Here is a 138,563-nt window from a genome sequence, read left to right as displayed (position 1 = left end):
AAATAGTGTCTAATGCAATACGTAGCCTTCATTCAAAACCAACGACTGGTTTGACTCCATATTACCAAGTGAGCAAGTTTGCGAAATATGTAGTGCTTTTTCCTTTATCCTTTGAGATGCACGTATGCTGCACTCTAGTGGCTAGAAATGACATAGCATGACAGACGTTTTTAAAAGAAAACATTCTGTATCCTGCATTTTTTTCACATTTTGAAATAATTCCCTGGAGTTGTCACAATATATTTAGGTTCACACTTATGGGTGGACGACTATTTCAACATTTGTGTACAAGCAATTAAAAAGTCATGTCATGGCCCATTTAAAACTGAGCAGAGAATTGAGCTCTCAACCTCTAAGCAAAATACTAACAAACTCTTGTTTTTGGGAACAACTGCGCAAGATTGTCCTGGGGGTGCCTCCCTAGCTTAATGTTATCATGTAAGGGGAAATGAAATAGCATCATGGTGGTGTACTAACAATGACTGACATCGGTGGTGCACCACATGCGTCAGACAACAAACATTACAATACTCACAGGCATGTATTCTTTATCCTCTACAAAAACAGCTGATTGTGCGTCTTACTGAGTCACAGAGGTAAAAAAAAAAAAAGTCAAACTAACAATTGCAAATCTGTATTCATTTTTTAACATTGTAAATGATCATTTTCATTCTAATTTTTAAAAAAATCCGACACTTTTAAAAACACATTATTTAAAGATCACTATTATAGAAATTCATGGGTAATTTACTGTACATAGTAGATACACCACAGTACGAGACAAAACATCTTGCTCAAAGTAGTTTCCTCTTGTAATGCAGCGCACACTGTCTAATCCTCTCACTGTGACTCTCACATGATGGAAAAAAGGGCACGTCCGACAGCTCCCCGTGGCCAAACGCAGCACGGCTACTGCGCCTGAGCTCACGCGTTCCCCTGCCAACCACTCAGCCCACATATGAGAAGATTGTCTTGCAGCGATGGACAGCACCAGGAGATATTTGGCTCTAAGAAAAGTCCCTTGGCCCTGGATGAGGTCGGACGAGTCCAGCCCGCTCATACCAAAGGTAAAAGCTCAAGCTACTGTCTGGTTGTTGTTCGGAACTCTACTTTTCAGAACTTTGTTTCCACCGCTCAATAGCCTACTGTACCGACTCGGCAGGAATGTTAAACTCCAGCCCTATTCGTCATTCTTGTCAGAGGCTAAAGAAAAGGCAAATTATCTGTACACGGGTCACTCCACTGTGTCTGTTCAGAAATCTGTCGCTTAAGGGTTTCCAACACCACCACACCATGCTATTCATTAGCCCGTCTCAGATGCTTTGCATCATTTGTTAGCATTAAGCTAAACAGACTTGTCAAAAATCAAAGCTATGCATTGTTTTTTTGTTTTGTTTTTTACCACCACCGAATATGATATTCTCCCGCGCCTGTCTTGTCGAAGGGGAACGCAGGATCCCAAGGAACCAGTGATCTCCACCCAGAGGGCATGAGCGGTGAACACGAGGCCAACTTGAAAGAGATCTGGCCTTGCCGCGGCTTTGCTATTATCGACTACTTCCTCAAGTACCTCCTGGTTCTGAGCAACCTAACGTTCTCCGTCCTGGGCCTGCTTATTCTCGCCTTGGGCCTGTGGGGCCTCATCAGCAAAGAGTCCTTCACCCAGGAGAAAATCGGAAGCGTGGGTACTGACCCGATGCTGCCACTGGTGACGCTGGGCCTCCTGCTGGCGTTGCTCTGCCTAACGGGCTGCATGGGTGCCTTGCGAGAAAACTCCTTCCTGCTAAAGCTGTTCTCCAGGCTGCTGCTGGCCGTCATCACGGCGCAGGTTTTGGCCGTCATCGTGGTGTACAGTGCGCAACGAGAGATCACCAACGTCCTGCGGTCGGCCGCGCTGGCTGCCATTGCTCGCTACCAGGACGACCCAGATCTGAGGTTCATCGCCGACGAGATCCAGTCCAATCTGCAGTGCTGTGGGGCGGATACTTATCGCGACTGGGAGGTTAACATGTGAGTTGGGTGTGGCGCATTTAAACTCTAAAGATCCTGTCAAGTGAATTCAGATATTTACGTATTCACTATCAGTAGGCGTAACAAAGCAGGATTACAGTCGAACGTCAATCATTTCATCAAAAACTAGGCTGTGCTGAAAGAAAGTACTTTCTCTTTGGATATTTTTTGTAGTTTACACCCTTTAATGAAATTAGTCTGCTGCCATCCAGTGATCGAAAGTGAAATTGCTTCTAACATAAAGAGTTTGACCAAAATGAGCTTATTAACCGTAAAAAAAAAATTGCCAGATAGTGACACTGTGACCCCAGTAACCCGTGATGACATGTCATAGTTGAACCTAACCAACACTGCTTGCGTCACAAAGCTTTTCTTTCCAAAATCCTTACCTCACAGATACTACAACTGCTCCGCTCCAGGAGTTGTGGCCTGTGGCGTTCCAGCAACGTGCTGTGTTGACCCGCTGGAAAACGGCACCGTGTGGAACTCTCAGTGCGGCCTGGACACCCAAGCGCTGGACGAGTTCAGCGCTCAGAGCCTGATCTTCCTGGGAGGGTGCCTGGGGAACATCTTGTGGTGGTTGGAGCAGCACCGGGGCTTGATCTGGACCGTGGTGCTGGTCCTACTGGGAGTGCAGATGTTGACTCTGTTTGCCACTGCACGACTTCAACAGAAGATCCACCAGCATAAAGTCTATGCCAAGCCACGTGAATTGGAATTACTAATGTGCTGATATTTCCAGGGGGAAATTCTGCAAAAATAATTTTTTTCTTGCATTGTGTGCTCGCGTTTGAGTCTCTGAAGTGTCTGCCGCTCTCATCCATCAAGTGTGAAATGACACAAGGGAGTCATTTTTGGGTGACCTGCCTATTGTATTTCTGAAAATATGTCTGTAAACAAACTTTTCAGATTGCAACCACCTTGTATCTCCGCCCATCACTTGGAAGCTGACCAGGCAAAGAGCCACCATTTTGTCCCGAGCGGGACATTTAGTTAGCATTTGCTGACATGTAGTACAGTGGATTCGTAGTGAGCACGTCTGCCTCGACTTCTGAAGTTTTTAGCGCGAATGTCCCTGTATTTTTTGTATTATGTTGTGGGTTCCATATGTGTTCCACAAAGTCAAATAGTAGTGACCAAGAAAAGCTGGTGCATATCAGACTGGATCACAGTACAGTAATCCCTCGTTTATCGCGGATAATTGGTTCCAAAAACCACCCGCGATAAGTGAAATCCGCAAAGTACGGTCACCCTCTCATCTGTACTTTTTTTTTACTTGTACATTTTTTGTGTCAATAAATGTATATGAAACCATTTAAGTGCGTATTTTATTATTAGAACATGAAATAATTGTTTCAAACATTAATAGTATAAATAACATACAGAATTTTTTTTATAAATATTGAAAACATAAATATTATACGTGTGTGCGTGTAACATGTTAACAAGAAGTACTGGGCAGGCTAACGAGTTAGCGGAAATATGCTAATTCGAGGATCGTGCTTACACACGAAAACGGACCTCCTAAAGGAATTTAAACGAACATTTGGAGCAATACTACATTGTCCTAAAGGTTAGACACATTTCTCTTGTTAGGAGACCCACTTACATCGTCAATGACTCCTGTACAACTGTACAGGACATACTATGTACACGAACGTAAACAGGAAGTGGTATTGCCTGAAAACGGCCTTCAAAATAAATCACCCTACCTCAAATCAAAGCATGGCTGAATTAAATAAATAACATGGAGAATTCTTAACACATACTGTAAATATGTTTTTAGAACAACTTTTATTATTGTATTTTTTTACAACAAGGTACAAGTGTACATACTGTAAATGTTTTTAGAACTCTTATTATTCTAACAATTTTTCTATAACAAGGTACAACACTGTAAATATGTATTTAGAACTCTTATTATTATACAACATTTTTTTATAAAAAGGTACAAGTGTACGCACTGCAATTGTGTGGGCACTCCTTGCCTTCTGCTGGCGTGTGGGCAAGTTTTGTGCCATAATTCCTCAATTTAGAAGTTTTATTTTGACTTAATTTTTTTTTTAATTTGGAAAAAAAAATCCGCGATGTAGTGAAGCCCCGATAAACGAACCGCGATGTAGCGAGGGATTAGTGTATTTCAAACTACTTTGCTGTCTAGTGGCTGTCGGTATTTCTTTGGGAGGGATTAAATAATTCAATATTCTTTTGTATAATTTGGAATAAATCTGTCATTTTGTAAGTCAGTACCTTTTCGACGTGACGAGACCCCGAAAGAAGAAAAAAATTAAAATTCCTATCGCTCGCTCCTCTGACGTCATAGTTCAAAGGGTAAACGCTACGGAAACTGCCTCCACATGAGAATAGTGGTTAGGTTAATTTCAGATGTGCTTTTAAATTAATACCGACGTGCATCGACATGGGGAAGCGTAAGAAGCGCAATAGTAACAACTGTGGGGAGGTGGCTGACAAAACAGCAAAGCAGCCGAGGTAATGTAAGTCGCTACATTTGACTGAAGGCGACCGTTAGCCTCAGTGGCTAGCATGCTACTACCTACCCATTTAACATTGCGATTATGGTTGAATTTTGCGATAAACGTTCGTCATGAAGACCTAGATAAGCCTCGTTATTTAATGACAAGGCGTACTCCATTTTTCAATTGAAACCAGTCTTTCAACATTTCAGTGCGAAGAAACGGGATGGTGAAGCTAAAAGAGACGCCAACCAAGGGGACCACCTTGAGCACATCCCCTTCAAGCTGCAGGAGCTCTTGAAGAGCAAGGAGAGGATGGAAAATAGCTCTTTGACAGCAAAAAAATTACGAGACGGTGAGCAAACAAAACGTTACCCGTTTCAAAGTTCCATGCGTGTGATAATGTGTCATTTTCGCTCTCTCAATTCTCCACCCCAGTTTTCGTTCTTCATAGGAAACCAGAGAAGTCCACGGTCGGCGACATTGCCATCCCACGTTTCAAGCAAGGGAAGCGGGAAAGTGAGCTTCAGTTCAATCAACGCATGGAGATGGAGTCAAAGCACGTCCTCTTCCTCACCAACAATCAGGTGGAGAGGAAACCCGAGCTAAATGAAGACAAACAGGAGAAGCCTGCCAACGGTGGAAAGTCAGACAAAATGAAAGCGTAAGCATTTTCGAACAGTGGCACTGCTACCTTGACTTACAATTTCAGTAGCCACAAAAGTAAAGTAAAAAAATACATGGCGCAATGAAGCTACTATAATACCCTCGCACGCGGGCAAGATCACCAGTCACTCATGCAAAACGAATCTGCTCGCAAATATATTTTTGGAGGCTAGAACGCATAGAAGGCACTTTGATGTTTGTTGCGCGTCACTTGTTGCCATAGGTACGACAAACTGAAATTACAGAAACGACAGCGGAAAAAGTTGGAGCGACAGGAGGTCCGGATGGAAAAGGAAATGTTCCAAGGTAAATTGCAACTTAAGGGCAATTTAGTATTTTTTTCTTTTGTTTCGGGCCTGATTAGTGCTTATCTCTTCCTGATATCTGTCTGTTACCTCAACCCAATGATGTTTTCTACAAAGATAGAAAAGGCCGTGTGACTTTTTAACGTAACTTTCTGGAGTGGCCACCAGTAAGTCTCTACGTAAAGTAAGATAGGTGCCAAGATAATGTGCCAAGCCAGCATCAGTCAGTTGTCATGCTAACGAAAGGCATGCTCTGCATTTGCATGAGAAAGATGTACCGCTGGCCTCAATTTTGAGTGATTTCAAGCATGATGTCTTTTTTTTTTTTCTTCAATCCCGTTGTTTGTTTTGACAGAAAATATCAGAGACTTTTTATAAAAACATCTTTTAAAGTATGGGGACAAAAATGTATTTCTTTCTTACATGAGTGAGACAAAAGTGAGCCAGTAAACGTTTGCTTTGTTTCCCCCTCCTCAGATGACATTGCTTTTGGCGAGGTTTCAACAGAGCCGCCTTCACTAACCAGCAAACCCAAGAAAGCGCTCATCAAGCCTGGGGTAAAACAAACTCCTCCGATCGACATTGGCGTGTTGCACATCAAGTCCTAACGCCTCAGGTCTGGCTTCTGGAAGACAGCTAAGGAGCTCCTCCTCAACTCGCTCCTCGGCCACACAGCCACGCCTACGTCCGAGTCGTCTATGGCCCGCCGGAGGATGATGGAGGAGGAAAGGCGGCGGGCGGTGCTGGCCTATCGCCAGCTGAAGAAACAGCGGCAGCAGGAGGCCGGCAGCAGGAGGCCAGCACCAGCGGCGCTGCCAAAAGGTCTTGGTCCTGACATTGTCGGCGGGTCGTGGGGCAAGGCTGCAGTTGCCGCGCAACCTGGAGGCAAACGACGATACCACCCACGAGACAGGCTGGCCCATTTGCCTCCTGGCTTTGTGCCCACCCAACAACCATCAAGGCCGACTTCCCTCGCCAAAGAGGCCACTTTATACCCAGTCTTGAACAAATGAATCTGCGTTGTTCTCCACTCAAAGTTAATCCTCTGTCAGTTTCTCTTTTCACTAGGTGGAGGTTGTGGCACTTTGCGTTGGAGGAGTCTATTGCAAAAGAAACTCAACAAATTGGAGCAGCTGCTCACATAGATACAAAACGTTCTAGCTCAGGGGTGCCCAAACCTTTTCAGCTCGCGAGCTACTTTTGAAATGACCAAGTCACAAAGATCTACCCACTAAAAAAAAAAATTATATATATATATATATATATTATATTATATTCACGACAACTGAATCAAAGTTTTTTGTCTGTCTTTCTCCAACATAGCAAAACAACCAAGCTGCCTTTGAGTCGTCAATTTTTTCATTGGGAATGCGTATTTAGCATTGCAGGTTGTGTTTTGTGAAAATCTTATCCTTAAAACAAATAAAAGAACGTAAAGAGGGCGCTCTATGGCTTTTATAAAAAGACTATAACACCCAAGGTGCTTAGCGGCGTAGCAGGAAGTACGTCATCACGCTGCTGCCCCCCTCAGCTGTCAGACTTTGGCCACCCTAAAAGTGCTTTTTTTTTTTTTTTTTTTAAAGCAAACTTACTCGAAGTGTATAGCCCGCGCTCCCAAGACAAAGCGTGCATCTGCCTGGTAATCGCCCGGCGAACGTTTGCTTTAGCAGCCGGGGACGATCGGGGCGCGCACAGACGGACATTTTTATTTCATTTTTTGCTCATCGTTGCTGCTATTTTTTTCCCCTGCACGAGCAGCCTGCGATCCTGAGCGGGCGTACGAGTTCGATGCGGCGAGGGAGGGAGTAGAAAAAGGCAAAAAGTCTTTGTGCTTCCCTTCCCCCTCATCAAAGCAAAGGGGAAATGTCTCTGTCCAAAGGAGGTATGTGGTTTTTTTTTACCCTCCCTACAACACTCACATGCTACTTTTTCCCTGAGGAATGCATATATTGCATATGTGTCTGCGTAAGTCGTCTTTGTAAGCTAGCCACCCTTTAAGAAATATAAGCACGCCAGGTGGAAAGCTGTGCACGGTGCAAGAGGGGGGAAATGCAAGGAGCTAGTCAGTCAGCACGCCTCGTTGACTATTGTGCAAAGAGTGCGTGTTCGCAAACTAGCATCCCGCTGTTGACATGCTACATAACATTTGCAGCTAGCGTTGTGGCTAGGTTCGCTACTCGCGTCTCCATTGTCTTCAAAGTTAACGTAATTTTCCAGAGTGAAAAAAGATAAACATTTGAACTTAAAATCAATCCGTAGGAGTGATTAGATTGTAAAAAAAAAAAGATACAATGGCGACTGCAGGTGTTCGTATTTTTGTCGTCGTGACGTATGACTCATTGGTTGTGATTGATAGCTCCGGTACATCAAAACACGTTTAGCCTCGCCCTCGTATATTTTTACTCTAATTTTCTCTTTAGGGGGAAAAAGCAATGCGACATGTTGTTGTGCCCAACCCTGTGGGAAAACAAGGACATAAGAAAAATCAAGTAAAGGTGCTTCCTCTGCGTCACACGCACACAAATACACGCGCGTGCGCGCACACTCGGTATGACGATGTCAATTTACATTACAAGTTCATCGCTTGTTCTGTTACACAATCATTCTCGCGTTACCATGGTGGGGGAGTACACATAGTGTGGTTCCCTTTGGCCTACCGAGGCATGTTTTGACTTGGGCCGCAGCTCTTTTGTTGACAGTCTACTGGACGCAAGCAACTCGCTGCTGCACAGGTTGGCTGCAAAGATGATGATGATGATGATTGCAGTCGCTCCTCACCGAATAGTGCTTGCCCCTCCCAAGCTGTTTGTAATTACTTATAGCAAATGTCTAAGCCCCAAATGTACCTCCTACTACAGTAGTGGCCAACCCGCGGCTCGCGAGCCGCATGCGGCTCTTTGCCGGGCTTCATGCGGCTCCTGCCGGGTTTCATGCGGCTCCTTTACGTTCGCGTCGCTTCGGAGGGGGGGCTCTTTGGATTTCATACTCCACAGCACAATAAACACGCATGAACCCCAAAATGCAATCAAAAAACGCAATCAAGTGCTGATGCTCACAAAACTGTTTACTTTAAACTGTAGTGCATGTTGCGTTACCTTTGAAAAGAAATGTCTTACACAGAATCGGATTACATTTGAAACAATTCACCTGGACTGCGGCGTGCATGCACACGGGTAAAGTTAACTTATGTTCCGGACAGACGGGCGGACGTTTCTTGTTATGGTGTTTTACAAACATCAAATGCAATGCCTGTAAAACCTCCGATCTGGCGCCGGCTTATTGGCAACGCCTAGCAATGCACCCCCCCCCCCCATACACACACACCCAAAAAAAAAAAAAAAAACTACATCGGATTACATTTGAAACAATTCACCTGGACTGCGGCGTGCATGCACACGGGTAAAGTTATGCAACACCAACTAATGTTCCGGACAGACGAGTGGACGTTTCTTGTCATGGTGTTTTACAAACATCAAAGGCAATGCCTGTAAAACCTCCGATCTGGCGCCGACCTATTGGCAACGCAGTGTGCGCAATGACAACATAGCCCCCCTCAAAAACTACCCTCGCGACTGTGTCGCACCGTACTCACACGCTGTCATGTTAGTTTCATCATGGCAGGAAGCACGAGTGGGATCCAAATATTAGGCACACTTGCACGATAGATTTTGCAGAGAAAAAAATGGTGTCGCCTGCCAAATCTGTTCCCCAAATAACTGTCGAAGTTGCGGCGCGCGAGCACAGGCTTTGATCATGCTTTGATGCTGGATGCATTGTCACCGCATTTTTACAGCGGCATTTGAAAGGACCCCAAAATAGAAACTTTGGTATGCACGTTTGTTTGTTTTCATTCGAGCTCAACGAACGCCGGCATGTTTGTCAGGTCACTGCAAGCCGTTTGGCGCTCTTACTTCAACCCGCACAGAGGAAGCCCAGTCTATTTTTATCAGTGCACTCCGCGAGGATGGGGCCGCTCTATTTTTGACTCAGGACTCAAATCTGCCTAGAGTTTGGCTGCAGAATCTCGGAAATACTTGCAATCAACCCCCCACCCCCCGCTCCGACTTGATAGGACCACGGCGGGGTTTGACTGACTCGCCAAGTGGCAGCAAGAGCCAGTCGAAAGTCTGAAGCGCCCCGCTGCCTTTTCATTTTTTACTGGCAAATGCGAGCGGATAAGTTCTCTGGTGCAAAAGAAGTGTGTTGGAGAAATTAAAAGTCATGTTCCGGGGGCAGGTCAAGAGGGAGACCAAAGCTGTTGCAAAGAGCCATGGAACTCTGCGGTGCAGTCTTGTGCACTCTGCTGCTGAAGGGAAGTCCCAGCTGGGGTGTTGGGGGGAGGGGCAGATCGCCTTTCTGAATGAACTCTTGTCAGAGGCTGCAGAAAGAAATTTGCTGCAGTTGAGTTGACCACATGGGGCCGCTAAAATCTTGCTCAATTCCCCCATGAAGTAAAGACGCATCATGAGGAAGATGGGTTGCTTTCTCTTTCCAGGATGACCTCCCCCCTCCCTCCCCCCATTTGGGTTGCTTCGTCATCAGTCGGCCCTTCTCCTGTTGCTTGTTGCTCACCTTAATCCCCTCTTGGATAAGACATCCCTGCTGGAATTTCTGTCACCAAATCAGAGTAGCCCTTTATGTTTGTTTGGTTGGCTTTGGTTTCCACAACACAAGAATGTCGTTAAAGCTCGTGTACAAAATGTCCCCGCTCCAACTACAGTGTGATAACGTGCTTGCCGGGTCAGTCGCCCAAAGGGTTTTCTTTTTTGTTTTCTTTTCGACCAGGCGCAAGTAACGGCTTGTTTCGTTTCTCAGGGAAGAAGAAGAACCCTGGGCTGAAGCTGGCCAAAGAAGTCTTTGCGCAGCCGCCGCCAGCCGTTGCAGCGTAGGAACATTTCCGTCCATCACCACATCTTCATTTATGCGCCCAGACTGATCCAGAATTTGCAAACGTCATTCTCAACACCCTCATTTTACTTGTCCCGAGTACAACTTCGAGCCAATGCTTCTGAAATGAGTTTGCGGCCAAAAGCGAGGAAGGAGGCCCTCGCTTTTGGGCGCCACGAGTGCGCGCCGCTCTTTTGCTTGCATTGACATGGGATTCCACCTTGCAGGCCTCCGCGAGATCTCGACTCCAAGGCGTGCGTCACCATCGGAGACCAGGTAAGGGTCCGCCCGGCTGCGCCGCCACCAACCTTTGTTCACACGTGACGTGGTGGGCGCCCAGAACTTTGTGGTGAAGGCAGACGACCTGGAGCAGATTGCCGAGCTAGGCCGGGGTGCCTACGGCGTGGTCTACGAGATGAGGCACGTGCCCAGCGGCGTGATCATGGCCGTCAAGGTAGACCGTGCTCCGGTCCGGCGCTCCGGTCCGGTGCTCCGGTCTGACTGGCGCGCCGACCCGACTCGTCACCGCCGCCTTTCCTCCGCAGAGGATCCGAGCCACCGTCAACACGCTAGAGCAGAAGCGTCTCCTGATGGACCTGGACATCTCCATGAGGACGGTGGACTGCTTCTACACCGTCACCTTCTACGGCGCCCTCTTCAGAGAGGTCGCTGACTTGGCGCGGGGCTCGCCTTGGTCAGCTGGCCTTTAACCGCCCGCCCGGCTTTATCTTCTCAGGGCGACGTTTGGATCTGCATGGAGCTGATGGACACCTCCCTGGATAAGTTCTACAAGAAGGTCATCGAGAAAGGCAAGACCATACCCGAGGATATCCTGGGCAAGATCGCCGTCGCTGTACGTAACGGTGTGTCGTTTGCAGCGGCCGTTAAGCAAGCTCGGCGAGGGCAACGGCGAGAGTCACAACACGTGCCGCTTCATCGATTCGTGTCGCGAGTGCTCCCCCCCCCCCCCCCCCCCCGCGCTTGCCGCTTATTTTTTTGTTTGCTTCTGATTTGTGACTTTCATGCTAGTACTTACTGTAATCACGCCTTGACGTTTGTATAGCTTAGCGGTAGACGGCGGCGCGTCGGGCCTCCATTGGAAATCCGCTCGGCAGGATTTTGTCTTCCAAATGACAATGTTGGCAGAGGTCGGACAACCTCCAATCGGCAAATGGCAGATACAGTTATCGCCTCCTCAAATTCGATACATCTGGAAACAAGCCAACCGCTTTGAATAGTGGTCCAGGTGACATCTTAACGTGGAATTTGATCGCTAAAATTGTCCAATCGGAGACCCTGGAAGGGTGGGCTCAAACAAGGGCCACACATCAAGACAAAAGAACAGAGTTTTTCTTTGACGCGTCGTCACTCGACGCTTTGCGTCACACGGGCTGACGCGTGATTGTCCCCCCCCAGATTGTGAAGGCTTTGGAGCACCTGCACAGCAACCTGTCAGTCATCCACAGAGGTAAGCACAGAAAAGAGGGCGCTACAATTTTGGCCACTGACTCTGGAGTAACACCCTTTGCCAAATGTCTCTGGCTGTCCAGATGTGAAGCCCTCCAATGTTCTCATCAACACTCTGGGCCAAGTGAAAATGTGCGACTTTGGCATCAGCGGCCACCTGGTGGACTCAGTGGCCAAGACCATGGACGCCGGCTGCAAGCCCTACATGGCGGTGAGTCGCCGCCTGACTCCGCTCCCACACTTGGCCGAGTCCGGGCAGCACGCGCGTGCGTGTTGGATGAAGAATTGCTCGCTTTGTTTTTCAGCCCGAGCGCATCAACCCGGACCTCAACCAGAAAGGCTACAGCGTCAAGTCGGACATTTGGAGTCTTGGTATCACAATGGTGAGGCCGCTGCCAATGGCAAGCGGCATCCATCCATCCATCCGCACACATAAATTCATGATTGTTTTTTTACTTCCACAATGCACAAGGCCACATGAAAGTTTGGAAATGGTGTCGGTCTGGCATTTGAACGGGGGGTTGTCAACTTTTTCTATCCGTGCTGTACAGATCGAGTTGGCCATCCTCAAGTTCCCGTATGAATCGTGGGGCACGCCCTTCCAGCAGCTCAAGCAGGTGGTGGACGAGCCCTCTCCCCAACTGCCTGCCGACCGCTTCTCGCCTGACTTTGTAGACTTCATCTCTAAGTGGTGAGACTCACACTGGCCACCATTGTCACCTATGTGCTTAAATATTATAAGGCATTATTCAGAGAGATAAAAAAAAAAGGTCTTTGCTAAAAGATGTGTGGGGGGGCGTACACTTTTTGTCCACCAGGGGGGGCGTTTGTCACGTTATGCACATCAGCCCTCTCGTCTCTCTTTACAGCTTAGGGAAGGAGCCCAATAAGAGACCAGCCTATACAGAATTAATGGTGAGTATGTTTTTCGGAATGATTTGAATCGTTTCTAGTGAAGGTGACTCGTCAAAAGCAACTCCACGTGTCCTTTCGCTCGTTTTCATCCACACATTTGGAAAGTCAACACTTTTTGCCCCACTTCATGATGACAAAACAATCTATACATTTATTTAACGCAAACTCAAGGTTCAATTATATTTCAAGTTACTTTGCCACATGTCCTCAAACATTTCAAAAACATGCTGTTCATTGAAGTCTGAAATTGTGCGTAGGTGCAAATGCAGCAATAGATGTAAAAGTTTGGCAAGCGCTGCAATGGAGGGAGGGAGTATGATTTCACTACATGTCATCTTGTTCTTCCTTCCGATGCAGAAACATCAATTTTTCACCTTGCATGACTCCAAAGACACAGACGTGGCCAGTTTCGTCAAGGTCATCCTGGACGACTGATAGATGGCGGGGAGCCTCCTGTCCTCGAGTTGGCACCACCCCTCCGTCGACGCTCCGATGTCCCGCCTTCTTTTTTTGTGTTTGTTTGTTTGTTTTTAAAAAAAGAGTCAAATTCAAAATAAAGAGAGTAACCCCTGCCGCTGCCCCGCCGCCACTGGAATGACAGACTCTCACGCAGTCGCACGACTGATGGCAGCACTGGAGCAGGAGAGCGCTCCCCAAAGCAACTGGAGAGGTTTGACTCAAACAAATATGAACTTTTTTGTTTCCGTTTGCACGTACACCCCCTTCAGAGAAGCACACGTTTTTCTTTGACTCAATATTTAATAATTGCAACCTTTCATCGGAAGCTATTTTGACATTATGGGGGTCTCTTCATACTGTACATCATCACGGCACGCCAAAGGTAACGCCGACGAGCGAGTCGGCGTCTCCCAGCCCGCCCTGTTGCCATGGATACCACCCAGTCTTCTCTGTCCACGTAATCGAGCTCACAACTGCTCCTGTCTGCCAGCAAATTGTGTGTGTGCGTGCCGTTGTTGGTTTCTTTTTATGACCCGCATTCTGATTTTGGATTGCATTTAAAGGAAAAAAATCCCTTTTTCCTTATTCTTCCCCATTTCTGGAGTCTTTGCATATGAGGCACTGGCCAAGTGTGACAAAGAAGCGGGACTGAAGTCTTGTTTCTTTGTTGTCACACAGCGACGTTTGCTTTTCTTCTTTCGGACACCTTCTTATGCCTCGCACGTGCCCTCAGTTTGTAAGGGGGTATAATTTATATGTTAAAGATGTAAAGACTGTCTCGTCTATGAGTTTGTTTTTTTAAATGTGACACCGTCAGTAACACTGATGGTGCAGCTGAGTGACAAAACTTTTTTGGTCGTAGTTTGTTTGAATGCAGTGTGACGCACAGCACGGCCGAGTGGTCGGCCGCTTTTGGACCCGCCGCTCGGGTTTCTGCGCTCTTAATTTGCTCGAGAGTCAAGTCGGGCATCGGGAGCGTGTGGTCTCTACCCCCTCGCCCGCAAGTGTTCGTGGGCTGTTTCACGCTGTCGGGCCCACCTCTGTCAAAAGAAAGTCCAGAGTGCTGATGAGAATCAGAGAAAGCGAGCAACACCGCAAACGAGCTGCTGTTTATTTTTTCCCTTTTCAGAAAACAATCATGCAGTCCTTGATGCGTCAAAGCGACTTTTGTTTTTTACACGGATCATAATGAGAATGGAACACTTGCTCTACCTCTTCCTCCTTCACTCTCTTTTGCCCACCTCTTTGGTGGGACTGACAAACTTGAACTGTGGAAAGACAAAAAAAAACAAATAAAGGCTTTATTGTTCCAGAGAATGGATGTTTTTATTGAGTGTTGGCAGAATTTTGATGAAGTTGCAACATTTGTTATTGTCAATTGAAGTAAATTCTTACACTTTGCATTACGCTATACTAAGCAGAATTGTATCATCGAATCAGGAAATATTGTAGTGAGTCTCTTTTGCCTCTTCATTGAACTACTGAAAGCCTACATTTAACACTTCAAAGGTCTATCATTATTCTGTAAAATCGCTCTCCGTGAGCATTTGTCTTCTCGATACCCGCCCTCACCGGAAGGACGTACGATTTACGATTGACATTCAAGTGGAATCAGCTGCTCATCAACGTAAGTGTTTTCCAAACTCTCAGAGGGGGCACGCAGAAGGTCTATGGCGGTAGATTGGGGTAAAAAATTATGAAGTTGAAAAACAAAACTCGTCCTTGAAAAAAAAACTTGAATCTGAAAATAAACGTGCTGAGCTTAAAACTTGAAAAATAAAGCAATGTATTCAAAATAGAAATACTTGTTGAGTTGAAAATAGTTTTGCTTCGCTTAGGTAATTTTTTTGAATAAACTATTTTCAGGTTTCACCTTAATTTATTTTTCAAGTTTTGAGGTATTTTTCTTCAGTTGCATATTTTATATTTTCAGATTCACATCTCTTTTTTTCAGGATCAGGTCTTTTTTTTAATTCCAAAAAATTACCAAAGCGAAGCAAAACTATTTTCAACTCGTAAAAACATTTCACACAAGTATTTTTATTTTGAATACATTTGTTTCTTGTTCAAGTTTCAACCCCAACTCGTTTATTTTCAGTTTCCAGTTTTATTTTTTTTCAAGTACGAGTTTTGTTTTTTCAAGTACAAAACATTTGCTTCATTCTCTCTCCATAAAGATCCTACTTGTTGCTGACCGCGCGCAAGCACGGACGCACGCACGCACAGACGGACGGACGATCCCTCTGAAACGTTTTGGAATCAGCCACTAGAACAGATGGAACATGTTGGAATTGTTATCAAGTTTGTTTTCAATGGCAAATCAAACGACAAGCAGCCTTTGGGATGGATTAAGGAGACGTTTTGGAGATGCATCTCATGTGGACAAGCGGCGCGTCTGGCAAGGTAAAGACTCGAGCGCATTCAGCCTCTTCAGTGACGACAAATTGCTTGCGATTGACAAGCAAGTGCACGGTGTTGTGAGCTCGCAGTGTGTGTCGACGACCACTAGACTTAGCGAAGTCGTGCCATTAAGTGTTGATTGCTCCAGATGGCCATCATGTTTTCCACCAACATGTTTTGTTCATCAACTGAGCCACTAGGTTGCGCAAGTGTTCTCTCTACAAAAGGCAGACGTGAAGGGTCAAACGTGGCAACTCTCTCCCACTGTCTTCGCGTAGCATATTTATGTGGCCGTTACACAAGCGCACACGTACAGTGCCTTGCGAAAGTATTCGGCCCCCTTGAACTTTTCAACATTTCGCCACATTTCAGGCTTCAAACATAAAGATATAAAATTTTAATTTTTTGTCAAGAATCAACAAGTGGGACACAATCGTGAAGTGGAACGAAATTTATTGGATAATTTAAACTTTTTTAACAAATAAAAAACTGAAAAGTGGGGCGTGCAATATTATTCGGCCCCCTTGCGCTAATACTTTGTAGCGCCACCTTTTGCTGCAATTACAGCTGCAAGTCGCTTGGGGTATGTCTCTATCAGTTTTGCACATCAAAAATTTTTTTAGTAGCATTCGGGATTACTTAAACACATTCAAACAATCATTTAATATAATAACTATTTCTGAGACCTGGATTACGACTGAGAAGGGAATGCACTTTGAGATGGAAGGCTATGAATTCATATGCAACAACAGACAGAGCAAAGCGGGGGGTGGTGTTGCAATCTATGTTGATTTGAATATGAAATTCAAGATTGTAGAGGCTATGACACAGGTGGTGGACAATCTTCTTGAATGTCTCACGATACAGATTTGTGTTGAAAAGAAAAAAGACATTATTATAAGTTGTGTCTATAGAGCTCCTGGTTCTAGCATTGATACATTCACAGAATGGATAGAAAGTGTGATTATACAAAAAGGCAATAAAAATATTTTTATTTGCGGGGATTATAACATTGATCTATTAAACCCAAATAAGCAACAAAATATTGATGATTTTTTAAATTTAATGCATAGCCTGAGTCTCTTTCCTACAATCACTAGACCCACGAGAGTAACATCACAGAGTGCTACTCTGATAGATAACATATTCACCAATATAATAGAAAACAGGACAACAAGCGGGTTATTAATTACTGATATTACTGACCACCTTCCAGTGTTTACAGTATATGACAATAATTTCAAATCTGAAATTGGGGTGTATAAACAACAAAGAAGAATTAGGACAGATGAGACAATTGCTACTCTAAAACATGAATTAATGCAACAGAACTGGGATGCAATATATGAAGAAAAAGATGTAAATAATGCATACCATAAATTGATGACTATATTCACTTCATTATATAATAAGCATTGTCCAATCAAGGAATATAATAAAAAAACTAAATATAAGGACAGTCCATGGTTGACGAAAGGCTTAAGAAATGCCTGTAAAAAGAAGAATTTACTCTATAGGAACTTCATAAAACAGAGAACAGAAGACGCTGAAGATAAATATAAGAGATATAAGAATAAATTAACTAATATTATAAGATTAAGTAAGAAAGAATATTATAAGAATAAATTAGAGGATAACAAAAATAATATTAAGGGGATATGGACTCTCCTAAACCACATTATTAGAGAAGGTACCGAACAACATAAATTACCTAAATATTTTGTTATAAATGATACTGAAAATTATAATATGGAAGAAGTGGCAAACAGTTTTAATCAGTTCTTTGTAAATGTTGGGCCTCAAATAGCAAAAAACATACCGATTCCAGCGCCAGATGTAGGCAACAGAGATAAATTAATAGAAAGGAATCCTCACTCAATGTTTTTGAAGGCAGTTGATGAAAATGAAATCATTAACATTGTGCAACAATGTAAAAATAAAACATCTACCGACTGCAATGGGATTGATATGATGTTAGTTAAGCAAATCATTGAGGGGATTTCAAAGCCACTTGTGTACATCTGTAACTTGTCATTTTTAACTGGTACATTCCCAAAGAAGATGAAAATTGCTAAGGTCATTCCTCTTTATAAAACTGGGAGCAAACACAACTTTACTAACTACAGACCTATCTCAATACTGCCACAACTCTCAAAAATATTGGAAAAGCTTTTTAACAGTAGAATGGATGGATTTTTGGAAAAACATAAATTATTTGCAGAGAACCAATATGGTTTTAGAGTAAACAGATCAACAGCACAGGCATTAATGGAATCAATCGAGGAAATCACAGATGCAATAGACAACAAACAACATGCAGTAGGAGTTTTCATTGACCTCAAAAAAGCTTTTGACACAATTAATCATAATATACTATTCAATAAATTAGAAAAATATGGGATAAGGGGATTAGTATTAGACTGGATAAAGGATTATCTGCGAGAACGGCAACAGTATGTAAAGTTGGGTAATCACTGTTCTGGATATCTGGAAATAGCTTGTGGTGTTCCACAAGGGTCAGTTTTAGGCCCTAAATTATTTATTTTGTATATAAATGACATGTGCAAAGTCTCTAAAGAACTAAAACTCGTCAACTTTGCAGATGACACAAATATTTTTTGTTCAGGTGATGACATCCAACAAGTGGAATCAATGCTGAATGAGGAAATGAAAAAAATAAAAATGTGGTTCGACTGGAACAAATTATCATTAAATGTAAGTAAGACCAAGTTTATGGTATTTGGCAAAGCGAATATAAAGATACGAATAGAAATAGATGGAAATGACATTGAAAGGGTGCAGGAAAACTAATTTCTTGGGGTTATAATGGATGACAGGCTTAGTTGGAAGCCACACATCAAAAACATAAAGTCTAAAATTTCAAGAAGCATGGCAGTCATATACAAAGCAAAAGAATTACTGGATTATCATTCACTTCGTACACTTTATTGTTCTCTAGTCTTGCCCTATTTGCATTACTGTGCTGAGGTTTGGGGGAATACTTATAAAACTTCACTACAGCCACTTATCATTCAGCAGAAAAGAGCAATAAGGACTATTCATAAAGTCAACTACTTGGAACACACAAATCCACTTTTCATACAATCCAAACTATTGAAATTCACTGACATAGTATCTTATCAAACAGCAATCATCATGTATAGGGCAAAAGCAAAACAACTACCAGATAATATCCAAAACTTATTTAGGCATCGGGAGGGAGGTTATAAGTTAAGAGGGAATCACAACTTCAAAATCTTAAACATAAGAACAACCTTAAAAAGTTTCTGTATAACTATAACCGGGGTCAAACTATGGAACAATCTAAGTGAGGAACTGAAGCAAAGTCCAAATATCCACCAGTTTAAAAAAATGTATAAAAATATGTTGTTTAGCGGGTACAAAGGTTAAGAGTGCCAAAGGGCTACACACAAGTAAAAATGAAACAGAACAATAAGTGTGCAAGTTTGTCTACTTGTGTTATATTGTAGAATTACAGTATAGTATGTTGAATCGTTGGTTTAATGGATGAAGTGAGAAAGGGGTAGGAATCTAAAAAGCTATGCTTCCTCCTACTCCTTTTCGAGCATTCTTTATTTTTTCTTTATTTATTTATGTATTATTATTATTAATTAATTAATTTATTTAATGTATTTACTTCTATTTGTTGGTTTATTTTTTTTGTTTGTTTGTTTTGTATGGACTTATGTGGCACTTTAGTGTTATTTGTTTTTGTTTTTTTTGTTTTTTTTTGTTTTTCTTTCTTTTTTTGTTTTGGATGTTCGAAATAAAGATATCAATCAATCAATCAATCAATCACATCGAGAGACTGGAATTCTTGTCCATTCTTCCTTGCAAAACAGCTCGAGCTCAGTGAGGTTGGATGGAGAGCGTTTGTGAACAGCAGTCTTCAGCTCTTTCCACAGATTCTCGATTGGATTCAGGTCTGGACTTTGACTTGGCCATTCTAACACCTGGATACGTCTATTTGTGAACCATTCCATTGTAGATTTGGCTTTATGTTTTGGATCATTGTCCTGTTGGAAGATAAATCTCCGTCCCAGTCTCAGGTCTTTTGCAGACTCCAACAGGTTTTCTTCCAGAATGGTCCTGTATTTGGCTCCATCCATCTTCCCATCAATTTTAGCCATCTTCCCTGTCCCTGCTGAAGAAAAGCAGGCCCAAACCATGATGCTGCCACCACCATGTTTGACAGTGGGGATGGTGTGTTCAGGGTGATGAGCTGTGTTGCTTTTACGCCAAACATATCGTTTTGCATTGTGGCCAAAAAGTTCGATTTTGGTTTCATCTGACCAGAGCACCTTCTTCCACATGTTTGGTGTGTCTCCCAGGTGGCTTGTGGCAAACTTTAAACGAAACCTTTTATGGATATCTTTGAGAAATGGCTTTCTTCTTGCCACTCTTCCATAAAGGCCAGATTTGTGCAGTGCACGACTGATTATTGTCCTATGGACAGACTCTCCCACCTCAGCTGTAGTTATCTGCAGTTCATCCAGAGTGATCATGGGCCTCTTGGCTGCATCTCTGATCAGTCTTCTCCTTGTTTGAGATGAAAGTTTGGAGGGACGCCCGGGTCTTGGTAGATTTGCAGTGGTCTGATACTCCTTCCATTTCAATATAATTGCTTGCACAGTGCTCCTTGAGATGTTTAAAGCTTGGGAAATCTTTTTGTATCCAAATCCGGCTTTAAACTTCTCCACAACAGTATCTCGGACCTGCCTGGTGTGTTCCTTTGTCTTCATGGTTCTCTCTGTGCTTTAAACAGAACCCTGAGACTATCAAAGAGCAGGTGCATTTATACGGAGACTTGATTACACACAGGAGCATTCTATTTATCATCATCAGTCATTTAGGACAACATTGGATCATTCAAAGATCCTCACTGAACTTCTGGAGTGAGTTTGCTGCATTGAAAGTAAAGGGGCCGAATAATATTGCACGCCCCACTTTTCAGTTTGTTAAAAAAGTTTAAATTATCCAATAAATTTCGTTCCACTTCACAATTGTGTCCCACTTGTTGTTGATTCTTGACAAAAAATTAAAATTTTATATCTTTATGTTTGAAGCCTGAAATGTGGCGAAATGTTGAAAAGTTCAAGGGGGCCGAATACTTTCGCAAGGCACTGTATGTGTTGCGGCTCCGAGTCACGAGTCACGACGAGGGGCAAGTTTTGGCTTTCAAGGGTGTTATTATTCCTCTTCAACTTCTCTCACATTCAGAGCCGCCTTTTCCACATTCACGTACGTCCCTTTCCTCTTTTCGAACACATTAACTCAGTGGTTCTCAAACTTTTTTCAGTGATGTACCCCGTTTGAAATATTTTTTCAGCCAAGTACCCCCTGACCAGCGCAACACATTTCTGGTCGAAAAGAAAGAGGTACAGGATTGTCCCATCGGTGTTTGATTTATTAAAGTTAGACAACTTGTAGCAATGCACCTGACAGACACTTATGTTTCAAACATTGCATATAGAAACAAAAACGATAAACAGTAAACAGTGACCACCAAGAAGGGATGAACCCTTTCAAAACTCAAATACTGTATGCAGAACACTGCCAATTTATATTAATCTTTCTTGTTGTTGGAATAATTTAAGTGAAGCCTTGGCCTGCCAGACCTGGAGGCCTTGTCTTTACATTTTATGACTTTCCTTTTGTTTAGATTCTTCCTCTTTAGTGACAGGGATGTCTTTTGATCCCGGTCAGCCATATGTCTCTTTCCTGTCCTTATGTTATCTGTGTGTTTTTGTTCCTGTAAGAGGCCTTCACCAACAATGAGCAGAGCTTATTTGCATAGGCGAAGTGTTCTTATTTGGTTCAAAGAACTTCATTCCTTTTATCTTACTGTAGGTTTGGTTCATAGATTGTTGTTGGTCAGAACTGTTTTTCTTTGTTAAGTGTTATATACAGTTTGAAGTAGTTGCATACAAGTTATCCCATATTTACTCAATGTTTGTTTAAGGAACTGCACACCAGTTACCTTCCATTTACTTAATGTGTGTTGAAGGGTTTAGGACAAGTCACTCATTATTATTGTGTGTTAATTTACCAAGTAGATAAAGTTAGCAAAGGTTTAGTTGCATTGTTCCACAGGAACCACAGGAAAGCGGCAATCCAAGTTATCTGATCCCACTCGAGGACAAAGGCTGCGGGGGTCACGGGCCGACAATGAAGTGCTAATTCACACCACACTACATTCCTTAGCTAATAAGCGTTGCTACAGACACTATCTCCCCTCCCTTTAGTGTAGCAATGCCTCTGTAACCAGGGCAACCAAAACATTAAATAGAGGAGCACGTGAAGTGAGAACTCAGAATTGATGGAGATTGTAACTGAGTTTGATCTCTATCGTTCTCCTCGCGAGTAAAACTGTTCTGGTTCTTTTCTCCTCTTCCTTCCAGCGTGTGGTTTAATGCCTGATGGTATTTAGACCTAACATTTTGGTCCTTCGAGCCGGATGCCAATACACCTGAGGATTCCAGCGGGCGGCAGCGGAGATCCAGAAAGACCGCGCGCGGCAGGACCTCCCTAGGTGGGGTCCTAGAATCCTTTTTAAGGGCTGGCTGTCTGCTCCGTCAGCTGGGATCTGAAGGTTGAAGGCAATCCGAGGTGCAGAGGTGAAGAGAACCAGAGGGTGAGTTTGTTTTTGTTTGTAAAAAAGTGTGGTGCGGCCGAGGGCTCGTCATGCCCTGTAAAAACCTAGGTGTGTAAGTAGGACAACGGAAGTCCACAGACCCTGCATAACTGAAATTCCGCGTAGGACAGTGATGTCCAAGTAGTAGGTTGCGGAGCCACAGAAAAGCTGAAAATGTAAATTCCGTCTAACAGTAACAGTAAAAGTACAGAACGGAGACGTCCGTCTAAAACTGTGTGATTGAGAGTGTGAATGGGAATACGTATCACTAGATATAGTATTCCATATTAAAGCAGTGGGGAACACATAACGTGGTTCTGTGGACGCAATAGGCAAGGATTCTCCACCAGAACGCTGGTAGAAGTGAGAATCACCACAGGATCTTTTCGTTATCCCACTGGAAACACCCGAGTTTAGAAACCCCTATGGTTTTACAGTTGGGACCAAATTGATTAAAATGGGGAACTGGTAGGAAAAAATAATATCTGAGATACACTAAAATGTAAAGATTGGAAAATAATTAAAAGACCAGATCTTGATCAAATACAAATTTAGATAAACAGATAAAAAATTGCAAATTTGAGAGACAACTAGAAACAAACAAATTATTAGGACTTAGAGGTGCCATAAACGAAACAACAAAAAGAAATCTTAAAGAAATTAAAGAAGGCATCTGATGAGCAATGTACAACAGAGAAGGCTTTAGAGGCCGAGGAAGAGGAGTTGTGCAACCTCCAATAGAATGCTGGAATTGCGGAGAAAACGGTCACATGGCACGTGACTGCACAAATTAACAAAGACAGTTATGACTAGGCCAAAACCAAATCAAATCAGGTTTCCATGTAATGAAGTGGGAACCTGGCTGCCAAAATTAAAGAGAAATTAGCTTAAATATACAGGAGATATTTGTGTTAAAAGGATAAAGTAAGATAAAGAAACACTGAAGTTAAAATTGGCTAAATAAATGGAAAAGAATTACAAATAGCTTCTAAAAGTAAAATAAAGAATAAATCTGACAAGTAAGACGAGCAAAAAGGTGTTCTTAGTGGGATCTATGTGGTCTTATACGTATGTTGTGCGTCATCCTTTTGTGTTGGTGTGTGTGTGCGCGCAGAGGATCCTCATGAATGGGTGTGTGTATGAGTGTGAGTGAGATGTGTGTCCTATGTAGAGATGCACCGATCCGACTTTTTCAGTTTCGATACCGATACCGATGCCGTGGTTTTGCGTATCGGTCGATACCCGATACCGATCCGATATTATGGTTGACTTAACAAGCTACATACCTCTACATGTGGAACAGAAAAGACTAAAGGCAATGGCATCAGGCATGACTACACAGTTCATTCCTAAGACAAAATGTAACAAGATAAAGCAGATTCATGCAATGAACTATTTATTTGTAACATAAATTGTGCAACAGCAGCAATAAAGTGTATCAGCATTTAAATTCAAGTAAATTAGGATACAAACTTCTTAAAAAAAAAAATACAAATGTTGCAGCTGAAACTGCACTGGGCAAATATAGAAAGGGTGATCAAGCACACAGTAACCAAATATTAAAATAAATAGTAAACATGTAAACATTAGGTGCCGTTCCACATCACTCATGACCTGTTGATGCTAAATGCTCATTTAAGCAGCAATGAGAAGTGCTCCCTGTAAACAAGCTCCGCTTAGTACTAGTACTATAACTGGCAGTACTACCACCACCCCTGGCAACATTAGCTTTGCGGACATTACAAACTGCCGTCGAGCTAGTTGGCGTGTTCAGTTTAAAGTACCTCCACACAGCTGACTCTTTCGTTCGCTCCATGTTTGCGTTTGTTTAGAAAACTCTCGTGGATGCGGCACACGTGCTGCTGACGTATGACGTAGCCGCGTCCCGCGGCACACGTGCTGCTGACACCTGCGTGAAGCTGGCCCCCCACCCCACGCAATATTTAAGCAAAATAGTCTGTTTCGTTTGTGCTTCGTTTGTGCTGGTTTGTGCAGCAAAAAAATTCGTTTGTGCTGCTATGGTTTTTTAGTTATGAACGATTCTTTTATAGGTCATCCAGAGTTCACCCAGCCCCCCATCTGCTCAAAATGGACCCAAAACGGTACCGTTCGTTTGTGCTTCGTTAGTGCTGGTTTGTGCAGCAAAAATTTTCGTTTGTGCTGCTTCCGTTTCGGAGATATTACACATTTATTTTATAGCGATGACGTCACCTAGCCCCCCACTTCCCTCCAAATGGACCCAAAATGGTACCGTTCGTTTGTGCTTCGTTTGTGCAGGTTTGTGCAGCAAAAATTTTCGTTTGTGCTGCTTCCGTTTCGGAGATATTACACATTTATTTTATAGCGATGACGTCACCCAGCCCCCCACCTCGCTCCAAATGGACCCAAAATGGTACCGTTCGTTTGTGCTTCGTTTGTGCAGGTTTGTGCAGCAAAAATTTTCGTTTGTGCTGCTATGGTTTTTTAGTTATGAACGATTCTTTTATAGGTCATCCAGAGTTCACCCAGCCCCCCATCTGCTCAAAATGGACCCAAAACGGTACCGTTCGTTTGTGCTTCGTTAGTGCTGGTTTGTGCAGCAAAAATTTTCGTTTGTGCTGCTTCCGTTTCGGAGATATTACACATTTATTTTATAGCGATGACGTCACCTAGCCCCCCACTTCGCTCCAAATGGACCCAAAATGGTACCGTTCGTTTGTGCTTCGTTTGTGCAGGTTTGTGCAGCAAAAATTTTCGTTTGTGCTGCTTCCGTTTCGGAGATATTACACATTTATTTTATAGCGATGACGTCAGGTAGCCCCGCCCCCCTGTTTACTTCCAAATTGACCCAAAATAGTGCCGTTCGTTTGTGTTTCGTTTGTGCTGGTTTGTGCTGCAAAAATGGTACCGATTGTGCCGCAAAAAAATTTGTTGACGTTCAGTGAATCATTCAATTTGTCATTTATTTAATACTAATTTATTTTCTAGAGATGTCAAATCCTTGCTCCATGGATCGTTAATTAACCATTTGTTTGTGCCATTGCAATTTTTCATTATTAAAATCATGCATCTTCATTAACCCCCTGTCATGTATTTTATTCTTTTTCACTTGACATCATGATAACTCCTTAATTCTTACACATGTATTATCCAACTAATTACCATGCCAAGTGACCTCTGCAGGCCGGTAAGACATATCGCAACAGGGTGGCGAAAAACAAAGACGTGCAACTTTTTCAAGCGACAAATACACAACTATCTCCGAAGATTTAATAACAGTGAGTGACAGAAAGTGTCTTTTTCTGGGAAGTGACCATCGACCAATGTAAGTAAAAACTTTGTGAGGGCAGGATGGAACCACATGTATGGCGAGCATCACAGGCAAATAAATCGATGGACTTCGGAGACCCTGAGCCACGCCACCTGCCAAATTTGGCCACCCTGCGCAAGGCAAAGCAAGAGAAAAATGATTTGGCATTAGGTGACAAAAATCCAATTTTATCATTGCAGATGTTGAAATACAGTGCACCTCACAGTGACAGCATCAAAGACATTGGACTTGACAAGTTTTTCTGTCACTATTGGAGTCAAACACAAATGCATGTGTACAAGAGCTTAAAGAAATCCCACCCAATATTATGTGTTGATGCAACTGGCTCAATAGTTAAAAAACTGATGAGGCCGAATGGCATGTCTGGCCATATCTTCCTGTATCAGGGTGTTATGACAGGGCATACCAGCTCCAGTGTCCCAGTCGTGCAGATGCTGTCAGAGAAGCATGATGTTAATGCTATCACACAGTGGCTGAAGGAATGGATCCATGCAGGTGCATCTGTTCCTAAAGAAGCAGTGAGTGACTTTTCTCTGGCGATTCTTGGAGCTCTAGTCAAAGCTTTTACCCCTCATCCTGATCTGAAGAGCTACATCAATGAGTGCTTTAACATTTCACGTGGGAATCAACCTGGACATCTACCCCCATGTTTTGTCAGGGTAGATGTAGCACACTGCATTAAGATGATCTGCCGATGGGACTGCCTGAAAAACAAAAGACCTCGTGTTAAGGATTTCTTTGTTAGGTCAATAGCACAGCTTCTTAAGTCACAATGTTTGCAACATGCAAAAGAACTTCTTCGTGCTATCACCATTGTGGCACTGAGTGAGACAGAGGGTAATGACAATTCTGGAGCCCCTATCCCATCAGAAAAGTGCAAGAAATACTTGAGAGCGCAAATCGCAGAGGAATTTGTCCCCATTTCAGATGAGGAAGTTGAGGGACAAGAACCAGGTGATTCATTAAATCAGCACATCCAGACTAATGTCCGAGAGTGGGTGACAGAAATATGTGAGGAGAGCAGGTCACTTGCCATGGCTGATGGGGATAGAGACAACATCCACTTCCTCCCTGAGATTATTCCCCAAATAACAAGACTTGGAAGTTACTTGCCACTCTGGACAGCAATAATGGTCCCTCTCTTCAAAAGCGCCAGCATCACTGCAAGTTCCGCAGCTGTTGAAGCAGAGTTCAAAAACATAAAAAAAGGCCTTTTCAAGCATGAAAGCCTACCCATTCGTGTGGACCGGTTTGTTGCTCGTCATCTTTCCTTCATTGAGGGAAACATGCGGATTTGCTCTGCAAAACAAAAAAGTGATGTGTGTGATGCCACGACCGTCAGAGAGCCTGACAATGTCTGCAGTACTTCTCAAACTGAAGTAGTAAACAAAAGGGGAGAAAAATCTCATCCTGGAGCGGAGCCAGATGCATCTACTGACAGTGCAGTTGAAAACTGGAGAGGTTTAGCGGTCCCACCGAAAAAAAGAAAGATAACTTCATATCTCTCTCCTTGTCCTGAATGGCTGCATATTGACACACAAGTGGGCTGGAAAAAAGTCAAGGTACCATTGTTGAAAAACGGGAACCATCAACAGCCTGTTAAACTTCGCACATCAAAAGTGTTTGTGCTCAATACTTGTGCATTTGATTCTGTCTTGCAATGCTTATGCTGTTCTTTCTGTGAAAGTTTTTCATTTGAAAAGACTGTTCTGAACTATGAACATGGGAACCAATTCCTCCACCTGGTGAAAACCATCACAACACAGAGTGTGAACCCACAGGTATACTCACAGAGGGCAGAACTGCTGGGGGAAATATTCAAACCTGTCCTCCTGACCTCTGGTGCTCTCCAAATTGATGCACAATGCCACATCTCCACTGTAATTGAGAGCGCAATGAGGAATATCCCAAGTGTTTATTTGATAAAACAATGCTCCTCACAGTACTGCAGTTTAAGCCAACAAGTAACAAGGCAAGTTTCACTTGTTTGTCCAAACGTTGCTGTCCTGCAGACCTGTGGCATGGCTTCTCTTCAGACTGCTGCTGAAGAGGGACTCAGCCTTCCTGACTCTCTCTGCCTCAGGCCAATTGAAAATCCTTCCCATTGTCCGTCTTCATTCAAAACACAGGACAACAATACAGGCAAGGCTCTGTGTTCAGGTAATGTTACTCACAGCTACAATCTGGGAGAGTTTGTGTGGATTGACACTGACCTTGGCAGCAGTTGCAAGGAAGTTGCCTTGCTTGAATTTCCCTCCAGTCTGGAGCTAAAAGAGAAGACCTTTACTTTGAGAGCAGTCATTGGCTTTGAACCAGGACTGACCCAGGATTCTCTCGGGCATTATGTGGCATACTGCAGGAGGACTGCATATGCCTGGGAGATCTATAATGACCTGGGAAGTGGAGTGAAAGCAGCATCAGTAAATACTAAGATCTTCCCACATGCTGTTCTACACAGTGCAGTGATGAATTGTTGGAAAAAAATGTTGATAATGTTCCCTTTGACAAAGAAAGTTATTTTTTCACGTTTTCAAGTTTCTTTTTCTGGCTGTCATCAACTTCACATACATGTATTAATTGTTGCATTAATTAATGTTTTGGAGCAGACATAGACTCATCAGGTATTTAGATTGCGGTGAACCTTTTGCATGTCAGATGTAATTGAAAAAAATGATCACATAGGCTTATTGAAAACAAGGAAATTAATCAATGAGCACGATACAAACATAATTACAGAAATATCCTCGTACTAAAAGCCATTCCCCGCAGTGAAAGTTTTCTGTAAGATAAAAAGAAAAGAAAAAAAAGGCTAAGAACATGTTTACCTTGTATTCGTCCTGCATCAGGAGCATTCCAGTCCAGGAGCTTGAAATTCGCGACAAAATACAGTGACGTGGGCTGGGTGACGTCTTTGCTATGAATTAAATGTGTAATATCTGCAAAACCGTAGCATCACAAACGAAACTTTTTGCAGCACAAACCAGCACAAACGAAACACAAACGACCGGCACTATTTTGGGTCAATTTGGAAGTAAACAGGGGGGCGGGGCTACCTGACGTCATCGCTATAAAATAAATGTGTAATATCTACGAAACGGAAGCAGCACAAACGAATTTTTTTGCTGCACAAACCTGCACAAACGAAGCACAAACGAACGGTACCATTTTGGGTCCATTTGGAGCGAAGTGGGGGGCTAGGTGACGTCATCGCTATAAAATAAATGTGTAATATCTCCGAAACGGAAGCAGCACAAACGAAAATTTTTGCTGCACAAACCAGCACTAACGAAGCACAAACGAACGGTACCGTTTTGGGTCCATTTCGAGCAGATGGGGGGCTGGGTGAACTCTGGATGACCTATAAAAGAATCGTTCATAACTAAAAAACCATAGCAGCACAAACGAAAATATTTGCTGCACAAACCTGCACAAACGAAGCACAAACGAACGGTACCATTTTGGGTCCATTTGGAGCGAGGTGGGGGGCTGGGTGACGTCATCGCTATAAAATAAATGTGTAATATCTCCGAAACGGAAGCAGCACAAACGAAAATTTTTGCTGCACAAACCTGCACAAACGAAGCACAAACGAACGGTACCATTTTGGGTCCATTTGGAGCGAAGTGGGGGGCTAGGTGACGTCATCGCTATAAAATAAATGTGTAATATCTCCGAAACGGAAGCAGCACAAACGAAAATTTTTGCTGCACAAACCAGCACTAACGAAGCACAAACGAACGGTACCATTTTGGGTTCGTTTTGAGCAGATGGGGGGCTGGGTGAACTCTGGATGACCTATAAAAGAATCGTTCATAACTAAAAAACCATAGCAGCACAAACGAAAATTTTTGCTGCACAAACCAGCACAAACGAAGCACAAACGAAACAGACTATTTTACTTAAATTTTGCGTGGGGTGGGGGGCCAGCTTCACGCAGGTGCTGCAGACGTATGACGTAGCCCGCGTCCCAATAGATTAAGGAAAGGATCGGCTCACAGATCGGCTGCATTTTCCGATACCCGATCCATCAATTTTGTTGATATCGGGACCGATATCCGATCCAGATATCGGATCGGTGCATCTCTAGTCCTATGGAAGAAATCAGTAATGGAGAATGTTCAGGAGGCTGTTGAAGCGATAATAGGGAAATTGAGAAGTAGACGATGATGTGTTTAAGTTGGTTGGAGAAACTAAGATGAGCAGTGTGTGGAAGTAGAGAAAATAAGACGTGTGTGGCAGAAAGTGACTAGAACGGTGGTTTGATAGGATGAGAATAAGAGACAGCAAATGTTGTGTAGAAGACAGTGAAAGATGTCGAATGTGAACATGATGAAGGGGGCAACAGCAAAGTTGGCCTGCCCTTTGAGAAGGTGAGACTGATAAGCGTGCCTGCGCTCGCGTGTAGTCGTGGGGCGGGGCTGTGCGCTTGGGCCTTTGCTATGCTCGTGTGGGCGGTGGGCCGGCATCATGATTGTTGCAGGAAATGGCCAGCCTGTGACCAATCAACATTGATGCCGCGCCCCCCCCCCCTCGCACGGGGGGTGCTATGGCTGCGGGCGAAGCAGGAAAAGTGTGGGTTTCTCAGAGAATGTTTGAATATTTGAAGCAGGGTGATGCTTAAGGAAGATGTGACAGTATTTGCATGAAGGATAAAAGGCACTGATGAAAAAAAAAAATGAAAAAAAGTATAACCAAAACGTCAAAAGAGAGGATGACGTTTGCGCAGCGTTGTTTGTTGGTATTGTTTGTGAGCTGTGTCTCTGCTGTTTTTGTGTTGTCTGTGTGCTGTAAGTGTTATGTGTTAAAAGGATGAAATTGGCTAATATAGGTGCACAAAAGAATTTCTTAGACTGTCGTCTATCTGATTTGCACCGCAAAACAAAAACGAGTTTGTAAAAATAGGAAGTGGAAAAAAAAAAAAAAAAAGCAAGCAATTTGTTTATGGGCAGAAACTGGTCCTCACTGCATTAAGGCCTAGCCTTGATGAAACAAAATTTGAGAGATGGAAAGAACTTGCTTTCTGGAATTGGATGAAGAAAATTTATGAAATAACGACATTTCGAAGCTAAATTTAAAGGGAATAGTCGATTGGTTGTGTCAAGACTATACAAGTTTTTACATTTGAGAATAAGAGAGCGATTGAGTTGAAGTTTAGTAACAACAATTAACTATTATATTAATTTACTGGCGGTTATTTTGTTGGTTTTTATCTTTCTATCTTGATTGGTTTGACACCTTGAGGGAGGAAACATTAGGATGAGGAACACGGGTTGAGACAACCAGTTACACACGCAAAACATGTGTGCACTGGGACACTGAGAAGCATTTTGAAAGGTGTGTCAAATTAAATGATGATGAAATCATATGTAGTAATACAACACTTTACTACATATGGATTCTCTATATCATACAATTGAGTAAAATAAAACATACATATTGCTTTTTATTCAAATTGCTAAGATTCCTGTGATAAACGATGAGAAAATGATTGAAAAGTAACTAAAGAAACTACAAGAAACTACAACTAAGCTAGTTGTGGAAGCAGTCCAAGTGCCACGAAAAATAGACTGATAAGGTGTTAAGAGGTAACAAGCTTGCAGACGGAACCGCATAGCTGTAGTGTAAAAGACGCTTCAAATGTTATACACACAAGAAGCAGATTAAATTACTGAAACGTTTTTAAAGATGTGCAGCGACAAAGTCCATAGACTGAAATTCGATTATGGACGAAAAGAGGGGCAAGAGTGGAGAATGACATCTATAAATGACCAGAAGACTGACCTACTACTAATACTTTGTCAACAACCGCTGTAGATGTTAAAGAATGGAATTAATATATATCTAAAATGAATGTGGATAGTTTGTTTCAGGTGACTATAAGAGTAACTGGTAAAAGAAACAATTGATTGCTAATGGCAAAACAAGCTGCAAAGAAAAAAATAAAAAATAAATAAATAATGAATGCCATATGTATGGGTCTACGACTGATTCTTTATGTTGTACCGTTGCCATTGACAAAAGATTGTGTGAAATCTGTCACGTCTGCTGATTGTGAAATATGCGACAGTGTTCTATATAATATCCGTTGAAAAAAAAAGAAAGAAAGAAAAGAAACCATTGCTTTTAGAGAATGTAGTTGTTGGATTTTGAGACACAATTTAGGGAGCGCTATCTGCGCCTCACGGCAAAAGCCATTGCCAATCACCTGTTATCCAATTCACTCACTGCGTGCTCGTTTAATTTCTTCAGATTTAGGAAAATGCAAAGACACTGAAGCAGAAATTAGACTTACACAGGTTGGTTGAGTTCAATCATAATTCTTGTTAAGAAAGCTCTGTTTTCAGGAAAGTACAATACAGCGCTGGGCCTTTCAAGAGCAGAAAGTCTCCATTCAGAAAAGGCAACGTTCAAGGTTCTTTGGTCTGCTTATATTCAGTTGCTCATGCCGGTGTGGGGCGCGTTTGATGGGTGATGAGTCGTTGGGGTGGGGCGAGTTCGCAGTAGAGTTTGATTCCATCGGAGTGGGTGCTGGTATGGACGATTCGGTGTGTGTGTGGGGGCTGCCGTCTTCCATCCTGTCTTTCGGCCTTGGGGATCATCTTTGGCCGAGTCCTTGGCTGTCTCCTTCTGGCACCAGCTGGTTTTATCTCCAAGTGACCTTCCTGTAAACATTCTGCTCCATTCCTTGCACATATACTGTCGTACCTCATTCTTTCACTTTTGTCATTTTGTACGAATTTATGTGAGCTTTTTGGCTGTAACATCATTAATCCATGTCTTTGCTCACATCATTATATTCTTAGTTTAATCATGCTTCCCACCATATCTTATCTTTGTTAGGCAAAACATTTCCCTCTGTGCAGAGCGTTCAGTAGTAATCGAAAAGCTGGCGTCTCGCATTAGGCGACATATGACGTTTAATCAAAACACAAGATATAATCAAGTACTGTACGGTCAAGACGACTCTGGCCGTGTCCATGATTTAGAGAACAAACATCAGGCATGCATTACACAGTTCCTTAAGGGCCATTAAGCTATGTAAGCAACATATCAAAAGACATTTATGTTGCAGTGCACAGAAATACATATTGAATCATGAAGTTGTAGCAACCTCTGTTATTATCTTATATCAAAGAATGTGTAGTTATGTCTGCTTTATTGGTTGATTCCATGAATATACTTGTCTGCTTATATACGTTATCCAAAGAGATGTGAGCGTATCTGTTATTGTGGCTAGGCGGGTTTTGTGTCTTTTGACCCTATTCCTTCATAGTCAACCAAAATTGTATATGTATCGACATGCCAAGATCTGGGAAAAAGGTGGAAATTGGAAAAAAAAAAAAAAAAATGTCTTTAAATTTGAGAGGCGACGATGATCTGACTGAAATTGATGCAATTAGAGTCCCGAGAGGAGTTCCTGATTAATAAGAATCAATTGACCAAATTGCAGCGCGATGGGAGTCCTCCATTTGCTGCTGGTGTACGATGAACAAGAACGTTGACAGGATAAATTACATCCATTGCAACATGCAGAAATTGGGCAAACGGACACAAGCGGGACTTGAGGCAGTGCATGGACGGCTAGCCACGCCTTCCCTAATGTCAATCCAGAACCGCAATGCTCTTGTTATGTTGGTGTCTGAGAAAGGAAGGGTCTGCGCAATGTTCAGAGAACAATGCACCTTCATCCAGAACGACACCGCCCCTGATGGGAGCCTGACGAAGGCGATTGCAAGCTTGCAATCCCTCAACACGAGGATGAAAGAGCACTACAAGTGGATGACTGCTTTTGGGAAGTATAAAGCCCTTGTGTCCTCAATTACTGCTATACTCACCTTGTGTGGATGTTGTTATATTCCATGTCTCCGTGCTCTGTTTAATCGTCTCATCACTACAGCAATATCGCCCATGGACGACAAGATGGGCCGGGTATGCCTAATGTCTGAACGCCAGCATGTTGATGATAACGATGATGATGATGATGCAATTTTTGCACTTGAGTTTACAGACTTCTTCCCAGATCTGTGTGTTTCCGAATGATAATGTCGCAACATTTATCCTTTTTGGTGTAAACTTATTTGTGCTCATACTTGTGATCCGACAACTGACAATCGAGAGAAGTGGTTGTTTTTGGTAATGTGAAAATTGAGCAAATATGTGATAAACAGGTGGGAAATGTTGGAATAATTTAAGTGAAGCCTTGGCCTGCCAGACCTGGAGGCCTTGTCTTTACATTTTATGACTTTCCTTTTGTTTAGATTCTTCCTCTTTAGTGACAGGGATGTCTTTTGATCCTGGTCAGCCATATGTCTCTTTCCTGTCCTTATGTTATCTGTGTGTTTTTGTTCCTGTAAGAGGCCTTCACCAACAATGAGCAGAGCTTATTTGCATAGGCGAAGTGTTCTTATTTGGTTCAAAGAACTTCATTCCTTTTATCTTACTGTAGGTTTGGTTCATAGATTGTTGTTGGTCAGAACTGTTTTTCTTTGTTAAGTGTTATATACAGTTTGAAGTAGTTGCATACAAGTTATCCCATATTTACTCAATGTTTGTTTAAGGAACTGCACACCAGTTACCTTACATTTACTTAATGTGTGTTGAAGGGTTTAGGACAAGTCACTCATTATTATTGTGTGTTAATTTACCAAGTAGATAAAGTTAGCAAAGGTTTAGTTGCATTGTTCCACAGGAACCACAGGAAAGCGGCAATCCAAGTTATCTGATCCCACTCGAGGACAAAGTCTGCGGGGGTCACGGGCCGACAATGAAGTGCTAATTCACACCACACTACATTCCTTAGCTAATAAGCGTTGCTACAGACACTATCTCCCCTCCCTTTAGTGTAGCAACGCCTCTGTAACCAGGGCAACCAAAACATTAAATAGAGGAGCACGTGAAGTGAGAACTCAGAATTGATGGAGATTGTAACTGAGTTTGATCTCTATCGTTCTCCTCGCGAGTAAAACTGTTCTGGTTCTTTTCTCCTCTTCCTTCCAGCGTGTGGTTTAATGCCTGATGGTATTTAGACCTAACACTTGTAATAATCTCTTGCAAGGAAATAAAAATATACATAACTAAAAATGTGTTCACAAAAATAAATTAACTTAATTATAAATAAATAATATCTTGTTTACAAAATAAATTGATAACTTAATAATAAATAAAGATTTGCTCATAAAAAAGAATCAACTTTACCTCTTTTGGGATAAAAAAAACCCTTTTTTTCCTCTTAAAATTGAATTGTTTCATTGAAAATTTGATTTTGATTTGACAAGCATTGAACAAGCATTGAACAGTGTTGAAGCTTGAATGAGTCTTTTACTACATTTTAGTGAGAAACATGGAGCTATGGTGAACGTTTTTTTGGCTACGAGCAAAGAAACCGCATAAGAAGCCTTCAGGGCTTTGGCTGATGTAGCGGAGGCTTTTCACATTGTGTCTTGGGATGACTTGAAGTCAGAAAGTTTCCTCCTCAAGAACTCCGGTGGCTTACCAACATGGCATCCGTGTTTTGTGGTGAGATGCCGCTGGAGATGTGCCCATGTGTTGTGCTTGATTTGGTTCCCCCGTGAGATTTTGTTCCCCCTGTCGCGGGAGCGCGCACGCCTTATTTGGAAAGCGAAAAACCGATGTCGTACAGCGTCGTACGGCGTCAGCACTATGTTGTTTTCAATAAAAACATGAAGAACTCACGTTTGCGTCAGTCAATTTTAATTTTTATAAAGGATTATTCTCATTTGATGTCTTTAAATTCATCCGCGTTCTGCCATTGAAGCGGGGTGCATTCAAAGACCAGTCGTACAGACACTCATTCACCTCACCAAAAAGCAACAATATAATTACGTGAGCTCTTTGCATAAACCTCGATGCAAAGAAACTCCTCTTTTTGGGTACAGGCTACAAGGAGTATATATTACAAAGGAGACTTTCTACTTAATTGTGATCATCATTCATCCATCCATCCATTTTATTACTCAGGTATTTTCAAAGCAAATTAATATTGTTGCATTTATTAATTTGCTTTAACATGACAGCGCAATATAATTAAAAGCTGACACTATAGCAATGTCAAACGTGTTCATTTAAGAAAAAGCCACACACGTTTTGTGATCAAATCTTTCATAACGAGAATGATTTGAGTGAATTGATTTGAATGAATAATTAAGAAGAAATTTCAGTTCTGAAGGCTCCTTTTGTCCCAAGCAAAGTGACAGATGGTGGGGAGGGGGGATAAAAATTGTAACAAGAACTCTATAAAAAATGTCAAGCCGTGAGGATATGCCCCCCCCCCCCCCCTTATTTTGAGAACGGTGAGTGCTGGACTCCAGCTGTTTTTTTTCTGTCTTCCTGGGGGTCTGTTCAGGTTGTGTGGCAAATTTGAACAGGTTCCCTCATTCCTAGGCCAAATTACAGGGGGGGAACACATCCTCACAGCTGCCCCGTGAGGATATGTTCCCCCCCCTTATTTTGAGAACGGTGAGTGCTGGACTCCAGCTGTTTTTTTTCTGTCTTCCTGGGGGTCTGTTCAGGTTGTGTGGCAAATTTGAACAGGTTCCCTCATTCCTAGGCCAAATTACAGGGGGGGAACACATCCTCACAGCTGCCCCGTGAGGATATGTTCCACCCCCCCTTATTTTGAAAACGGTGAGTGCTGGACTCCAGCTGTTTTTTTTCTGTCTTCCTGGGGTTCTGTTCAGGTTGTGTGGCAAATTTGAACAGGTTCCCTCATTCCTAGGCCAAATTACAGGGGGGGAACAAATCCTCCCAGCTGCCCTGTGAGGATATGTTCCCCCCCCTTATTTTGAAAACGGTGAGTGCTGGACTCCAGCTGTTTTTTTTTCTGTCTTCCTGGGCGTCTGTTCAGGTTGTGTGGCAAATTTGAACAGGTTCCCTCATTCCTAGGCCAAATTACAGGGGGGGGAACAAATCCTCACAGCTGCCCCGTGAGGATATGTCCCCCCCCTTATTTTGAGAACGGTGAGTGCTGGACTCCAGCTGTTTTTTTTTTCTGTCTTCCTGGGGGTCTGTTCAGGTTGTGTGGCAAATTTGAACAGGTTCCCTCATTCCTAGGCCAAATTACAGGGGGGGAACAAATCCTCACAGCTGCCCCGTGAGGATATGTTCCCCCCCCCCCCCCTTATTTTGAAAACGGTGAGTGCTGGACTCCAGCAGTTTTTTTTTCTGTCTTCCTGGGGGTCTGTTCAGGTTGTGTGGCAAATTTGAACAGGTTCCCTCATTCCCAGGCCAAATTACAGGGGGGGAACAAATCCTCACAGCTGCCCCGTGAGGATATGTTCCCCCCCCTTATTTTGAAAACGGTGAGTGCTGGACTCCAGCTGTTTTTTTTCTGTCTTCCTGGGGGTCTGTTCAGGTTGTGTGGCAAATTTGAACAGGTTCCCTCATTCCTAGGCCAAATTACAGGGGGGGAATACATCCTCACAGCTGCCCCGTGAGGATATGTTCCCCCCCCTTATTTTGAAAACGGTGAGTGCTGGACTCCAGCTGTTTTTTCTTCTGTCTTCCTGGGGGTCTGTTCAGGTTGTGTGGCAAATTTGAACAGGTTCCCTCATTCCTAGGCCAAATTACAGGGGGGGAACAAATCCTCACAGCTGCCCCGTGATATGTCTGCACGTCTTTGAATGCACCCCGCTTCAATGGCAGAACGCGGATGAATTTAAAGACATCAAATGAGAATAATCCTTTCTAAAAATTTAAATTGACTGACGCAAACGTGAGTTCTTCATGTTTTCATTGAAAACAACATAGTGCTGACGCCATACGACGCCGTACGACATCGGTTTTTCGCTTTCCAAACAAGGCGTGCGCGCTCCCGCGGCAGGGGGAACAAAATCTCACGGGGGAACCAAATCAAGCACAACACCTGTTTCATGCTAGCGTTGGCTAATTTCTCCCCGCAAAAAAAGCACAGCGCTTTGGGTGGGTTACAACTTGTGGACGTAAATCCCATCAAACAATCGTCTTCCATGTAGTGTCGGTACTTCGTCGGCTCTGGTTTTGCCTTCATTTTTACTTGTTTCTCCGTGTTTTCAACAGCAGCATCGCTGCTACGCTTTAGCCACATCTCCATGTTACAGTGCGTCATCAAGGCAACCGCAGGTGACTGCTATTGGTTTGTGGAGAGTCCGTTTATTAAGGATTAAAATTGAATACTGAATATAAAACATACATTTGTATTTCATCAAACTTTTTATAACTGATTCTCAAGACAATCAAGCTTACTGGGTTTTTTTTTTTGGGTTTTTTTATACCGGTATATATTTTTGTAAAATCTCACGTACCCCCTGGAGTACCTCCACGTACCCCCAGGGGTACGCTTACCCCCATTTGAGAACCACTGCACTAACTCAGTGGTCCCCAACCTTTTTTGCACCACGGACCGGTTACGTGTCAGAAATATTTTCGCGGAACGGCCTTTATATAAATAAATATATTTATATATTTATTATTTAAATATTTATATATATATAAATAGGATGAAATAAAATGATACGACTGGCATAAAAACAAATATAAACCACATAAAAATAAAACGTTGAATTAGTGGGAGCACCGAGCTCTTTTCTCAGAAATGAGCCGTTCCCATCTAGGCGTAATCGGAGACAATGACACCCGAAGTGGTTATGGTTTGTCTTTAAATGCAGGATGCTTGGTCTCCATGTGCCGAAGCAGGTTTGAAGGCTTCATTGCCTCGTTAGCTAGCCTTTCGCCACATATGCGGAGTGCACTTGGCGCGTCAGAGTCACCTGTGGCGATAAATCCATATTTTAAGTGGGACTCCAGAAATGTTCTTTTAAATGCAGCTTTCCTTTTCTTAGAAGTCGTAGCCTCTTCTTCTTCAGTGTCCTCATTGGACGTTTTTCCCTTTCCGAAGAAGCTTTCCAAACTTCTCTGTTTCTTGCTCATTTTTGCTTGCCTCGCGGGCTTGACTGTGGTGACATGTCACGTGACCGAGACGAGCGCCCTGTGTCAAGAGTCCTTATTTTTCAGATGCACCGACAGATGTAATTAATAATAATAATAATAATTCATTAAATTTGTATAGCGCTTTTCAAACACCCAAAGACGCTTACAGGTAACAAGGCAAAGACGTACATGAGGGGAGGGGGACGGGGAGGAAACAATCGGGTAAACTTAAGAAGAGGAAACCAGTTATGGGTAGGGGAGGTCATGCGCTTGGGAGAAGAGGTAAGTTTTTAGACGGGACTTAAATATGGGGAGTGTGGGTGAGTCACAGACAGACTGGGGGAGAGAGTTCCAGAGTCGGGGTGATGTGCAGGAAAAGGCTCTGTCACCGAAGGATTTGAGTTTGGATTTTGGGACTGTCAGACGTGAAGTATTGGAAGATCGGAGGGGACGGTTGGGGCAGTAGGGGACAAGGAGGTCGGATAGGTAAGTGGGAGCCAGATGGTGAAGGGCTTTGAAGGTGAGGAGGAGTATCTTGAAGATGATACGCTCCTTCATGGGGAGCCAGTGAAGAGAGTGGAGAACAGGAGTGATGTGTTCACGGGACCGGGTGTGGGTAAGGAGGCGGGCAGCAGAGTTTTGGACTAGTTGAAGTCGATGGAGTGAGTGAGCAGTGATTCCAGTGAGAAGGGAGTTGCAGTAATCAAGCCGGAATGAGATGAAGGCGTGGATGAGAGATTCGGCGGCAGGGAGAGAAAGGCAGTGCCGGATTTTAGCGATGCGTCGGAGGTGGAAGTAGGAGGTCTTGACAACTGAACTAACATGAGGTTGAAAGGACAGTGTGGGGTCAAAAATAACGCCAAGATTGCGTGCCAGAGGGGAGGGAGTGATGTTTGAGGAGTCGATGGTGAGTGTGATGGATCCAGTTTTGTTAAGGGAGGATTTAGTGCCTATGAGGAGGAGCTCTGTTTTGTCACTGTTGAGTTTGAGAAAGTTGTGGGTCAGCCATGCTTTTATTGTAGAGATGCAGGTTTCAAAATGAGTGAGGGAAGGGTTACGGGTTGGTGTCGTACGTATGTAGATCTGGGTGTCATCAGCATAGCAGTGGAAGTCCAGATTGAGTTTGCGGATGACAGTACCAAGGGGAAAGAGGTAACAGATGAATAGGAGGGGGCCAAGAACTGAGCCTTGGGGGACCCCTTGTGTAACTGGGGAGAGGATGGATGTGTGACCGGAGAGAGAGATGAACTGGTTTCTGTTGGTGAGGTAGGAGGTGAGCCAGTCGAGTGCAGTGCCCTCAACACCTAGTTGGCGCAGCCTTTGGAGGAGGATGGAATGGTTCACAGTGTCAAAGGCTGCGCTAAGGTCAAGTAGTAGTAGGATGTTGAGGGCACCAGAGTCTGCAGAAATGAGGAGATCATTGGTGACTTTGACTAGAGCTGTTTCAGTGCTGTGAAGTGGGCGGAATCCGGACTGGAAGGGTTCATAGAGGTTGTTGGACTGGAGATGGGTGTGGAGTTGGGCGGAGACAATGCGTTCTAGGGTTTTGGAAAGGAATGAAAGGTTGGAGATGGGACGGTAGTTGGAGAGGTTGAGTGGGTCCAAGGTGGGCTTTTTGAGGATGGGGGTGATGGCTGCAAGTTTATAGACAGTGGGAAAGTGGCCAAGGGATAAAGACTGATTAAAAAGGGTGGTGAGGTGGGGGAGGAGGACAGGGAGGCAGGCCTTAGTTAAGGTCGTTGGAAGAGGGTCGAGAGAGCAGGTGGTTGTCTTGGATGAGGTAATGATGTCTAGGATAGTGGAGGAGTCGACAAGGGAGAAGGCAGTGAGAGAGGGGAAGGGAGGGAGGTCAGGGAAGGGGGGCAGGAGGGCAGGGGAGGTGGGGGAGGAGGAGTTATTGATGGTGTCGGTCAGAGAACTGTTGATTTGGGCGATTTTGTTGTTAAAGTTGACAAGGAAGGAGTTACAGAGGGCGGGTGAGGAGGGTGGCTTGGGTACCGGTGGCTGGAGCAATTTGTTGACAGTGGAGAACAGTATGCGGGGGTTTCAGTTGGTGTTATTAATGAGAGATGAGAAGTAAGCAGATTTGGCAGCAAGAAGAGCATCACGATAGGAGGAGATGTGTTGTTTAAAGGTTTCAGCATGGACGGTGAGGCGGGTTCTTTTGTAGAGGCGTTCGAGTTGACGGCCAGTTTGTTTCATGGTGCGGAGTTCCGGTGTGTACCAAGGGGCAGAGTTAGTGAATGTAACAGAGGAAGTTTTCCAGGGGGCTAGGGAATCAAGGGAGTCAGAAAGGATGTTGTTGAGCATGGTGGCAAGGTCGTCAGGGGAGGAAGAAGTGGGGTCGGAAGGAAGAGCAGAGGATAAGAGCTGGCAAAGCGTGATTGGGTTTACAGTTTTGATGTTGCGGTAGGAGATGGTGCGTTTTGTGGATTTATGAGGAGAGGGTAGAGGGGCAGAGAAGAGGATGCAGAGATGATCTGACAGTGGAAAGGTGAGAGGACCGGGGTTGGATGTGAGCGGAAAGGAGGAGCATACTATATCCAGGGTGTGGCCTTTGGTGTGGGTGGGGAAGTTGATGTGCTGGGTGAGATGAAAGCAGTCCAGAAGGGAGTTGAAGTCAGACGTCAGTGAAGCAGTTGGCTGGTCGATGTGGATGTTGAAGTCACCGATTAGTAGGAGGCGATAGGAGACTGAGGATACGATGGTGAGAAGTTCAGAGAGTTCAGAGAGAAAAGACGGATGAGACTTGGGGGGGCGGTAGATAAGAACAGCAGTAGTAGAGTTGGGGAGGGAAAAAGCGAGATATTCAAAGGATGAAATAGATGGGAGGTTGAGGTCAAATTCAGTGATGGATAGGGACCGCTTATGGAGGACAGCAATACCACCTCCTCGCCCAGAGAGGCGGGGTTTGGCGATGTAGCTGTAATTAGACGGAGTGGCTTGGTTGAGAGAAAAATAGTCCAGGGGCTGTTGCCATGTTTCACAGAGAAGGAGCAGATCCAAATTATTGTCCAATATTAGTTCGAAAATAACTAGTGATTTGTTGGAGAGGGAGCGACAGTTCAGCAGTGCGACGGAGATGGATGAAGGAGCGGAGGTGGGGGAGTGGAGATTGTTGAAGTTGACAGTACGGAAGGTGGGGGTGACGGGGGGGCGAGAGTTAGTCCAGAAAGAGGGGATGGGTGAGCCATCAGGGAAATGTCGTTTAAAAGATAGTCCGGAGCTACGGTGGATGTAGCGGCGACGGCGGAGGATCCCAGCCTTGCTGGCAGCTGAGGCAGCAGCAGCAGGGAGACGGTGATTATTGTTGAAATGATGAAGATCAGCAGCAGTGTAGACAAATGGACGAGAAGTGAGTGGAATGGAAGCCCGGAGTAGCAGAAGTGATAGTTCATGCAGGAGATGCGACGTCACAGCAGCAGGGAATAATCCAGAAAAAATGGAAAAAACGGCTAGTAGCTGGTTAACTAAAAGTTGGTAGGAACATTAATAAATTGATGATGATGATAATTGGGAGCGATTCGCCAAATTTTTTATATTTTTCAAAATAAATTCTTACTCATTTTTGCTAGCTTTGCGGGCTCGACTGGGGAAACATGTCACGTGACCGGGACGAGCGTCTTAACCTGAATGAATTGATCGTCAATGAAAAAAAAAAAAAAAAATATATATATATATTTTTTTTTTTTCCTGTGCGGCTTGGCGGCCCGGTACCAAGTGACCCACGGACCGGTACCGGTCCGCGGCCCGGTGGTTGGGGACCACTGCACTAACTGATCGCGGTGGTGCCTTTATGGGCAGTCGGAGAAATCAACGTTAACAAAAAAAATACATCCAACTGTTGGATTTTTGGTCCACAATTTGGGAAGCGCGCTATCCGCGCCTCACGGCAAAAGCCATATCCGATCACCTGTTATCCAATTTACTCACCGCGTGCTCGTTTTATTTCTTCAGTTTTAGGAAAAGGCTAAGACACCGAAACAAAATTTAGACTTACACAGGTTGGTTGAGTTCAATCACAATTCTTGTTAGGAAAGCTCTGTTTTCAGGAAAGTACAATACAGCGCTGGGCCTTTCGTGCGACCATGCTCAAGAGCAGAAAGTCTCCATTCAGAAAAGCCAACGTTCAAGGTTCTTTGGTCAGCTTATATTCAGTTGCACATGCCAGTGTGGGCCGAGTTTGATGGGTGATGAGTCAGGGGGTGTGGCAAGTTCACAGGAGAGTTTGATTCCATGGGAGTGGGTGCTGGTTCGGTGAGAGCTGGTTCCGTGGGGGTGGGTGCTGATTATGGGTGATTCGGTGTGCGTGGGGGCTGTTGTTTTCCATCCCGTCTTTCGGCCTTGGCGATCACCTTTGGCCGGGTTCTTGGTTGTTTTCCTCCTGCCGCTCTTCCTCTGGCACCTCTCCCGGTTTTATCTCCAAGTGTCCTTCCTGTAAACCATTCTTGCACATACATCCACTTCGCCCACTGTCGCACACCGCCCATTCATCATTCTTTCAATTTTGTCATTTTGTACGGAATTATGTGAGCTTTTGGCTGTGACATCATCAATTTATTAATGTTCCCTGACTATGCAAAGTTTGTACTCACCACTTACCAATGTTCCCTCTAAGCTGCGCGCGTGCGCAATCGCGCACTGCCCGCACATTCTCAGCGCACAAGAAAATCTATCCAGCGCATAAACAACATCCCACATCCCCCCCCCCCCCGAAGTGAAGCGAACACGCAGCGTTTGACGTCCCATTACCACCCCCCAACCCCCCCCCCCCCCCGGCAAAGAGCGAGCCGCGGGTTGGCCACCTGATGTTGCTCACAGTAGTCCTCAGTATGCTCAGGGAGCTTGTGTGTATGCCCAGATACATGAAAAATTAGAGGGAACATTGCCACTTACCATGTTTTTGTTTGTTTGGTCTTTTCATACTCCATGTACTTGCTTACTTCATCATATTCTTAGTTTAATCATGCTTCCAACCATATATTTTCTTTGTTACGCAAAATATTTCCCTCTGTCCAGAACGTTCAGTCGTAATCGAAAACTGGCATCTAGCATTAGTCAAAACATAAGATATAATCAAGTACTGAACATTTTTAGACGACTTTGGCAGTGTCCGTGATTTAGAAAATCATCAGGCATGCATTAAACAGTTCCTTAAGGGTCATTAAGCTAATCAGGCAATATATCAAAAAACATTTGTTATTTCAAAGTGCTCAGAAATGTACACTACCGTTCAAAAGTTTGGGGTCACATTGAAATGTCCTTGTTTTTGAAGGAAAAGCACTGTACTTTTCAATGAAGATAACTTTAAACTAGTCTTAACTTTAAAGAAATACACTCTATACATTGCTAATGTGGTAAATGACTATTCTAGCTGCAAATGTCTGGTTTTTGGTGCAATATCTACATAGGTCTATAGAGGCCCATTTCCAGCAACTATCACTCCAGTGTTCTAATGGTACAATGTGTTTGCTCATTGGCTCAGAAGGCTAATTGATGATTAGAAAACCCTTGTGCAATCATGTTCACACATCTGAAAACAGTTTAGCTCTTTACAGAAGCTACAAAAATGACCTTCCTTTGAGCAGATTGAGTTTCTGGAGCATCACATTTGTGGGGTCAATTAAACGCTCAAAATGGCCAGAAAAAGAGAACTTTCATCTGAAACTCGACAGTCTATTCTTGTTCTTAGAAATGAAGGCTATTCCATGCGAGAAATTGCTAAGAAATGGAAGATTTCCTACAACGGTGTGTACTACTCCCTTCAGAGGACAGCACAAACCAGAGTAGAAAAAGAAGTGGGAGGCCGCGTTGCACAACTGAGCAAGAAGATAAGTACATTAGAGTCTCTAGTTTGAGAAACAGACGCCTCACAGGTCCCCAACTGGCATCTTCATTAAATAGTACCCGCAAAACACCAGTGTCAACATCTACAGTGAAGAGGCGGCTGCGGGATTCTGGGCTTCAGGGCAGAGTGGCAAAGAAAAAGCCATATCTGAGACTGGCCAATAAAAGAAAAAGATTAAGATTAAGAACACAGACATTGGACAGAGGAAGACTGGATAAAAGTGTTGTGGACGGATGAATCCAAGTTTGAGGTGTTTGGATCACAAAGAAGAATGTTTGTGAGACGCAGAACAACTGAAAAGATGCTGGAAGAATGCCTGACGCCATCTGTTAAGCATGGTGGAGGTAATGTGATGGTCTGGGGTTGCTTTGGTGCTGGTAAGGTGGGAGATTTGTATAGGGTAAAAGGGATTCTGAATAAGGAAGGCTATCAGTCCATTTTGCAACGCCATGCCATACCCAGTGGACAGCGCTTGATTGGAGCCAATTTCATCCTACAACAGGACAATGACCCAAAACACACCTCCAAATTGTGCAAGAACTATTTAGAGAAGAAGCAGGCAGCTGGTATTCTATCGGTAATGGAGTGGCCAGCGCAGTCACCAGATTTGAACCCCATTGAGCTGTTGTGGGAGCAGCTTGACCGTAGGGTACGCAAGAAGTGCCCATCCAACCAATCCAACTTGTGGGAGCTGCTTCTAGAAGCGTGGGGTGCAATTTCTCCAGATTACCTCAACAAATTAACAGCTAGAATGCCAAAGGTCTGCAATGCTGTAATTGCTGCAAATGGAGGATTCTTTGACGAAAGCAAAGTTTGATGTAAAAAAAATCTTATTTCAAATACAAATCATTATTTCTAACCTTGTCAATGTCTTGACTCTATTTTCTATTCATTTCACAACGTATGGTGGTGAATAAGTGTGACTTTTCATGGAAAACACAAAATTGTTTGGGTGACCCCAAACTTTTGAACGGTAGTGTATATCAGATCATAAAGTTATAAAAACCTTTGTCATTACCACCTGTCAAAAATGTCTATTTATGTCTTCTTTATTGATTTGGTGTGTAGGTATAATTATATGCTTAAAATGTTTCTTTTATTGATTTAATATGTGAATAAACTTGTCTGTTTATGTACTTTATTCAATGAGGTTTGAGCATATCTGTTTTTGTAGCTAGGCAGGACTTTTTGTATTTCGACCCCATTCCTTCACAACCTAGTTAAGAAATCATCAGAAAGATCACTATGACAATTGTGAACACACAGAAAGATAATAAATAAATGGAACATCGCTCAAATATTGGTGATACCGTTGAAAGTCTCACACCCTCCCCCACTTAAAAGATGTCATCTTGACCTAACACTCACATCAAGGTAAACAATTTACAGACCGAATAGCATGGAATAGACCGGTAAACCGGTTTGAAGCAATTTTTTTTTTTCCCACATACCCCAACCAATATACATTGCAGTTGTATATACTCCTGAAAAATTCAGTGTAAGCATTCAGCCACCCAACATTTGCAATAACCAATCATAAGACCTGCATCCACATGTGGCATTTGTCCATGTTCATGTTACAACAATGTTTTCCCGGTTCTTACATCTTCATAGTTGGCTATATTTGCCACCTTACGTCAATGAACGTCGAAATACATTGGTGGTTTAGTTCAAATAAACAGCCAACTATGATGTCACAAGTCATGTATACAAATATAAGCATTCTTCACCAAGGTCGCCAGAAACCCCTAACATCTAAACATTTAGTAGCTACTGTCCTCTCTGTGAAAGTCGGTTGACCCAGCGTATTGTAAGTCAAAATTTGTGGCTTCCGCCTTTCCCTTTTTGAGTACCACCTTCCCTGCTCTGCTGCTCTTGCATCTTCGGAATCTGACCCATCGGATATATTACCTGCATCTGCAGTGTACTCAACTTCCCTAACAGATGGAGAAGGGACTAGCTCGACCCGTTCCTCCTCAGCTTGTTCAGAACGCTCTTCCTGCACGGAAGCATCTCTCGCGATCTGTTTGACAAATTCTACTGTAGTGGGGTCCAGCAAACGCAAGCCATACAGCTCATGGACAGGCCATGTGGCAGCATCCAATAAGTCCTCATCTGGATCCACCTCACTTTCCACCTGCTGCATCGGTTGTGCCTTTGTTCTCCCATTTTCATCAAAGTGTCTTTTTTTTGTTTTTTCTCTTCCACCATCTTATTTTCCTGTGGAGTTAGTGGAAGAAAGTCACAGGGCAATAACAAATTCCTGTGTAAGATCCTTGTTCTGCCTGTGCCATTTTCTGGCTCCAACTCGAAAATTGGACTGTCCTCGCCCTTTAGGTGTTTGATGACGTAAATCTTGTCTTCCCCAATATGATTTTTCCCGGACCTCCCTTTTCAACGATATTTCTGACAAGAACACGGCTGGGCACCTGAAGTGGTGGACCATAGATTTTCCTGTCGTACTGTCTTTTACCTCTACCGGCTGACTTAACTGCATTCCTGGAGGCGATGTTGTAAGCCTCAATCATCCTGCTTCTCCATTTGCCGACATAATCTTGGTAGGAGCCTGGGCTTTCTTCCTGCTCAATGCCAAATAGAAGGTCCACCGGAAGCCTTGGTAATCTACCAAAAAGTAAGAAGAATGGTGAATAACCCATGGCCTCATTAGCAGTACAGTTGTAGGCATGTACTACTTTGGGAAGGTGTGTTTTCCAGTCCAATTTTTGCTCTTCGGTGAGTGAGAGGAGAGTCCTATTGAATGGTTCTGTTTGCCCATTCCCTTGAGGATGATATGGAATTGTGTGAGATCCCTTTACACCGGACAACTCCTTCAGGTGACTTAACAGCTTGTTTTCAAATTCTCTCCCTAAATCGTGGTGGAGCTTTTCTGGGAAACCAAATCTAAGGCAGAAGTCATTGAACAGTCTTTCTGCGACAGTCTTTGCTGATTTGTTAGTCGTTGCATATCCTGTGCAAAGCGTGTATAATGGTCCATGACCACTGGAATATACTCGCAACCACCCTTACATTGTTCCACATGGAGAAAATCAACTGACACTAGCTGAAAGGGGTGAGTGGTTACGATATTCTGCATCGGTGCACGCGCTTGCCTGTTTGGTTTTCTCTTCTTCAGACACTCGCATACATTCATGACAAAGTGTTCACTGTCTCTTTGCATTTTGGGCCAATAAAAACGGTCCCTTACCAACTTTAGTGCTCTCTCTGAGCCTAAATGGCCTATTTGTTTGTGCCCTTCATCCAATACAAGGGGGTGGTATATCGAAGGGAGAAGCAATTGTTTTTTTGTTACAGTTACCCTGAACAATGTCCCATTCATCCTGATCTTGAGCTTTTCCCACTCTCTGGCCAATGCCTTTACCTCTGCACTTTCAGCTTTCAGCTCATATGCTAACGGTCTCCTTTTTTGCTGCAAGTGACTATATATTTTACCTATTACAGCGTCCTGCCGCTGAGCAGCGCAAATCTCTTCTCTGGTCAATGGCTGAACAGTATGTAGCAGTCCCTCAGCTCCTGTTTGCTACTGAAGCACATCTAAGGAAATTGCACTGAACATCGGAGTTTGTTCAGCTTGCTGTGCCAATATGCCCTGTCGGGTGGCTGTTACAATATCCTGGCAGACAGACTGTGTACAATGACTCATATAGTCCTCAAAGTCAATGGCCATCCTCGATAACCCATCTGCATCTGCATTTGTTTTGCCAGGTCTGTATTTTATGGTAAAATTGGAATCTGCCAATTCTGCTACCCACCGCTGACCAGAGGCATTCAATTTGGCCGTTAACACATAGGTGAGCGAATTATTGCCTGTGTTGACCACAAAAGATGGTGCATGTAACAAGTAATCTCTAAAGTGCTCACAGATGGCCCACTTCAGTGCTAGAAACTCCAATTTACCCGCATGCATGTGGTAATTTTTCTCTGGTGGTGTTAAGGTTCTGGATCCATAGGCGATAACTCTTAATCTTCCATTGCTTCGCTGATAGAGCACAGCTCACCCTTGGTGATATGCTTTCCCTTGATCAAGCACTGTAAACCATGATACCCATCAAGGTATCAAGCATGTCTTGTATCCTGGGAATAGGGTGTCTGTCCGGTACTGACTAGCGATTAAGTTCGCGGTAGTCTACACAGAGTCTAAGCTCTTCCGATTTCTTTCTTACACACACTATTGGTGAAGAGTACGGTGACTTGGATTTCATGACCAGTTGACCCAGTTGATTAAGTCCTGCAGATAAGCTTTTACTTCCTGGTGTAGGGGTTTTGGAACACTAATGTATGTTTTCTGGACTGGGGTATGGTCATGAAGGGAAATATGCATGCGGAGAGTAGGAATGCTGCCAACATCATTTTCATCTCGAGCAAAGGCCTTGCACTATTCGCGGAGCATTTTCCTCACTACCTGTTGCTGCTCATTAGTTAGATGGTCTAGCATTAACGGAGGGTCCCAACTTTCACTCGCGTTACTGGGAGAAGATGATGAACTTTTGGAGTCTGCCTCATTTTCATCCATTTTTGGCTTGCTCACAGGCTGTCGGGCTGCTGGGTATATATCCTTGACCCCTTCAACATGTCCCAAATTAATACGTGGATACAGAGTGATATTATGCACCAGCTCAGTGGCCTAGTGGTAGAGTGTCCGCCCTGAGACTGGAAGGTTGTGGGTTCAAACCCCGGCCGGGTCATACCAAAGACTATAAAAATGGGACCCATTGCATCCCTGCTTGGCACTCAGCATTAAGGGTTGGAATTGGGGGGTTAGATCACCAACTGATTCCCGAGCGCGGCACCGCTGCTGCTCACTGCTCCCCTCTCCCCCAGGGGATGGATTAAAATCACACGGGGATGGGTTAAATGCAGAGGACAAATTTCACCACACCCAGGTGTGTGTGTGACGATCATTGGGACTTTAATCTTTAATCTTTAATTATGACTCGTGGTATTAGTGATGGGTACCGGGACCTCTCTTTGCCTTAAACAGTACTTCTTGTATAAACAATCCTTCAGGCAAACTCTGGTTGGACTCTGGGCAAAACAGCATAGCAATGTCTTCATCAACCTGTATATGCGTGCGACAGCGAACAGTGGTAGTTTCATTTGGACCTAAGACAATTTTACTTCTTCCTGTTTTTACATGAACCTCCTCGTTGACTGCGTGGTGTGCATGCAGCAAATGGATAACAGTCTTAGCGGAGACCATGTCCATGTCAAAAGCATCACTCACAATGTTAGCTGTACAGTCACTCGTTTGAGCCTTGTTTCACGTGCTCATTAATGACTTCCTCTATCACATTGAACCCTATGATAGGGCTCTGAGCCACATTGTGGTCGCTGGACACGAGGACAGGCACTAACAGGCCAGAACTTGAAGCTTCTGTGCTCGTTATTTTAAACTCAACAGGAACCCACCCAATAGCTTTTACTGTATATAATATGAGGTGCTCATACATTTATTTGGGTTGACAGTCATAATGGCCCTCCGAAAAAAGCTATGACTACAATGCGGCCCGCGAAGAAAATGAGTTTGACACCTCTGATTTAGAGGTTCTAGTCACAATAGTTCCTCGATCCCTCGAATTGTGGTATGAGGCAAGTGCTCCTTTCTCCATTTATCATTTATCACCGTAGCTTGTGCGCCTGTACCCCACAGGGCTGTAACTGGTACATTATCAAAAGTACACTTGACCATCCTACGTCTACCAATTAATTTGACAAATTTTCTCCCTTGCTTGTTTGGAAAAATATCAAGTTTACCCATGTGTGATGACCACCCTTTTTCTCGCTTCTCACTCAAATGGTGATCCACCCTTCTTACCGCGGTGCAGATGTGTTTGTGTTCCGGCCAGTGTTGAGTCTGACAGGCTTTGGAACAGTACGAGGCAGATGAGCAGCTTGCGCAGGTCTGGAGCAGCGTGTTACCTTGTTCCTCTCGTCGACAATGGTGGCAGTAGCGGGACTCCTGATGAGTTGGCTGGGTCACTGCTGGTCCCATGGCAGTGGCCCTTTGGCGTTTCCCTGAAGTAGACGTGAAGCTCGGCATCCTCTGGATATGTGACCCGCCTGGCCACACTTGAAGCAGTGGGTGCAATTTTCTCCCTCGCCGTTGTCCTGGCAGGTTCTGCAGCCTCTCCTTTGGGTGTTGTATGTTGGTTTCCTGGCGGGCTGGAACTTGCCGGCATTCAAGGAAGTAAGCACCATTTGTTTAATCTCTGCAACTTCCGTTTTTAATTCAGCTACCATGGCATGTACCATGGTGGAGCTGCAGCCATCTTGACTTTCCCCTTCGCTACTGCTGTGTCCTGGGATGAAGTTGTGTGCACTCCGCCCTGCCGTTCATCCGAAGTTTGCAGCTCATTAATTCCAGGTTGCTTGATGCCGCTCCTCCTTAGCTTGTTTAGCCGCTCGGCTTCAAGGTTAGCTGCCTCATTGAGCCTTTCAATCAGTCTTTCGTCTGTTACCTCCAAATTGTCAAGAAGTGGTTTCATCTGGAATTTAATGTTGTCATTCAGTAGTCCTGTGCCCACTGACCTAAAAAAAATCTTCTTGACCAGGTCTGCATTGTTAGTGTTCAGCTGGTTCTCCTTTGGATGCATATAGGAGCCGATCTTTAAGCTCAATGGCCCTGAATAGGAAGTCCTGGGGCGATTCTTTGGGCTCCTGGGAAAGGTTGATCAATTTTTGATACAAGTCGGATGTATCATCTTCTCTGTAATGTCCTCTTAGTATTATTTTTAACTGAGAAAGGGTTATATCAGTCTTCAGTTCAAGCATGTCTCTGAGTTTAAGCCCTGAGCAAATAGCTCTTATAACCGCTTCAATCACCTCTGATTCACTGTGGCCTTTAGGAAGTCCGAGTTCCATTTGATGGAGCAAGTTGATATAGGACAGCCTTTCGCGCTGCCCGCCTTCGCCTATTTGGCCACAGATGCAAAACTCCCTGCGAATAGTCACTTCCGATATTTTGGCAGGTGATGGGCTTTGGCTCACGGCTGGTGATGTGTCCACCATTTTAAGTTTCTCTTGCAATGCTTGTATCTCTACCCGCAGCTCCTCGTAGTTGCTCATCACATCAGTGGGGCGGGAAAAAGTGCTCCTCTCGCGAGCGTCACCTTCCCACACAGTGTCTTTAATAAACAGCAGCAATTCATCAATGAATTGGACTACTTCCACTGACTTGTGACTTTGTTCGACTTCATCGATTTTGTTTTCAATGAGTTTCATCAAGTCTCGCTGGCTCAATTTCTTGATGGCTTCTCGTCCTCTCCAGTATCGTCGACATTGGAGCCCTTTAGAAAGTTACATACCTCCACTAGTTGATCCCTTTCTAGCCTACACAGCGTGGTAGTAACTTGGTCTCTTAACTGTTCTTGTTCCATCCTCGGCACTCACGAGGTGATCCGTTTGTCAGGAAGATCCCGGTTCGTTGTTGGAGCGGGGGGGGATTCGTTGGTAGCCACGCGCTAACGTTAGCCGCTAACGGTGCTAACCACTCAGATCTGTCACTGATCTCGAACAAAAAAAAAACTTGCTCCTTGCTGGCTCGCCAAAATATGTTGCGGCTCCGAGTCACGAGTCACAACGAGGGGCAAGTTTTGTCTTTCAAGGGTGTTTTTATTCCTCTTCAACTTCTCTCACCAGCCAAACAGCCAAAATCACCTGGATCTGAACCCGCTCAAGACCGTGGAGATGACAGTGGACTTCAGGCGAGACCCTTCACCACTTTTACCCCTCACTATCCGCAGTAATACTATTCTCTCCACAGACACCTTCAAGTTCCTGGGAACCACAATCTCTCGGGACCTGAAATGGACCGGCCACATAGACTCTGTCCGGAAGAAGGCCCAGCAGAGGCTGTACTTCCTGAGACAGCTCAAGAAGTTCAACCTGCCGCGAGAGCTGCTGAAGACCTTCTACACTGCCATCATCGAGTCTGTCCTCTGCACCTCCATCACTGTCTGGTTTGGATCGGCCTCCAAATAAGACAAGCACAGACTGCAACGGACAATCAGGACTGCAGAAAAGATAATTGGAATCAACCTCCCATCTATCCAAGACTTGTCCAGGACCAGGAAACGTGCAAGGAACATCTCTACAGACCCTTCTCACCCAGGCTGCAGTCTGTTTGAACGACTCCCCTCCGGACGGCGTTATAGAGCTCTGTACGCCAAAACCAGCAGACACAGAGACAGCTTCTTCCCCCAGGCTGTTGCTCTGATGAACTCGCACCACTCTTAGAGTCTCAGAGTCATTACTGTGCAATAACATCCTGCTCTCCACACCTTTTTTGAATTGTCTACACTGTTTGTACTATGTGTCCTCTCTGCATCCATTGCAGCCTGGTCATCCTGGAAGAGGGACCCTCCCATCTGTGGTCTCTTCTCAAGGTTTCTCATTTCCCCTAGCTGGAGTTTTGAGTTTTTCCTTGCCCTCTTGGGAGTTTAAGATCAGGGGATGTTTGAGAATATTTGCCATTTTTCATATGTCCTGAGTGTTGTTAGTCACCTAAATGTTGAACAGAGGCTGTGATTTACCGAAGTCAAATTCCTTGTTTGGCACGCTCAAACATGGCGAATAAAAACTCTTGAATCTTGAATCTTGAATCTCTCATACAGGGCCGCCTTTTCCACATTCACGTACGTCCCTTTCCTCTTTTCGAACACACTAAATGATCACGGGCAGTCGGAGAAATCAACGTTAACAAAAAAAATACATCCAACCTAGTTAAGAAATCACCAGAAAGATCACTATGACAATTGTGAACACACAGAAAGATAATAAATAAATGGAACATCACTCCATTGGTGATCCCGTTGAGAGTCTCACATATGACGCGCGCACTTCTCTGCAAATTGTAATTCCTCAGGGTGGCGAGCAAGAATTCTCTAGCACGGGGCGTCTTTTTTTTTGCCTGAGAGAGCCTCCGCTCTTTGACAACAGTGACGACAAAAGAAAAGCACTCAGAGTGGAGCACGCCACGTTGAAGAAACTCAATGCCGGCCGCACTTGAGGCTGCAAGCAAAGACAACATCGGTTGTACTTTGGGAAAGGATGACTCGGAGGTGGCCTTACATAAGGTCGTTAGTCGTTGTCTTCACGAGGGTCGCGGGCGTGCCGGAGCCCATCCCAGCCGACTTGGGGCGGTAGGCGGGGGACACCCCGAAGCGGTCGCCAGCCGATCACTCCACGATCATAGTCGAGAACTCGGCAGCCATACGCCCGCCAATCCGATGAGTCACCGAGTTGCTTTGACAGAAATGGACGCTGGAGCCGTTTGGGATTAGGATTTTAGTCGGCTTTGTGTTTGGAGTTTTTGCTTGCTGTTGCTGTTAAGATCAAGCTTGGCTTTTGAACAAATGTTGTTGCCATTGTTTCAGGGTTCGACTTTGTTTTTGCTAGTGTTGCTTCTATAGAGTAGTGTTTCCCAACCACTGTGCCGCGGCACATTGGTGTGCCGTGAGAGATGTTCAGCTGTGCCATGGGAAATTGTCCAATATTATTTTCGGAGTGCATTGTAAACAGGATCGCCAAACCACTGGTCTGTTAGCGCAAGGCCTGGTCAGCCACTTGCTAATCGTGCACACGTGGCAAATCGGAGAATCTTGAGATTTCATGTTGTGTCGGTCTGATTATCAGTTTATGTGTGTGTTGCTGTGTGCTTTTGCTAAGAGTGAAGCAATGACGGCGGTGGTGCGTTTGTGGTCCGATGGAAATCAGAGCATGCAGTTCAACCGGAGAACCTGGATTGTTTATTTTTCACCAACATAAAATACACAGTCAAGTCGAGACACCTCGACTGTGATAGCCACTCAGCTGCTGTCAGAACAGCAGAGTGTCTTTAAAAGTGACTGTTCTTATTGTCGCAATATTTATAGAGCTAGTCTAAAACAGTAAACAAAGTCATGTTGATTCTTTTGGATTTTAATCACAATCACTTTCAGTAGAATAAACTATTGAAAGTGATTGTGATTAAAATCCAAAAGAGTCAACATGACTGTTTACTGTAAACAGTCACTTTTAAAGCTGTTCTGACAGCAGCTGAGTGGCTATCACAGTCGAGGTGTCTCGACTTGACTGTGTATTTTATGTTGGTGAAAAATGAACAATCCAGGTTCTCCAGTTGAACTGCATGCTCTGATTTTCATCGGACCATCGGATTTTTAAAAAACCGTCACTTTTATTTAAAAAAAGAAATACAATTTAAAGAATATTTAGTATTTATTATATTCAATTATTTGACTCTCCATACATATATAGGAATAGGACTTTACGTCTTTTAATTTTAATATAGATGCTGGTGTAACACTTAACAGATTTTTGTTGGTGGTGTGCCTCGAGATTTTTTCCAATGAGAAGGTGTGCCGTTAATGAAACAAAGGTTGACAAACACTGCTATAGAGCGCCGCTGTCATGGGGAGACTGATGACGATGGGACCCCACCGATTTCCACCGCGGCTGTCCTCCGCTCGTGGATCCGACCAGAGTGCAAAGGCCGCCTCCGTCGTCTCCGGCAGCACGACAACGAGGCGCACTTAAACATCTGCCTGCTAGCATCCGTAGTGGGGACAGGTGCGGAAATGGGCTCAGCCCCGATTCCCTCTGTGCTCCACAGGAGGGTTTGTAACTTTTGCTTTCGTCTCAGGCGGATTAACGTTACGGATCCTAAAGTCCGATCCCGAAGGCTGAAAAATAATCCCAAAAATCCCGGGCATTCGCTTCGTTCAGAGGGGATTCACTCAGCTTGGCTCGGCGGCATCGGATGATTAGGTCACGCCTGGCGCTGGCTCAATGTCACCGCTGATTGGATCCACTAATCTCCTTCAGTCTAAAATGTGACGGAGGCTTTCATGTGTCCGAGTCTGGCCAGCCGGTGTGCTGCTTGCTAATTTAACGAGTCGCGCGCACCATGAGCAGGCTTAGAACTTTATTCCATCACTGCGTATGAGGCGTAGCATGCTGGCGAAGTTTGACGGGATGAAGAAAAATTTAAATTTGTCCAAATTAGTCAGATGATTTTCAGTTAGGGCACCTCGCATTTGGTTCCTGCTCTATTCCGCAGGCCGGGTCGGGCCGGGCCTGTTTTGGGGCGAGCCGGTTGAAGCTCTGCGTCCATTCTGACCAGGCGCTGGCCACGCTCTGAAAGCTCAACGGAAAGTTTTGAACAGGTTAGCTTCAACTTATGTTCTCATCAAGCAGACGTGTGTTGAGAACTGGTCTTGGCACTCCCCCTATCAACCAAAGACTCGCCAAGACTTGGGCGGAGTGTACGTGTAAGGGAGTGCAGGGAGTATTTAGAGCGGAGCTGAGTGGCACTTTGATTGGCTAATGTGGAAAAAGCCCAGAGGCTCATGCATGTGTAGAACAAAATCAAATGCGCATCGATCAGGCCCTGTCTCCAAATTTGCATGCCCTGCGTGTGGCGTAATGCACATCCATTGATTGCATTCATCCATTGATTGCCTCTTACGCAATGGCGCATTGATCTGAGAAAACACTGCGGTCACTTTCAACGTGTTTTATTGCAAAGCCAAGGGACAAAACTGCTTTGGATGACCGTGGCGCAGAATGGATAAAGTGCGTGCTTTTTTCAGGCCAGGCGGCACTAAGAGGGAGGGAGAAAAGCGGAACACAAAGGGATGCTAGCGCCGTGAGTCTTTCAGTCAGTTGACGTGGCTTCAATCCAAACATGGGGGTTGGGCAGCCACCGATGACGAGGTGCAAAAGGGTGCCGTAGCCGAATGCTGTGGCCGCACGGTCGGTCGGCCTGGCGTGCCCTGGGCGGTTGGAGGAACTTTGGCCAAAGTTCTGCCGTGGCATTTTTGAAAGCATGACAAGCTTTGAAGAAACGCTCAACTGCTGGCGATGCACAACGATCGCCACTAGTTCCAATGTCGTTGCGTGGTGACAATGATGGCACAAAGGCGCTGCTAGAAAGCCACAGCGTGTGTTTGAAGGAAGACTCAACTTTGCGTTCTCGCCGCCACGCTTCGGAGACGGGAAACTTTGCAAGGATTGTCGGTTTCCGTCTCCAAACGGGGCGCTATTAGAGTTGCGATTCAGCTGTCAGAGGTCTCGACTCCAAAGAGCGCAGACTGCCCGGGTCGGTGTCTCGGCGTGAAGTGTTGTGGCATGTGGCGTTGTGGCGCGGAGCGTTGTGGCACGGAGCGTTGTGGCGCGAAGCGTTGCGGCGCGTGGCGCCGTCCTCCACCACCTCCATCTTTTCCAGAGCCACCTCGTTCTCATAGCAAAAGGAGTGGGCAGGGCCAGAGGCGCGGCATGTCTTCTCAGCGAGCTCTTTGGCGCTGCACTGCGGCGTTCCGGACACCTCGTAGGTTTTGTCAAAGCGCGAGTAGTCCACCTTGTAGCGGTCGCGGTCTTGGAAGAGCACCGGTTCGAAGCGGTGGCCCCAGCGGATTTCGCTGGCCACGTAGGAGCTGCGGCACTGTGTGGTCATGGCCGTGGCCTCCACCATGCCCTCCAAGATGACCACAATCTCAAACTGGGATGTCTCCAGCTCCTGCTTGCTCATCTCGTAGAAGGGGCTGTCCTCATCGATCTGGTGAACGATGGTGATGGGGGACACGAGGAAGATTCTGTCCACGCCACTGTCGAAGCCCACGTCCACGTCGGCCTGGTCCAGCGGGATGAACTCGCCCTCAGCCGTTGTGCGTGACTTGAGTAGCTGCGCCCTGACATGAGCCTCCACCAGGTGGCTTTTCCTCAGGTTGCCCACGCGCCACATGAGGCACAGCTTGCCGTCCCTCATGGCCACAGCGGCGTGGTGGCTGAACACCAGTGTCTGGTTGCGTTTTTTGGGTTTGGCCATCTTGGCCATGACGGCGCCGATGACAAAGGCGTCCACCAGGCATCCCACAATGCTTTGCAGGACCACCGTTAATACGGCCGCCGGGCAGTCCTCCGTCACGTAGCGGTAGCCGTAGCCGATGGTGGTCTGTGTCTCCACGGAGAACAAGAAGGCGGCCGTGAAGCTGTCCACGTTGGACACGCATGTATGCGTCTCAGCCTCCAGGTCGCCATGTGAGAGTGCTAGCAACCAGAAGACCAGGCCGAAGAGCAACCACGAGAGCAGGAAGGAAAGGCAGAAGATGAGCAGCATCCAACGCCAGCGAATGTCCACGCAGGTGGTGAAGATGTCCGCCAGGTAGCGCCGGCCCTGCTCGCTCATGTTGACAAAGTGCACATTGCAGTGGCCGTCCTTGCGTACAAAGCGGCTCTGCCGCCGGCGCACGCCTTTGTCACCGTAGCCGTTGGGCGCCGCGCCATCGGCCGGCCTGGCGCCGTCCTCCTCCTCGGACACCATGCTATAGCGGTGGCTTCGCACGCTCCCCATCCTCTCTGCCCGCCTCTGCTGTGGAAAACAGTCCCAGTGTTGGCCGGAGAAACGCTGCCGGACGATGGCGGCAGAGAACCCCGATGAAGGCGGCTCACTCCTCCGCTCGAGTCCTCATCGGCGGAGCGGGCTGTGGAAAGAAGAGCGAGGCTGAAGCGCACTTTGAAAGTTATTGGCAGGAGCCAAAGGTGCTTGCAGGTGTGTTATCACCTCCGACCTAAATAATGCAGCGCCAACTCGGGCTGCAAGACGGCAGCGGCACTTGTGCTGGAGGAAAACGCAGTTGCGGTGCCTTTTTCCATGCATGGGGTGCGCTGGTATTCGGAGAGTTGATCCTTTGCGCTTTGCAAGCCTAATTTTTTTTTTAGAACTCAGCAAGATTTTGAACAAGTCTAAAAGAATCAAAGCTGTCTGTGACTCCAAAATGTGTTGTTATTGTCAAGCAGCTTCTATTTTCACATTCAAGCCATACGTGTCTGCTTGTAAGAAATGAGATGCAATTGAATGGATGCATGTGACTTTCTTTCTGAGCAAAATCCCTTTTTGGTGCTCGTGACCTATTTTGTCGCTGAGTGACCAAACCCGCAAAAGCTTCAATGCTCAGAAGTTGAGGCTGCTACATGGAAACTGCTTACATAAAAGCGGCACTTTCTTGATGGAGGGGGGGGGGGGGGGGGTCCACAAATTAATAGGGATAGGTTGTAGCGCTCATGAAAACATAACGTTTAAATAATTAAAAACCTTTCCCCCTTAGCAGTTTACCCCTTTTACACAGTTGCTCTTCTAAGATGAACAAATAGATGGCATGCATGACTCATGTTTTTTTCAGTGATGATATCAGTATTAGCGGTACTAATTTGATTAAAAACTCCTTGGGATACATTCTTCTTGTGCTCACCTGTTGGCCCTTGTAGAGCAAAAGTGCTGTTTCCTGATCTGTTTGTGTCCAATAAATGCAACACACGCGATCTTGTTTGGTTTGGTTCTGGCTGGCTGCTCCGCTATTCTTATTTTCGCCCTCGCTGAGGCTGCTGCCCGCTGCACCAAATTGTGCCATAACCGTCGAGACGGAGAGGATCTTTTGTGCTTCTCTCAAAGATCCAAGCTGATTAAAAGGGACACGCGGCGGCGCGCGCGCACGCCCGAGTGCGCACGACCTCCACTGCTGGCCAATAGGACCTTGGAGCGACTTTTTTATGCTCAGCTAACCAAAGCATGATGCTTGCTTCTTAGAGCCATCAAAATGTTCAGGGTGCTTAAGTGCCAGAATAAAGTGACTGGCTATTTATGAGACTTGATCCGAATGTCTTGCTTAATTGCCATTGCACTGCTTACATGTTTTCTTTTACCTTTGACGCTTGTTGCTAGTAGTATTCATATTATATTTATCATATTAGCAGTGTGATATTTCAGCATATCTTATCAAAAATGTATATTTGTCACGGTAATATTAGCTTTTTGTTTCATCTTTCTTATAAACGTACGGAAGATGAATGAATAAATTGAGAGGTTTGACAATGACTGCATTTAAAAATAATGACCACTGTAAAAAAAAAACACTACAACTAGAAAAACGCTTTTTGTGGCCACAAGGTGGCAGTGTTTGTGTCACGGGCAGGAATGGAGCAGGGCGACAAAAAGCTGCTTGGACCAGGGTTTATTGAGGGAAAGGGGTGTTGGAGATGAGGATGAGGGGAACAAACTAACATAACGGCAGAGTGACAGGGGGAACCGACAGACGAACAGACCAACTCGCAGAGGAACAGAAACTAACAGCCACAGAACTTACAGAGAGTGACAAAGACAGACAGAGAGACCAACAGAATAGAACTATCCAACAGGCGAGTCACACGCAGACAGGACTTAAATACACGACAGGTAACAAGAGGCAGGTGACGGTGATTACATTGATTATGGGTAGACACAGGAGGGGAGGGGCAAGTGCACATAGACGCGAACAGAAACCATGACAACTTAGACACAAAATAGAACGACCAGAGACGAGTTGTGACAGTTTGAGCTGCCGCAGAGCTTTCCATTGACTTGTTCTTTAAACTGGTGTTGTGAGTGGACATGAACATGAAAAGCGTCCCATTTAAAGACTTTATTTTGAACATCCAAAAGCCGTCAAAGCATAAATAAATCCGACATCTGAGCATCTCCGAAGCTCCGTAGACTACAAACGGGTTTGCCAGATGACCTCCTCCATGCAGCAGCGGCCTCTCTTGCCCCGTAGCGAGCGCAAGAGGCCAGGTGGAGCCCTTCCCCGGTCGTACTGCTCGGCGCTCAGCATCGGGGTGGCCACCCACGCCGTCTGGTGAAACAGCGCATAGTCCGCCTTGTAGTGCTTCTTGCCCACTTTAAGCACCTCACGGAAGCGTTGCGCCCAGCGGATATCGGCAGGCGTGTAGGAAGTGCGCGTCTGGTGGAGCGTGCCGGTGGAGTCGCCCATGTAGGTGAAGGACACCAGCAGCTCAAAATCCTCCTCCGGAAGCCCCTCTGGGCCAATGTGGTAGAGCGGGCTGCCCGCTTGGAGCTTGTGCACGAGAAGGACTGGCGTGGCGAGGATGAGCTCCCGCTCCTGGATGTCCACATCCTGGTACGACACCAGCACGGGTCCCCGTGGTTGCTTGGAGTGGCGTACGAGCTGCGCCCTGGCCACACCCTCCAGGATGTGATTCCCTCTGAAGTCTCCGAGCCGCCACGACAGACACAGGACGCCGTCCCGCCGGTTGACCACGGCCACTCTGCTGAAGCCCACCGTCTGACCCCTTTTGCGCGCCGACGCCATTTTTGCCACAACAATACCGATGACGATGGTGTCCAGGAGGCAGCTGGTGACGTCCTGAATGGTCACGGCCGCCACGGCCACCCCACAGTTTTCTGTCACGCCCCTGAAGCCGTAACCGATGGTGGCCTGGGTCTCCATTGAGAAGAGAAACGCTGACGTGAAGTCATAGACGTTGAGCACGCAGGGGCCACGGCCGCCGTCGCCATGCACATACGCCATGAGCCAGTAGCAAAGCCCGAAGAACAGCCAAGAAACGATGTAGGACAGCGAGAAGAGCAGGAGCATCACCCGCCAGCGTATCTCTACCAGCGTGGTGAAAAGATCCAGCAGGTACGGGCTCCAGTCTCCGGGCACCTTGCGGAAGGCCACGGGGAACCCGCCATCCTTGCGCATGAAGCGAAGCCGCTGGCCCTCGGCGCCAACGACGTGAACGCTGGCCAAGCAAGTGTCGCCAGGCGCCTCCTCGCGCCTCTCGGTGCTCATGGCGACCGGGTCGGGCGCCCTGTCAAGGCCCAAATGTAAAGTTAAGGATCGAGTGAAGGCTACTGCAGCCTCCATTTGGGTCTGTCAATGGCCGCACAATTGCTGTCGGCCGCTCGCAGATCACACGGAGAAAACTCGCCCGCTGCAAAAGCAGCGCATCGTCGGGTTGACGAGCGGCACCGCTTTGAAAAGCCAATGCGCTCCGATGGCCAGTTTGGTCAAAGTCTCGTAATCGTCCGATGCGCTCCCAAATGAAGGGAGTGGACTACCACCACCCTAGGAGCAAAATGTGCGCAAAATGAATGGGTCAGTGCTTCTGATACCGCACCACCTTCTGTGTTCAGGGAAGCAACCGTGCCTCTGGCGGGACTCAACAACTGACCTTGAAGAACAATGACGACATTTCTCACCAGTTGATTATTGACGAGAACTTAGTCGACTGGCTTTCCAAAGCAACTGCAGCTCAGAATGCCGACGTTTTGTTCAAGATGGATGAACGCCAAGAACATTCTCAAAAGGCGCTGCAGATTGCATGCATTGTTTTGGGGATCGGCACCTCGCTCGTGGGCGCCGAAGAGTGGCCTTGCAAAGAAAGACAAACCAAACTGACAGCGACTTTTCATCTTTTTTTTTCTTTGCGCATGACAATTATTATCCCAAAACCTGAACTGCGCCCCCTGCATATCGCTGCTCACAATTCACCAAAGTTGGGACATTTTGATCGCTTTCCCGGACTCTATCAAACGCTGCCATCTGGACAGCTGCTCGGATAAAAGCCGAGTCAGAGCGCCATGTGCCGAGAGCGGGGTCATTGGTCGAGGGCATTTATTTATGTCTTTATTTTCATGGTCTGATTGTGTCGTCCGGGAACATGTTGCTGATAAGACCACATTTACGACTAGCAGCTCTACTTTTACACCTTCAGTGTTGACATTGCGCACCCAAACACACGTTGAGCCGTGCAAATGGAATTAAACTTAAGCAAATGAAATGGAATTTTCTGATTGCCACGCGAGGATCCCCAAAATAGTGGTGACAGCAACGATGCTATTAGAATCGTGAATAGCCACCATTAATTAAATTGCACAAAAACTTCTTTGTGCTTCATCTCAATGGCCATTGTGGCGCCTCCTCTGATATGTGTCCCCCCCCCAGGGCAAATGACGGAGACGGTCATACGGTAATATGAGCTGTCGGATATTTTGGATCGGCGCCACTATGTTCAAATTTGCTTTTCAGTTCAACCCACCGCACTACATTCAATCTTGAACCGGATTTTCTACAAACGACGATGGTGACAATCGAAGCTCTTGCTACTTGCCGGTCAACGTTGCGTTGAGCAAGCGCATGGATGATAATAAAAGGCATTCAAAGTAGGAGAATAAGATTCAAGTCATTCCAAGAAAAGGAGCAAATTGAGCAGAGCGAGCAAGCACTTTTCGATTGTCAACCATGTGAATGGTGTCCCGGTGCCATTTTGCTGCTCTCGGCCGTTGGTGGAAATTCGCCTCGTTATGATTTCAAGAAGGACAAACTCGCTCAGTGATTCTGGTTTGGTCCGCGTTTGAATGAGAAGCGACTTACTGGCTTGCGGTGTCAGCTGATGGTTCCCCGGTGTCTGAAAAGCACGACAACTGGGGCCTCAGTACTCGAGTCCGCTTCGACCTTCCTGATATCAAGGCAGCCACCACGTCCCTCTGAAGACAAACTGTAAGAATTTAGGGCCTGTGGAGCAATTTAGACAAAAAAACCCACAAATAGTCTGTCCTGTTCTTGTTTGCGTCCAGGTGTCGAAGTCCGAGTTGTATTGTATTGCTGTATTGAGTCTTCTGGGGCCCGCCGCCGCCGATGGGCCGATTATTAATGGGTGATTTAGCGGCTCTTTTCCCTCCAAGCATTTCCTGATTGGTTCGACAGAAAGTTAACCTTTGCTCCGCGATAGGTGCAGGTGGGTGGGGGAGAATAAAAATGATCATTCCGTGTTGGAGCATATGCTTGCTATTTCAGGTGCGAGGATGTGCAAAGACAGATAAGAAGCATTCCTGAGCGATAACCTTTTTCATAGTACCTAACAATTGACTTGCAGAAAGTCATGTAAACAGGTGCAATCAGAAGAAGAAATCGCAAAGTAACATGCTAACAAAAGAGCTTCATTTGGATCTGGCTAACAAGAAAGTAGTAATGTATGTCATTGAAGTACTGTTTTTAAGTACATCCCTACTCGGAGACTTGAATGAATGTTGGGGAGGAGCCAAAAGTAGCCTGGACTGTTCGCCGGATGTTACAGAGAGGCTTTGCCTCATGTGCGTGTCGATTTTCCTCGTTTGGGAGCGTAAAACGAGACCGTCAATGCAAATGTCAACGGGAAAAGCGCTTTATTTACACATGACGGTTCAGCGAGCCGGTTTGTCAAAGTCAACGCAAGTAGAATGACACGCAAGCGCCGAATGACAGGTCTAAGAATTGACCGCAAAGTCTTTGTCGGGCCTTCGTGACTGGAGGACCAGGCTTCGTCGGGCATTGTGCGGCAGAAAGACAAACAGCAGCTGGCGCAATGAGGGCGGCAGTTGTTTGAACAGTGGAATGGCGCAAGTGCAGTGGCGCCTATTGTGCGCGCGCGCCTATTGTGGCTGCCACCGCCGCGCTTCGGTGTCAGCCACCGCTCGCCTATTTAAGAGTCTGGAACGCCAGAAGACGACCAATGGGTCGGACGTGGCAAGCGCTTGATTGTGACTCGGCTCGCCATGCAAGCGCAAGACGGCCGCGCTCTGTGGAGGGCGGCGCTTCTATGGACGCTTCTCTGCGGAGGTAAGCGGCGCAAGCTGCGTTTTGAAGCTGCGAGGGCGGAGCTGCTTTGGCGTCAGAACACAATGAATTCAACACAAAGGTCAGGAGATTCAAGTTGGGCTCACGGTCGGAAAAGAGAGGAGACGTGTCCTGATTTCCTCCGCTGGAATATATAGCTCGAATAGTGGGTGAGAGCGGAAAGGTTTAAAATGTATTTGCCTGAAGATGGAGCAGCCGCCACGCCACGCTCGGCAGCAGATGCGCTCGTTTCTGAGCTGCGTCAAAGTGGCGCTTTGCTCTGTGCTTCTCCAGGAGGCGCCAGTGATAACTGCACCAGCCGCCGATGTCTGGCCAACGATCTGGTCAACAGAAAACTAATAACTCAGCCACAGAGTGAAGATTGCTCTGAGTACATCTACGTGTCATCCATCGAGTATCAGACCATCAAAGTTGTGAGCGCCTCGTGCGGACGCGCACGCAAGTTGTCTTCTCCATGCCTTTGAGTGTCTGCCTTTCCCTTCCAGGACACAAAGAACCTCCGTCTCGGCTGCCGTTTACAGGCGACAATTGTAAGCAACGAGACGCGTGGTTCTAAATGGAGTGACGACGAGCCAATAGTCAGGTCGGCCGTTAACACGGATCGCACCCGCAGGAATGGACAGATTACGATTTGTACTGGGACCCGTCCGTTTACCCCTATGAGGAGGTGATTCTGCCCGTCAGCAAAGTCTGGACGCCCGACATATTTGTGACCAATGGGTGAGGAGAGCCGTTGCGACGCCGGGACTTTGCTACGTGCCGCTCGCTCTCTCTCTCTCCATCTTCAGCATATCGTCAAGCACGCAGAACAGGTTCCGCGACCTGATTGTGTTCAGCAACGGCACCCTGCGCCACCGTGTGGTGATGGCGGCTGAGGTCAACTGCGAGTTCAACCTCTTCAACTACCCTTTTGCTGAGGACGGATGTCCCGTGGTCATCCAGACCTGGTCTTCCCAAGGTAGGCCACGCACGTCGCCGGAGCCGTTTCGTGCTTGACGTCAGGCTGCCCTGCACCCAGGATGCGGCACCTTCATGGAGATCGGCGAGGTGGAGGTGTATGATGGCAGCCACGGCGACTGGGAAACCTTGGGCGCTTACCTGGAATCGCCATCCGATGAACAATTCTATATCTTGGTAGGTCGGCGCGCAAATGGCTCGTAAGTGAAATTTGGCCCTAAATGTCAATTTAGCTTCCGTATTCTCGTAAGCCACCATAGCGCCATGCGCGGCGCTTCAATATTTGAATGTGAACAAAAAGCTACACTCAAAATGGCGAACCCAAAAGGAGGAAATCGGAAGGTGAGTGCCAAATAGAATGGAGCGGCACTCTGTGAGCATTTGTTGGGACTCTGCATCCACGTTTGGCCTCCGACTGCGTCCAGGTGATCTTGAAGCTCCGGCAGCAGAATCCCTTCATCACGCTAATGCTTCCTAGCATTCTGCTCATCCTGGCCGACATGGTGAGCTTCGCCCTGCCGCTGGACTGCGGCGAGCGCAATTCCTTCAAGGTCACGCTGGTGCTCAGCTTCACTATGTTCCTGCTCATCCTCAACGACCAGCTGCCCGGTGACAGCGAGTGCACTCCCGTCATAAGTTGGTCTCCGAGTCGCCGATGTGCCGATCTTCGATACGCCTGCGTGGCCCACCGTGCAGCTTTGCGCTTGCAGAGAACCACTTTTGCGTGTGCCTGGTCTTGCTGGTGGTGAGCATGCTGGTGTCCATGGTCCTGACACGGGTGGCCAAGGACGGAGGCCTCATCTTCTGCTGCTCCTCCGGAAGAGCCAAAGCTGGTGACGGGCAGAGGAGGGCTGACCAGGGTGAGTCAGTGAGTTTGGGGCGTCACATATTGACCTCACCACTGCATACTTTGTGAGCCTCTTTGGAGACTTTCTAAAAGGAGCCACTTTAATTGGTGTGTGCCTGATTTAATCGTTGAACAAACATGACAAGTGTGGAGGCCCGAGCTTTCAGCCATATGCATTTTCTCTCAGCCATATCGTGATCATCACTATCTCACGATCCTAAGTAGGTGAGTTACTTCTTGCTATTTAGATGACAAAGCGGACGTGAGTGTCATCCGGCTGGACAACTCAGAGGAACAGCAGATGCACAGAAGGTTGATGGACTTCCTGGATGCCATCAAAGCCAAGGAAGCGGAGTGCGAGCGCAACAAGGCGCTCGCAGACAGGATTGACAAAACCTTTTTCTGGTTCTATTTCATTCTGGGCACGCTGTACTTTTGCGCTATGATTGTGGTGATGGTGAAATACAAATGCGAAGTGGACCACTTGGATTTCTGGTAAAAGCCAGTGGTGCCAAGTAACTGAGCACGAGTTCACTATGTCGATCGACTTTTCGGGTGTCTGTACTTGAGACGTTTTGACTACTTACAGTTCAAATCTGTGCTTTCTTCTCCTGATTTTATCAATGCGAAGTCGCTTCCGTTTGTCAACATCTGCCGACGTGGCGGTAGATAGAGAGACCGTCGTAAAACACACGACAGCTGGAATGCAAATTCATTGACAAATTTGGAGAAGCTAAATCTTTGGCTGACTGAACTGTTGCGGAAACGGAATCGGTGCTTCGACTCTTTCCTGCCTTTATTTCACACAAGTATCTAAACTTGCACTTCAGAACAGAGCGTGAGCACTTTTGCCACCTCATCATGAGTACCTATTGAGCTAACCTCAAATGCATGAAGACTTTGATAGACCTGATACACTACAACTATAACCTCACTGCACATTTTATTCCTTTGTGAAAAGTATTGATATCTCCAGACTGAAACAAAAGTGAGAAAAATAAACGTTCTGGGACATTTCTGCAGGTTAGTTTGGGTTTGTTTTGTTTTCCTGAGCTACACACGGATGTGAAAATTATAAACCCTTCTACGCACGCGTACCTCCCGTCATCGTTGAAAGACAACTACGGCAACACATTTGAGACAGAATACAATATAAGCTTAAAGCGTTAAAAGACGACTTACCATTTACCGCGTGTAAAAGCTTATTTTACTATTAAGAGTCGGCTTCTCTCGAATGCCACTTTCTCAGATGCTATAGAGTAAAGGTTACGACGATGGTCGGCAATTTTGCCCATGTCGAATTTCCCACTGCACGTTTAAGCCCGTTGTTGTCGTGCTACCACACGCCCACGTGATACATGAAAGTCTTTACATCCACATTTGTTCAGAACAAATACAAAAAGGGTCCGTGCTCTCAAACGACACTGCATCGCTCCATTACCTGTTATTTGTACCGCTTGTCCCCACGGGGGTCGCGGGACTGCATGTTATGCAGAACACCGTAATACCAATACTATCAATCGGACGCTCAGGCGGTTTAAAGCCAGCATTCCGAGCAGTACTTGTACGCGAATCGAGCAGCATTTCGCTTGCGCACTACGAACTACAACTCAACTCCGCCCAACCGCGACGTTGGCATAAATCAAACGAGCGGACACCAGCGTCGGCTACACAACCTGCAGTTGTATCAGGTAGTGATATGAATCCAGTTCTTTTCGGTGAACTGAATCTTTAGAATCAATTCAATCAAAAGATTCGTTCAAACGAATCGTTAAACGAATCGTCCCCGTTCCCCCCACACACACACTGATCCGTTTTTTTTTTGTTTTTTTTTACACAACATCCCGTGGAAACAACCCATACACATCAAACAATACAACTACACCCCCCCCCCCCATTATTATTATATAACAATAATTGGCTCAGGTAATGAACACATTTATTTCTATAATTCAACACCTACACACTGATCCGATGGCAAGTCCCTCACCCGGTCGTGAACGGGATGTTGCGTCACTGACTCGTTCGTGGCGGGAAATTACGTCACTGACTCGTAAAATCTCGCCTCCAACTATCACTCGCTGCTGATTGGTCGTTCGCGAAGATTAACGAATGAGTGACAGCATTGCCGCTATGCCATTGCCAGCCAGCACACACATTATGCCGACATTGAGGTTTTAATTTCGTATTAGTTGGCTTGGTGTTATTATATCGAATGTGTTTGTGTTTGAATAAAAGGTTGGAAAAAAAACGTTATCCCGACATTTGTTAATTTTGGGGACACCAACTCATATAACAACGTAAAACACATATACATATTGTCATATAAAGCAGTTAAACCAAATGTCTGATTTTTATGTTTTGATTGGCGAATATAATAACAAGGAATAAAACACCAGACAAGTTTTAACAAGTGTTTATTAAAATAATAATAGTAATAATAATAATAATAAAAGTACATCTCAAACCAGCAATCTAATGTGAAACTGCAGTTGATATTTTGGATAACTATATTTAGGCATATACAGTGGAGCCTCGGTTTTCGAACGTCCCGGTTCTCGAACAAATCTGTATTCGAACAAAAAATTCGAGATTTCTTTGCTTCTGATGTCGGACGAAATAAAAGTTAAAGTTAAAGTCCCAATGATCGTCACACACACATCTGTGTGAAATTTGTCCTCTGCATTTAACCCATCCCCGTGCAGTGCCGGCTCTACGCAGGGGCAAGAGGGGGCAACGCCCCCTCAAACAGATGTCCTGCCCCCTCGAATCAAACTTTTAGAAGTCGAAAATCCGCTGATAGTTCATCAGCCCCCTCTCTTCTCTCATGTCGGTGCAGTGTGTGTCCTCACACAGCCTGCTGTCAGGACTCCGCGCCCCTCCGTAAACATCCAATCACTGTGAGTATGCAAATGAGGCAAGACGCAGCCAGAGAGTGTCAAGTTACAGTCAGCGCGGTAGGAGTTGGAAGAAGCAGTAAAAACTCCACCAAACTCGTCGTAATGACCCGTGATATAACTAATGATTAACGACAACTCAAATAATAGTTAAATTAACATTCATATTATATGTTCCCCCCCCTGAGAGATTGCCACCTTATTGTGGTCAGGGGGTTTGCGTGCCTCAGTGACCCTAAGAGCAATACCAGCAGAAGCTTTAATCTTCAGGTGGGACACCCAAACTGGACAGGTCTTAGTGTAGAGGCCTGACAGAGTGCAATCCACTTCTCCAGGTTGAAATCTGGACACACAGCTAACAACTGCCGTGAAGAAAACACTAACAGTGTTAAAAATGTGTAAAAAAAACAACAACAAAAAAAACAACATGCCCCCTTCACATTTCTGACTGCCCCCTCTTATGTGCATTCCTAGAACCGGCCCTGTCCCCGTGTGATTTTGATCCATCCCCTGGGGGAGAGGGGAGCAGTGAGCAGCAGCGGTGCCGCGCTCGGGAATCATTTTGTGAAATTCGGTTGTCGAACCTCGCGAGATGAGCCGAGAGGACCCGCATGCCAACTGATTCCGTTCGTTATTACGTTCTCGTTACTCTGAGGATTGCATCAACTCTAATCATGCCTCCAAAGGAAGCAAAAGGAAGCAGTAAAGCCATCCTAAAACACAAAGACGCTCCTAAAGCAATGCGACACTGAGCGACCAGCGCGGTGCAGTTGCGCGGTCAGCGGCGCGCACCGGTTGCGCGTTCGGCGGTGCGCTACAGTTGCGCGATTGGACAAAAATGCGCAAATGAAAAAATGCTTAAAAAAGGCGTTTTTTTTTTTTTTTTTTGCTTGGAATTATTTTTAATGGGAAAACATGATTCGGAATTCGAACGATTCACTTCTCGAACAGCCTTCTGGAACGGATTGTGGTCGAAAACCGAGGCACCACTGTATAAGTAAATCGTAAATCTACATTCTGGTTTACATAGTTCACGCCAGGAGACGCAACACGTTCACTGATTGATCCGTTGATGCACGGGAAGGCAGTTCAGTCATTGACTCGTTCGCGAACGAGAAAGTCAGGATTCGTTCGCTCACTGGTCTTGGTCGTTCACGAAAATTCAAGAGTGAGTGAGTGAGTGAGTGACAGACAGCATTGCTGCTATGCCATTGCCAGCCGACACACGTTATGCCGACATTGATTGTAGCTGCCATAAGAAAATGCACTGATATGGAACGTTTTGAGCTAGGCTCTGTTTCCAAGTGGGAACCAATTTTAGTTTTTGTGTTAGCGGTTCCTTTTTGAGAGTTACACAAGGGCGAGAGTGTCTGATTTTGAGCCACGGGGTGGCAACGTTTTCCGTTTGCATAAGCAAGTGATGAAGAATGCAAGGAATGCTTATTTTGTTTCTTTTCTGATAGCATTTTTGTTTATTGGTGAAACCAGAGTTTTGAAGACCTGTATTGTCAAGATTTACGTTTTTCTTCGTTTTCTCCCTCGAGCAAATGCGGCAATGAGGTAATCCTTTGTCATATTAGCTGTTAGCCATGATGTTAGCCATGCTATGTTATGTTAGCAAGAACATGACGAATGTGTTTTAAGTGCATGAGCAGATTTAAGTTATTTTGTGTGTAACGTTTATTGTTCTCTGTGAGAACGTTTTATGTTAATAGTCTTTATGTCTTTTAGTTCTCACGGCATGTGTGTGGAGAAGGAGTTGAATAAATGCCCGTTTTGAAGAACTGCTTGTACGCCTGATTGACAAGAGGGAGCTACAGTGAGAACTCAACCAGCCCGGCGCCAGAACAAGACGGTGTTCGGCAGAGCTACAAGCAAGTCACTTCACTCACCTCTTCCATCGGACAGATAAGAGACTGTACATTCATCTGCCTACACAAGTAGCTACCTGAGTCCAGAGAGCTTTGGGTGCCAGTCAACAATAAGTAAACATTTGAACAAGTTAAATGTTTAAAGGTGGACTAGCCTCAATTGCTGTAAAGGGACCTACAAGTGCTAAATTGTGCAATGTTATGGTGATGTGTGCATGTTGTAAGGTTTAAGTGCTTGCTTATTTGCACCTAGTAATGTCTGATTGAGGTGTGAACGACCATTCATAGCATTTGAAAACAAGTTCATTTGCGAACATTTAAAGGTGTAGAACAACATTTAAGTGATTAAGTCATTGCAATGAAAATTAAGTTTATTGTACATTTAGTCAATATATTAGACAGGTTGGTTGATAAAGTAAATTACAGGAGTCAGTAGTAATTCAAGATAGCCTACTGTAGTCAAGTGATAAAACTATAACATCATTACATTAGTAAATCAGATTTATACTTGAGTTTAAAGAAAATCAGTTCATATAGCTTAAATTTCATGCAAAATCGTAATAAAAAATAATAGATAAATTAATAATCTTAATAAATACTGAGTTCATGAGACTTCCTAAAATGGATGTGTCCAAGATAGAAGGGATAACTCCAATCTTAGAAGGCATTGAGGATGCTGATAGTGAGCAAGCAGATAAAACTCTTAAGGGGGAGACTGAAATAAGTGAAGGCAAACAACCTGCCCCAGAAGATGAAATAAGAAGAAGTGAAAGATCGAGAAAGCTCACTGAGAAGGGACAAGAACTCGAAGAGACTAAACTCAAAGGTCTCCAACATCGTTTCTCACGTACCTATGACAAGTGGAAGATTCTTGCTAAGAAATCAAGGAAGGAGATAGAGGGAGCCTCTTCTCAAGAGAACCTACAAACTCTCATCAACAAGATAAAGGAAGCATCAAATGATGTACAGCAGGCGTACGAAGACCTGCACAAATGCATAATCCCTGATAAAGAGACACGCCGTCGAACAGACACCTGCGACTCTGTCTCAAGGCAGATATTAGAGCATGCTTGGAATCATCTCCAAGACAAAGATAACGAGCAAGAAATAGAGTGGTTTGAGACTGGCTCTGTGTTCTCATTAGAAGTATCAGAAGCATGCAGTGCAAGCTCAAGATCATCACTCTCAAGTAAATCCTCATGTAAATCTTCAAAAATAAGTGAAGCTGCAGCAGAATTAGCAGCAAATGAAGGCACTTTGGAAGTCCAAGAGCAAGTGGAGCGTGAGGAACGTGAACTCAGAAACCTAGAAGCTGAGTACAGACAAAGGCTTGTGCGACAAAAAAGGGAACGTGCACAAGAAGAAGAGCAATGTAGACAAAGGCTTGCACAACAAGAAGAAGAATGTGCTGCAAATAAACAGGTCTTGGAAGAAAAGCGCAGAAAGATAGAACGCTTAGAGACCATAAAAAAGATGAATGCCGCCAAGGACAAACTAGAAGTGTATAAACAAGAACAAGGCTCAACCTCAGACTTGCTGGATCTATTCAAGGATTATAAGCCCAAACGAGAAAGGCTTACATTCGACTCAAAACCTGCTGTCACGCCACAACTAATCACAAGGATGCAATCTTCTATAACTACTCCCAAAGAGGATAGCACAACTGATTTCGCCAAGGTACTAGCAGAGTCCTTCAGTGTAAGCCGTCTCCCAGCACCAGAGCCTGCTGTTTTCAGTGGAGATCCACTAAAGTACAAGGGCTGGAAAATGTCCTTTCAAACGCTGATAGGCAGAAAGAATATACCAGCGAACGAAAAAATCTACTACCTACAAAAATATGTTGGCGGACCAGCAAGGAAAGCCATTGAGGGATACTTCCTTCTGGGAACAGATGCAGCCTATCAGACAGCGCTCGATGTCCTGGAAAAAAGATATGGAAGCTCCTTTATGGTTGCTAAGGCTTTCAGAGATAAGCTGGCCTCATGGCCAAAGATAGGACCCAAGGAAAGCATTCAGCTACGAGAGTTCTCAGACTTCCTTCAAGGCTGTCAAGCAGCCATGTCGCAAATAAAGAGCCTGGAGGTCCTTAACGACTGTGGTGAAAACCAACGAATGCTCTTCAAGCTCCCCGACTGGCTTACAGCAAGATGGAACCGAAGGGTGACCAGGATGGAAAAGGAAAATGAGACTTTCCCCAGCTTCGATCAGTTCGTGGAATTCGTCACAGAGGAAGCCGATATAGCTTGTAATCCGATTACCTCCCTTCACGCTCTGAAGTCTGGAGATGGTGGAAAGGAGAAGCCACAAAAAACACGAAGTGTTGGTGCTAAGGTGCTAGCAAGTAGCTCTGAAGAGAAAACAGATGCTAAAGGATGTGTATTCTGTGAGAAGTCAAATCATGGCTTACAGACATGTCGAAGGTTCTTGAAAGAGACAACTGCAGAACGAGTCAAGTTTGTGAAAACAAACAAGCTCTGCTTTGGATGTTTGAAATCAGGACATCAGTCCAAGAACTGTGAGAAGAGAAGCATTTGTGAGACATGCAAAGGGAAGCATCCAACATGTCTACATGAAAATCGTCCAAGGGAAGACGATAGGAAAGAACAAGAGGATGGCGAAAGAAAGGAGAGTGGGAGACGCTTTAAGAAAAAGGAGCGCACAAAGGAGAAGGAAGACTTATCAGAGTCTGAAGAGAAAGAAGAGACACCAGTAGAGGCAACAGCTAACAGAGTGGTGCAAGACAAGAGGAGCACCTATTCCTCCACAGTTGTTCCTGTATGGCTGTCCACAGCAAGTAATCCAGAGCAGGAAGTGCTCGTATACGCTCTATTGGACAACCAAAGCGACACCACCTTCGTCCTGCAAGAAACGGCAGAAGTGTTAGTTACAAAGAAACAGCCTGTGCAATTAAAGCTCTCCACGATGTCATCCAAAGATACCGTCATCCAGAGTCCGAAGTTAACTGGATTGCAGGTCAGAGGTTATAATGAGACAAGGAAAATATCTCTCCCAGTAACCTACACAAGAGAGTTTATTCCTGCAAACCTAAGTCATGTCCCCATACCTGAGACAGCAAGATCATGGCCTCACCTAGAGCACCTTGCTGGAGAGATCACTCCTTTATGTGACTGTGAGATTGGCCTGCTCATAGGCTACAACTGTTCTCAGGCCCTGTTGCCCAGAGAAGTGGTGTCAGGAAAAGATAATGAGCCTTTCGCTCAACGAACAGACTTGGGCTGGAGTATAGTTGGCTGTGCAGATCCCTGCGTCGATTATGGAGATGCAATTGGAAGCAGCCACAGGATCGTTGTGAAACAAGTGACTCCACACATTGAGTCACAGGCTTATCAACCAAGTGAAGTACGATACATATATCGAACACAAATCAAGGAAGTCATCACACCACCAGAAGTCATTAAGGCACTCGAATCAGACTTCAACGAAAGAGTAGCCGAAGATGCTCATTTCTCACAGGAAGATCTACGTTTTCTATCCATAATGGAGGAAGGAATCAAAGCGAAGCCAGACGGACGTTGCGAAATGCCTCTCCCATTTAAAGAAGAAAGGCCAAGCCTGCCACAGAACAGAATCTGTGCAGATCACCGTCTCAAGTGTCTCAGAAAGAGATTGGAGAGGGACGAGCAATATCGGAAGGACGACAAGACCTTCATGAGTGAGATGATTGCACGCGGAGATGCAGAGAAAGTCACAGAAGAACAACTTGACAAAAGCCCGTCCTGGTACATTCCTCATCACGGGGTGTATCACCCTCATAAACCTGGGAAGATACGGGTCGTGTTCGACTGCTCAGCCAAGTTCCAAGGCATGTCACTGAATGACCACCTGCTTACCGGACCGGAACTGACAAACACCTTGGTAGGCGTGCTCTGTCGCTTTCGCAAGGGTCCAGTAGCGATCATGTGTGATGTGGAACGCATGTTCCATCAGTTTCATGTCAGACCAGAGGACAGAGACTATTTGAGGTTTCTGTGGTGGGAAGACGGCGACCTACAGTCAGAACCAGCGGTCTACCGCATGAAAGTACACCTGTTTGGGGCGGCCTCATCACCCGGCTGCGCGAACTATGGCCTCAAACACATCGCTGCACAAGGACAAGGTCACTTCAAAGAAACATCCATTAGATTCATAGAAAGAAACTTCTATGTGGATGATGGACTAACAAGTGTGACAACTGAAGAAGAAGCAATACAGTTAGTCGCTGAAGCAAGAGAAATCTGCAGTAATGGCAAGCTGCGAATTCACAAGTTCATCTCCAATCGCCAGAAAGTACTTGCATCGATTCCCAAAGAAGAGTGTGCTGAAATAGTACTTAATCAAGACTTAGCCAAAGGCGAGCCGCAGATTGAGAGGGCTCTGGGTGTCGAGTGGTGTGTTGCCTCCGACCAGTTCCAATTCAGAGTAGTGGTCAAGGAGCGTCCGCTCTCTAGAAGAGGAGTGTTGTCGATGGTAGCCTCTATTTTTGACCCACTCGGGTTTGTAGCACCTTTCATTCTCGTTGGAAAACAAATACTACAGCAGATGTGCCGTGACAAGATCGGATGGGATGAGCCTTTACCTGATGATTTACGGCCACAATGGGAATCTTGGTTCCTAGACCTACAGAACCTCGCTGACATCAAGATTCAACGATGCTACCTACCAGACAGTTTCAAAGAGTTCCAAAGATATGAACTTCATCATTTCTCAGATGCAAGTGTCACAGGCTACGGAGAGTGTTCTTACCTGAGAGCAATAGACACATCCGGACAAATCCACTGTTCCTTGGTCATGGCCAAGGCAAGAGTTACCCCCACGAAGGTAACTACAGTGCCAAGACTTGAGCTGTCCGCAGCTGTTGTTGCTGTGCGGACTAGCGACCTGCTGAAAAGGGAGTTGGAAATAGAAGATGCTCAGGAAATCTTTTGGACAGACTCAAAGGTCGTGCTTGGATATATCAACAACGACGCCAGAAGATTTCATGTATTCGTGGCCAACCGCATTCAGCGAATCAAGAACAGTACCAAGCCCAGTCAATGGAGATATGTGGCTTCAGAAGAAAACCCTGCAGACCACGCATCAAGGGGTCTCAGGGCAAAAGAGCTCATCGAGTCTAACTGGTTTACTGGCCCCGAATTTCTCTGGCGTGAAGAACTTCCCAGCGGAGACATCAAGGTGGGAGAGATGTTAGCAGAAGACACTGAAGTTCGAAAGGCCTTCGTGGGCAAGACCTTGACGACGGAAGACTCACTGCTTGATCGCTTCCAGAAGTTCTCCAGCTGGATGATGTTAGTCAAAGCCATCGCTAGACTCAAACGACGTGTCAAAGAGCTCAAGGGTCTGACAGAAAGAATCAATGAAGCCACGAGTCTCGAAGAAAGAAAAGAAGCAGAAATCACGATCATAGGCATTGTCCAAAGAGAAAAATGGAACAAGACGAAGAGAAATGCAAAGATCAATGACATAGTGATTATAAAGGATGAAAATACACCAAGAAATGAATGGAAGCTGGCTAAGGTCACACAAGTGTACCCAAGTGAAGATGGTCATGTGAGGAAAATACAGTTATTGATCAGCGACTCAGGACTAAATGACACTGGGAAACGAATCAACAAGCAAACCTACCTGGAGAGACCTATACATAAGACTGTGACCTTGCTTGAAGCAGAATGAGAGCCTCCAGTCTACCCTCTCTAGAGCTCCCCTCCCTAGCGCCAGCTAGCTTATGACCTAATCCTTAGTTCCTTCTAATCCTTAGAAAATCACAAGTGAAAAGAAGCAGAAATCACGATCATAGGCATTGTCCAAAGAGAAAAATGGAACAAGACGAAGAGAAATGCAAAGATCAATGACATAGTGATTATAAAGGATGAAAATACACCAAGAAATGAATGGAAGCTGGCTAAGGTCACACAAGTGTACCCAAGTGAAGATGGTCATGTGAGGAAGATACAGTTATTGATCAGCGACTCAGGACTAAATGACACTGGGAAACGAATCAACAAGCAAACCTACCTGGAGAGACCTATACATAAGACTGTGACCTTGCTTGAAGCAGAATGAGAGCCTCCAGTCTACCCTCTCTAGAGCTCCCCTCCCTAGCGCCAGCTAGCTTATGACCTAATCCGTAGTTCCTTCTAATCCTTAGAAAATCACAAGTGATTTGGTGGGAGTGTAGCTGCCATAAGAAAATGCACTGATATGGAACGTTTTGAGCTAGGCTCTGTTTCCAAGTGGGAACCAATTTTAGTTTTTGTGTTAGCGGTTCCTTTTTGAGAGTTACACAAGGGCGAGAGTGTCTGATTTTGAGCCACGGGGTGGCAACGTTTTCCGTTTGCATAAGCAAGTGATGAAGAATGCAAGGAATGCTTATTTTGTTTCTTTTCTGATAGCATTTTTGTTTATTGGTGAAACCAGAGTTTTGAAGACCTGTATTGTCAAGATTTACGTTTTTCTTCGTTTTCTCCCTCGAGCAAATGCGGCAATAGACTATAGACCCGTCGCACTGACATCTGTGGTCATGAAATCTTTCGAGAGGTTAGTGCTGAACCACCTGAAGGAGGTCACGGGCCCCCTGCTTGACCCCCTCCAGTTTGCCTACCGGGCAAACAGGTCAGTGGATGATGCGGTCAACATGGGACTGCACTACATCCTGCACCACCTGGACACCCCAGGAACGTACGCCAGGATCCTGTTCGTGGACTTCAGCTCGGCGTTCAACACCATCGCTCCTGACATCCTCCAACAGAAGCTCATCCAGCTTGCGGTGCCTGCCCCCACCTGTCAGTGGATCACCAGCTTATAACGTTTATTTCGAACATTAAAGAAATACAGGAAAAAATAAAAATACAGAAAAATTATAACTCCATAGTACAATAGAACATAAAAGAAAAAAAGATATTGCATTATAATTTTCCTTTATCGTAAAATCATATTTGTTCAAAAAGGGAGTAGAAGGAAGCCTAAGCTTATCTGATTCTACCCCATGTAACTACATGTTTCTATTTGATTCAGTCAAGAATTTGTCCATAGTCAATATATTAAAGAAAAAAAAACATATATACATTTTATATATATATATATATATATATATATATATATATATATATACTATATATTTTCTCATTAAAATACAAAAGCAACTTAAACAACTTCACAGCATGTTACGGTATCCCGTCAATATTTTGTCCTTATACATTTTTTTAAACTTAGGTAAGGTACTACAGTTCTTTAATTCTTCACTGCTGGTGTTCCATAATTCCACACCTCTAACTGTTATACAATGTAACTTTAAGTTTGTTCTCACCAAATCTTTTTTAAACATACGTGTTCCTCTTAAATAATGGGTACTTTCCCTCCACTCAAACAACCTCTGGATACTGTTTGGTAATTGATTATTTTTTATTTTGTACATGAGTTGGATGGTTTTAAAGTCGACTAGGTCGTTGTATTTCAGTGAGTTCAATTTAATAAAGAGAGGGTTAGATGGTTCTCTATAATCAGCATTATTTACAAGTCGTATTGCTTTTTTTTGAAGAATGAAGATTGGATCTGTGTTTGTTTTGTATGTATTGCCCCACACCTCCACACAGTACATAATGTATGGGAGTATGAAGGAGCAGTACAAGGAATATAATGATGACTGATTTATAAGGTCTTTTACTTTATATAATACTGCTAGTGATTTTGAAATTTTTGATTTGATATACATTATATGTGGTTTCCAACTTAATTTATTATCTATAAGCACTCCAAGAAATTTTACTTCATTTACTCTTTCTATTTCTATATTATTTATTGTAAGAATTTTGTCTGTGTTGGTCGGACGGTTTCCAAATATAATATACTTTGTTTTACTTAAATTTAGTGTTAGTTTATTTGTGTCAAACCAACTCTGTAATTTTTCCATTTCAATTCCCACAGTATCCAATAGTTGATCCAGGTCCTCCCCACTGCAAAGCAGGTTTGTGTCATCTGCAAAAACTACGGCCTTGAGTAACCTGGAGACCTTGCATATATCATTGACATACAAAATAAATAACAAGGGGCCTAATATTGAGCCCTGAGGAACCCCACACTTTACCTGCTTTAGGTTTGATTTACAGTCCATAAGTTGCACATATTGAGTCCTGTTTGATAAATAACTGTTTAACCAATTGAGTGACATACCTTGTATCCCATATCTTTCAAGTTTTGTTAACAGTATTTCATAATTTACAGTATCAAAAGCCTTTTTAAGATCCAAGAAAACACCTACAACATATCGTCTATTTTCAATCCATCCATCCATCCATCCATCTTCTTCCGCTTATCCGGGGTCGGGTCGCGGGGGCAGCAGCTTCAGGAGGGACTCCCAGACTTCCCTCTCCCCAGCTACTTCATCTAGCTCATCCCGGGGGATCCCAAGGCGTTCCCAGGCCAGCCGAGAGACATAGTCTCTCCAGCGCGTCCTGGGTCGTCCCCGGGGTCTCCTACCGGTGGGACATGCCCGGAACACCTCCCCAGGGAGGCGTCCAGGAGGCATCCTGATGAGATGCCCGAGCCACCTCATCTGGCTCCTCTCAACGTGGAGGAGTAGCGACTCTACTCCGAGTCTCTCCCGGATGACCGAACTTCTCACCCTATCTCTAAGGGAGAGCCCAGACATCCTGCGGAGAAAACTCATTTCGGCCGCTTGTATCCGGGATCTCGTTCTTTCGGTCACGACCCATAGCTCGTGACCATAGGTGAGGGTAGGAGCGTAAATCGACCGGTAAATTGAGAGCTTTGCCTTTTGGCTCAGCTCTCTCTTTACCACGACGGACCGGTACAGAGTCCGCATTACTGCCGACGCTGCACCGATCCGCCTGTCGATCTCACGCTCCATCCTCCCCTCACTCGTGAACAAGACCCCAAGATACTTAAACTCCTCCACTTGGGGCAGGATCTCATCCCCGATCCGGAGAGGGCATTCCACCCTTTTCCGATCGAGGACCATGGACTCGGATTTGGAGGTGCTGACCCTCATCCCGACCGCTTCACACTCGGCTGCGAACCGCTCCAGTGAGAGCTGGAGATCACGGCCTGAAGAAGCCAACAGCACAACGTCGTCTGCAAAAAGCAGAGACGCGATGCTGAGGTCCCCAAACCGGACACCCTCAACGCCTCGGCTGCACCTAGAAATTCTGTCCATAAAAATTATGAACAGAATCGGTGACAAAGGGCAGCCTTGGCGGAGTCCAACCCTCACTGGGAACGAATCCGACTTACTGCCGGAAATGCGGACCACACTCTGGCATCGGTGATACAGGGACCGAACCGCCCTTATCAGTTGGCTCGGTACCCCGTACTCCCGAAGCACCCCCCACAGAACCTCCCGAGGGACACGGTCGAACGCCTTCTCCAAGTCCACAAAACACATGTGGACTGGTTGGGCGAACTCCCATGCACCCTCGAGGATCCTGTTGAGGGTGAAGAGCTGGTCCACTGTTCCACGGCCAGGACGAAAGCCACACTGTTCCTCCTGAATCCGAGGTTCGACCTCCCGACGGACCCTCCTCTCCAGCACCCCTGAATAGACCTTACCAGGGAGGCTGAGGAGTGTAATTCCCCTGTAATTGGATGTCCACGCGATGCTGTAGAGACGTGTCAGCCATGACAGCCCCACAACATCCAGAGCCCTTAAGAAATCCGGGCGGATCTCATCCACCCCCGGGGCCTTGCCACCGAGGAGTTTTTTAACTACCTCAGTGACTTCAACCCCAGAGATTGGAGAGTCCGCCTCAGAGTCCCCAGGCCCTGCTTCCACAATGGAAGGCGTGTCGGTGGAATTGAGGAGGTCTTCGAAGTATTCTCCCCACCGACACACGACGTCCCGAGTCGAGGTCAGCAGCACGCCATCTCCACTGTAAACAGTGTTGACGTTGCACTGCTTCCCCCTCCTGAGACGCCGGATGGTGGACCAGAATTTCCTCGAAGCCGTCCGGAAGTCATTCTCCATGGCCTCGCCGAACTCCTCCCACGCCCGGGTTTTTGCCTCAGCGACCGCCGAAGCCGCGTTCCGCTTGGCCACCCGGTACCTGTCAGCTGCCTCCGGAGTCCCGCAGGCCAAAACGGCCCGATAGGACTCCTTCTTCAGCTTGACGGCATCCCTTACCGCCGGTGTCCACCAGCGGGTTCGGGGATTGCCGCCACGACAGGCACCAATGACCTTACGGCCACAGCTCCGGTCGGCCGCCTCAACAATGGAGGCGCGGAACAAGGTCCACTCGGACTCAATGTCCCCCGCCTCCCCCGGGACGTGGGAAAAGCTCTGCCGGAGGTGGGAGTTGAAGCTCTTCCTGACAGGGGATTCCGCCAGACGTTCCCAGCAGACCCTCACAGAACGTTTGGGTCTGCCAGGTCGGACCGGCATCTTCCCCCACCATCGGAGCCAACCCACCACCAGGTGGTGATCAGTTGACAGCTCCGCCCCTCTCTTCGCCCGAGTGTCCAAAACATGCGGCCGCAAATCCGATGACACGACTACAAAGTCGATCATCGAACTGCGGCCTAGGGTGTCCTGGTGCCAAGTGCACACATGGACACCCTTATGTTTGAACATGGTGTTCATTATTGAAAATCCGTGTCGAGCACAGAAGTCCAACAATAGAACACCGCTCGGGTTCAGATCGGGGGGGCCGTTCCTCCCAATCACGCCCTTCCAGGTCTCACTGTCATTGCCCACGTGAGCATTGAAGTCACCCAGTAGAACGACGGAGTCCCCAGAAGGAGCGCTCTCCAGCACTTCCTCCAGGGACTCCAAGAAGGGTGGGTACTCTGAGCTGCCGTTTGGTGCATAGACACAAACAACAGTCAGGACCCGTCCCCCCACCCGAAGGCGGAGGGAGGCTACCCTCTCGTTCACCGGGGTGAACCCCAATGTGCAGGCGCCCAGCCGGGGGGCAATCAGTATACCCACACCTGCTCGACGCCTCTCACCGTGGGCAACTCCAGAGTGGAAGAGAGTCCAGCCCCTCTCGAGAGGGCTTGTACCGGAACCCAAACTGTGCGTGGAGGCAAGTCCGACTATATCTAGTCGGAACTTTTCTGCCTCGCACACCAGCTCGGGCTCCTTTCCAGCCAGAGAGGTGACATTCCATGTCCCAAGAGCCAGCTTCTGCAGCCGGGGATCAGACCGCCAAGGTCCCTGCCTTTGGCCGCCGCCCAGCTTGCAATGCACCCGACCCCTTTGGCCCCTCCCACAGGTGGTGAGCCCATGGGAAGGGGGACCCACGTTTCCTTTTCGGGCTGAGCCCGGCCGGGCCCCATGGGCGAAGGCCCGGCCACCAGACGCTCGCCTTCGAGCCCCGCCTCCAGGCCTGGCTCCAGAGGGGGGCCCCGGTGACCCGCGTCCGGGCGAGGGAAAACGTGATCCATTAATTTTTTTCATCATAAGGGGCTGATGAGCCGTGCTTTGTCTGGCCCCTCACCTAGGACCCGTTTGCCATGGGTGACCCTACCAGGGGCATGAAGCCCCAGACAACATGGCTCCTAGGATCATAGGGGCACGCAAACCCCTCCACCACGATAAGGTGACGACTCACGGAGGGGTCTATTTTCAATAGCTGTTGTTATTTCAGCTACGAAATCTAACAAAGCTAGTGTGGTGGTCCTATTTTTCCGAAATCCATACTGTTGGTCACACAGAATATTTTGTTTTGTAATAAAATCATCAAGCCTTTTATAGAATATTTTTTCTAATATTTTGGAGAATTGTGGGAGTAGAGATATTGGCCTGTAATTTGAGAATATGTGTTTGTCCCCAGCTTTATATATCGGAATAATTTTAGCAGTTTTCATTTCACTCGGAAAAACACCATTTGTCAGAGAGTGGTTGCAGATATGTGTAAGAGGTTTCACCACACATTCAATAATATTTTTAACAAGTGACATATCTATCCCGTTACAGTCGGTTGACTTTTTACCTTTAAATTCTCTAACAATTTCTATTATTTCCTTCTCATTCGTTCCCCTTAGAACCATACTTTCGGCTATGGGTACATCCTTAAGTAGGTCACTTGTACTCCCTTTTTTTGCTACTTCCTCTGCCAAAGTAGGCCCAATACCAACATAGTAATCATTAAACTCCTCTGCAATCATAGTAAGATCATTTATAGTTATGTTATTACTGTTTACAAAGTAAGAAGGATATCCTGGCTTTCCAGTTCTGTTTTTAATAATCTCATTTAACACTTTCCATGTTATTATTGTATTACTCTTGTTTTCCTCCAGTATCTTGCTATAGTAGTCCCTTTTACTGTTTCTCATTATTTTAATCAATTTGTTTTTGTAGATCTTATATTTTAATTCAGCTTCCTTTGTTCTTATCTTTAAGAAATCTTTGTATAATAGGTTTTTCTTCTTGCAAGCACTTAAGATTCCCTTTGTCAGCCATGGTTTTCCCACTGAATTTAGTTTAACTGCTTTCTTTACACAAGGACAGTTTTTTTCATAAAGTTCGGATATAATGGCCATGAATGTGTTGTAGGCTTCATTTACATCACCCACATATACCTTTTTCCAGTCTTGTTTTAAAAGATCATTTTTGAATGAGTTAAATGAATTACCAGAGTTCATTCTACACATTTTAAAAGTTATAGCATCCTTTTTTTTCTTTGTACAGTCCTGGATCACTGCAAACACTGGCAGGTGGTCGCTTGAATCATTTATTATCAGTCCAGTTTTGACTTTCTTTTCAATTACATTTGTAAATATATTATCAATTATTGTGGCACTGTGAGATGTAATTCTAGTCGGACGGGTTATTGCAGGGTAGAGACTCATACTGTACATTAAGTTAATAAATTCTGTTACTGGAGTCAGCTGAAGTGGGTTCAATAGATCTATATTATAATCGCCACAGACGTACACCATTTTCGTATTGATTTTTCTTTCATACATTCCTGATAATAGTTCACTAAATGTCTCAATACATGAACCTGGACATCTGTATACACAGCTTACCAGAATGTTTTTAGATGATTCCATTTCTATTTCAACTGTAATACATTCCATGATATTATCTATTGCTTGAGACATACTTCTTACTATCTTACACTTATAGTTTTTATCTATGAATAGAGCAACTCCTCCACATCTTTTTACCTTCCTATTTAATGTATAACTCTCATACCCCTCTATGTCAATCTTTTCAGACTGATCTTCCTTTAACCAGGTTTCAGATATTGCAATTACAGTAAACGGATTATTCATATCTTTTAAACATTGTTTGATCTTAGAGATGTTTGCTTTCAAGCTCCTACTATTAAAATGTATAATTGATATTGCTCTATTTGTTGTTACATTCTTGTTAAATTGCTCTACAGTATAGTATTTGCTGTTCCTTTGAGTGTAGTTGATGAAGAAGTTATTCTCAGGATCAATATTGTTCTCTATGTCAAATCCCTTATGGTCAGTGAAGTCAAATGTTTTCAAATCAAGTTCTTCATTTTCAGTTATCAGTGCTTGTTTGTTAAACACACCAGTTGGAAAAGAAAGGCATTTGTCAGTACTGTTCATGGTGGGTTGATAATTTCACCAGGTTTTTACATTCCATGATCTAAAGGCACCACAACTTGAGGTTCAACAGAATGATGTACAGGTTACTAGTCTCCTTCGTACCTCTTAAGTTGCTCTATGGCACTGATGCAGAAACCATGAGAACTTTCTGCTGCCCCAACAGGTTTGATGAACACCTTACAACCAGCAGTCCAAGTGGACTGTATTTTACCGCTTTTCTTAAGAGCTCTTGCTTTCTTAGCTATTTCACCATTTTTCTTGGTGAGGTGTTCATTAATGTACACGTTCGTGCCTTTTAGTTTTCTACCTTGTTTGAGCAGATTTATCTTACTTTTCCTGTTTGTAAATCGGACAATTATAGATGGTATGACAGGCTTACCATTTAGACTCTTAGTTGGCAGAGTGTGGCATGCCTCAATATTGACAATGTCAATGGCGATGTCTTTACTCTGGAGGAAAGTTTTTACCTGCTCCTCTGTTGTCTCCTCATGTTCAGGATTATCCTCTGAAGCAAGGCCTTTCACAGCCTGCTGGTAGCTCCGTGGTTTGATCCTTAAACCACTGATGATGACATCGCTCATTCTTGAGTACTGCTCCAAATTGTCTAATCTAATTTCCAGGCTGACAATTTTCTTATTTTGTTCAATGTTTAATTGTTTGAGCTGCTTCACCTCTCCCATCAGCTCTGTTATAATGGCCTGTTGTTTCATTATGGTTTCCACATTTGAAGACATCACTTGCATTGATAACTTCAGCTCCTCCATATCCTTCTGAAGCACTTTCATGGCCATCCCGGCTATCAATCAATACCTGGTGGTAGCTCTCCTCCTGGGCTGGTGGTGTTAGCCTACTAGGCCTGGTGGTGGGTGTCCTCTTGGGGCTGATGGCGTTTGCCTACTGGGCCTGGTGGTAGCTGGCCTCCTGGTACCTGGTGTTGGCTAGGCTCCTGGAGGGATGATCGCTGGTCCGGCGCAGGTGGCTAGAGGTCCGGTGAAGGCCGCGGGTCCAGCGTTGCTGGCACGCAGTCCGCCGACGGCCGCAGGTCCGGCGTTGCTGGGACGAAGTCCGGCAACCGCCGCGGGTCTAGCGTTTCTGGCTCGAGGTCCGGAGACGGCCGCGAATCCGGCAACGCTGGAGTGGGACCCTAATGCGGCCGCGAGTCTGATGGCGCCGGGAGGAACCCCAGTGGCGGCCACGGGTCTGGAGTCGCTGGAGCGTAATCCGACGCCGGCCGCGGAGCAGATGGCGCTGGAAGGCTCCGACGTTTGGTGGCTCGGCGACTTCCCGACAGGGAAGAAGCCTCGGCGTGATCGCTCCTCGACGAGATCGCTCTTCAATCAAAGTTTTTGAACAATGAAAATAAACCGAAAAGAAAATCTTGTTGTAAGAACAATGGTTTGCTGTTGGGATCCCAAGCGAGGTTCCTGCAAAGTCTGATGCGCAACGGTTACTTCCGGGTTGTTTGACCTTCCTGACAAACAGGAGACAGCGTGTGAGGCTGGGGGGCATCACATCTGACACCCGGACCACCAATACTGGAGCCCCTCAGGGGTGCGTCCTCTCCCCACTGCTCTTCTCTCTCTACACCAATGATTTCTCCTCAGATGACTCTCCTGTGAAGCTCCTGAAGTATGCAGACGACACCACTCTCATCGGACTGATCCAGGACGGTGATGAGACTGCGTACAGACAGGAGGTGGAGCGGCTGGTCCACTGGTGCAACCAAAACCATCTGGAGCTGAACCCGCTCAAGACCGTGGAGATGACAGTGGATTTCAGGCGAGACCCTTCACCACTTTTGCCCCTCACTATCCGCAGTAATACTATTCTCTCCACAGACACCTTCAAGTTCCTGGGAACCACAATCTCTCGGGACCTGAAATGAACCGGCCACATAGACTCTGTCCGGAAGAAGGCCCAGCAGAGGCTGTACTTCCTGAGACAGCTCAAGAAGTTCAACCTGCCGCGAGAGCTTTTGAAGACCTTCTACACTGCCATCATCCAGTCTGTCCTCTGCACCTCCATCACTGTCTGGTTTGGATCAGCCTCCAAACAAGACAAGCACAGACTGCAACGGACAATCAGGACTGCAGAAAAGATCATTGGAATCAACCTCCCATCTATCCAAGACTTGTACCTGTCCAGGACCAGGAAATGTGCAAGGAACATCTCTACAGACCCTTCTCACCCAGGTTGCAGTCTGTTTGAACTACTCCCCTCCGGACGGCGTTATAGAGCTCGGTACGCCAAAACCAGCAGACACCGAGACAGCTTCTTCCCCCAGGCTGTTGCTCTGATGAACTCACACCACTCATAGAGTCTCAGAGGCATTACTGTGCAATAACATCCTGCTCTTCACACCTTTTGAATTTGTCTACACTGTTTTTGCCATTATTCACATGTCCTGAGTGTTGTTAGTCACCTATATGTTGAACAGAGGGTGTGTTTTACCGAAGTCAAATTCCTTGTTTGGCACGCTCAAACATGGCGAATAAAAACTCTTGAATCTTGAATCTTGAATCTTGAATGAGGTAATCCTTTGTCATATTAGCTGTTAGCCATGATGTTAGCCATGATGTTAGCCATGCTATGTTATGTTAGCAAGAACATGACGAATGTGTTTTAAGTGCATGAGCAGATTTAAGTTATTTTGTGTGTAACGTTTATTGTTCTCTGTGAGAACGTTTTATGTTAATAGTCTTTATGTCTTTTAGTTCTCACGGCATGTGTGTGGAGAAGGAGTTGAATAAATGCCCGTTTTGAAGAACTGCTTGTACGCCTGATTGACAAGAGGGAGCTACATTGATGTTTTAATTTGGTATTTGTTGGCTTGTAGTTGATGGTGTTAGTATACAGAATGTGTTTGTGTTTGAATAAAAGGTTGAAAAAAAAAACCGTTATGCCGACATTTGTTGTTTTGGGGGGCCCCAACTCATATAACAACCTAAAACACATATACACTACCGTTCAAAAGTTTGGGGTCACAAAATTGTTTAGGTGACCCCAAACTTACGGTAGTGTATATATTTATTTAGATAATTATTTATAGATTATATATATAATCTTCTGTGTAAAAAATCTTATAATATATATGTATACTTATATTCATAGATTATATATAATCTTATACAAATATAAGATATCATTTATAATATTTAATTCATAATATTTTATTATAATAATATTTACACTACCGTTCAAAAGTTTGGGTCACCCAAACAATTTTGTGACCCCAAACTTTTGAACGGTAGTGTACATATTGTCATATAAAGCAGTTAACCAAATGTCTGATTTTTGTTTTGATTGGCGTATATAAAAACAAGGAATAAAACACCTGACAAGTTATAACATCAATGTTTATTAAAATAATAATAATAATAATAATAATAATAATACCCCTCCGTGAGTCGTCACCTTATCGTGGTGGAGGGGTTTGCGTGCCCCTATGATCCTAGGAGCCATGTTGTCTGGGGCTTCATGCCCCTGGTAGGGTCACCCATGGCAAACGGGTCCTAGGTGAGGGGCCAGACAAAGCACGGCTCAAAAAGCCCCTTATGATGAAGAAGATATATGGAGACAGATTTCCCTCGCCCGGACGCGGGTCACCGGGGCCCCCCTCTGGAGCCAGGCCTGGAGGCGGGGCTCGAAGGCGAGCGTCTGGTGGCCGGGCCTTCGCCCATGGGGCCCGGCCGGGCACAGCCCGAAAAGGAAATGTGGGTCCCCCTTCCCATGGGCTCACCACCTGTGGGAGGGGCCAAAGGGGTCGGGTGCAGTGCAAGCTGGGCGGCGGCCAAAGGCAGGGACCTTGGCGGTCTGATCCCCGGCTGCAGAAGCTGGCTCTTGGGACATGGAATGTCACCTCTCTGGCTGGAAAGGAGCCCGAGCTGGTGTGCGAGGCAGAAAAGTTTCGACTAGATATAGTCGGACTTGCCTCCACGCACAGTTTGGGTTCCGGTACAAGCCCTCTCGAGAGGGGCTGGACTCTCTTCCACTCTGGAGTTGCCCACGGTGAGAGGCGTCGAGCAGGTGTGGGTATACTTATTGCCCCCCGGCTGGGCGCCTGCACATTGGGGTTCACCCCGGTGAACGAGAGGGTAGCCTCCCTCCGCCTTCGGGTGGGGGGGACGGGTCCTGACTGTTGTTTGTGTCTATGCACCAAACGGCAGCTCAGAGTACCCACCCTTCTTGGAGTCCCTGGAGGAAGTGCTGGAGAGCGCTCCTTCTGGGGACTCCATCGTTCTACTGGGTGACTTCAATGCTCACGTGGGCAATGACAGTGAGACCTGGAAGGGCGTGATTGGGAGGAACGGCCCCCCCGATCTGAACCCGTGCGGTGTTCTATTGTTGGACTTCTGTGCTCGACACGGATTTTCTATAATGAACACCATGTTCAAACATAAGGGTGTCCATGTGTGCACTTGGCACCAGGACACCCTAGGCCGCAGTTCGATGATCGACTTTGTAGTCGTGTCATCGGATTTGCGGCCGCATGTTTTGGACACTCGGGCGAAGAGAGGGGCGGAGCTGTCAACTGATCACCACCTGGTGGTGGGTTGGCTCCGATGGTGGGGGAAGATGCCGGTCTGACCTGGCAGACCCAAACGCTCTGTGAGGGTCTGCTGGGAACGTCTGGCGGAATCCCCTGTCAGGAAGAGCTTCAACTCCCACCTCCGGCAGAGCTTTTCCCACGTCCCGGGGGAGGCGGGGGACATTGAGTCCAAGTGGACCTTGTTCCGCGCCTCCATTGTTGAGGCGGCCGACCGGAGCTGTGGCCGTAAGGTCATTGGTGCCTGTCGTGGCGGCAATCCCCAAACCCGCTGGTGGAAACCGGCGGTAAGGGATGCCGTCAAGCTGAAGAAGGAGTCCTATCGGGCCGTTTTGGCCTGCGGGACTTCGGAGGCAGCTGACAGGTACCGGATGGCCAAGCGGAACGCGGCTTCGGCGGTTGCTGAGGCAAAAACCCGGGCGTGGGAGGAGTTTGGCGAGGCCATGGAGAATGACTTCCGGACGGCTTCGAGGAAATTCTGGTCCACCATCCGGCGTCTCAGGAGGGGGAGGCAGTGCAACGTCAACACTGTTTACAGTGGAGATGGCGTGCTGCTGACCTCGACTCGGGACGTCGTGTGTCGGTGGGGAGAATACTTCGAAGACCTCCTCAATTCCACCTACACGCCTTCCATTGTGGAAGCAGGGCCTGGGGACTCTGAGGCGGACTCTCCAATCTCTGGGGTCGAAGTCACTGAGGTAGTTAAAAAACTCCTCGGTGGCAAGGCCCCGGGGGTGGATGAGATCCGCCCGGATTTCTTAAGGGCTCTGGATGTTGTGGGGCTGTCATGGCTGACACGTCTCTACAACATCGCGTGGACATCGGGGACAGTGCCTCTGGATTGGCAGACTGGGGTGGTGGTTCCCCTCTTTAAGAAGGGGGACCGGAGGGTGTGTTCCAATTACAGGGGAATTACACTCCTCAGCCTCCCTGGTAAGGTCTATTCAGGGGTGCTGGAGAGGAGGGTCCGTCGGGAGGTCGAACCTCGGATTCAGGAGGAACAGTGTGGCTTTCGTCCTGGCCGTGGAACAGTGGACCAGCTCTTCACCCTCAGCAGGATCCTCGAGGGTGCATGGGAGTTCGCCCAACCAGTCCACATGTGTTTTGTGGACTTGGAGAAGGCGTTCGACCGTGTCCCTCGGGAGGTTCTGTGGGGGGTGCTTCGGGAGTACGGGGTACCGAGCCAACTGATAAGGGCGGTTCGGTCCCTGTATCACCGATGCCAGAGTTTGGTCCGCATTTCCGGCAGTAAGTCGGATTCGTTCCCAGTGAGGGTTGGGCTCCGCCAAGGCTGCCATTTGTCACCGATTCTGTTCATAATTTTTATGGACAGAATTTCTAGGCGCAGCAGAGGCGTTGAGGGTGTCCGGTTTGGGGACCTCAGCATCACGTCTCTGCTTTTTGCAGACGACGTGGTGCTGTTGGCTTCTTCAGGCCGTGATCTCCAGCTCTCACTGGAGCGGTTCGAAGCCGAGTGTGAAGCCGTCGGGATGAGGGTCAGCACCTCCAAATCCGAGTCCATGGTCCTCGATCGGAAAAGGGTGGAATGCCCTCTCCGGGTCGGGGATGAGATCCTGCCCCAAGTGGAGGAGTTCAAGTATCTTGGGGTCTTGTTCACGAGTGACGGGAGGATGGAGCGCGAGATCGACAGGCGGATCGGTGCAGCGTCGGCAGTAATGCGGACTCTGTACCGGTCCGTCGTGGTAAAGAGAGAGCTGAGCCAAAAGGCAAAGCTCTCAATTTACCGGTCGATTTACGCTCCTACCCTCACCTATGGGAACGAGCTATGGGTCGTGACCGAAAGAACGAGATCCCGGATACAAGCGGCCGAAATGAGTTTTCTCCGCAGGATGTCCGAGCTCTCCCTTAGAGATAGGGTGAGAAGTTCGGTCATCCGGGAGAGACTCGGAGTAGAGTCGCTGCTCCTCCACGTTGAGAGGAGCCAGATGAGGTGGCTCGGGCATCTCATCAGGATGCCTCCTGGACGCCTCCCTGGGGAGGTGTTCCGGGCATGTCCCACCGGTAGGAGACCCCGGGGACGACCCAGGACGCGCTGGAGAGACTATGTCTTTCAGCTGGCCTGGGAACGCCTTGGGATCCCCCGGGATGAGCTAGATGAAGTGGCTGGGGAGAGGGAAGTCTGGGAGTCCCTCCTGAAGCTGCTACCCCCGCGACCCGACCCCGGATAAGCGGAAGAAGATGGATGGATGGATGGATGGATGGATGGATGGATGGATAATAATAATAATAATAATAATAATAATAATAATAATAATAATAATAATAATAATAAAGGCGGCTCGGTGGCGCACTGGGTAGCACGTCCGCCTCACAGTTAGGAGGGTGCGGGTTCGATTCCACCTCCGGCCCTCCCTGTGTGGAGTTTGCATGTTCTCCCCGGGCCCGCGTGGGTTTTCTCCGGGCACTCCGGTTTCCTCCCACAACCCAAAAACATGCTTGGTAGGCTGATTGAGCACTCCAAATTGCCCCTAGGTGTGAGTGCGAGTGCGTATGGTTGTTTGTCTCTGTGTGCCCTGCGATTGGCTGGCAACTGGTTCAGGGTGTCCCCCGCCTACTGCCCGATGACGGCTGGGATAGGCTCCAGCACGCCCGCGACCCCCGTGGGGACTAAGCGGTACAGAAAATGGATGGATGGATAATAATAATAAAAGTACATCTCAAACCAGCAATCTAATGTGAAACTGCAGTCGATATATTGGATAACAATATTTAGGCATATATATGCATACAAGGTTATTTAAAACCTACTATAAGTAATCGTAAATCTACATTCTGGCTTACATAGTTCACGCTAGGAGACGCAACACGTTCACTGACTGATCCGTTGATGCACGGAAAGGCAGTTCACCCAATGACTCGTTCGCGAACGGGAAAGTCAGGATTCGTTCGCTCACTGATCCGTTCTATAGGTTTTAAATAACGTGTATGCATATATATGCCTAAATATTATCCAATATATCAACTGCAGTTTCACATTAGATTGCTGGTTTGAGATGTACTTTTATTATTATTATTATTGTTATTGTTATTATTATTATTATTGTTGGATTTTGTCCACAATTTAGGGAGTGCGCTATCTGCGCCTCACGGCAAAAGCTATTGCCAATCACCTGTTATCCAATTTACTCACTGCGTGCTCGTTTGATTTCTTCAGATTTAGGAAAATGCTAAGACACTGAAGCAGAAATTAGACTTACACAGGTTGGTTGAGTTCAATCACAATTCTTGTTAAGAAGCTCTGTTTTCAGGAAAGTACAATACAGCGCTGGGCCTTTCAAGAGCAGAAAGTCTCCATTCAGAAAAGGCAACGTTCAAGGTTCTTTGTTCCGCTTATATTCAGTTGCACATGCCGGTGTGGACGATTCGTTGAACGATTCGTTTGAACGAATCTTTTGAGTGAACTGATTGTAAAGATTCAGTTCACCTAAAAGAACTGGAATGCACATCACTAATTCACAACTCGTTCGTGAACGGGAAGTAACGTTATTTTCTTCTTCGTTTTGTTTTACGGCGAGGTGGCACCAGCTTCAATAGGCATTACCGACACCTACTGGTTGAAGTCATGAACTGAAAAAAGAACGAATCACTTTAGGAAGTGATTCGTTCATTCCCGTTCACTGAAAGGATTCGTTCCTTTGAACGAATCGTTCACACACGAGCCAACACTAGTATCAGGAACACTCTGCCGTTTGCAACCTGCTGGTCGCCCTCTGTCGCACTCTCTCAGCCAACGCGAGCGACAGCGAAGACACCCGGAAGGCGCTGACACCTCAAGCGGCGAGAGCAGGCTACCATGAACCGCTTTAAGACTTCCAAATTCAAAAACACCACTCCAAAAATCGCCAAGAAGGATGTGAGTGAGTTAGTTGGTCGACGAGCTTGTGGTGTCTGCTCCTTTTGTAGCATTAGCATCACGGCGGGTTACTCCTAAACTCGCGCTGTGTTGTGGGAGTGGGGCAAAACGCCTGCTTGCTTGTCGTGTTGAACTTCCTGCATTTCGAAATGTATAATTCACATCTACTGACGACTGATATTTTTTTGTGTGTGGACGCAAAGCAAGCTCCATTGCTTTCATATCTATAAAGCATATCTATCATGACTGGACTGCATTTGCATGCCTTTTAAAACCGATTCATGTCAGATGGCAACGCCTGCAGCTTCCCTCGGTGTATTATGTAATAGTGGCTGTAAAATCTCAGCAATGTTCACGCGTGCATTCCTTCAATCTCGTCATGCCATTTAAAAGACAGCAGGTGGCGCTGTGATGCTACTTTTATCGCGTAAACGCAACGTGACTAATTCACAACAATTCAAATCAACAGAAGTCAATTTTTGTTTTAAAAGGAACCCAGGCACTACACGATGGGCGAGTTTATGTAATTCTACTCTTTAAAGGAAGCTAACCGGGTCTTGTGTAGAAATAATGGAGGGTTCTACGCAAGAATGCATGCAAAAAAAGCTGTATATCATCATTATACAATTAACTACGATATAAGTCAAAGTTGTTAAATGCTGTCTGCTGCGCAACATAGAGTGCACTTGCACCACTTCCTCCGCACTTTGTTCCCCACAGGAACTTGAGTGTCAGCTCCATGCTTCCTGTTTCTTGATGACTTTGCTTGTAGAGCCCAGAGCGGGTTTGTTGTGCCATCAGGTGCAAGAAACTATTCTTGAATGCAGTGACAGGGTGTGCATGTTACCTGCGCCCTCAGTGGACCTTAATCACCAACTCCACCTTTCAAACCCACCACTGTCAAGTTGCAATTTTAATGTGCAGTGCTGTACAAAAAGGCAATCATGCAGAGGTCTGTGCCTCTCAAAGTGTTTAGGCCAGCAGGGAAGGCGACGACGACAACAAGCTCCTGCGCACATAGATTGACTTTCAGTCAGATGTGACCTGTGGCCTCTTGAAATTCCAGGGATGGATCAACGGCGTACGTGGTGGCGGACCCTTCCCCTGCCAGGGAAAGCGCATCAGGGCGAGTGCCGAGCTGGTGGCCTTCAACACGGACCAGGCCGGTAGGAATTGTTTTTGTGCCAAGGAAGCGACTCAACTGGCGTCCGTTTGAACATCGTGATGATGCGTTTTCAGGAGGCGGTGTGCTGGGCCTGACGTCTGCCAAGCCTGCTGCGGACGGACAATGGCGCGTCACCCACATCTCCTGTCATTCGGGTACTTTTCGTCAAAGCCACGGAACATTGAACGGAAACGCAAAACATTGCTCTGCAGTTTACAACAAGCGCTTGTGTATGTGAATGGGCAATATGGTCGCATGACGGCCAAAACACTTGACAGAGACAATCCCAGTCATCCTAACAAAAGCTAAAATATATGGAACGGCAGCCATAACGGAGAGCGCAGCCAGGGTGTTGCGACGAGGCAAGCGGCTTCTGGAAGCAAAGTCCAGTCGCGTGAGCCAATCATCTGTCCACTTTCAAAAAAGTCCAGCTTCATCCTTTGTACTCTTGCCGTCAGATCTGGTGACCGACTTGGACTTTTCTCCATTTGACGAGCGTCTTCTGGCAACGTGCTCCGCGGATGAAACGGTGAGCACTTCCTTTCCAGACCTCAACTTGTCTTCCGTGTCCCTCCAACAGCAAACCCAAAACAAATATGTGCATTATCCAAGCCGGTTTCTGTCTGCGTGCGCAGGTGAAACTGTGGCGTTTGTGCGATCCGGAGCTGCAGCAGCCTCCGGAACCCGAGCTGACTCTGGGTACCGGGCAAGGACGGCCCGACCTGCTGCTTTTCCACCCAACCTCTTCCAGGCTGCTGGCTGTCGGCGCCGCCAAGCGCCTGCTCCTTTGGGACACGGACCGCCGGCAAGCGCCACTCGCAGGTAATCACGCTTTGCACGCTGCGCTGCCCTCCACGTTTGGGACAAAAGTTTGGGACACGCTGACTGAACCATTTGCCATTTGGTGAACAAAAGTAACTTGAGGACGTGTGACCCAATACTTGTGTCTGGTCTGGGTGACGTGTGGATCCCGTGTGTTTGTCTTGCACGCTGTATTGCGCCACTGATCAGCAGCTCATGCTAATCTGCTCTACGCGTGACCAAACAAAAGGCAATGCGCGTATGAGGGGCCGGAACAGGTAGCCCAGATGGGACATGCGAATTCCACAAAAATCCCAAGCGCTCACTTTTTCAGAAATAGGCGGATGAACGATTGGCTCTGTGGCTTGATTTCACATGGGTCAAGTGGGCAGGCAAATACTTGGATGCCAGTCCTTCCAAAGTGAGTTTTCCATCACAAGTTTGAGTATTGACCATGTGGTTCATCGCTCGACATGGCCGAAGCCAGACAAGCCGCGCTCACCCCTGAACAGACGTGCTCCCTCCCGTTCATGAGGTGTTCATTTTGCGCCTGTGCCTCATTTTCTTTTCCCGGTCTTAACGCGACCATCCCTGTCTGCCTAATGTTGACCTTGCTGTGTGGTGTCTTCAGTTTTGGAGGAGCATGCTGAGCAACTGCAGAGTCTGAGCTGGAAAATGGACGGGTCCCTGCTGGCTTCCACATGCAAGGTGAGCGCAAGCTGCTGTCAGACTTTTGACCTTGTCGCTGCCACCTCACACATAGGTACAAGACAACACTCCCCAAAGGTCAGCAGGGAATAAATGCGTCAATTTGACCCAGGCTGTTTTTATTCATCCGATCAAAAAAAATAAATAAACATACCCTATTTCTTGGTATTTGTCTTATTGCCATGAAGGATTTTCAAAGTCACTCTGAAATCGTTGGTTAGATCACCAACTGATTCCCGAGCGTGGCACCGCTGCTGCTCACTGCTCCCCTCTCCCCCAGGGGATGGATTAAAATCACACGGGGATGGGTTAAATGCAGAGGGCAAATTTCACCACACCCAGGTGTGTGTGTGACGATCATTGGGACTTTAATCTTTAATCTTTAAATAAAAACACTCCAGATCTATAGATCAGGTAATTCAGATCTTAGAAGCGGCTTGTGATCAACCATACTTGCATTTTGGACCACTAGATAAAGCCATTGAGCCACATGGGTTGAAGCCATCCGTCCATCCATTTTCTATATGGCTTGTCCATGGCCACAGGGGTCGCAGGCGTGCTGGAGCCTATCCCAGCAGTCATTAGGCAGTAGGCGGGGGACACCCTGAACCGGTTGCCAGCCAATCGCAGGGCACATAGAGACGAACAACCATTCGCACTTGCACGCGCACCTAGGGGCAATTTGTAGTGCTCAATCGGCCTTCCAGGCATGTTTTTGGGATGTGGGAGGAAACCGGAGGGCCCGGAGAAAACCCAAGCGGGTACGGGGAGAACATGCAAACTCCACAAAGGGAGGGTCAGCGGTGGAATCTAACTGTGAGGCGGACGTGATAACCAGTACGCCACCGAGCCACTCTGGGTTGAAGCCATCATGGCAAAACCAAGGCCAGCGAGCAATGAACAGCAACTTTGCCGAATATGGAGGTTTCCTTTTCCTCCTCAGGGGAAGAAAGGCTTTTGGCAACTTGTTTGTGACATTTCCTCGCTATGGCCTCGGCTACGATCGCCGGCGTGCCCCATCTATTGCTGTCTGTGTCATCCCTTTCTAATACGCAAATGCCGCAAGACAAATAGGGGCCTCTTGGGAAAGGTGAATTCTGCCAACTTCTGTGCTGCCTTCCCTCAAATAGTGTCCGCTGTGCCCCAATCATCTTTGTTACATAGTGTCCATCAATGGAAGCCTGCTTTTCCCCCTTCTGAGGGGGCTGTGCTTTTCTTATATTCCGAAAGGGCGTGCTCCAGTCAGCCTCTGCTTTCCGTTAAATACACTAATGGCGCCTTTGAAATGGGGACACCCCACCCCCTTTGTTTGTTTTTGCTGCGACGGATTGCAAATCACGATCAAAGCGTTTAGCCCGACGGGGCTAAACATCCTTGTTGACGCGTCCCGCCTGCTTGCCGTCCGCCTCCGCCCTGAAGAACTCGCCGGGGTAAAATGAGCTGAGTTCGGAGCTCCAGGTTCCCCTCTGTCGTTGATCCCAAACGACTCCATTGGGGTGCGCCGACCTGGCTTATCAAAGCAAATAGGGCCTGTACGTGTGTGGGCCCGATCCCTCGACCGTGGTTTGCATGCATGCAAATGTTTGAATTGCACAAATGTCAAATGCTCCTCCACCCCTGCCGTGCCCCAACGTATCTCTGCGCGCATGGGCCACTCCACTATGTAAATGCCCAACATCATCGGGCGGCAGGAAAATGAGGAGGCAGCAATTACCTTTTTATTGTGTGCGATTTCGCCGTGTTGAGTCCATAAACTCCCCCTGCTGAGGAACAATGCTCATCGTAAAACCAGGCAGGGGGGTTGCTTTCGATTAGCTCACAGCCAAGGGCCATCCATCCTATCTGTGTGTGGTCTTGCTAAACACACACTTGCATGGCTGAGCCTCTCTTTAGGGATTGTCCATCCGTGCACAGCAAACATCTTCTCTAGGACTACCCTCTCAAAGAACAACTCAAATTGAGAAAAGTACAATAAAAAGGCTGCATCTCAACAGTCTCGTCTTGCTGACCGCCTGATCGCATTGGGGTCCATTTCCTTCCGATGGAGTGATGCGCAACGTGTCTGTTGCTTGTTCTACAAGCTGATCATGATTATCAATCCTCTAGGACAAGATACTACGAGTGTTTGACCCAAGAGCCCAGCTGAAAGCAGTTCAGGTGAGCATCTCTTCTCCGATTGTGATTGGCGACAAGAAGCTCCATTTGAAATCCGGCTCTCCTCATCCGCCCCCCCCCCCAACACACACACACACATGATTTCTCAGCTTGCATTTGTTCACCTTTGCTGTGCATTTTTGCAAAGCATGCCACTCCAACATTACCAATCAACTCAACCTTTATTCAAATGGCACTTAGCCTGCAAAAAAAATACATCCAAATGAAACAAAAACTGGCCTCGCCATTGGCCCCAGACCGGCTCCCAGCCAGTCTAGGCGAGAAAAGGAAAAGTCAAAGTGATGCCATTCTTCATCTTGCTCGCTCTCTAAATAGGCATGCGAGCGAGCCCCTGAGTCAGCAATCACCGCCTGCCTCTCCTCTAGCCACATGGCCTCTGCCCAAATCAAGTTGAGTCGGGGCTGCGGTCTGCCACTTCTACTTAGTCAGGAGGCAGCTTCTTCGGGAGCTGCGTCTGAAAGCAGTTGGGGCGCGTTGGCTCCCTGCGAGTGCCGCGTTGGAGGACGAGATGGTGATATTACGAAGTCTCCTTTGCTCTGGCGCACAGAGTGGGACGCCTTTGATTGTTGCCACATGCGCATGCTGACACCTGATATTTATCCTGGCGGGTGAAGCAACATTCCCTGCAAGTAACACCGTTCTGCCTGGTGGAGGAGCCAAAGCAGGCGGTGAACACAAACGGATGCAGCAGCCATCGCTTGCGCCCTTGTTGGCCGAGTCCAGGCCCTTGTTGGGCCTTGTTGGTCGAGGCCCTTGTTTCCAACCATGGAGATTTGGTTGGACAGAGCGCTGACTAACTTCAAGTTCAAGCAGCAATAGTGTCCCTCTCCTCATACATTTGTGTTTGAGCCCCAAATAACTATCAGCGTCACGGGCCGCTCGGGTCGGCGACAAACAAACAAGCTCCCCTTTCGCGGGGCCATTTGCGTCCTGTCCACTGACAGACGTGGCCTTCTCTGCTCCCCGCACACCCACCGTGAAAAATTTTCAAGAGGCACACTCTGTCTCCACAGAGCGCCGCCTGCCTTCAGAGCCACAAAGATTCTCGCATGTTGTGGGCCCAGGATGACTTTCTGCTGACTACGGGCTTTGATAAGGTAACAAGGGGGTTTGTGCTCCTTTTCCGTTGCTCATTGTTCGTGTGGCTCCAATTTTAAATTGTGATACAAATTGAATCGAGATGTGGAGAAGGAGAAGCGGTGGGCCAAAATGCAGATGTCACGTGTACTGCAGTACATTTTTGAAGTCTGGGCTGTCTGTTTTAAAGTCTGTTTTAAAAATCAAACGTGACTCTTAAGCACCAAAGTTTCCTTAGCCCCGGATGAAGAGAAAGTCTTCCACGCTGTGCTTGTTCCGATTGTGGAGGCGTTCATGTCGAGTCGTGTTCTGTTTTTAGATGCGCAACCGAGAGGTGAGGCTTTGGGACGGCAGGAACTTGACTTCTTCTGTGAGGTCTCAGACCTTCGGTGCTTCTGGCGGGTGAGTGTTGTGCAAGCCGTGGTGGTCCGTCCTAATGGCTCATAAATGTCTCGGCCAGACATGGCACCCACCCTCGTAGAGGTTCCCGTCACCCTCTGAGCTTTACCTCATCAACGCGGACCGCCCATTGCTGTCGCAGCATCCCCCCGCATTCGTGCCGTGCCGTTCACTCTGCGAATGCGTCCTCGTATCAACAACCGCCGTGACGGGGTGAATGTGTTGGGGGATTCGGTCTGCAGAGGACTTGTGGGAAGCGCAGCGTTCTGTTGATAGTGCCATCCGTCACGTGCTTTTTAAGAATATGAGAAAGACAAAAAAAACAGAAAGAAAACCCCAAAAAACATTGCGGCCGACTTTTAAGGCTGGCTTAATGCAGATTTAATGCCCATGTGTCATTGTCTCATCTCATAGTCGATTTGAAGGGACATGTATCCAATGTAACCGCACATGAGTACATGCCCAAATTGCAAGCTCAAAGTCAAACGAGCACAGTGGAGCAGTTCTTCCCTGTCATATTTAGGACATAAAGAGAGACGTGTGCTCCCCCCACCTCCCCTTTTGCCTGTTCGTAATTGAAAGGGTGGCGGTAAAGATGGAGTGGCATTGAAACGGCAGGCTGGACTCTGTCAAGTTAGGGTTTGGCCGTGCGCAGTTTTCAGTAGGACTGCTTTCATGGGATTGCCACAAAGTTGGGGGCCCCGCCCCAATGGGCTCCCTCCAGACAGGAGAATCGGGCTGTGGGTTCGGCCTCATTTTCGTAATGATGGAGTAATCTTACTTGGGAGGTGCTTGGAGTTGAAATCAAGACTGTGGCAGGGATACATTGCCTTTTTTTTTCACACAAACTGTGCTTGTGAACGCAGCTGATGGCCACACACTGCGTGCGCGATCTGGAACACTGGGTGTTTGTCGGAGTCATCAATCCAGCCTCCAAAAAAAGATCGATGTTAGGAGAGGAGAGGAGAGAAGAGACTTGTCCCTTTCTTCCATCAGAACCCATGCACGTGCTGGCAAAATCAGTCCCAGATGACGGCTCTCCTGCGGCGATTAGCGGCAGCTGTTAAGCAAAGCGCACAAAAACTCCAACGTGGCCATCTTTGCCTTTCTGTTGTCACCCATCAACGGCTGGGAGGGCAGCAATTGCCGTCCTCGGGTTGGGTGAATGTCATCATCCCCCTGCGCCAACTTCCAGATGTGACCACCGTGCACACTCCTAAACTGCGTATTCTGGCAGATCAAACACCAACGGCCGTAATCTGTTCCTCGTTTAAGGTTTCGCTTTGCGATTGGGTGGCAACAGTAAAGGAAGGCGCTTGTCCTCACAGGAGAATCCCACTCGGTTCCACCATACTTTGTATTATTTTGAGCATATGTCTGCAATTTAGTTGGACAAGCTTCTGGGGGCTGCCATTTTAGATCTAAAAGTCCAGCCAGACTTTCATGTCGAAGTTTACATGACGTGCATTTGTTCTTAAGACACTTGAAGTCGTCTTTTTTTGGACTTGCCTCTGTCTCTTGTCTTTCTGCAACAGTTTTGCTGAGTTCTGGAATTGTATTTGATGGAAGTATGCAGAGTGTTTGGCACGGGATGTTGAATAGAATTCACAGAGCTTTCATCCCACGGGTATGCGCTCAGGGATTAGAAAGACTTTTTGGTGTGAATTTGCCACGGAAGAAAAGATAGGGGGCGTGGCAAATCTCTTTCTTCAGCTGTCCCTTCCGACCTCCTCCGTGGCAGTCGTCGTTTTGCAGACTGTACGGCCCAAGTTCCCCACCCCCCAATATTCCATAAGGGAAAATGGATTTTGTTTTGCCATTTCTCAAATCCAATGTGCTAGCATCTGGGATGTGTTCCATGTACAGAAGCCGCCGTCTCCTCCTCAGTGTCAGGGGCCATCGTGTTTCCATTTTGGCATGTTTGGCTTTTCCTTTGAGGCCAATGTCTCAGTGGCCCATGGTTGTGACAAAGACGCGAGGAAGGCCGGCCGGCAGGGGACGCGCGCCCTTGCAGTGTGCATGAAAGCATATGGATGCCGTGCCTCGACACGGGGGAGGAGTCCTAGTCCAGAAGGGCACAATGGGCAATAAGAACTATTCCGGCTCGTGTTTGCTTGTCACGCCGGTGCCTACAATCTCATCTCAGGGTTGACACTCATACGCATGTTTACATTGTTGCGACCTTCCACAAAATGGAACAACTTGAAATCATCAAGTCTCCCAAACCAATTCACTCTAGAGCAGACATGGGCAAACTACGGCCCGCGGGCCACATCCGGCCCACGGGGCCGTTTAATCCGGCCCGCCAAACCTGAATAAATTGTATTAATTTTTTTTGGGGTCATTTTCTAGGGGTGTAACGATTCATCGATACACATCGATTAATCGATATAATGCTCTACGATTTGTTGGCATCGATGCTAAACGTAAACATCGATCTATATCACCCGTTTTTGACCTTGAACATTAGACGCGACTTTATTTTGAAATCCAGTTCATTGTTGCTTGCTTCCTCTTTCCGGGAGCAGTGCGCGGCGTGTTGTGTTGTGAGCAGAGCAGGCACGTGAAAGGGGAGCCGACAACTACGCGGCTCCTGGGCTGGTGCTATGGCTAGTGTCCAAGAAGACGAGGAAATTATAGGAATTTGATAATGTTCAGTGTTAAAATAAGCACTTTGTATACTACAATACTCTTGTAATTTCCTAAATAAAGAGTTTGCAGTACCTTGTTGATTTTGCGTATGAATTGTTATAAATCAGGATATTGTTCTATATCGATCGTAGAGCACTATATCGTGATGTATCGTGAATGAATCACAGCAGGCTTTAAGATATCGGCAAATATCGTATCGTGGTTCTTTCTATCGATATGATATCGTATCGTGACAAAACCCGCGATTTACACCCCTATTATTTTCCCTGCATCTACTATGTTTCCCCAGTAGATGGGGAAGCGCCCGCCCGCGCATTTAATCCCGGGAGCCGTGTCAGAAAGCTCGGTGCACACTCACAAGTGCGTGTGCGTACTCAGTAGTACGTAGTAATTTCATCTATCAGTGCCGAATTTCGAGTGTAGGCTGTGACGTCAATATTATCGTAATTCGCGCGCTGAGTTTCAGATACAGTTTTACGCTAATGCCACCCACAAACCTTCCCCTGGAATCCTTCCATTAAAATGAGTGGCCCGAAGAAAAGAAAGGTGGACACAGTGCCGAATGTTAAAAAAGAGTGGACAATTTGGCTCGACCTACGTGTGTGAGAAGACGTTCAGCCACATGAACGTCAACAAAGCCCGTCACAGATCTAGGTTAACGGACCGACACCTCGGCTCTATCCTAAGAATTACCACAACAAATTTTACTCCAGACTATGATGCACTAGCAAAAAAGGGAAACCAACAATACTATTGATTTCTTTTTTTACTTTATTTAGGTGTATTCTTTCACTGATTCTTCAAGATGATGTATTTGGTCAGAATGTTTGCCGTTGGATATGATTTCGCCTCATTAGATAAACCTATTTCATAAATCTGACCTGCAGGCGCTGAAGTGATGGAAAATGTTATTCATCATAACAGTGTCGTATTTAATAAGAATCACTGATAGTAGTTTTTTGGTGAAATATTTTTTTAATGCTGTTAATAAATGCATTTGTTTTCAAAACTTTTTTTTAATATCCATGCTTTAGTATCTACTAAAAGTAAAAACCTTTTATGCAATTTATATTACTTCACACAAACACTACATCCATCTGCTCCTGGTTCGGCCCCCCGGTCAAAATTTAGAACCCAATTCGGCCCGCAAGTCAAAAAGTTTGCCCACCCCTGCTCTAGACTGTGGAAGGTGGAAGAACAAAGATGATTTCAAGCAAGCGTGTTTCCCATTAGTGGATGCTTTCCGCCTGACTCCGCCGCCTGTGAGCAGATTGCCACTGCTTGACAAAGGATAGGAGCAATAAGTCGTTATGCTAGTAAACAGTCGCAGAGACTTTTGGGAGAGGGAGACTTCATATGGGTCCTTCTTACCCGTCTTGACTTTTTCGTCTTTGCTTTGCTCTGCCCCTGGCCAATGGATGTCACTTCCCATGTGACTGCCGTTTGTCCTCGAAACGAGTGGGTGCCAGGTACCGGTCCGTAGATCATTTGGTACCGGGCCGCACAATAAAGAATAATCAAGGCATGATTTTACACCTTGGTGACGTGTACATAGCATAACATTACTCATGTTATATTGGCGCGATATTATGAGGATGCTGCAGGTAAAGTTGCATAGGAATACGCAGTGGATTCACGTTTATTATTATACTATACTGTGGCGTTCGCATACATAATTCCTCCGTGGAACTAAGGGTCGGAGGGTGTTTTGGGACGGCAGTGTTTATGCGGTGACGCACTTCCGTTGTTGTTCTGCTATATGATTGGCTGAAAAGACAGTACGGTTATGTTTAGGATTGTGGTTGGTCTGTTATGCGAAATGGGATAGTTCACACACGGACGATTTTTGCAAAGAAAACTTCAATAAACAATGTGCAGCTGGTGATTATTTGATTTATTGATGCTATTTTTTGATTGATGCATTGTTTTTAGAAGTTTTCTTTGCAAAAATCGTGACATTATCAAACACCAGTCCATGAAATTATTGGCTGACAGTAATCCGGTCCGTGGTGCTATAAACGTCGTAGACGTTTCCCGGCCATTGTCGCACATCTGCTTTTCTGAATGTGTAAAGCTGCCGCGGCTGTGTCATTTTGGACATGGCAAAGGCCCGCTTGGGCAAGTTCTGTCTGTCACGCGAATGAATGGCATCTCGCTGTTTTGCCAGGAATTGAGTGCGAACGTGACTTCTGTTTGCGATGAGCATGTCGTAAAGTGAGTCATTGTTTTTTTTCCTGTGTATTTAAATGCAAGCAAGATAAGGGCTGAAGCCAGATTGCTGCTGCCTGTCCCATTTCCCTCATTGGTCAGGAATACGTTATAACAACAAAAGCTGCCCTGCACCTGCATGGGACCCCTCATGCTTCGATGTCCACCGCAAGTGCACTTGACCCTAAGCAGATTCAAATGCTCTTGGAACTGCAGACAGCGGGAGAGTTCAGCATCTTGCGGTGGCCAGGAAATAATTTGCCCATTGTGCAAAACAATTTAGCAGTGCAAGAAGAGAAGAAAAGGGTGAGGACCCTCGGGGTTGGGACTCCAGCTGAGGGGGCTCTGTCGATTGTTCTGCTCTAACGTCAACTCTACGTTATTTCAGTGAGGTCAATTAGTCAGCTGGCACTTGTGCAGATGTTTTGTGCAATGGGGCCCGAGCGCTTAGAGAAAAGCTGCAAGCCCTTGCTGTGTTTTGTCCGTAACCTCACTGGGAAATTGCAGCTCTGGTACAGTGCACCATGCAAAAGTAGATGGTCTTCACATAAGGGTTGTTGGCCTCATAGGTTTTATTTACGTATATCTATAGATATTGTGATCCTTTAAGCATCTTGCACGAGTCTCCTGCTCCGTTGGAACATGTGGATACGAGCTTTGCTTTCTTTGTTCCATCATTTGGTGTGCGGGAGTGCATTGGGGGCACAGGTGTGTCTTCTAATGCATCCCAATCGTGAGGTGGCGGGCCCGCATCGCTGCAGGCAATTCAGAATGGTCAGTCCCACTCACTTCACATCTTTCAGACTCGCAGGTAAAGACCAGCTTGCATTCCTGACCCAACCGTATATCATCTTTTGACAGTTGCCGTGACAAACATAATAGCCCAAGTGTGTCTTTGAAGATGCATGCAGGCGGGACCTGGACAGGCAGGAGTATGAATCGTTGTTCTTCTTTGCGATGCTTTTGTCGCAACCCTCTGAAAATGTGCTGTGTTCCTTTGTTTGGATGTGTTCTGCTGTTTTCACTTTCTGCTGGATTCCACTGAATGCCGTTGGTACAGGTCAGCTCTCAAAGAGATGGGGGCTAAGAGAAACTTTCCCTCAAAGATCCTTAGGTAAACATTTGAACGCACGGACGAGGCAGGAAAATCTTGAAGCATCCACTTGTTCCTCAAGAGACGAAGGTTATATCCCGACGGGATCTGTCTTTTCAGTGGTACCTGACTGGAACAACATAAGCCTGCTGAACAAGTAGCAAGAAGAGACGCCCATGTGTGAAGAAAGCCCGTGTTGTCTCCACGCATCTTGACCATCGTTGCCTTCTTAGCGCCTATTGATTTCACAGTCAGAACAGCGAGCACTTTATCACCGGGCAAGATCCGACCTCACCCGACTTCTCAAGAAAATGACAGAAAATGAAAGGTAGATTGCTAGATTGCTGTGACCCCTTTGCCGCTCTCCTCGTTTTCTGTAGCCCTCCCGTCATTTTTGTCCCCCTTCAATATCAGGCGTTGCCCTCCAAGCGCACTTTGCAAAAAAAGTTGCAAAAACGTTCAGAAGACACGTGGCCATGCGAGTGCAGGCACGAGCGCCTCCTGACGGGGAAACTGGCCAAGTCCTTTCCAGATTGAACGGAGGAGAATAACGAGATGAAAGCTGATGACGGCCAGAAAGAAAGAAATTAGGAAAGAGAGAATGCATCCCAGCTGCTGAGATGGAGTTGGCAGAGCCTTCGCCGCTTCTGACCTTCACTTGCTTTGGCTAAAGTCTAACTCTGAAGATGGAAAATATGCAGCGGTGGAACTTGAGAGACCCCTACTCCACCCCCACCGACTCTTCCATCTGCTTTACTCCTTTTCAGAAAAGTATCCTCCATCGAGAGTGCCTCATTTTTTGCACAATTTATTCTCTGGTCTCTATTAAGTCGTTTCCTTCTTTGGTGACTGGACTTTTATGTGATCCATCAATCACCCCGCCCCGCTTGGGCTCGGGCCTCCGCATGCACTGTGCACTATCATCTGGGTTCCCTTCTGGCTCGCCACAGTTATGCTATTTTCTGCTACGCACGGAGTTTACATTTAGCTTGCGGTCGTTCGGGAAGTTCTGGCTACATTAGTTTGGGGGCCTGCTCAATGACTAGCTTCTCCGAGCAAACTTTCCACTGAGCCGCCTGGGATCCGCCTGGGATCCACTCGGGATGGCAACTCACGATTTGGTCGGCCTCCTGCGTCCGTTTCCAGGCCACAGCCAGGGCTGGCCGGCACCCACCAAGGCACGTGGCGTCAGCCTGCCTGGCAGTCGCCCAGTGTCTGTTGATGTTTGTTCAATGCGGTGGCGGCTTTCGCACTGCCCCGAGGCCGAGGGAAGCTACGGGCCCTCGGGCGCACTCTGACGCTCGCCAAGTTGCCACCGCTGCGGCACAGCGAGTGACATTTGGCACAGAAGTCAATTTTGTTTGCTCGCGCGCGTGACACTCGAGCTGCACAAATGATTGGCTTATGTTACATTTTCACGGTTGGAATCGTGAATTGTGAACACAAACGGAACTCAGTGGGTTCTAGCTTTAGGAAATGGAAAAACAAGCTCTTGTATGCCGCCTACCCATCACATTCATGCTAATGCTAAAGTGAAAGGGGCTGTTTGGTCTGGACAGGATAGTTCTGTCATTGAGGTGAAATTTGAAACATGACGTAAGAAACGTCACTGTTTGTTTAGCAAAACAGTTGGAAGCGTACACCTGTCTAGAATGGCCACTCAAAATGATAGTCTCCATGGCTCCTTTTGAGGATCTCTTTGTGCCGACATCCATGTTTAGGCTTGACCAATCACATTTCATAAACAAAGCAAGGGGTCTAAAGAGCGCAGATTAAAAAAGGCCCACTTCCTGTTCTGACATTTGTGACTGTGCAGACCCTTCCCACTGACAGGGTTCTGATAACGTTAGCGCGTCTTTTCAGCAGTTGGCCCCCAACAGGTGTTTGTTTCCTGCAGGTTGTGGGTTCGTAGGCCAGGGTTCAAAGGTCACTTTAGCAGTGGAGCGCAGTTTAAGCCTCCCATTATGGTCGGACAGTCATCATTTGTGTTTAGACTGAGTGCACTTCTTTTGGGAGAAAGGTCATTAGTTGTTCTTTCGTTTCCAATCTTTGGAGCCAGCCTCATGTTGTTTTTTAATACACATGGAGAGCGGTCATCAGCAGCACGTAGAGTTTCTCGTCTCAATGAAAATGTGGAAGTCAAGTTGGAAAGGACCTCCCTGATCTTGTGGACGCGACGTGAAGGGTAAGTCTCCAACAGCCAAGCTGTTCGTGTGGACGTAGCGCACATCAACCAGACCGGCCTGCCTCCCACCCTCTGCCAGAGCGAGTGGGGGAGCAAGCGGTGGAAACTAGGCAAGCGCCAACAAACAGCGCCAGAGAAGCAGCTTCTAAAAACAAAACGGTACCGGGTTCCCCCCCCCCCCCCCCCCCTTCTTTTTAACATTTTTTTTTTTTTTTTATAAACCCTCCCGACTCAGCGATTCTACTCTTTTGAGGCCCTTTTTGTGTTTATTAGCATGCAGCCACACGGTGTTATGAATGTTTTCCTTGGGCACTTCCTGGCTTGCTATGCACAAAATACAACTTTTCCCGTGTAACCAGTTTGTCATTTCTTTGTGTTTTGCATCAAAATATGAAGTTGTGTTCAATGGGCCAGTTTATTTCTTTGTAGGTGTGCGTGCATGCTGTTTTGATTCCCTGCCAGCGTCACAGTCTTAAAACAAATGGCTAGGTGGTCAGCGTGTCTCGTGTTTTTAAAAAAAAAAAGTGAGTCAGACGCAAAGCTTGAGTCTGCTTTTGACCAATAGGGAGCATCAAGATCTTGTTAGTACACTGAAATCGCTCGCAAATAGTCTCAGTCAAGTTGATTTTGAATAGTGCCTATCTGGAGGAATGAATTGGTTCATTGATCGTTAATAATTGACTTATTTGTTGATTATGATAGCGTCCTCATTGGAACTTGTTAAAAATGTAAACAAAGAAAAAAATGTGATATATTTTATTGACATTATGCTTGGGTCTGGCTCGAGTTTTGGGAACAGTTTAGACATACTACACGTTGAAGCGCGTTATGTTGTTGTTAGCTTTGTTTTTTTTTTGCATCACCATTCCCAGTCCTCGGTTTGTTTTGACAGTCTCCTCGAGTGTAAAACATGCGCTCCAGACACATACAGGACCTGACCGAAACCGCAACGGACGGGCACGGAGCGTTGTCTTCACACTGCCCTAACATTGTTTGGGTCTTGATTTGCTTTTAAGTGCAACAACAACGATTTAAACAGCAAGAGGCGCCATGTTGTTTTTAGTATTAGCATTTCATATCCACAGACACAAGGTGCAGTAGCGGTTTGTCATTTTTTAGAATTAGCATTTAGCTTTTGGCTGAAAATGTCGTCTTCTCCTGAATGAGGTCAACGTGTATGTCCAGCTCAACAACACCACCACAAATGTTTTTGTTTGCATGTTCATTTAATCTCCAGTTGTACAAATGAGCTCCCGCAATAATAATAAAAAGAACAACAATATTAACAAGGCATTTTCCAAAATAAACAGGGAAAATGTAATTTACAATCACATTGACAATATTTCTGATTTTCAAGGATTTCTGTTTGACAGAAACATATTCCAGTTATATTGCTTAGTTTTGGTCAATGAGTTCTTTCAATTGCCGCACTGAATATGCAAGACATTGGTCGATGTGTTGATAGAGGAGTCTGTCATGCAATGAACCATGGAATAGAAAGAGGGCTTGGCTGCCGAGCGCAAGTCCCGACATGACGGATGTTGACAGATCTGTCCCCCTGCACATCTGCACACACAAGCATCATCATACTCACAGTGAGTTTGTGCTTGCCCTCCACACCATTTTGCAAGTCCCCATCTAAACGACAGTCTGCTTATTAATTCACGTTGGGTGCACAATGATGCATGCCTACTTTTATTCAAAGGCACTCATCTTGTACATGGTAAACCCTGCAGTTCCCTTATAGGGACAATAAATAATAAATAGTCACTGTGTGTAATTCTCATCTGTGTTTAATGTAACTGAGGCAAGTGCTATGCTGCATAAGGCGTTTGGTCAGTCAACAGCTTTCTTGTCCCTGCTCATAATCCCGATGACTTGCCCCCTTTTGTGACGGCCCGTGCGTCCAAATGGTGCAAAAGGGGATTTAGTTTGCGTATTTGCAGACTCGCATCGACTTAGACTGTCTGACACTGCGGGGGCCAACAAGCTCCTTGATTGCCCATGCTGGCACCAAACCATTTCTAATCTTCAAAGATTCCAATCTGTCACCATTTGTCACGAGGTGACGACGCACAGTAGGTCTAAAATGGCGACAGACTGCTCTCTGCATTAGCCGATGCGGAGCAGAGCTTTCTTTCGTTTTCCTTTTTCACTCTGACCCAGATATCAAAAGTTGGAAGGCTTGTGTGATGAAAAGTTTTGACTTGATATGCAGTGATCCTGTAGCAGCAGCACTTCATATTCCAGATTGCTGTTTTGAACAGCGGGTTCGGGGATGGGGAGTTGCGCTTGTTTCTGAGGCAGCGCCCCGTTGACACCATCCAGCTCCGGCTGAGAGGGCTCGCGCTGCAGGTCCAGGTGGCCTTTGGCCCTCTTCTTGCGGACAAAGCAAACCACTCCCACGGCGATTGCTATCAGCACCAGCAGAAGCAAGATGGCCATGGAGGGCACCAACATGGCGGTCATCTTCTTGTTCACCGTTTGTGCCCCGCTGACGCTGGCGTTTTTCTCATCGGCCGTATGCGCCTGAGTGCAGACACTCTCGATGCCATTCGGGGCCCCCAGCGGACTGGCGCAAATGGCGTATGTGCAGTTAGGCTTCAGGCCTCGGAGTCTGTATTCCGGATACGATGCAGGCAGGCTGAGTTGCATGGGTCTGCGGTCCGGCCCAGAGAGATTGCGGTAGGTGAGGCGGATGCCGCGGATGTACGGCCGTGTTTCAATGTAGCGATGAAGATCCAGCAGGATGGAGGTGGACGTTGCCTGGCGCCAACTTAGCGCTGGCGCGTTTGGCATGACTGTTGTCATGCGGGGTGAGGAGGGATGCTGATTTTGTACTTGGCAATAAAACCCAGAGGTGCCGAGAGGACAGCTACACTCCACTTGACCGGAGTGGTCCAGACGACAAGTGCCACCATTCAGGCAGGTGTGAGAGGAGCAGAAGTGCTGTTCCTTGCCGGACTCCACAATGCGGCTGCTGCTGCTTGGGGACGCAGGAACTGGCGGAAAGAGATTGTCTTGGTTTGTGTCGTCGTTATGGTTAGCCTCGTGCATCGGAATAGCTGTCGTAACACTGGCCAAGGTCGCGACAGGAACGGCGCTCGTAGTTCTGGCTGGGGTCACAGTTTGCGTCGTCGTGGTAGGGCAGCCAAAATCTCGGTGCTCCAGTCTCTCTACAACCTTGCCAGCATTGATTGGGGGAAAGTGGCAACGGGTCTCCTCTGTTCTTTCCAGCGTAATGCTTTGGGCTTGCAGCCAGCTTGGGAGCCAGGCTAAGCTACACAAGCAGTTGAAGGGGTTCTCTGCCACGGTCAACTTCGTAAGGTGAGGGAATAGCTGACCAAACTCGGCCGGGAGCCCTTGCAGACTCAGGCTGCTGATGTCCAACTCCTTCAGTTCTTGGAGGTTCCTCAGGTCCTGAAAATGAAGAGGGCCCATGGGATTGCCAGCCAGGCTGAGGTAAATCAGCCCTCGAATTTCTTTCAGGATTGGTGGCAGAACCCTCAGTTGGTTGCTTGAGACGTCCAGCTCGTGCAGGTTCCTCAGACTGCCAATCAGCTCCGAATTCAGGTCATTCAGTCCCACGCCGCCTAATTTGAGTGACTCGAGATTGGGCGTTTGGATGTCAGAGGGGCCTATCATAGTTATGGCGTTGAAACGCAGATCCAGCAGCAGCAGCCGGGGCATCACCAGAACAGGCAAAGACGTCAGCCTGTTGCCTTGCAATTTTAGCTCCAGCAAGTTATCCAAGCCACTAAAAGCAGCGGGGTGGATGTTCTCGATATGATTGGCATACAAATAGAGGCGCTCGAGGAGTACCGTAGCTCGGAAGCAGTGCTCGGAAATGCGGCTGATTTGGTTGGATGACAAGTCCAAGTTTTTCAAAGAGGTCAGCGGGAGGAAGACCCCGTCGGGAAGTTGGGTCAGTTTGTTTTGGCTTATGTCCAGCATTTCCAAGTTCTCCAGACCGTCAAAGTCCTCTGCGGATAAGCCCTCGATGCCGTTGGAAAAAAGGTAGAGGCTCCTCGTCAAAGGGGGCACTCCCTGCGGAAAGGTGGCCGAACGTCTCTGGAAACACAAGATGGATTCCGGCGTGGAGCAAGAGCAGCCCTTTGGGCATTCGGCAATGTCCTCGGGACTGACAAGGATGACAACGAGCGCCATCAGCGCCATGAGAAAGACCATCTTGTGCACCGCTGAGCCTGAAACAAAAGAGACCAGAGAAGAGTGTCAGTCACCTCCCATTGGAGGCTGAATGGGGGATCAGGACACCAGCAAACTGCTGCAAATGAGGAAACTTGCAAAAAGCTTGGGACGGACGACAATTGCAACCAGTGGAACGAGCTGTCCAGCACTTTGCACCGCCGCTACATTACTCCCAGAGAGATTAAATTTTGCATATAAGGCTTGGTAAAGCAGAGCGCTTTAGCCTTGGGCTGCCAGAAAATGGTGACCACACGTTTCTGCTACCGCATTGAAGGCGCAAGTCCGTTTTGTCCTCAATTCAGGAAAAATCACAAAATGCTACATGCACTTCACGTCACCACAGCGCACATCACGACTACTTCAAACAAAACAAAACAAATCAAGCGCCTGATATGTTACCTAAAAGCCAGGCTTGCAAAACAAACTCTCTGGACTGCGAGACTGCAAGGAGATCAAACAAATGGAGGGAAAAGATGAGGGAAAGGTGCGCCAAGAGGAACCAGGAGAGAAAGAAGACACTTTATTATTGCCTCAGTAGACTCGGGAATGAGTGGGAGGTAGGGCCGCTACAGGCCTCATTTCTATCTGTCAACAGATTTTTGGATCTTTGCACCGAGTAAGCTAGAACGACTGTGTGCGTGTGCGCGCGTGTGCGTGTTTCTCCACCTCCCTCAGGTACAATAGTCTCATTGTGGCAAAGGCACAAGAAAGGCTGTAGTGTCTTTAAGTGTCTGGCTCGGCGAGAGCTAAAAGCTCTCATTTCCTCATAGCAAAGGCTGCGCATACTTTTGGGACTTTATTGCTTCAGTCGTTTGTGTCTCTGCAGCGCTCATACCTTCACCAAGTATGTGGAATGCTTTTGAGACCACACACGGAGTGCTCTGTTCTCGCGCGGGGTTGTCAGGCCATACGTGTCCAAGCCATTTTCATCAATCTCAATGCGTGACATTGCCATCACTGTTGTGCGTCTTTGTTTTTACCAGCATGCTAACTCAAGGTGGGGGGCATTTGGGGAGCTGTAGAAAAAGAGCCTGTATCATCTCAGCCGCGGCCTTTTCAGAGGCCTTTCTTTTGCAGCCCCCTCTGGAAAAGATTCCAGCATATCTTATTTTTCCTGCTCTCATGTGCTGAGTCCGAATCATCCCGACATGCGGCGCCATCCTGAATAATGACGCCAGGACTCAGTTGACCTACTGGCCATAAAGCCCGTCATTTGGGGGGCGGCGGCTTCGTTGGTGGACGACACCTGAGGGATGTTGAGAGAAGAGTTTGAAAACAACGGCGACTGCAACGTAATGGAGGGCTTGCTTTGGGGCGCTGCGGAAAGCTCGTCCTCCTTCCCTCCTTTGGGCTCGGCGTCTTTCCCCCCTTGCAAGCTTGTTGAGACATTCCTCAGCCTGCCGGCAGCTGAGTTTAAAGAAGCGCAATTGTCTGTGTCACAGCCTTGGCATGCGGAGAGCAACAAGAACTTTTCAAGATGACAGATTTAAAAGAGAAGGGTGCTGGTCGTAAATGAATGACAGCTTGGAGAGAGAGAAAAAAAAAAACAGATGCGCTCCAGCGGTTGTTATAAATGAGTTCCTTTGTGCAATCCTCCGGTCGTGTGGTGATGGCGTGTTTAGCGGCGGTCAGTCGTTCATGCTGCTTGCCCCTCGTTGGTTTGTCTGCCTTTTGCAACACACGGGATTCGGCTTTGGCTTGTTTGCCCTAACGTTAATTGGAAAATAGCTAAAGTGTTGATTGCTCTGACTCCAAAACAGAGAACACACCTCCCCCATCGACAGACGCAGAAGCAGTAACGGCGCCTCGTGGGCGTCTGTTGATGGGAAGCCACGATTGGATCCGGACAGGCAAAATGCAGAGAATTGCTCAGACTGATGGGAGGGAGTCCCTCGACTCTTTCCACGTTGTTTGTCCATGGCACGGCCCCGTGTTTGTCATCCTCTTCTCTGATGTCAGCAGTGTCCACACGCAACTACAGATGGATCTTGTTATCCATAATCCGGCGGGGTCATGTGTCATTGTGACTAAGGATTTGTGATGGACGAGCGAGATTTTGGGGAGGACGAAGGCGGATAAGCAAAGGTTAGAGACAGAAAGCGCCTCGGCAGGTGTACGTATACCTGTTCAGTCTAAATATGTCTGCTACGTTCATGATGGACTGCCAAGTATGTGTGCCGTTGCGTGTCACAGATTACAGTCTGTCACCGGTTGTACCTGTATGACCTAACGAGGGGAGGTGGAGGGTGGAATATAATAACTGGCCCCAATAGGAGTTTCTTCATCTATGATCTTGTCATCATAGAGGATGTGGTGTCCTGCTTTTTGGAGCCTGATGAATGACGGATTGAGCGTGTCTTTCCACATGCAGACGCTTTGAATTGATGACCAACATTCCTCACCAAACATGCATTGTAATTGTCGGAATGTCAGCGCTTACTGACTTGTTATTAGCGTGTCTTCTTTTAACGGTATAATTTGTGGTTAGGACGGCATTTATTTATTTATTTATTTGCGGAGGACAGCATTGAAAGGGTGGAAAGAGGAGCATTGAGATTTGCACAAGCGGCACAAACATTCGCTGGCTGCCCATTTATTTATTTCACAATGAACGAAATAACGTGCATTTTTTTGCGGTGGAAGGTTGATTTTTTTTATGATGGTGAGATTTTTTTTCTTAGAGGGTGGAAAGAGGAGCATTGAGATTTGCACAAGTGGCACAAACATTTGCTCGCTGGCCATTTATTTATTTCACAATGAACGAAATAATATGCATTTACAATTAGCCTTCAAGCAAATTCAAAGAATGCTGTACATTAAGGGTGTATTCAGACTTGACTATTTGGTCCACTTTAAAGGGACCAGGGTTCAATTGTAACGCTGGTCCAGATCATTTGTGCAGGTGTGAATATACGCAAACGAATCTTGGTGCGTATTAAAGAAACGGACTTCCAAGCTGCGGTTTGCTTCAGGTGTGAATACAAACAGCGAAGATCCGCAGCAACGGCACAAATATGCAGAGCAGGAACGCAGTTCGTAGGACTCGCATGTTTTCCGCCATTTACGGGTCTGTGTTCTGTGTGCCGCCCTGGTCATTGCTGTCCAATGGGAGCACAAATCGTCACAAGCATGGATGTGTATACTTCACTTGCAAAATGTACAGTCTGAATAGGAACCACACCAAACGAAAGAAATTAAGTCCGCTTTTGGTCCGGACCAAACAAGCGGACTATAGGACTTTTCTGGTCTGAATACACCCTAAGTCTGCTTTTGGTCCGAACCAAACAAGCGGACTAAAGGACTTTTCTGGTCTGAATACACCATAAGATGTGATTTTTGGGCTGCTTAATTAAGTAGAACAGAAGCACACCTCCAAATCCGAGTCCATGGTCCTCGATCGGAAAAGGGTGGAATGCCTCTCCGGATCGGGGATGAGATCCTGCCCCAAGTGGAGGAGTTCAAGTATCTTGGGGTCTTGTTCACGAGTGAGGGGAGGATGGAGCGCGAGATCGACAGGCGGATCGGTGCAGCGTCGGCAGTAATGCGGACTCTGTACCGGTCTGTCGTGGTAAAGAGAGAGCTGAGCCAAAAGGCAAAGCTCTCAATTTACCGGTCAATTTACGCTCCTACCCTCACCTATGGTCACGAGCTATGGGTCGTGACCGAAAGAACGAGATCCCGGATACAAGCGGCCGAAATGAGTTTTCTCCGCAGGATGTCCGGGCTCTCCCTTAGAGATAGGGTGAGAAGCTCGGTCATCCGGGAGAGACTCGGAGTAGAGTCGCTACTCCTCCACGTTGAGAGGAGCCAGATGAGGTGGCTCGGGCATCTCATCAGGATGCCTCCTGGACGCCTCCCTGGGGAGGTGTTCCGGGCATGTCCCACCGGTAGGAGACCCCGGGGACGACCCAGGACGCGCTGGAGAGACTATGTCTCTCAGCTGGCCTGGGAACGCCTTGGGATCCACCAGGATGAGCTGGATGAAGTGGCTGGGGAGAGGGAAGTCTGGGAGTCCCTCCTGAAGCTGCTGCCCCCGCGACCCGACCCCGGATAAGCGGTAGAAGATGGATGGATGGATGGATGGAGGAGCGCAGCGTTAGCTCACAAGCTAGCTGACGGCGAGCGTAAGAGAGATGCTCGATGAAGTCAATCAATAGGTGTGTCCTTTTTTGTTTTAGTCCAATGGTCTTCCACACTCTGCATTGTAAACGCACCTGTGTTTCCCAACCACTGGTGTGCCGTGAGATGTTCAGCTGTGCCATGTGAAATTGTCCAATATTAATTACGGAGCGCATTGTAAATAGGATCGCCAAACCACTGGTCAGTTAGCGCAAGGCCTGGTCAGCCACTTGCTAATTGTGCATGCGTGGCAAATCGAACAATCTTGAGATTTCATGTTGTCGGTCTGATTGTATTGCATCGCCACATATTCAGTTTGTGTGTGTTAATGTGTGCTTTTGCTAACAGTGACCCAATGACGTACAGTCTATCCATCGGCTAAAGTTGGGCAGTAACACACGTCAACGTTTGAATTTCATCAGCTTAGCTCATTGATACGTAAAGCTCCCGCTGAGGCAGCTCAATGTTTCGTGACAAATCCGAGCGATCTGCTGCAATCTCGCAAATCTTTGTCCCTCGCAGATAGTGGGAGCACGTGCCTGGTGAGCTTTTACGCGTCGGCCTCGTTGCTGCCGCATCGGACACCGTGCGTGGCAAATATTCTCGGAAGCGAGCGCCGGCTATGCATTCCTCCACTTGAAGAATGTGTGCGTGCGTCAAGTCAACACAACTGGAGCATAAGTAGCAGCAACACGCACACACTCTCCTGCCTCTGTTTGCCGCGCCCCCTCCCCCACCTCGCTGAGCAAAACCAGGCTGCCGTGGAGGAGGTCCCAAAGCAATTAGCGAGAGTTAGCTGTGTGCAACCAAAGGTCGAGAGGCCAACACGGTTGCCGTCCTTTGATTTCCAGGCATTTACGGCGTCGGGACGGGAAAGAAACAATGTGAAAATGGGCTTGCTCATTGCACCCCTCAGCCTGTATGGAACACTGTAGCATTTGAGCCATCACTCACCCGCTGAAGGCACTCTAACTCTAGCGTGGCTCCACTCGGGTCTGGCCGGCTCGGGTCCAGAGACGACGTCACCTGCAACCACCAAAGCGCTTACTAAAGCCTGTGTCGCAAAAAAAAAGCCGGCTGCTCAAAGAGCAACATTGTTTTCTTTACTAAGAACGACTTCGGACCCAGGCGGATGGGGCGCGTAGCGAAGGTGGAGCGCGCCATTGGCTTAAGCCGCCAATACCGGTATAGGCGTCCGCTGGAAAGCGAGCACTCTGCCGTACGCCGTTTGAATCGGTGGTGGCAGTTCGGGGTGTTCCCCCTTTGCTTCTTACGCCAGTTAGACTGCTTGCAATTCGCAGGGAGCTTACCTTTGCAAAAAAGCAGCCACTTTGCTTAAATTGTCACTTTTGCGTTTGTGCTCAACTGGTATCATGCGGGTCCTGCGGGATCGGCCCTGCTCGTGCGCATGCTCACTCCTGTGTGCTTTTGCCTCGTCAGGTCCGGTCCCCCCCCCACCCCCCCCCCCCGCCCCCCAACTAATTACAGCCTTACATTAAGTGCTCTTTTTGCTTTTTTTTTGTACGCGAGGGGCCCCCGCTGAAAAGGCTGCAATTTGCGGTGGCTTTTCTGGGACGAGCATCCGCCCTGTACTCCCTCTCGTCCCATCCTCATGCGTCTCCCGCATACCCGCCCAGAAAGGTGGGGGTTGTTGGATCTTTTGCCCTCCTATCAGTCAGCCGTCTCTCATCCTTTTTGTCATTCACCGGTCTTCAACTCAAAAAAATCCGCTTCATGCGATACTTGCCACTATTCTCGCTGCTTGATGTGCACTGCAACATTTTTCAGTTCCACTTTGCACACTCGCCAACGCTGCCCAAAACGGCCCGCTGCCCGCCGCTCACATTCTGCCGAGCGCTTTCTCTTCCCATCCATTTGCGTAACTCATCAACAGCTTCCTGACTGCCGCTTGATGAAAAGCAGAAGCAGCAGTAGCATCAGCAGTAGCACCCTCGTTAGGTTGCCAAGTGTCATTTGGAATCTCCAGTTCCTGTGCTGGAGTGCTCATTTATTCCCACACAATGCCTGAGGCCGGCTGTGTGACTCCAAAGTTGGTGTGCAGTCATGAAACCAAAAGGACATAGCAATGTTCAGAGGATCTGTGTGTTGGATATGATCGACTACTGGGAATATCTTTTGTACATATTGATCCAAAGCCCCTCCGAGTTCCCTCAGCTCGACTTGTAAGCCAACAAGAGCCCGCCGGCTCCCACTCTGGCCTGCCTGTCAGGTTCTCGCTTCTGCTCATCCGACCATTTGCTGTGTTTCACCAGCACAAAAGCCCAATGCGAGCAAGCCATGACAACGCTGCTGCTCCAAAAGTGAGCCAGCGCGTCCAGCCGTTTTACGCGTGGAACCCAGCTGCAAAGAAAGTGAAAAGTTTTACCTTAACTTGGCTTTTGTTTCCTTTCTATCGTGCTGTAAAGTCCACAGGCACCGTTGAAATGTCGTCAAAATTGCGCGCTTGCCCGCCAGCTCGCCTGCTGCCTCTGCTCCGCACACGGGAAAAAGGCTTTCTTTCGTGTTGCTTTTTGCTGGCTGGCTGGCTGGCTGGCTGGCTGGCTGGCTGGCTGGGTGGGAGGGAGGAGCCGGAGTCACCTTGCAGCGCACATTCCGGACGCACTTCTGCTCACTTGTACTCGCGCGACCTGTTTCAAAGATTCTCTGCACTCTCCTCCCTCCCTCCCTCCCTCCCTCCCTCCCTCCCTCCCTCCCTGACGCAGATTGTTTGCGGTGGATTTGCATGTGCCGTCATCTTGCTTGCAGCTCATTGATCTTAAGCCCTGCCCTTGCTTGTCAAATGCTCAACTTACTTCAATTTTCAACGCAAGTCCAAGCGGCGCGGCAGTTTATGACAAACATGTAGCATCTGCAATGTGCTATCATAGCAAGCAAGGGGAGATTAGTTTCCAGTTGAAGTTTTGTAGCATAAACGGCACAAATCAAGCCTAAGCATTTTGTACCAAACAACCCCCCAAAATCAGGTTCTTCACTGTGTGTGTGCGTGTGTACTCCAGCCAACAAGGGATAATAAGCTCAGCACTTGAGTGAAGCCTGGGAAGGAAACTTTTTGATTATTTGCTGCGGGAGGCCCCGTTAAATCCTCGTTCCTCCGAGGCTGAGAGCTTGTTGGCTCATCTGCATTCGCGTTTGCGCACATGAGCCTTCCAACACGTCGTCCCGTCACGCCTAAATGTGCCGGGACAGGTGCCATGTGTAAGCCTTTTGTGAAACAGAAGCCGGATGGATCCCACCATCCTCGGCTCCATAAGGACAAGAGCTGCAAATGGCTCTGTGATGGGCAAGAGCGGGACGGCCGTGGGAAATACTCTTGCAATTGTACCAAAGCGCTCTATTGGGAAGAAGAAAAATGGCGGCTTGTGTATTACACAAGCATGCGGCCACGCCACTGGAAGCTTTCTTGCCGTTGATCAAGATGTAGCAGTCCGACAGACCAGTGGCAAAGTCCAAACGTAATTGCGTGTTTGCTCGACTGCGGCCAGCAACAAAGCACCCCGAGCCGGAGTCTGTTGCGTAGGCCCGCTCTATCTAGGCCTTTTTGACTCCTAGCCACCGTTGCCACTAATGACCACTTTCTCTTTCTGACTGTCCCGCGTGGTGGCCCAGCGTTCAAAGCATGAAGTCACACGCACATGTCGTGATTTATAACGCCACGGTCATCTAATTTTTTTGTCCCTCTGTCTTTCTTTTTCAGCTTTCATTTTTTTCTCTCCCCTCCAGTATATGTGGCGGCTCTCGAGAGGCTTTTTTAGTGCTTCTCACCGCAGCTCGCCCCATTTGGGACATGAAGGTTGAGCTTGACGGAGGAAAAAAAGTGTGTTGAAGGCGGGCAGAGAAAGGGAATCATTCTTTGGGAGGTGGAGATTCTTCGGCGCTGATTGTGACACTTGACTTGAATGGCCGTGCATCCTGCATGTCGCTCTCATGGTCGCCGCAGCTTTGAAAACATCGTTCCTTGCGTGTTGGGGTTTTTGGAGTGATCCTTATCCAGCACCAGTGGAAGTTTCTTGCCCGGCGACTGAGTTGCACGTGGACTTGAGTCGGCGACTTGTGTTGTGCCGAGACCCTTGGGGTTGCAGACAGATGGAGTGATAAAAGGCGGCCGCTCTGATAAGCGGCAGTCACAACATTCAGTCGCTGGGTGAAGGTGCGTGCGTCCATTCTGCCGTATTACAAATGCCAAGGTGTAGCAAAGCGGGCCTTTGGTGAAGCCCAGCTCGAACCACGCCAGCCAAAAGAAGCTGCCCCTAATATTAGACCCATTCAAGCCTCTTGCTACTGTGAAAAAACGCATCGAACATCAGAGTGGAATGCAAAGGGAAGGGCATTTAGTGGGGTATAAATGCGTTGGAGGCATGCTGAGAGAAGGGGGGGGTGGCAAGGTGGTGCAGACGGCCGGAAAAGGAGCGCTGTGGGAACTGAGGTGTTTACCAACTCAAACATGGGAAAAAGCTATCCCCTCAACCAAGCACAAGAAAAGAGTTGCAATTGATCAATATTGTTGATGCGTTCATTGGAGCACAAAAGCGCTACTGTGCCAAAGGTAAGAGGATGAAGGAGATTTTCCAGCCGAAGGTATGCCGTCAAGTCTCGTTTGCTGTTTTCCGCAGCGCAGCTCGTGACGAAGCTTAGATATTGTGCAAATGTCTTTGTTTTATGGTGTATGTATTTGTGCAAATGTCTTACCTGTTTTCTCGTCCACGTATTAGAAAAAAGTGGCTGCCAAAATACACCAAAGAGCATGCATGCTTATGTCACACTCTATTCCAGGGATGGGCAAACTACGGCCCGCGGGCCACATCCGGCCCACGGGGCCGTTTAATCCGGCCCGCCAAACCTGAATAAATTGTATTATAAATTTTTTTTGGGTCATTTTCCCTGCAATTACTATGTTTCCCCAGTAGATGGGGAAGCGCCCGCCCGCGCATTTACTCCTGGGAGCCGTGTCAGAAAGCTCGGTGCACACTCACAAGTGCGTGTGCGTGCGTACTCAGTAGTACGTAGTAATTTCATCTATCAGTGCCGAATTTCGAGTGTAGGCTGTGACGTCAATATTCTCGTAATTCGCGCGCTGAGTTTTCAGATACAGTTTTACGCTAATGCCACCCACAAACCTTCCCCTGGAATCCTTCCATTAAAATGAGTGGCCCGAAGAAAAGAAAGGTGGACAGTGAGTGCCGAATGTTAAAAAAGAGTGGACAATTTGGCTCGACCTACGTGTGTGAGAAGACGTTCAGCCACATGAACGTCAACAAAGCCCGTCACAGATCTAGGTTAACGGACCGACACCTCGGCTCTATCCTAAAAATGACCACAACAAATTTTACTCCAGACTATGATGCACTAGCCAAAAAGGGAAACCAACAATACCATTGATATCTTTATTACTTTATTTAGATGTATTCTTTCACTGATTCTTCAAGATGATGTATTTGGTCAGAATGTTTGCCGTTGGATGTGATTTCGCCTCATTAGATAAACATATTTCATAAATCTGACCTGCAGGCGCTGAAGTGATGGAAAATGTTATTCATCATAACAGTGTCTTATTTAATAAGAATCACTGATAGTAGTTTTTTGGTGAAATATTTTTTTAATGTTGTTAATAAATGCATTTGTTTTCAAAAAGCTTTTTTTTAATATCCATGCTTTAGTATCTACTAAAAGTAAAAACCTTTTATGCAATTTATATTACTTCACACAAACACTACATCCATCTGCCCCTGGTTCGGCCCCCCGGTCAAAATTTAGAACCCAATTCGGCCCGCAAGTCAAAACGTTTGCCCACCCCTGCTCTATTCCAAAGGGCTCCGTTTTGAGGAAGGGCACGACCCCCACACTTGACAATTAAGCAACTGCTGAAGTGACTTTTTTTTTCCAAGCAACAAGTCTTGTGGATTTTATTGGCGACTTGCAGAGAGTCCGAGCACATGTTCACCCTTTGCCGCCCACACTGCAAATGAGTGGCGCTTGCTCAAAGCTACAGCTGATGAAACTTCATTGTTGCTGTGGTCTAGCCATCAAGTGAAGTGAAGACTCACAATTCAAAACAGTTTCCAGGCGTCCCCACCTTCTGGAAGAAAAACTGAAGTTGAACAAGGCCTTGAGCTATGGAAAAAAACACGCCATTGCAAGTTTTTCCTTTAGGTGTGTTGCGCCATCTGGCAGTGCATGTGTGCAATGATTGCTCGTTCTTGTCATGGATAGTTGAAAGATGAGGTTTACCATTGTAAATTGCCCCCCCCTGAAAAGATGCCATTAATAAAAAAAGTCCAAGGCTAATGTTTGTCTGTTGTCCTTGCAGAACGCTCATTCCTCTCCTTGATGCAGACACAAGTTTGCTGGTGCTGGCTGGCATGGTAACATTTGTTCATTGTGGAGCCGAACGATCCGGGTTTTGTCTTCTGCGTGGGTTCTAACTTGGAGATGTTTTTTTTCTGCCCAGGGCGACACAGCGGCGGACTGCTTGGAGTTATCCACCTCGGAGCCCTTCCTCTCGCAAGGCCAGTTTTACTCCTCCACTTGGTCAAATGGGCTCGCTTTTTGCTTGTTGTTTTTTTATTTTTTTAACTCAGCTGTAGAAAGTGCCACTCTAGGCATTTCATTAACTGTTAACTGTTGTTATTTTCCATTGTTTTACTATGATTCATGAGAATATGATACACTGTATTTTAATATGCATTGCAAAGTCTCCGCCCGGACACTAATTGTGTCCATTCAACGGTGCAAGTGTAGTGAGCCACTGCGTAAGTGACCTGGCAACCCGCGGCGTGACTGCAGTGCCCAAGCTGGCGCTGGACGTCTTGTCTTGCGAAGTAATGCGAGTGCTCCAGCTGACGGACAGCTGCATCGTTCCCATCAGCTACCAAGTCCCCCGGAAGGTTTGCCTTTTTCGACTCGCCTGCCCACGCTATACAACACCTGCTCGTTTGCTCAAATGCGCCTTTTGCGTCAGAATTGCGGCCACGACTTCCACGCCGACCTCTACCCCGACACGGCGGGCGTCAGTCCAGCCATGACTGCGGCAGAGTGGTGGCGGGGGGGAAACAAGCAGGTCAGCGACGCAAGGCGGTGGATGGACGGATCAACTCAAAGCCTCCAACTATTGCTGCCCTTTCTTCTCAGGTCGACAAAGTCAGCCTCCATCCGGACGAGCGGCCCAGGAAGCATGGTGGCAGCGGTGAGCGCAAGGTGGAAACGGATTGATTTTCTGCCTGCCACTGTTTTGCAGCCAAGAGGAAATGTGCTCAAGTGTTGACTCTTTGCAACAGGACGCGGTCGGCGGGCCTCCGGCCTTCAATGAGCCTCCTGCCTCCAGTGGGCCTCCTGCCTCCGGCGAGAGGCCTGCTCCTCCTCTGAGCACCCCCGACGGCAGCGCGGCCGACTCTTTCTACCCCTCGTCCACCTCGGACTTCGTCCCCTCACCGAGTCCAGGCCAGGCGGCCAAGGCCTTCCACAACTTTCTCGGTCTGAACACACACAAACAAGTGCACATTTGTCCTAGCTCTAAGTGAGTAGCAACGGCGGCAAGCTATGCATCGGCCAAGTGCGCTACAAGCTTCCTCTAGAAGCAGAAACATGGCCATTGAATGAAATGCTCAAATAGCTTTAGCTTTAGAAAAGACGGCGCTCTCCATTTCTACAGCACAATAAAATGTTCGACTTGGTTGTTTATTTAGGTGCGCGTTGACCCAACAGTCTGCATTGCGTGCATTGAATTGAATTTGTGCTCTTTTGGACCGGCGCGACACGCAGGACCGAGCTCCAAGTTTCGACACATCCAGGGCGCGGTGCTGCACCGTGACACGCACATCACCAACGTACGCAACCTCAACCTGACCACACCGGGCGAGTGCGACGAATTCTGCGTCAATCACCAGCGTGTGGCCGTGCCCCTCGCCACGTCCGGCGGTCAGATTGCAGTCTTTGAGGTATGCTGCCCGCCGTAGAGAGCAAAGCCAAAAGCGTGAAAGAAAGATGTGAACCGAGAAACGGGTGGTGGCTTTTCCGCCAGCGCTCCCGACCGGGCAAGTTGCCGGACGCCGCTTTGCCCACTATCCAGAACTCGGTCAATGTGGCGGACCTTTGCTGGGACCCCTTTGACACGCATCGACTCGCTGTGGGTGAGTGAGCGCACGTTTAGTGTCTTCGGGGAAGGCTTTCCCCCAACTTGAATGTGGTCACCTGCGACTAGCTGGCGAGGATTCCAAAATCCGAGTGTGGCGGGTACCGGAGCGTGGCCCCCAAGAGACGCTAACCGAGCCCGAATTGGTCCTGCGAGGTGAGAACGCCAAAAGCCAGGGCACGAGGACGCTTGTGGACAGAAAATCAAGTTCTTGCTTGTAGGCCACACGGAGAAAATCTACTCCATCAAGTTCCACCCTTTGGCCAACGACCTCCTGGCGTCCTCGTCTTACGACCTCACCGTGCGACTGTGGAACCTGCGAGAAGGCCGGCAGGTGCAGCTGCTCACCGGACACCGAGATCAGGTGGCCCACTCAAGTCTTTGCAAAGTGTGTCACCATGTGCTGAAGGCAGAAGCCGCCCTGCGACGCTTTGCTAAGCATGGTAATCCGCCTTGTTTTCCTTCAGGTGTTCTGCATGGCTTGGAGCCCCGATGGCAAGCTGCTGTCCACTGTCTGCAAAGATGGTAAAATTCGCATCTACGACCCACGCAAGTCGGACGCGCCCTTGCAGGTTGGTGCTGGCTTGCAAATGCTGTAAGGTTTTCATGTCGTGTCAACTGAGAAACGCTTCACTGTCAAGTATCAAGACAGGCGGACTGAATACGTGCGTTTCACCAACTCAGGAAGGTCCAGGGCCTGAGGGCCACAGAGGCGCTCGTGTGCTGTGGGTGTGTGAGGGCCGGCACCTGCTGGTGTCTGGATTTAACAGGTACTTTGTTCTTGGACACTTCATGGTGAGTCCATCTCTGCGCTATGTCCACCTGAATGTGTTGCTGTGCAGCCGCAGCGAGCGAGGCCTCTACCTGTACTCAGTCGCCTCGCTATGCTCCGGAGCGGTGGTCAGCGTCTGCGTGGACGTCTCGCCCTCCACGCTCATCCCCTTCTACGACCCGGACACCAGGCTGCTTTTCCTCAGTGGGAAGGTAAGCATGAGAAACTAGAATGCCCATTAAATAGTCAAGGCCTGTTTTTGTCTTCAAGGGGGACACCCGGGTGCGCATTTACCAGCTGCTCCCCGAGGAGCCCTACTTTGTGGAGTGCACCGCATTTAACAGTGCCGAGCCACACAAGGTAAGCGCTCTCATCTTCCAATGGCCGCCCCCTTCCCGGGAGTGTCTCCGACTCTCGACTCTGCTGGAGTGCAGGGCTTGGCCTTCCTCCCCAAGAGCGAATGTAACGTGCGCGAGGTGGAGATAGCCGCGGCCCTGATGCTCACCAAGACCACCGTGGAACCAGTGGTCTTCAAGGTGCCCAGAGTCAGGGTAAGCTCTCAGCCAGCCGCAGCGGGTCTCAGCGAGCCGCAGCGGGTCTCAGCGAGCCGCAGCGGGTCTCAGCGAGCCGCAGCGGATCTCAGCGAGCCGCAGCGGATCTCAGCGAACATGTGCGTGTCCCAATGCCTGAGCGAGTCTCGGCGAGCCAAGCATCCAGCGCAAAGTGACTTTGTGTCTGTCGTGCTTTGGCGCCATCTTGGTGGCGTGAGTTGAGTAGCATTGTGTCCTGATTGGGCACCGACTGGTGGCGTCTGGCTTCCGCGGTGCCAACGATATTGGTCGAGGTGCTACGCATGGTCTTCTTGCGCAACGCCCTTTGGCAACCTTCATGTGTTCCCACGCAGAAAGAGTTTTTCCAGGACGACTTGTACCCAGACACGCCAGCGTGCTGGGAGCCGGCGCTGAGCGCCTCAGCCTGGCTCAGCGGCTCCGACGGCCGGCACAGGAAGATCAGCATGCGGCCCGCTGACATGACACCAGGTACGTCTCTGTAGCCGCTGCGTTAGTTCCTCTCTCCGGCTGTCCAACCAGAGTGTCGCCCATGTGCCGCCAGTCAGCCAAGCCCCCAAAGAGGCCCCGGCGAGGAAGCATATGCCCTCGTCCTTCTACCTGGAGCAGAAGAGTGACGAGCAGAAGAAAGAGGAGGTGAGGTCACGCCTGGCGCGCGAGCAACATCACAGCGCGCATGTTGCTGACGTCTGCTTTGACACGCCGCAGCTCCTGGTGGCCATGGTGGCCAAGCTGGAAAACATGGATGAGCCCTTGCCACAGGACTCCTTTCAGGGGGTCGACGACGACGAGTGGGTGAGCTTGCGTATGGCGCCTCTTTCTAACTCAGCCCATCTAAGCTGCCTGTTTTTCCATCTTCAAAACACTTGGTCCGATAATATTCAAGCCTTTTTGTCTGTGGACACATTTGTTTGTCAGTGGAGATTCACTTTCTCATCTTAGAATAGAATAGAATAGAATAGATCTTTATTGTCATTGTCACACATGTACAACGAAATTTAAAAAGTGCCAACCGATCAGTGCATAAAATAAAAAATAAATAGAATAAAAAGATAAAAAAATACAAGCTAAAAATCCACAGAAGAACATACACAGACATAATCATCCCTTTTTAGCGGCATTTAATGTGACTACCGCTGTAGGGTAAAAACTGTTGGCGAATCTTCTGTTGGATCAATTAATTTTTTCACAAACAAAAGTGAATTTGTCCCTGATATCTGAGAGATCCAGGCACAATCGTCGGCAAAACACGAAAGCGCTTACTGAGGAGCGGAATTTAATCCAAGCAAAGATATTGTCTCTCCTTCCAATTCAATGACGTGACATTGAAACCTGTTTGAGGCATTTATGGCAAAGGACGCGTAGCCCTGGATGCACAAGTTGTTTTGTTAATTTGTGACTCGAGAGAGACGAGCGACTCCGTCCGTCCGTGGGTGCGAACAATTCAAATGTCAACGCGTGACGTGCTTGCGCCATCTTCTTTGCCCTCACAGGATGATTAAAAACGCTCGGAGCCACGACAGAGGACTCTCAAGTACGCTCTCTGCCCTCCGGCGTCACGCCAACAAATCTGGCCGATGGTTTTTGTGTCCATCCTTTGAAATGTTAATATTTCTTTCTTCACTGTATGTTACCAGTTGTTAGCTGGAAGTTTGAATGTGTCTCGGCCTGGTGCAGTGGTGTCTCAGAGGTTGGGGGTTCGATTCCCCGGCTGTTGTGTCCTTCAGCAACATGCTGTAGCCCCACTCACTCGTGATGCTGCATCATCATGAGGAAGTCGGTAGGAAGCACTCGACAAGGGGCAGACCATTTACCATGGAAACATTTGGGACTTCATCTGGCTTTTGGGTCGCTTTGACTCAAGTAAAAAATGATCTTCAAAAGAAAAATGTCACAACGAGAAGTCCAGTTGCAAATTTCAGTTGGTGTCGTTTGCATCATGGGTCTTTTCAGCGAATATATATGTATAAACAAAGATCATGATTATTGTCATCACCTGTTATCTTGTAAAAGCTTTCTGTGTCTTGGATAAAATACTTGTGAGCCAATTCAGTCTTCTTACAAAAGATACAACAGGGTCACATCTATTTCGCCATGAACTGCATTTTTGTACTAATTTTGCTGCTCTCCTTTCCACTTGTATTTCTACTAGTTATATTTGAATATTGTCTACACAGAGGGATATTTGTATACGGTAATTTGGCTTTTTGTAAGGCCTTTTTAAAGAATGCTTCCTCCAAATGTTTTGCTGTTTCCAACTGTCTCTTAAAACCACATCACAGTGTTAGTCAAAAAGTACAATTCAGTCATAACAGACAGAGTGAGTGTCATTTCCAATCAACTGGATCAGCATTTGTTTGCAATCTCCGATGGATGCACGCAAACTTCCGTTCTCGGTGTTGCTGCAATGATATACTGGCATTGCTTGTTCTTCTACTCAGGAGCCACGCTTTGTAATTTACTACTATGGAATCTGGCATCATTTTTTCATACAGCGGAGGGCATTTTATGGTTATACGGTTCATGTTTGGCTTTTGTCAATATAGTCTTAACATTAAAGTGCACTTTGATTCTATTTGTTTGTTCTCGTATTATTAGATCACCATTATATCGCTCTGAAGTGGTGTAAACATTTTTTTAGGTTTCAGTGTCCTTTTGTGAGAAAAGTAAATTTTATTTACATAGCACATAGAATTCACAAAGCGTTCACACAGTTGTACAGTCGATATAAAAAATACAATTTACATTTGACAGGATAAAAACCTAAATAAATATTGTTATACATATATAGTATCTAAGTATATATATTTTCGCTGCACTCAAATTGGTTGTTAAAGGCCTGTGCCAAAAGCTGCAGTTCGTCTTCCTGGCCTTTAGATGTCGACATGCTAAAAGACGACCAGCCAATGATGAACTTTGACACTTCAGCATAACCTTTGATGCTTTTCCTGCATGTGAAAACGGGACCGCCGTCCTGCAAAAGACAAATTCCCACCACGAAATGGTAAGAAAGACTTGCTGTCATTCACGTAAACGCTCCTTGTCAATGTGGATGATGGTGTCGCTTTGCGTTTGTTACAGTCGCGAAAGACGCCCGTCGGATTTGGGTTTCTGAAAAGGAGGACACCTTTTTTTTTTCGGGGGGGGTATGTGTATGTTATCACACAAATGACATGTCTATATAGCAATGGCATTTATTGGCCTGAATAACACAAAACAACATATGTACATTAACCAAAACATATTTATACTAACAAAAACATATGTACACTGAAATTGTTTAGTTTTACAGTTGTACACTAAGAAAAGAAAAAAAAGATGAAATACGGCCATCGGTGCAGCATTTTGGGGGGAAAAATCTTCCTTAACAAGCCAGACGTGCTTTCATTATGCTTAACTGCACAAAAAGCATAACTACCTTCTGCTGCAGTGACGGCTACACTTTGTCACAAAGAAATCTGTGACTTTGGATGCTGAGCTCTCGCCCCTCGCTGTTTTTGTGTGCTTGGTTGTGCCTGCAGGTCGTTGGCACTTTTATTTGCCACAGACACGGAAGTGCCTACCTTACATGTCAAGCACTCAGCTTCGTGAGGATCATGACCCTGGCGAAAGCACGGGAATTTTTTATTCAACAACTCCGTGAAAGTGTATTTTTGTGTCGGCATTGCTTGTAAACACTCGTTGTAGACTGGCTAGCTCAGACATGGGCAAACTACGGCCCGCTAAACCTGAATAAATTGTATTATTGTACATTGTTTTGGGTCATTTTCCCTTCAATGACTGCATTTCCCCAGTAGATAGAGTAACGCCCGCCCGCGCATTTACTCCTGGAAGCCGCGTCAGAAAGCGCCGTGCACACTCGCAAGTGCGTGTACGTACTCAGTAGTACCGACCCGGCGCACTCCGCGCTCTATTTCTATCAGTGCCGAATTTCGAGTGTGGGCTGTGACGTCAGCATTCTCGTAATTCCCGCACAGAGCTTTCAGATAGTTTTACGCCAAAGCCACCCACAAACCTTCCCCTGGAATCCCACCATCAAAATGAGTGGCCCAGGGAAAAGAAAGGTGGACACTGAGTGCCGAGTGTTTAAAAAAAAGAGTTGACAACAAAAAAAAAAAATTCGCTGAAGTCCGATCAATGCCGTTATGTTTGATATGTCAAGAAACGGTTGCAAGGAGTACAATATAGCCATCACTTTGCTACGAAGCATGCTAACTACGCTAGGAGTCAACACATGAACGAGCGGCTACAGTGGTTGACAGCTAATTTGAAGACTCAGCAAAACGTTTTTCACCGACAAACTGCGGATCAAAAGTCAAGGGCAAGCTTATGATGCATCATCTATTTTCGACTAATCTTGACTTTTAAAAATTTTAAGGCCGACTTTATGGAAGTGTTTCCCGTTTCCTCACCTCTGTCACCAGGTGTTTGTGAGTTAAAGCTGTGCTCTGATTTTCAATAAATCTGTCACCGTGTTGCCTTTTTGGTTTCTTTGTTAGTAATTTCTATATTGGTACTTTATTAAGATATATTCTTTCACTGATTCTTCAAGATCATGTATTTGGTCAGAATGTTTGCCGTTTGATGTGATTTCACCTCATTAGATAAACATCTTTCATGAGTCTGACCTGCAGGCGCTGAAGTGATGGAAACTGTTATTCATAATAACAGTGTCTTATTTAATGAGAATCACTGATAGTAGTTTTTCGGTGAAATATTTGTTTTAATGCTGTTAATAAATGCATTTGTTTCCAAAAAGCATTTTTTGAATATCCATGTTTTACTTCCCTACTAAAGGCCAAAACCATTTATGCAATGACCTTTACATGTCGTTTATATTACTTCACACAAACACTACATCCATCTGCTCCTGGTTCAGCCCCCCGGTCAAAATTTAGAAGCCAATTCGGCCCGGAAGTCAAAAGGTTTCTCCACCCTACTTGTTAGCAAAGTGACTAGATTTGAGGAGAAGGGCGCGACTTATTTGTGAACGATAGAGACACGTGGAGACACCGAAGTGGCAATTCTATTGACAATGTACTGTACATGTATTATGTTTGAGGCAGTCGAACAAACCCCCGAATGATTTCGAACTCCCCCCACCCTGGTCATTTTTTTAGGTCTCAAAAATAGGACATGTTCGGGAAAAAGAGGACGTCTGGTCACCCTACTGAAGGACAAGTTGCCGCATTCGAGATTAGTTGTCGTGTGCGTAATGTGTTGTGACGATGTCAGGCGTCGTCAGCATGTGAAATGTAACAGCCCATCGTGCTTTCGGGCGTTTTTATTAGGTGGTTTGTTGTCCTACTAATTGAGCGATTAGTTTGCAAAAATGTCAGTCAGTCATAAAAGCGACATCCAAAGGGCTTACTTGTACCTGCTACGTGTTTATTGTTTTGTTGTCTTTCTCTAGGCCAAGTATTTAGCACAAGTCATCGTGATGGGGGTTCAGGTGGTCGGCCGTGCTTTCGCTCGAGCTCTACAGCAAGAATATGCAGGTAAGCTTCGTCTTTGACATATTTGTGCCACTTTTAACACAGTTTTTGTTTTGTATATCAATTTCTCCTTTGAAATAGTAACTCGACCCCAATAAACCCCCCTCTGTGTTGGTCACGTTTTTGACACCATCTCACACACCATCCTCTTCAGTGGACTCTCCTGCTTTAGCATTAAATTCCCCAACCAATACCCCGCCCTTCACTGGTCAGATCCACCCCGACATATCGCGGGTGTTCCCCAGGGGTCCGTCATTGGGCCTCTTTTCCATTCATGACGTCACCTTTTCCATTTACGATATTTTATGCAAATGTAGCGTTCTTTTCCACTGCTTTGTGGAAGAGACTCAGCTCTAGATTTCTTGTAAATCAAAGTCAAGGCCTCCTCCTAATATCTGTCAAGACACTTTAAATGGCTGAAAACTAGAGTTGGAATTGGAATTCTCCTCAGCTGCACCAAAACAAGGTTACCAGCCTCGTGAGTGACATAGTGAGCTTGAACCCCAAGCTTTGAGGCAGATGTACCAATCGAGCTGTGCTTCAGTGCTGCCCCAGATTGTGCTAAAGTGGTTTCTAAAAAAAATACTAATCCCCTAGTTATGAAAATGGCATGCCTCGCCTTCTTTGCAGCGAGTCAAGCGGCAGCACGAGCACGAAGCAGTGCTGGTCAGCATTCTGCCGCCGCCACCGGCATCTCCGGGATGAGTTTACAAGAAGCTCAGCAGATCCTCAACGTCTCCAAGCTCGAGCCAGAAGAAATCCAGAAGGTCAGGAAAAAAAGTGACACTAACGGGATCTGTAATGTCAACGTTTGGACACAGCAAGCAAAATAATGCTTGACCTGCATTTTCTTTTCACTTACAATTTGCCCTGCACCCAAGTGCCACTTTTTGAAATGTATTCAACGCATTCAACCACCTTTGGGAAGATTAAAAAAAATAAACGAATCCTATCCGTTTCTTAGGATTGAATCTCTCTCACACTGCCAATTATTTGTTTGCTTTCCGTTCCAGAACTACGAGCATCTCTTCAAAGTCAATGACAAGTCTATGGGCGGTTCATTTTACCTACAATCAAAAGTAAGTCTACTTGAGACACTTTTCTCTGTTGCTGTGGTGAGCCGCAAGTTCGCAAATGCAAACGTGACAACGTGTAATGGTTGGGAAAACTGAAGCAATACTTGAAGACCAATCGGTAGGAATCTCTCCCTTGGCCCAAAGCGAATCCCCCCCCCCCATCTAATTGTATTCGCGAGCGTCCTTAGTGTCAGTGTCCATTTTGACTTTCTGTCTCTGTGCAGGTGGTGCGGGCTAAAGAGCGTCTGGACGAGGAACTAAATATCAAAGCGCAACAACAAAAGCATCAATCGCAGCACAGCATGGAAACTTGAAGTACAAAAGAGCAACCATGCCCCCCCCCCCCCCCCCCCCCGTTTCCTCTGTAAATTATACACCAGTAAATGTCAGCCTTTCTCTACCGCTCCTCTCATTGGTTTGAAGTCCTCGGCGGCCGCTGTTCACCAAAAGGTGTTAAATTGGACAGCCATTTTGAATTGTTGTTGTTGACGGGCGGGCGAGTCTTTTAGTACACGGCAGCCCTTTCACAGAGTCATCCATGCTTTGATTTAATCTCGGATCAATTACCGTCATGCAATTTACTTTGGAGGCAGCCAGTCTTTTCTCAGACATCTCCGGTTTGTTCAAATGGCTGACTCTCATCTCCTACATGCGACACACGTAAGAGGGAGTGCATCTCTTCTGGCCTCCTGCCACTAGAGGGAACGCATAACTGCGCTTCTGGCCTCCTGCCACTAGAGGGAACGCATAATAGCTCTTCTGACTTCCCATCACTAGAGGGAGCGCATAACTGCTCTTCTGGTGCCCTGCCACTAGAGCAGGGGTCTCAAACTCCAGTCCTCGGGGGCCGCATTCCTACATGTTTTCCAAGTTTCCCTCGTTAAACACACCTGATTCAAATGATCAGTTCATCATCACGTTCTGCAGGAGCCTGATAATTGAATCAGGTGTGTTTAACGAGGGAAACTTGGAAAACATGTAGGAATGCGGCCCCCGAGGACTGGAGTTTGAGACCCCTGATTTAGGAAGTGATTCGTTCACTAACCCTAACCCTTGTATTTATATTCGCCAATCAAAACATAAAAATCAGACATTTGGTTAACTGCTTTATATGACATGTGTGTGTGTATACTGTATATATATATATATGTGTATATCTATATATATATATATATATCTATATGTATGTAGGCGGCTCGGTGGCGCACTGGGTAGCACGTCCGCCTCACAGTTAGGAGGGTGCGGGTTCGATTCCACCTCCGGCCCTCCCTGTGTGGAGTTTGCATGTTCTCCCCGGGCCTGCGTGGGTTTTCTCCGGGCACTCCGGTTTCCTCCCACATCCCAAAAACATGCTTGGTAGGCCGATTGACGACTCCAAATTGTCCCTAGGTATGAGTGCGAGTGCAAATGGTTGTTTGTCTCTGTGTGCCCTGCGATTGGCTGGCAACCGGTTCAGGGTGTCCCCCGATGACGGCTGGGATAGGCTCCAGCACTCCCGCAACCCCCGTGGGGACTAAGCGGTTCAGAAAATGGATGTGTGTGTGTGTGTGTGTGTGTGTGTGTGTGTGTGTGTGTGTGTGTGTGTGTGTGTGTGTGTGTGTGTGTGTGTGTGTGTGTGTGTGTGTGTGTGTGTGTGTGTGTGTGTGTGTGTGTGTGTGTGTGTGTGTGTGTGTGTGTGTGTGTGTGTGTGTGTGTGTGTGTGTGTGTGTGTGTGTGTGTGTGTGTGTGTGTGTGTGTGTGTGTGTGTGTGTGTGTGTGTGTGTGTGTGTGTGTGTGTGTGTGTGTGTGTGTGTGTGTGTGTGTGTGTGTGTGTGTGTGTGTGTGTGTGTGTGTGTGTGTGTGTGTGTGTGTGTGTGTGTGTGTGTGTGTGTGTGTGTGTGTGTGTGTGTGTGTGTGTGTGTGTGTGTGTGTGTGTGTGTGTGTGTGTGTGTGTGTGTGTGTGTGTGTGTGTGTGTGTGTGTGTGTGTGTGTGTGTGTGTGTGTGTGTGTGTGTGTGTGTGTGTGTGTGTGTGTGTGTGTGTGTGTGTGTGTGTGTGTGTGTGTGTGTGTGTGTGTGTGTGTGTGTGTGTGTGTGTGTGTGTGTGTGTGTGTGTGTGTGTGTGTGTGTGTGTGTGTGTGTGTGTGTGTGTGTGTGTGTGTGTGTGTGTGTGTGTGTGTGTGTTATATGAGTTGGTGTCCCCCAAAATAACAAATGTTGGCATAACGTTTTTTATCAACCTTTCATTCAAACACATTCGGAATAATAACACCATCAACTATAACCCAACAAATACAAAATTAAAACATCAATGTCGGCATAACGTCTGTTGGCTGGTATAGAGGCTTTGCAGTCACGTGGTTTTATCACGTGATTTTGTGTTATGCCGCCATCTTGGCGGTCAACCGGTCAGCTCGTTCCTACGTGTTCGTACAGATTCAGTTTGATTTCTGCGCTACATTTTCACCGATTTCATCCGAATTATGGCTGATTTGCTATCCAATGAAGTTGGGCATTTGGATGAAGAATCCAAGAAACGTTACCGAGAGAAGTTGAACCTTGTTGGCACAACGGATCCGTACCTTTTACCGAGAAGCATGCTAAATTCACCTGAGCATTTTGCAACAGCCGACCTGCCTGATCTCTCATATCCAGATATTTATAATTACCTCGTCGATTCACCATCTCCGTACACTGGAAAGGACCTTAAGGCATACAAGAGTCTGGATGCCTACAAGTATTTTACAGCAGGTTTTGTGCATGATGGGCTGATATGGCAGATTCCAAACAGAATCGATTTCTTCTCATGACCAAGGTAAGGAAAATATCATATTGAAATCTGAGAAATTAATTCCTACAATAAAACATTACATAATTTCCAACTATTCAATATAGAGCATTTGCAACAATTTCTACAAAAATACTTTTTAGAATTCATGCTTGATAATTCCTTTTGGTCTCTTGCTCAAAATGAACCAGGTTTAAATTTTCAAGCTAATTTAATGAATGATTCATGAGAAAATTGACCAAATGCCAGGTAAAGTATGCATAAATGGACAGTAAGAGGTCTAGCCTTGTATATTATAGTGGATCTTCGCTTTTTGCACCTGAAACAATTAAACAATCACATTATTCATAATGACTACCATAAATAATTAAGCACGTTGTTGAAGGGGATATACCCAGTTCAGTTTGTTTCGTAATGGCATTTCATAACTTGACATATTAAAAAACTCAATAGAGTGAAATCATTCAGTAAACTGCGGCTGAATGGCTGTCACAGTCGAGGTGTCTCGACTTGACTGTGTATTTTACGTTGGTGAAAAATGAACAATCCAGGTTCTCCCGTTGAACTCTGATTTCCATCGGACGAGAAACGCACCACAGTCGTCATAGTGTCACTGTTAGTAAAAGCACACAGCAACTAGTGATGTGCATTCCGGTCCTTTTAAGTGAACTGAATCTTTAGAATCAGTTCATTCAAAAGATTCGTTCAAACGAATCGCCCCTCCCACGCACACGCACACACTGAACAGGAAGTTGCGTCACTGACTCGTCTCGTTCGTGGACGGGAAATTACGTCACTGACTCGTAAAGTCCCTCCTCCATCTATCGCTCGCTGCTGATTAGTCGTTCGCGAAGATTCACGAGTGAGTGACAGACAGCATTGTCGTCGTGAACGATGGAAACCTACGATTTACACAAGGATATGCAATGAGCACGTCATATCAGGTATGTAAACTATTCACCCCTGATTTGTTTCACAAAATGTGAAATAATACAATATGGGATGATACAAATATGATTGTTGAAAATGCTGGGTGCATTTTTAGAAAGGCAGCAAGGCAGGGAATGAGATGATTTCTTCAGTTCACCCCCCCCCCCCCCTCCGTTTTTATTTTTTGTTTATTTTTTCATGATGCTTCATCTGATTGGCTTGAAAATCATATTGGAATTGAACAATTAATTCTCACGAGTGAATGCATTAGGACATTTCAAAAGAAATTATTATGAACCTTGTGAAACAATTTTTTTTTAATGAAGCATTTTTGAACAAGAGGCTTTTTGTTACTTCATTTGGCACAAGGTAAAATCTACATTGATAAAGTTTTCAAGCCATTGGCACAAGGTTAAAATTTTTATTGGTTAAGTTTTCAAGCCAATCAGATGAGGCATCATGCAAAAATAAACAAAAAATAAAAATGGTAGCAACTTGAACAGACAGGTACAGTTTACTGAATGATTTCACTCTATTGAGTTTTTTAATATGTCAAGTCATGAAATGCTATTACGAAACAAACTGAACTGGGTATATCCCCTTCAACAACGTGCTTAATTATTTATGGTAGTCATTATGAATAATGTGATTGTTTAATTGTTTCAGGTGCAAAAAGCGAAGATCCACTATCCCCAGACTATGTGCCAAGTATATTTGAGCATACCCAGTCACCTCACAAACGAAAACTCAAATGTTCATTGAAGATCTTTGAGAGAAGACAAAATCTCAAGCAGCGCAAGAGAGACCGCGAGAGGGCATTGGCAGCAGCAGCAGCACTTGTCAATATTTCCCAGTCTGTCCCTTGTGAAAATGATCAACTACCCGCTGGTAAAGATGTGATGTTGCTTGGCCCCTGGAGTCTTCTTCAACCGCAGATATCTGAAAAACATTTTAATAAAAATTGTTTTCACTATGATTAGATTATTTGTAACAGGTTGGAGAACAATAAATTATTTATGATATATATATATTAATTACGAAGTGCGAAAAAAATACAAACCTGCTCTCTGGTAATGGAATGTAACTTTTCCAGCTCTGACCGGCATTTTAGTGCAAGTTCATCTGGGCTCAGTTTCATATTGCCAGAATCGTACAGCTGTGAGAGAGGTACAGGAAGCTTTCGCTTCACTGCCCTTGGCACAAAGTTGTCAGCATAGTCAGGGACAACGCTCAAAATTGCTGGTCTTCCACCGCATTCAGACAAAGCCTTGTAAAAGGCAGCTTTCTGCTCTTCAGTTGGTGGAGGAACATTCAGCAGTTTTCTCGCAGCACTTTCCTCAGGAGTTGAAACTTCTGACTTTCGTTTCTGGGCTGGACGGGCAAAATCGATATTGCATCCTTCAGCATATTCTATGTGCGATGCTGATGGTTTCAGCCACTGACAAGGTAGTGATGTGCATGAAGTGGCCGTCTTCATACGTATTAATGTCTCCAGGGCGAACAGGGATGCTGCTGAATGTGAACATGTTTCACCCAATCCAGCCATGCAGGTACAGTGGCAGCACAGGATCTGACCATCTTTCGCTATTGCTACCCAAGGTCTGAGGGGAGGATCATTCATCCGTTGAGAGTGTTTTACCTGAAACAGATATTACGACATACCTTATATCAGTGATCCCCAACCTTTTTTGCGCCACGGACCGGTTAAGTGTCAGAAATATTTTCACGGACCGGCCTTTATATAAATAAATAATAGATTTATATAACTAAATAATACATTTATATAAATAAAGAATACATTTATAACAAATATATGAATACGATGAAATAAAATGATACGACTGGCATAAAAACAAGTGTAAACGACATTAAAATAAAACTCACCATTACATTGAATTAGTGGGAGCACTGAGCTTGTTTCTCAGAAACGAGCCGGTCCCATCTAGGCGTAATCGGAGACAATGACACCCGAAGTGGTTAAGGTTTGTCTTTTAATGCAGGATGCTTGGTCTCCAACCGACGGATGTAATTGGGAGAGAAACGGCAATTTTTTTTACATTTTTCAAAATAAATACGTACTCATTTTTGCTAGCTTTGCGGGCTCGACTGGGGAAACACGTCACGTGACCGGGACGAGCGTCTTGACCTGAATTAATTGATCGTCGATTAAAAAAGTATTTTTTTTTTTTTCTGTGTGGCTTGGCGGCCCGGTACAAAGTGACCCACGGACCGGTACCGGTCCGCGGCCCGGTGGTTGGGGACCACTGCCTTATATTATTATCAGTCCCTAATTTGGATATAATATACAAGGCTAGACCTCTTACTGTCCATTTATGCATATTTTACCTGGCATTTGGTCAATTTTCTCATGAATCATTCATTAAATTAGCTTAAAAATTTAAACCTGGTTCATTTTGAGCAAGAGACCAAAAGGAATTATCAAGCATGAATTCTAAAAAGTATTTTTGTAGAAATTGTTGCATAAGCTCTATATTGAATAGTTGGAAATTATGTAATGTTTTATTGTAGGAATTAATTTCTCAAATTTCAATATGATATTTTCCTTACCTTGGTCATGAGAAGAAATCGATTATGTTTGGAATTTGCCCTATCAGCCCATCATGCACAAAACCTGCTGTAAAATACTTGTAGGCATCCAGACTCTTGTATGCCTTAAGGTCCTTTCCAGTGTACGGAGATGGTGAATCGACGAGGTAATTATAAATATCTGGATATGAGAGATCAGGCAGGTTGTAAAATGCTCAGGTGATTTTAGCATGCTTCTCGGTAAAAGGTACGGATCCGTTGTGCCAACAAGGTTCAACTTCTCTCGGTAACTTAGACTTAGACTTAGACAGAACTTTATTGTCATTTTGTCAACACTAGGTGTGTACAAAACGAAATTTCGTTGCATACGGCTTTCAACAATGTAGAGGTATTTCGGCTGGTTAAAAAGTGACATTCTATATAAAAATATGAAATAAGATAATTATAAAGTACAAAGTGCAGCAGTGATAAAGTATGTAAACAGTGCAGGAGACAAAAAGCAGTATTTACAAGTGTGCAGAGGAATGCTACGTTTGAATGTTCAACAGTCTGACGACAGCAGGGAAAAAACTATTGCAGAACCTGGTGGACCTGCAGCGGATGCTGCGAAACCTCTTCCCAGAGGGCAGCAGGGAGAACAGTCCATGGTGGGGGTGTGATGGGTCACTGATAATATTTCGGGCTCGGGACACGCAGCGCTGGGATGACAAGTCCTGAATGGAGGGAAGAGGAGCCCCGATGATCCTCTCTGCTGTCCTCACCACTCTCCTCAGGTTCTTCCAATCGGAGGCGCTGCAACCTCCACACCACACCGAGAGACAGCTTGTCAGAATGCTCTCTATGGTGCTTCGGTAGAACGTCCTCATGATGGGTGGGGGCAGGTGGGCTCTCCTCATCCTCCGCAGGAAGTACAAGCGCTTCTGTGCCCTCTTGACCAGTGTTGTGGTGTTCACAGTCCAGGTGAGGTCGTCTGTGATGTGGACTCCCAGGAATTTAGTGCCGCTGACCACCTCCACAGCTGAGCTGTTGATGATCAGTGGAGCGTGGTGAGGCTGGTTCTTCCTGAAGTCGACGATGATCTCCTTCGTCTTCTCCACATTCAGGATCAGGCTGTTTTCTCTGCACCAGCCCACCAACTGCTCCACCTCCTCTCTGTAG

The 138,563-nt window shown here is 46.5% G+C and overlaps 10 protein-coding genes and 2 long non-coding RNA genes across 22 annotated transcripts; 8 read left to right on the top strand and 4 right to left on the bottom strand.

The window, feature by feature from the left end:
* The first annotated feature begins 298 nt into the window (after positions 1–298).
* On the top strand, positions 299–3,267 carry LOC119126137 (tetraspanin-10). The gene is made up of 3 exons (XM_037257270.1): positions 299–1,067; positions 1,445–2,010; positions 2,407–3,267. Exons 1-3 carry the CDS (start codon positions 981–983, stop codon positions 2,741–2,743), a joined length of 990 nt encoding a protein of 329 aa, XP_037113165.1. The 5' UTR covers positions 299–980; the 3' UTR covers positions 2,744–3,267.
* A 1,043-nt stretch (positions 3,268–4,310) lies between these two features.
* On the top strand, positions 4,311–6,496 carry ccdc137 (coiled-coil domain containing 137). Of its 2 annotated transcripts, none has more exons than XM_037257272.1 (6): positions 4,311–4,500; positions 4,697–4,839; positions 4,923–5,148; positions 5,374–5,456; positions 5,933–6,012; positions 6,088–6,496. In XM_037257272.1, exons 1-6 carry the CDS (start codon positions 4,430–4,432, stop codon positions 6,466–6,468), a joined length of 984 nt encoding a protein of 327 aa, XP_037113167.1. In that variant the 5' UTR covers positions 4,311–4,429; the 3' UTR covers positions 6,469–6,496. The 2 variants fall into 2 exon arrangements, with proteins under 2 accessions (XP_037113167.1, XP_037113168.1); XM_037257273.1 differs by having other exon boundaries at positions 4,359–4,505.
* A 471-nt stretch (positions 6,497–6,967) lies between these two features.
* Positions 6,968–14,495, top strand: map2k6 (mitogen-activated protein kinase kinase 6). Of its 2 annotated transcripts, XM_037257267.1 has the most exons (13): positions 6,968–7,094; positions 7,214–7,337; positions 10,271–10,340; positions 10,570–10,618; positions 10,683–10,796; positions 10,888–11,007; positions 11,079–11,195; positions 11,759–11,810; positions 11,893–12,020; positions 12,115–12,192; positions 12,361–12,500; positions 12,679–12,724; positions 13,082–14,495. In XM_037257267.1, the coding sequence occupies exons 2-13, from the start codon at positions 7,319–7,321 to the stop codon at positions 13,157–13,159; spliced, it is 1,011 nt and encodes a 336-aa protein (XP_037113162.1). In that variant the 5' UTR covers positions 6,968–7,094; positions 7,214–7,318; the 3' UTR covers positions 13,160–14,495. The 2 variants fall into 2 exon arrangements, with proteins under 2 accessions (XP_037113162.1, XP_037113161.1); XM_037257266.1 differs by having other exon boundaries at positions 6,980–7,337.
* A 12,701-nt stretch (positions 14,496–27,196) lies between these two features.
* LOC119126165 lies at positions 27,197–28,450 on the bottom strand. 2 transcript variants are annotated; one of them, XR_005098583.1, is made up of 4 exons: positions 28,374–28,450; positions 27,762–27,941; positions 27,563–27,660; positions 27,197–27,426 (listed from the first exon to the last, which is right to left on the bottom strand). It is a non-coding gene; the product is annotated as an uncharacterized LOC119126165 (long non-coding RNA). The 2 variants fall into 2 exon arrangements; XR_005098584.1 differs by having other exon boundaries at positions 27,563–27,815; positions 28,374–28,443.
* A 27,397-nt stretch (positions 28,451–55,847) lies between these two features.
* Positions 55,848–58,700, bottom strand: LOC119126122 (inward rectifier potassium channel 2-like). The gene is made up of 2 exons (XM_037257235.1): positions 58,585–58,700; positions 55,848–57,816 (listed from the first exon to the last, which is right to left on the bottom strand). Exon 2 carries the CDS (start codon positions 57,684–57,686, stop codon positions 56,379–56,381), a length of 1,308 nt encoding a protein of 435 aa, XP_037113130.1. The 5' UTR covers positions 57,687–57,816; positions 58,585–58,700; the 3' UTR covers positions 55,848–56,378.
* A 1,075-nt stretch (positions 58,701–59,775) lies between these two features.
* On the bottom strand, positions 59,776–61,833 carry LOC119126131 (inward rectifier potassium channel 16-like). Its single transcript, XM_037257261.1, has one exon. The coding sequence runs from the start codon at positions 61,033–61,035 to the stop codon at positions 59,863–59,865; it is 1,173 nt and encodes a 390-aa protein (XP_037113156.1). The 5' UTR covers positions 61,036–61,833; the 3' UTR covers positions 59,776–59,862.
* Positions 61,834–63,246: 1,413 nt separating this feature from the next.
* Positions 63,247–66,617, top strand: LOC119126125 (5-hydroxytryptamine receptor 3A-like). 3 transcript variants are annotated; one of them, XM_037257246.1, is made up of 9 exons: positions 63,247–63,768; positions 64,060–64,199; positions 64,272–64,453; positions 64,575–64,744; positions 64,805–64,920; positions 65,169–65,246; positions 65,346–65,379; positions 65,454–65,603; positions 65,839–66,617. In XM_037257246.1, exons 1-9 carry the CDS (start codon positions 63,705–63,707, stop codon positions 66,087–66,089), a joined length of 1,185 nt encoding a protein of 394 aa, XP_037113141.1. In that variant the 5' UTR covers positions 63,247–63,704; the 3' UTR covers positions 66,090–66,617. The 3 variants fall into 3 exon arrangements, with proteins under 3 accessions (XP_037113141.1, XP_037113139.1, XP_037113140.1); XM_037257245.1 differs by having other exon boundaries at positions 63,250–63,768; positions 64,272–64,316; positions 64,400–64,506; positions 65,169–65,379; XM_037257244.1 differs by having other exon boundaries at positions 63,249–63,768; positions 65,169–65,379.
* A 3,118-nt stretch (positions 66,618–69,735) lies between these two features.
* On the top strand, positions 69,736–70,850 carry LOC119126173. Its single transcript, XR_005098602.1, has 2 exons — positions 69,736–70,047; positions 70,219–70,850. It is a non-coding gene; the product is annotated as an uncharacterized LOC119126173 (long non-coding RNA).
* An 890-nt stretch (positions 70,851–71,740) lies between these two features.
* On the top strand, positions 71,741–74,680 carry LOC119126077. The gene is made up of 3 exons (XM_037257105.1): positions 71,741–73,676; positions 73,752–74,475; positions 74,643–74,680. The coding sequence occupies exons 1-3, from the start codon at positions 71,832–71,834 to the stop codon at positions 74,678–74,680; spliced, it is 2,607 nt and encodes an 868-aa protein (XP_037113000.1). The 5' UTR covers positions 71,741–71,831.
* A 15,940-nt stretch (positions 74,681–90,620) lies between these two features.
* coro7 (coronin 7) lies at positions 90,621–127,167 on the top strand. Of its 4 annotated transcripts, XR_005098575.1 has the most exons (29): positions 92,124–92,314; positions 93,381–93,480; positions 93,554–93,634; positions 93,938–94,008; positions 94,115–94,301; positions 94,912–94,988; positions 97,095–97,145; positions 98,177–98,260; positions 98,560–98,642; positions 121,431–121,485; positions 121,572–121,629; positions 121,862–122,007; positions 122,082–122,180; positions 122,252–122,317; positions 122,398–122,593; positions 122,882–123,057; positions 123,141–123,249; positions 123,321–123,407; positions 123,473–123,615; positions 123,719–123,823; positions 123,936–124,021; positions 124,094–124,235; positions 124,294–124,383; positions 124,458–124,574; positions 124,928–125,063; positions 125,137–125,228; positions 125,301–125,387; positions 126,086–126,167; positions 126,629–127,167. XR_005098575.1 is itself a non-coding variant. In XM_037257137.1 (28 exons), exons 1-28 carry the CDS (start codon positions 92,255–92,257, stop codon positions 126,092–126,094), a joined length of 2,793 nt encoding a protein of 930 aa, XP_037113032.1. In that variant the 5' UTR covers positions 92,124–92,254; the 3' UTR covers positions 126,095–127,167. The 4 variants fall into 4 exon arrangements, 2 of the variants coding, with proteins under 2 accessions (XP_037113033.1, XP_037113032.1); XM_037257137.1 differs by having other exon boundaries at positions 126,086–127,167; XM_037257138.1 differs by lacking the exons at positions 92,124–92,314; positions 93,381–93,480; positions 93,554–93,634 and adding exons at positions 90,621–90,657; positions 93,801–93,841 and having other exon boundaries at positions 126,086–127,167.
* vasnb (vasorin b) lies at positions 107,983–117,768 on the bottom strand. 3 transcript variants are annotated; one of them, XM_037257164.1, is made up of 3 exons: positions 117,497–117,510; positions 116,060–116,131; positions 107,983–110,982 (listed from the first exon to the last, which is right to left on the bottom strand). In XM_037257164.1, the coding sequence occupies exon 3, from the start codon at positions 110,963–110,965 to the stop codon at positions 108,947–108,949; it is 2,019 nt and encodes a 672-aa protein (XP_037113059.1). In that variant the 5' UTR covers positions 110,966–110,982; positions 116,060–116,131; positions 117,497–117,510; the 3' UTR covers positions 107,983–108,946. The 3 variants fall into 3 exon arrangements, with proteins under 3 accessions (XP_037113059.1, XP_037113057.1, XP_037113058.1); XM_037257162.1 differs by lacking the exon at positions 116,060–116,131 and having other exon boundaries at positions 117,492–117,768; XM_037257163.1 differs by lacking the exon at positions 116,060–116,131 and having other exon boundaries at positions 117,497–117,768.
* Positions 127,168–127,457: 290 nt separating the features above from the next.
* pam16 (presequence translocase associated motor 16) lies at positions 127,458–131,564 on the top strand. The gene is made up of 5 exons (XM_037257318.1): positions 127,458–127,596; positions 130,006–130,090; positions 130,718–130,854; positions 131,101–131,166; positions 131,388–131,564. Exons 1-5 carry the CDS (start codon positions 127,594–127,596, stop codon positions 131,475–131,477), a joined length of 381 nt encoding a protein of 126 aa, XP_037113213.1. The 5' UTR covers positions 127,458–127,593; the 3' UTR covers positions 131,478–131,564.
* Positions 131,565–138,563: the final 6,999 nt, after the last annotated feature.

This window comes from Syngnathus acus, chromosome 8, assembly GCF_901709675.1.
Source record: "Syngnathus acus chromosome 8, fSynAcu1.2, whole genome shotgun sequence".
Lineage (NCBI taxonomy): Eukaryota > Metazoa > Chordata > Actinopteri > Syngnathiformes > Syngnathidae > Syngnathus > Syngnathus acus.
The sequence above is the reverse complement of the archived record's forward strand: the minus strand, read 5'-3'. Positions and strand labels throughout refer to the sequence as shown.

What these genes read in the sequence shown, in the direction of transcription:
- LOC119126122 (XM_037257235.1), bottom strand. Translation starts at nt 57,686, where the DNA reads ATGGGGAGCGTGCGAAGCCACCGCTATAGCATGGTGTCCGAGGAGGAG.
- pam16 (XM_037257318.1), top strand. An exon ending in TCTACAGCAAGAATATGCAG is followed by an intron (nt 130,091 to 130,717) that starts GTAAGCTTCGTC and finishes CCTTCTTTGCAG; the next exon opens with CGAGTCAAGCGGCAGCACGA. An exon ending in CATTTTACCTACAATCAAAA is followed by an intron (nt 131,167 to 131,387) that starts GTAAGTCTACTT and finishes GTCTCTGTGCAG; the next exon opens with GTGGTGCGGGCTAAAGAGCG.
- vasnb (XM_037257162.1), bottom strand. Translation starts at nt 110,965, where the DNA reads ATGGTCTTTCTCATGGCGCTGATGGCGCTCGTTGTCATCCTTGTCAGT.
- LOC119126077 (XM_037257105.1), top strand. Translation starts at nt 71,832, where the DNA reads ATGAATGCCGCCAAGGACAAACTAGAAGTGTATAAACAAGAACAAGGC. An exon ending in ACAGGATCGTTGTGAAACAA is followed by an intron (nt 73,677 to 73,751) that starts GTGACTCCACAC and finishes CAAATCAAGGAA; the next exon opens with GTCATCACACCACCAGAAGT. An exon ending in CATCGCTGCACAAGGACAAG is followed by an intron (nt 74,476 to 74,642) that starts GTCACTTCAAAG and finishes TCCAATCGCCAG; the next exon opens with AAAGTACTTGCATCGATTCC.
- LOC119126131 (XM_037257261.1), bottom strand. Translation starts at nt 61,035, where the DNA reads ATGGAGGCTGCAGTAGCCTTCACTCGATCCTTAACTTTACATTTGGGC.
- map2k6 (XM_037257267.1), top strand. An exon ending in ACGGCGCCCTCTTCAGAGAG is followed by an intron (nt 11,008 to 11,078) that starts GTCGCTGACTTG and finishes TTATCTTCTCAG; the next exon opens with GGCGACGTTTGGATCTGCAT. An exon ending in TGGGCAAGATCGCCGTCGCT is followed by an intron (nt 11,196 to 11,758) that starts GTACGTAACGGT and finishes GTCCCCCCCCAG; the next exon opens with ATTGTGAAGGCTTTGGAGCA.
- LOC119126137 (XM_037257270.1), top strand. Translation starts at nt 981, where the DNA reads ATGGACAGCACCAGGAGATATTTGGCTCTAAGAAAAGTCCCTTGGCCC. An exon ending in CCAGCCCGCTCATACCAAAG is followed by an intron (nt 1,068 to 1,444) that starts GTAAAAGCTCAA and finishes GTCTTGTCGAAG; the next exon opens with GGGAACGCAGGATCCCAAGG. An exon ending in CGCGACTGGGAGGTTAACAT is followed by an intron (nt 2,011 to 2,406) that starts GTGAGTTGGGTG and finishes CTTACCTCACAG; the next exon opens with ATACTACAACTGCTCCGCTC.
- coro7 (XM_037257137.1), top strand. Translation starts at nt 92,255, where the DNA reads ATGAACCGCTTTAAGACTTCCAAATTCAAAAACACCACTCCAAAAATC. An exon ending in CGTGCTCCGCGGATGAAACG is followed by an intron (nt 94,009 to 94,114) that starts GTGAGCACTTCC and finishes CTGCGTGCGCAG; the next exon opens with GTGAAACTGTGGCGTTTGTG. An exon ending in GCTACCAAGTCCCCCGGAAG is followed by an intron (nt 122,008 to 122,081) that starts GTTTGCCTTTTT and finishes CTTTTGCGTCAG; the next exon opens with AATTGCGGCCACGACTTCCA.
- ccdc137 (XM_037257272.1), top strand. Translation starts at nt 4,430, where the DNA reads ATGGGGAAGCGTAAGAAGCGCAATAGTAACAACTGTGGGGAGGTGGCT. An exon ending in GGAAAAGGAAATGTTCCAAG is followed by an intron (nt 5,457 to 5,932) that starts GTAAATTGCAAC and finishes CCCCCTCCTCAG; the next exon opens with ATGACATTGCTTTTGGCGAG. An exon ending in AAGCGCTCATCAAGCCTGGG is followed by an intron (nt 6,013 to 6,087) that starts GTAAAACAAACT and finishes GGCTTCTGGAAG; the next exon opens with ACAGCTAAGGAGCTCCTCCT.
- LOC119126125 (XM_037257244.1), top strand. Translation starts at nt 63,705, where the DNA reads ATGCAAGCGCAAGACGGCCGCGCTCTGTGGAGGGCGGCGCTTCTATGG. An exon ending in ATGAACAATTCTATATCTTG is followed by an intron (nt 64,921 to 65,168) that starts GTAGGTCGGCGC and finishes GACTGCGTCCAG; the next exon opens with GTGATCTTGAAGCTCCGGCA. An exon ending in CGAGTGCACTCCCGTCATAA is followed by an intron (nt 65,380 to 65,453) that starts GTTGGTCTCCGA and finishes TTGCGCTTGCAG; the next exon opens with AGAACCACTTTTGCGTGTGC.